This window comes from Nicotiana tabacum, chromosome 2 (assembly GCF_000715075.1).
Source record: "Nicotiana tabacum cultivar K326 chromosome 2, ASM71507v2, whole genome shotgun sequence".
NCBI lineage: Eukaryota > Viridiplantae > Streptophyta > Magnoliopsida > Solanales > Solanaceae > Nicotiana > Nicotiana tabacum.
The window spans coordinates 80914545-81058723 of NC_134081.1; the positions used below are offsets into that span (position 1 = coordinate 80914545).

At 39.5% G+C, this 144179-nt stretch overlaps 4 protein-coding genes across 6 annotated transcripts; 3 read left to right on the forward strand and 1 right to left on the reverse strand.

Moving 5' to 3' along the window:
* Positions 1-40258: 40258 nt before the first annotated feature.
* On the forward strand, positions 40259-67988 carry LOC107785202 (protein disulfide-isomerase 5-3). The gene is made up of 15 exons (XM_016606442.2): positions 40259-40641; positions 42041-42131; positions 42437-42531; positions 42983-43040; positions 43179-43363; positions 43449-43506; positions 45846-45886; positions 46027-46101; positions 46681-46737; positions 65936-66002; positions 66244-66390; positions 66757-66981; positions 67332-67481; positions 67574-67651; positions 67800-67988. Exons 1-15 carry the CDS (start codon positions 40601-40603, stop codon positions 67875-67877), a joined length of 1446 nt encoding a protein of 481 aa, XP_016461928.1. The 5' UTR covers positions 40259-40600; the 3' UTR covers positions 67878-67988.
* Positions 67989-68145: 157 nt separating this feature from the next.
* On the reverse strand, positions 68146-69370 carry LOC107785203 (early nodulin-like protein 9). Its single transcript, XM_016606443.2, has 2 exons — positions 69074-69370; positions 68146-68839 (listed from the first exon to the last, which is right to left on the reverse strand). Exons 1-2 carry the CDS (start codon positions 69267-69269, stop codon positions 68388-68390), a joined length of 648 nt encoding a protein of 215 aa, XP_016461929.1. The 5' UTR covers positions 69270-69370; the 3' UTR covers positions 68146-68387.
* A 2855-nt stretch (positions 69371-72225) lies between these two features.
* On the forward strand, positions 72226-80190 carry LOC107785199 (rab GTPase-activating protein 22). Of its 2 annotated transcripts, none has more exons than XM_016606438.2 (12): positions 72226-72706; positions 73973-74068; positions 74283-74386; positions 75104-75276; positions 75509-75586; positions 75811-75933; positions 76500-76588; positions 77363-77468; positions 78575-78672; positions 78877-79137; positions 79313-79396; positions 79789-80190. In XM_016606438.2, the coding sequence occupies exons 1-12, from the start codon at positions 72617-72619 to the stop codon at positions 79807-79809; spliced, it is 1323 nt and encodes a 440-aa protein (XP_016461924.1). In that variant the 5' UTR covers positions 72226-72616; the 3' UTR covers positions 79810-80190. The 2 variants fall into 2 exon arrangements, with proteins under 2 accessions (XP_016461924.1, XP_016461925.1); XM_016606439.2 differs by having other exon boundaries at positions 72238-72706; positions 75104-75261.
* A 4440-nt stretch (positions 80191-84630) lies between these two features.
* Positions 84631-88843, forward strand: LOC107785200 (uncharacterized). Of its 2 annotated transcripts, none has more exons than XM_016606441.2 (5): positions 84631-85233; positions 85528-86118; positions 87976-88213; positions 88369-88574; positions 88643-88843. In XM_016606441.2, exons 2-5 carry the CDS (start codon positions 85529-85531, stop codon positions 88695-88697), a joined length of 1089 nt encoding a protein of 362 aa, XP_016461927.1. In that variant the 5' UTR covers positions 84631-85233; position 85528; the 3' UTR covers positions 88698-88843. The 2 variants fall into 2 exon arrangements, with proteins under 2 accessions (XP_016461927.1, XP_016461926.1); XM_016606440.2 differs by having other exon boundaries at positions 84632-85233; positions 88648-88843.
* Positions 88844-144179: the final 55336 nt, after the last annotated feature.

The following is a 144179-nucleotide window of genomic DNA, read 5'->3' on the forward strand; positions in this document are numbered from 1 at the left end:
GTTGCGCGCCAAAGCAGCGCGATATAGATTCAAGGGAGGCCAATTGTATAGAAAATCTTTTCAACGCCCGCTGGCCCAATGCTTAGGAGCTTTGAAGCTAACTATGTCATGAGAGAGGTTCACGGAGGGATATGTGGCAACCACTCGGGCGTAGATTCCTTGGTGTTGAAGTTGGTAAGGGCAGGATATTACTGGCCCCGTATGGAACATGACGCCAAGGATTTCGTGCGGAAATGTGATAAGTGTCAACGCTACGCGCTACTAGTGCTTCAACCGGCAGAACTCTTACATTCGGTCCTATCTCTGTGGTCGTTCATGAAATGGGGAATGGACACCATCAGACCATTACACCAGTTCCCGGAAAGGTAAAATTTCTTTTAATTTTAAATGATTATTTTTATAAGTGGGTGAAAGCATGTCCTTATCAGAAAATTGGAGACCGCAAAGTGGTGAATTTCTTGTGAAAAAATATAATTTGCAGGTTCAGAATACCAAAAGAGATAGCATGCGACAATGGGCTTTATCGGTGTAAAAGTTACAAAGTTCCTCCAGATTTGGAAATAAAAAGGATCACATCTTCCCCTTATCATCCGAGTGCAAACGGTCAAGCGGAGTCGACGAACAAAGTAATTATTCAAAGTCTCAAGAAAAGGTTGGAAGCGGCTAAAGGAAATTGGCCCGAGGAATTATCCGGAGTTTTATGGGCATTCCGAACTACGTCCAAGTCAAGCACAAGGGAAACCCCTTTTCCCTCGTGTACGGTGCAGAAGCTTTAATCCCGTGGAAGTAGGGGAGACGACCTTGAGATACTTCCATGAAGAAGAAGAATCGAACAACGAAGCAATACTTGTCAACTTGGAACTGCTCGATGAACGCAGGGAATTGGCATATGTAAGAATGGTAGCTCAAAAGCAAAAAATGGAGCGGTATTATAATCGAATAGCCAACCTCCATTATTTCAAAGTAGGTGCTTGGTCCTAAGAAAAGTAACTCACAATACCCGGGAGCTCAACGTGGGGAATCTAGGTCCAACGTGGGAAAGCCCCTACCGAGTTTCAGCTATCACTGGAAAAGGTTCATACGAGTTGTAAAACCAAAATGGAGAGAAGTTGCCCAGCAATTGGAACGTGACACACCTCAAAAGATATTATTTCTGGTGAAAATTATCCGATCAGAAAGTATGTGCTGCACTCTTTTTCCCTTCAGTTTTTGTCCCAATTGGATTTTTCTGGCAAGGTTTTTAACGAGGCAAAAACATAAAGCATACTACGAAAACAACAACAATAAGACCTTTAATAGCAAGGCACACATGCAGCGATCCACTTGGGGATGGTTAGATAATCTTTTGCTCTATATCAAATTCCCATCGGGAAGTTACATTTGCTATTGAGCAAATATTATCTGATCATACACGAGCACAAACCACTAGAGGGTTGTTAGATAGTTCTTTCGCTCGATAGTATAAATTCCTAAGGGGGAGTAAAGCGTGTTACCAAGTTAAAGATTATCTAGCAATGCATTAGTGGAATCTTCAAAGATACAAGACTTCCAGTGTTCCAATTCGCATTCTTCACATTCGAACACTGGGGGAATGATATGAGGATACGACAACAATGACTGCCACGTCGACCGGGTATGAAAAACCGAAAATATAATTACATCATCGGAGCAGGGACTGCATGAACAACCCCGTAGAAATAAGTTGTACAAGCTAGCCACAAGTAATGGCAATTTCTTTTCAGCATAGCAAATGCTTATATATTTTTTGAAAATAGAAGGAATAAAATGAAATCCTTTTGTTTTTATCTTGATTCTTGTCTGAACGAAGAATTAACTTTGTCATTTGAAAGTTAAACAAGTACTTCAAATGCTAGTGTCGTAATGAATAGGAGACATCTTTTTCAAGAGCACTGTAAACATAAGAGGGCCCTCTCATATAAAAACCCTCACGGTAAAGAGTTTGTTCCGGAAGAATTTATGCCCGAAATCAAAAATGTCATCGGGGAAAAATACACCCGAAGCCGCACACGTAAAGGACTCAAAACGTAAACTTGCGCAAATACTTATCAAAGCCCTCACGGAAAAGGCCTGATGCCCGGAGCCAAAAATGCTTTCGGGGAGAATACACCCAAAAGTTTCACATAATAAGACGCAAAGAAGTATGCGCAAAATTCTTAAAGAAAATGCAAAGATTAAAGGATTGCATAAATATTCTAACGATGAGAATACTCAAACAATACTTCAGCAAAAGATGTTTTTATTTACAAAAACATGAAAAAATGGCATAGATACGAGAACTGGAAAAAGAAAAGAAAAGCTAAACTGCATTATCTCTGGAACCAGGAGGAAGAGAAGTGTCCGCGCCCCCGGAAGAAGTAGATGGATCTACCGATGGCTTAACATTTTTACCAGTTTGGCCTACGGCATCATCATCCTCCGATTCTTCTTCAGTTCTCGAATACTCGGAATCGGAAGGACCAGATGCATCAGACATCGCTGGGAGTCTACTTTTAGCAGCTAACTCAAGCTCACGGGCCTTAGCAATTTCGGCAGCAAAATCAAAGACATCAGCTTTGGCCCCTTCCAAGGGTTTTCTCCTCGTGATGTACATGGCATAAGTTTTTTCAACAGCGAAGGAAGCCGCTCGGCACTTGAGTTCTTCTTTGAGTTGGGTTACCTCGGCATAAAGGTTTTCCCGCGCGGACCTAGCAGATTTGAGGCTGACATCAAGGTCGTGGACAGTTGAACTAAAGAGCTTATTATGCTCGATAGTTTTCCTGTACTTCTCTTCCAGCTGGGCGTGTTTCGCTCCTACTGCAGCAAGCTCTTCAATTTTGGAGTTCAAGACTGCCTCTATGTTAATCACTATTTCAGCGGAGGCAGCCTCACGTTCGGTTGCAGCAAGAACGGCGTCATGGACTTCAACCCATTTGGCCCTGGCTTCGTCAAATCTAACCCTTAGAGGGCCAATCTATTGGCTAAGGGTTACTACTTCTTGTTCACTCTGCCACAAACGAGCTTCCAATACAACAGCCTCAGCGGCTATCTCGACCCAATACCCTAAACCATCGTGAAGGCACCTATCGTGGTACTAGGCAAGCAGACCTTTCCAAAACACTTTCAAAATTTAACAGAAGTGAATTAAGACATTTAAAATAACCGGAGCTTCTCATAAATACAGGGTAAAACCCAAATAAAATATAAGTGCAGAAAAATAGCTCGACATCGGGGTGTCACTAAGTCATGAACGTCTAGATAACCAAACTAATACAACCAGTGTCTAAGTATCAATACAAGACAGAAAAAAATATAGAAGGAGAGACAAGGTCTACGGACGCCGGCAACTACCTCGTAGTCTCCGGTACTCGATCGCGCACGAACTCAACGACATCCGTGATTAAACACACTTGGATCTGCACATGAAGTGCAGGGTGTAGCATGAGTACAACCAACTCAGCAAGTAACATAAATAAATAAGGAACTGAGAAGTAGTGACGAGCTATAAAGTACAATTCATTTTCAATAATTCCAACAAAGAATAGACATACTATCAAATCCAGCAGTTTAAGTCAAATAAGTTTTATACAGTTAAAGTGCAGGTACTCCGGATATAGAATCCTTCAGAAATTTCACAACAATGACAGATAGAACTAAGTGTATCAACAAATGAAAAACAAATACAACCTCTCAGGGAAACAACCACTCCAACTCTCCACAACTCGACACTCAACTCTCAACCCTCAATGAACATGCTCAATAGGTACCTCCGCTCACTGGGGGTGTACAGACTCATGAGGGGCTCCTACAGCCCAAGCGCTATAATCTGACCGTACAACTCACGTGCTGCACGGACAACTCACATTCCATAGTATAAATATCTGGATCCGCACGTACAACTCACGTGCTGCACGGACAACTCACGTGCTGCACGAACAACTCACATGCCATAGTATAAATTTCTGGATCCTTACGTGTTACAGTATATCATATGAGAAAATAACAGAGACTGAGGTAAACATGTAAAAGAATCACTATGACTGAATATAACTACCATGAGCAGGAATATAGCCTAAGCATATTTCTAACATGAAAAATAGTCAAGTTCTAGTGGACAGGAATGCATATAAACACAAATAAATGATTTTAGACTTCATAGTCTCTCGGGACGGACCAAGTCTCAATCCCCCACGGCGTACACCCACACACCTATCACCTAGCATGGGTGCCACCTACAAACAGTCACATTATACCAAACTCCGGGTTTCATACCCTCAAGACCAGATTTAAAGTTGTTACTTACCTCAATAGCGTAGAACTCCTACTCCGAAATGCCCTTTCCTCTCGAACCGGCCTCCAAATGACCCGAATCTAGCCACAATGAATAAAATACGATCAATATGAGCTAAAGAATGAATCCCATAAGGAAAATACCAAATTATGGGCCAAATCCCGAAATTTTCTCAAACCCGTCCCCAAGACCCACGTCTCGAAATCCGACAAAAGTCACAAAACCCAAAGGCCCATTCACTCGCGAGTCTACCCATACTAAATTCATCAAAATCCGACCTCATTTGGTCCCTCAAACCCCCAAATTACTCTCTCCAAAATCCCAAGACCTAACCCCTTATTTCGCTTCAAATATCTCACTAATTAGGTGAGAAAACAACGGGAAAACACCATAGCTAGGAGTATTAAAGCTCAAGAAACTTACCTCAATGAATATCCTTGAACCCCCTTCAAAAATCACTCCAAAAGCTCCAAAGTCCGTGTTACAAATTGTGAAAATGAGAAAAAATCTCGAAGTCCTCTTTTTATACTTTCTACTCAGCAAAACCGCACTTGCGGTCCAATATCCACACCTACGGAGCCGCTTCTGCGGTTAGGAGCTCCGCTTCTGCGGAAAGTCACTCAATGCACTGGCCCCGCACCTGCGTCCCAGGACACGCACCTGCGCATTTCCCTCACTTTCGCATCTGCGACTCAGCCTCGCATCTGCGGGCTCGCAGATGCGACCACTTCTACGCACCTGCGGTTCCACCCCAGGTCTTCCATGTCCGCATCTGCGGCTTACTAAGTGCACCAGCGACCTCGCACCTGCGACTCCCCCTCCGCAGGTGCAGAAATACCAGTAGCAGCAACTTCAAACAATCCGTTAATCACCCGGAATCACCCCGAGCCCCTTGGAACCTCAACCAACCATACCAACAAGTCATATAAAAACATACAAACTTAGTTGAGCCTTCAAATCACTCAAAACAATATCAAAACACCAAAATTACCCTCGGATTCAAGCCTAAGAACTTCTAAACTTCCAAATTCCACAAACGACGCCGAAACCTACCCAACTATCTCCGAATGACCTCACATTTTATGCACACTTCACAAATGACACCACGAAACTACTCTAATTTTTGGAAATCCATTTCGACCCCGATATCAAATTTTTTCACTGCCGACCAAAATCGCCAATTTTCCAACTTTCGTCAATTTAAGCTTAATTCCACTACGGACCTCCAAATCATATTCCAGACTCGCCCTAAGTCCAAAATCACCTAACGAAGCTAATGAAAGCATCCGAATTAAATTTTGAGATCGTTTACACAAAAGTTAACATCCGGTTGACGTTTTTAACTTAAGTTTCTAAATAAGAGACTAAGTGTCTCAATCCACTCCGAAACCACTCTGGACCCGAACCAACTAACCCGGTATGTCATAACATATCTGAAAAGAACAAAAAAAAGCAGAAATGGGAAAAACAGGGCTATAACTCTCAAAACGACCGGTCGGGTCGTTACATCCTCCCCCTCTAAAACAATCGTTCATCCTCGAACAGGTCTAGAAACATACCTGGAGTCTCAAATAGGTGTGGATTTATGCTCCGCATATCCCGCTCGGTCTCCTAGGAGGCCTCTTCCATAGGCTGACCTCTCCATTGCACCTTCACCGAAGCTATGTCCTTTGACCTCAACTTCCGAACTTGTCGATCCAAAATGGCTACCAGCTCCACATCATAAGTCATATCACCCTTCAACTGAACCGTGCTGAAGTCTAAAATATGGGACGGATCGCCAACATACTTCCGGAGCATGGAAACATGAAACACTAGATGCACACTCGACAAGCTGGATGGCAAGGCAAGCTTATAAGCCACTTCCCCTAATCTCTAAAGCACCTCAAAAGGCCCAATGAACCGGAGGCTCAACTTGCCCCTCTTCCCAAACCTCATAGTACCCTTCATGGGTGATACCTTCAGCAAAACCTTCTCCCCAACCATAAACGACACATCACAGACCTTCCTGTCCGCGCAACTCTTCTGCCTAGACTGCGCTGTGCGAAGCCGCTCCTGAATCAATTTCGCCTTATCTAATGCATCCTGGACCAAGTGTGTACCCAAGAGCCTAGCCTCACCCGGCTCAAACCATCCTACCAGAGATCTAGACCTCCTCCCATATAAAGCCTCGTACGGAGCCATCTGAATACTCGACTGGTAACTGTTGTTATATGCAAACTCCGCGAGCGGCAAGAACTGGTCCCATGAACCCCCAAAGTCAATGACACAAGCGCGCAACATGTCCTCCAATACCTGAATAGTGCGCTCAGACTGCCTGTCTTTCTGAGGGTGAAAAGCTGCGCTCAACTCAACTTGAATACCCAACTCTCGCTGCACGGCCCTCCAAAACTGCGATGTAAACGGAGTACCTCTATCTGAAATGATGGAAACTGGAACACCATGCATGCGAAAAATCTCTCGAATATAAATCTCGGCCAACCGCTCTGAAGTGTATGCAGTAGTACCAACTGGAATGAAGTGCGCGGATTTGGTCAGCCGATCCACAATCACCCAAATAGCATCGAACTTTCTCGAAGTTCATGGGAGCCCAACTACGAAGTCCATGGTGATCTGCTCCCACTTCCACTCTGGGATCTCTAACCTCTGAAACAAGCCATCCGGTCTTTGATGTTCATACTTAACCTGCTGACAATTAAGACACCAAGCCACAAACCCAACTATATCCTTCTTCATCTGCCTCCACCAATAGTGTTGCCTCAAATCCTGGTACATCTTCGCGACACCCGAATGAATGGAATACCGCGATATGTGGGCCTTCTCAAGAATCAACTCCTCGAGCCCATCTACATTAGGCACACATATCCGGCCCTGCATTCTCAACGCGCCATCATCACCAATGGTCGCATCCCAAGCATCACCTTGTTGAACCCTGTCCTGAAGAACGAGTAGGTGGGAGTCATCATAATGACGCTCCCTGATACAGTCATAAAGAAGACCTAGAGATCACAAAAGCAAAAACCCGACTCGGCTCCAAAATATCCAATCTGACAAGCTAGCCCGCTAAGGCCTGAACATCCAATGCCAAGGGTCTCTCTACTGCTGGGAGATATGCTAAACTCCCCAAACTCTCCGCCCGGTGACTCAAAGCATCAGCCACCATATTGTCCTTCCCCGATGGTACAAAATAGTGATATCGTAGTCCTTAAGAAGCTCTAATAATCTCCGCTGACGCAAGTTAAGATCCTTCTACTTCAACAGATACTGCAAACTCCGGTGATCAGTATAGATCTCACAATGAACCCCATACAAATAATGATGCCAAATCTTCAAGGCATAAACAATGGCTACTAACTTAAGATCATGGACAGGATAGTTCTTCTCATGGGTCTTCAACTGGCGCGAGGCATAGGCAATCACCCTACCTTCTTGCATCAGAACATATCCAATACCTACCCTCGAGGCATCACAATACACGGTGTAAGAACCTGAAGCTGATGGTAGAACTAACACTAGAGTTGTGGTCAAAGCAGTCTTGAACTTGTGAAAGCTCTCCTCACACTCATCCGACCACCTGAATGGAGCACCTACCTGAGCGAGAGGGGCATGATGAGAACTCTGCGCTGGTAGTGCACTGAATGATGACTGGCCCTGCTGATGACTGTGAGAACCATGGCCAGATGATGCACCACGGTGAAATGGCCGAGCTGACTAAGCCTCTCTAAAATGACGACCTCTACCGTGTTGGAACTGACCCCCAGAAGGAGCACCGTTGAATCCACCCTGACCACGAGGCCTCTTGGCCTCCCTCTCAACCCTCTCCTGACCGCGAACCATCTTAATATGCCTAGCAATGTCGACAACCTCATCAAAGGTAGCACCAGACACCCTCTCTCTGGTCATAAGCAACCGTAGCTAAAAAGTGAGTCCATCTATAAACCTCATGATCCTCTCCCTATCTGTGGGAACCAACCAGATAGCATGATGGGCCAACTCTGAGAATCGCATCTCATACTGCGTCACAAACATATCACCCTGGCGAAGTTGCTCAAACTGTCTGCGCAGCTCCTCTCTGTGGGACTGAGGCACGAACATCTCCAAAAAGACCACAGAGAACTGCTGCCAAGTAAGGGGTGCTGCACCAACAGGCCTACGACCCTCGTAAGTCTCCCACCATCTGAGTACAGCCCCGAAAAATTGAAAAGTAATGAATAAGACCCCACAAGTCTCCAGAATACGAGCTATACGGAGTATCCTCTGACACTTGTCCAAGAAATCTTGGCATCCTCTCTCTCTCTCTCTCTCTCTCTCTCTCTCTCTCTCTCTCTCTCTCTCTCTATCTCTGTGCCACTGAAAAGTGGAGGCTGGAATCTCCTAAACCTCTCCAATCTATGCTGATCATCCTCAGGCATAGCAGGAACCACATAGTCCTAAGCAGCTGCAACCGGCTAGGCTAGTGATGCCTCCGGTGTCTGGAGTCCCTGAACAACCTGCTCGGTGTGCGAGCGGCGGGAGTCTGAGTGCCTCTCCCGGCCTGAGAAGTGGCTGCAGCCGTCGAGATAGAGACTGCCTGAGCAAGGCCGGTACACGCAGTTAGAATCTGAGCTAGGGCCTCCTGGAGGCCTGGAATCACATTAGGCACATGCAGTGCCTGAGCTGGTGCATCAACAACTGGAATCTAGTCCTGATCTGGGGAAACTGGTGGATCTGCATGTACTTCCCCTGCTGTTGTACGGGCTGTACCTCTGCCCCCACCACGGCCTCTACCGCGGCCTCGGCCTTTCACGGCCCTTGCTGGTGGTACTGGTGGCTGGCCCTCCTGACCGGTAGCACGAGTCCTTTCCATCTGTGAGAGAATGAAATAACAGGTGTTTAGTTACCAGAATAGACAGATTCGCATGACAAGAATCCAAGAATGTGAAATTTTCCTAAGGGTTCTGCAGCCTCTCGAAGATAAGTACAAACATCTCTGTACCGATCCACAAGACTCTACTAAACCCACTCATGACTCGTGAGACCTATGTAACCTAGGCTCTAATACCAACTTGTCACGACCCAAAACCCTAGCCTGTTATGATGGTGCCTATCGTGGTACTAGGCAAGCCGACCTTTCCAAAACACTTTCAAAAATTAACAGAAGTGAATTAAGATATTTAAAATAACCGGAGTTTCTCATAAATACAGGGTAAAACCCAAATAAAACATAACTGCTGGAAAATAGCCCGACATCAGGGTGTCACTAAGTCATAAGCGTCTAGATAACCAAACTAATACAACCACTGTCTAAGTATCAATACAAGACAGAAAGAAATATAGAAGGAGAGACAAGGTCCTGCGGGCGCCGGCAGCTACCTCGTAGTCTCCGGTACTCGATCGCGCCCGAACTCAACGACCTCCGTAATCAAACACACCTGGATCTGCACATGAAGTGCAGGGTATAGCATGAGTACAACCAACTCAGCAAGTAACAGAAAAAAGTAAGGAACTGAGAAGCAGTGACGAGCTATACAGTACAATTCATTTTCAATAATTCTAGCAAAGAATAGACATACTATCAAATCCGGAAGTTTAAGCCAAATCAGTTTTATACAGTTAAAGTGCAGGTACTCCGGATATAGAATCCTTCAGGAATTTCACAACAATGACAGATAGAACTAAGTGTATCAACAAATGAAAAACAAGTACAACCTCTTACGGCAACAACCACTCCAACTCTCTACAACTCGACACTCAACTCTCAACCCTCAATGCACACGCTCAATAGGTACCTGCGCTCACTGGGGGTATTCAGACTCATGAGGGGCTCCTACAGCCCAAGCGCTATAATCTGCACGGACAACTCACGTTTTGCACGAACAACTCACGTGCCATAGTATAAATATCTGGATCCCCACAGATAACTCACGTGTTGCACGGACAACTTACGTGCTATAGTATAATATAAGGATCCGGATGGACAATTCACGTGCTATAGTATAATATCTCACAAATAGGCCATCGGCCTTATTCAGTCATGAACCTCTCTAGTCTCATAGCTCTCAATAAAGAAAGGGAAAACAACCCAAATCAAAGTGTTACAGTATATCATACGGGAAAATAACAGAGACTGAGGTAAACAAGTACAAGAATCACTATGAATGAATATAACTACCATGCAGGAATATAGCCTAAGCATGATTTCTAACATGAAAAACCGTCAAGTTCTAGTAGACAGGAATGCATATAAACACAAATAAAGGCTATTAGACTTCATAATCTCCCGGGACGAACCAAGTCTCAATCCCTCATGGCTTACACCCACACGCCAGTCACCTAGCATGGGTGCCACCTCCAAACAGTCACATTATACCAAACTCCGGGTTTCATACCCTCAAGACTAGATTTAAAGTTGTTACTTACCTCAATAGCGTAGAACTCCTACTCCGAAATTCCCTTTCCTCTCGAACCGGCCTCCAAATGACCCAAATCTAGCCACAAGGAATAAAATACGATCAATATGAGCTAAAGAATGGATCCCACAAGGAAAATACCAAATTATGGGCCAAATCCCAAAATTCACTCAAATCCGGCCCCCAGGCCCACGTCTTGAAATCTGACAAAAGTCACAAAACCTGAAAGCCCATTCACTCGCGAGTCTACCCATACTAAATTCATCAGAATCCGACCTCATTTGGTCCCTCAAACCCCCAAATTACTCTCTCCAAAATCCCAAGCCCTAACCCCTTATTTCGCTTCAAAATTCTCACTAATTAGGTGAGAAAACAACGGGAAAACACAATAGCTAGGAGTATTAGAGCTCAAGCAACTTACCTCAATGAATATCCTTGAATCCCCTTCAAAAATCACTCCAAAAGCTCCAAAGTCCGTGTTCCAAATTGTGAAAATGAGGAAAAATCTCGAAGTCCTCTTTTTATAATTTCTACCCAGCAAAACTACACTTGTGGTCTAATATCCGCACCTGCGGAGCCGCTTCTGCGGTTGGGAACTCTGCTTCTACGGAAACTCACTCAACGCATTGGCCCCGCACTTGCGTCCCAGGACACGCACCTGCGCATTTCCCTCCGCTTCTGCTAAAACAGCCAAACTCCTCACTTCCGCATCTGCGACTCAGCGTCGCATCTGCGGGCTCGCAGATACGACCACTTCTATGCACCTGCAGTTCCACCCCAGGTCCTTCATGTCCGCATCTGCAGCTTACCAAGCGCACCAGCGACCTCGCACCTGCGGCTCCCCCTATACAGGTGCGGAAATACCAGAAGCAACAGCTTCAGATGCATTTTTCCAACTTCAAACAATCCGTTAACCACCTGGAATCACCCCGAGCCCCTTGGGACCTCAACCAACCATACCAACAAGTCATATAACAACATACAAACTTATTCGAGCCTTCGTATCACTCAAAATAATATCAAAACACCAAATTACCCTTTGATTCAAGCCTAAGAACTTCTAAACTTCTGAATTCCACAAACGACGCCGAAACCTACCCAACCACGTTCGAATGACCTCAAATTTTACACACACGTAAAAAATGACACCATGAACCTACTACAATTTCTAGAAATCCATTTTGACCCCGATATCAAATTTTTCCACTACCGACCGAATTCGCCAATTTTCCAACTTTCGCCAATTCAAGCCTAATTCCACTACGGACCTCCAAATCACATTCCAGATGCGTCCTAAGTCCAAAATCACCTAACGAAACTAATGGAACCATCAGAATTAAATTCCGAGATTATTTACACATAAGTCAACATCCGGTTGAATTTTCTAACTTAAGCTTCTAAATAAGAGATTAAGTGTCTCAATCCACTCCTAAACCACTTCGGACCCGAACAAACTAACCTGGTATATCATAACATAGCTGAAAAGCACAAAAAGAAGCAGAAACGGAAAAATGAGGCTATAACTCTCGAAACGACCGGCCGTGTCGTTACGACGGCTTTGGCTTCCAGTTCCGAAATGAGAGCGACATATTCCTCTTGCTCTGCCAAAAGCTTATCCTGTGCAGAGATAATCTCCTCTTTTTCACGTATCAACCTCTGAAGGCCCTCGAAAGCAAGCAAGTTGGCTTACAAAGTAATAAGGGTAAAATTCAGGAGTTGTTCACAACCAAAAATAGAATAAGTAATAAAGGAAGAAAGGAACGTACCGCTGCGGCGTTATACATAGCATTGTTCAACAAAAACTCTTCCGAGAGTGCTTTAATTTTTTCCCAGTATTTCTCTGAAGCCAAAGGCATCAGATAATTAGCAAGCTCCACTTGCCGGGATAGCAAGTTGCATCCTGTAGAGACCGAAAGAGTAACGTTCCTCCTCCTTTGTGGATCTTCAGAAATGGCAGCAAAATTTTGCCCCAAATTCCTATGAACCGGGTACTGTGGAAGAGGAACATCTTTTTCGTGGTCAGATGCGGCCGGTGGAGGTGGTGTGGTAATTGCTGGTAGAAGAATGGATGAAGATGAAAGTGATGTAGCAGTTGCTGGTGTTGGTAAAGATGGAGATGAAGCTGATGGAGTTGAAAGGTGAGAAGCAGTTGCGTCAAATGCAGTGCTGGTTGTTGGATGCTCACAAACCAAAGACGGCAAGGGTACGGGACTCAGCTCTGCAGTACCGTACACATTAATTGGGGCAAGACAATGGGAGTTGACATTATATACTAAATCAAATTCTCCCCAAAGTGTCGAGGCATCATCCTCGGTTGGTGTAACTCTCTCAACAGGTTGAGCATCCTGTTAAGATGATGAGGATCGTCGTCTTCTATGTAGAGAAGCTCCCTCATCGCTCCCTCATCATCTTCTATGACCGGCCCGGAAGGAGGGTCAGTCACCATCGCTACCGGAGATGACTCGGGGGCATCGATCCTCGCCCTTTTATTATTTTCCCCGGCTACAGAGGATCGTCTTCTCTTTGGTTGTTTGTTTTCCAGTCAGGGACTCCGAAAAGAAGCATTTGCTCTTGAAGCAGGCCCGAAGCCACCTGTTCGAGTAAGCGCCTCCTGAAGCAGTCTCGCTGCATCAGCAGGGTCAGCCAAGACATCCTCCTCAGGAATAGTAATAGAGCCCGCGGGTAGACCTAATTTGATAGACAAGTTAGAAGAGATTAATCAAGTTCTTTACATGAAAAATTGAAACAAGATGAGTTTGAATTACCATGATTCTTGGCCTTCCACCCGTATTTAGGTGCCAGTTCTTTCCACAAGCAAGTCTCAGGCATCATAACGTCCTAGATTTTTTGTACCCACCGGTCCAATACTTCAATTATCGGTGGGATCTATCGAGTTGCTGAAACAAACGAAGGATGGAGGATCAATACGGCTATAGAAAAATATTTAGTAAAAAGAAATACTAAACAAAGAGCTTAGGAGTACGGTTCCAAGCATCCAAAAAGGATGAAGCCATTGCCGGAATGATATCGACGGTGGCAATTGCAATAAACTGTTCCATCCACCCATGGTCATTGTCATCATCCATGCTAGACAATAAAGCATGGTGTCCATGCTTGCAGAGGTTTATCATTCCCCCGCGGAAGATTTTGAGAGAATAAAGATTCATCATGTGAGCTAAGGATAGCTCCTCTCCAGTTTTCTGGCACAAACGCCAAAGGTAAGCAACCGTCATCCATACAGAAGGACTTACTTGTGTCAAACACACTTGGTAACGGAGGCAAAACTCCGCAATCACGGAGTCAAGCTCTTTGCTCAAAGAAAATGCACCCAAAGTAAAAGGATACGTGTAAACATATGTAAAACCCTCCTTGGAAGGGTGACTCGCTCCGATAGATTAGGAGCGATAATTTCTAAGTCATGGGAGCGACAGTCTTCCTTTACAGCAGGAATGCTCAAAGGACTTATGGAAGAATGATACCTGCTAACGGCCCATGTACGAGAATTAGCAGTAGGAAATTTTTCTTCGAAGTCTTTTATGGTAATAAGACTTCTAGGGGTGATGGAGCCCACTGTTGGAGGAGAAAATTCCTCGGCTTTGTTTTTGTTTTTTAAGGAACCGGTACGTTTCGTAGAAGAAGCCACTGTAGGAAAGAAAGGGCCTTTCGTTTGAAGATAATTAGATAAAAGATGAAGAAACAATATGCAAGTTAGATGAAGGAAGTTCGAAAAGTTATGAAGTGTAAGGGTGGAAGTTGATACGTATAAGTAAAAGTTTTGGCGGCTAAATTCATGGCTAGGATTACCTCGATAATTGAAAAAAGATGTGATGAATCACAGGATAACGCGTGTTCGGGGTATTAAATACGGAGAGACGTGTCTAATCAACCGTCAGAAGCCTTCAGAGGGAATTATAGTAATTCCAGCCAAAAAAGTATTTCTACCAACTTTCCGGTAACACAAAGTTATATCACCGGAAAGCAAGGGGACTATCTGTATTGGGTAAAATATGTTATGACACGTGGCCGTCCGAGAAAGGGATACATGGAGCCCAAGACAGGGGAATGACTGAAGACTGAAGATAATTGTTTTGTTTGTCACCGGGAAGAATAATGCTCATAAAGATATGATAAATGTTCTTCTCCCGGTAGCATTCAATAGAGAATATTCATAGCATTAAGAGCAGTTATCCGTTACAAGAAATTTGACATTTATGTTCACCGTTACATCTTCATAAATGCTCCTCATAATTGACATTAAAGAAGGGTACGACCCTAGGACCTTCTTTATAGCTATAAATAGTGAGCTCATTTGTCATTGTAAGGGGCTGGAATTTTCTGGCAAACTTATACTATATTTTATACAAAGCTCAATCTAATCTTACCTTCTGATTTCTCGATTCTTTTGTTGTTGAGCCCGGAAACCTTGTTCCTAGAATTGTTGCTTCTATTGTTTCGTTTATATCTTAAGGCTAAGTATTGCGTAACTCTTCAATTATTTATTTATTTGAGGATCAAATCAATTCACTTATCTAGAAATCACGTATAAATTCAACTGTACCGTTTTTTGGGTAAACAATTAGCATCAAATATATATTCTGTTTACCTATTTATGAAGGTTCTTTATCTTACGCACGTTGGTTTCTTACAAATGTTGATCGAATTAAGTAATTATAGAAGAAATTTTGACATAATTTGACTTTTTTTTAATAAAAGAAAAAATGGTAAAAATTAAATGGTATTGTTAGAGGGTTATGTTTCATATACTTAATATATTAATCGTCTAAACTAATCTATATAAGTTAAGAGTATATGCATGAATCAACCTAAGAATCAAGTGGTATTCATACTTCCAAAACTTCGTTTGGGTTAATGGGTTCTATGAAGTGTTGGGGGAAACCATTGGTAATATAGGGTGTGTTTGGTAGGAAGTAAAATATTTTTCAATTTTCTCATGATTGGTTGGCTTAAATATTTTGGAAAACATTTTCCTTATGAACTCATTTTTCAAAATATTTTTCTTATCAAGAGAAGGAAAATATTTTTCAAAACTCCTTCTTAACCTTTCCCACTCTATTCCCCATCCCCACCAACCAACCCCCACCCCACACCCACCTAAACCCTGCTCCACCCCGCCCCATCACTCCCACCTCCACCCCAACCTAAATAAAAATATTATTAATACTACTTTCTTTTCATGTTATAGATAGATGTTTTTTTTTTTTGCATTTCAGCAAATGATTATTTTTTTTATATGATATACAAATTATTTTTTTCATTTCAACAAAAAAAAGTACTTTCTTTTCATAGAAAAGGTATTTTCTTTCATTAACAAAAAAAGTATTTTTTATTTCAACAAAATGAGTACTTTATTTTTGTTTACTCTCAAAATCGGATAACAATTGAATTTGTAAGTGGTTTTAAGGATACGTGGACAAATTTTACACAAAATGATAAATTATATTGCAATTGAAATAAATAATGATAAAGTAAATGCAAACCACCCGAATTGAACGATCTTAGCCTTGGGAAGTTAATCACCCGTAATATCCGAACGGTTACGCATATTTCGGTCTTCTGTTGGTTATGCTAACAATATTTCTTCAAGCTCGATCGGGGCTAAGGTCGACTCCGGGATTACAGACTCAATATTCTCGAAGTCAGGCGTTATGACCCCGGGTTCTAACTCAGTGGGACTCGGGGTTGATCTTCAGTCTTTGGTTGTCGTGTTCCTAACATGTCATGTCGTAGGTGAGTTCAATTTCGACCGTACACAGAAAGTCCCCTCGTTTTTCGGAGAATAGACGACGAGAAACGACATGAGCTTCTGATTCTTTCTTCGATATCACACGACTTAATGAAAAAACCATCAAAACGTCTTGTCAGTTGCTGGTCGGCCACTCCTAGATGCGAACCGTCACTGGAAAACTATAAATACCCCCTCATTTGTTCATTCAAACTTTACATTCAAACCTCCTGTCCTCGTTCCTAAGAAATTTCAATACTTTCAAGTACTTATATTCTGGTTACTTTGAGATCTTTTATAAGAACTCTCATTCGACTTTTTCTCAAACCACCGAGTATACTCTTTTAACTTCCTCTTTTTCCTTATTTTATCTATATAAAGAAATGGCAAAAACTTCCAAAAACGTTCCCCAAAAAGAAACTCCTTCTACCTCGCGGCCGGCTACCGAAGAGACCATTTTACGTGCTACTGTCGAGGAACCAGCACCGGAACCTCCTCTAAAAATGTTCATCCTAGGGGGATGCTCGGTCAATGTTGACTTTAAAGTCAAAAAGCCCTCCTCCGTACTAGGTCGGTGTGAGGAGGTCTCGAGGTATATCTGCTCGATCATCGAGGATATTCTCTCCAAAGTTAAGAAGGATTGTAACTGGGCTAACAAACATGTGGTGGTTCGTGAACCTGACAAAGCCATCACTACCCACGTCGAGGGATTTTTAAGTGTTCTTATGCCTTCACGTTGGGCCCCTTGGACTCGGTCAAATTCACCCTTCTTTCTGGAGGATCATAATCCTCATCCGCTTCTTTGTAAGCAAGATCGATGGGTGCCCTTTCACGATCGACCACCTTATGCGCTTATACAATCCCCGACTCTACCGGGGGTGACTGATCAAGCTCGCTTGTCGAACCAGCAAAGCTGCATTCTTGAGTATCGATGAAGATAGGGATAAAGGTTGGCTAGGCCGTTTTGTCTGAGTGAGGACCTCGGACTTGATCCTGACCGAGCACATGTCGTTCCCCGAGAAGTGAAACATGAAACGTAAGTATATAATTTTGCTTCCAAGGTTTTATTTATCGCCTTTTTTCTTCCTTCTTATCGGTGTTCCATGATGGTGAAGTTATCACTCGGATACCGAACGCAGTTCCTCGACTCAAGGAGTGGGTCGAGGGTATCGTATCGGAAAGGCCTTATTTCGAGCGCTCATGGCGAGAGCTTTTAAAATTTAGACGGGAGTCCCGTTCGCACGGTGAGATCTCTTTCATAAGTGATATTTGGTTTTCCCTTTGCATGATTAAGTCCTTACTTGTTTTATTTCTTTTTGCAGGTTTACCAAAGGATGTCCAAATGAGGCCCCAATTCGGTAGTGACGATTTCCCTATTGAGTCCCCTGTTCTGAAACAGGGTGAAGAGAAGAAGAGAAAAAGGGCTTCGAGTTCTCCGAGCTCGGAGAAAAAGAAACCAAAGAGGAGGCTTATTCGCAAGGCAATAAAAGCCTTCAGCTCCTGAATACTTGATTCGGATTCCCTCTACCGGCTCAGGGACGAGTCTGAAGAGGAGGAAATTTTAGTGGCCCAGGATCCATCGGTTCCTGAAGAATGGGCATCAACCGTAGGGGGACGATAGAGGCCAATCCTTCCCAAACTCAAGGGGTCGACGCATCAATGAGGGTCGAGAACCCTCGAGTCATCGGTTCTGCTCCACCTGGTGTCATCGATATAACGAGATCGCCTTCGTTCACTGACTCAATGTTCAGTGAAGCTCAAGCGATGAAGGAGCGTTCAAATGAGGGGGTCCAAGGAATGAACTGTTACACCCTATATTTTCGTACGTAAAAATGCGTCATAAGCAAACTAATATAGGACCAAAAATGAGATAATATTTAAAAGTATATAAAGTAAGTTAATCATGTTACCTCTGAGGTTACAAATATTGAAGATCATGAACAACAAGTACAAAGAGGGTTGGATAGTTCAGAAGCTAAAGCAATTGAAGAAAATAATGTTTCGTCGAAAGTCGACAAGTTGGGAATGTTATAACATATACCTTTGGGGTGAGACTAGGGTGCTTAACATGATAAGGAGATTATGTTATGATTTATATTAGTCGTATGACATCCGTGTGTTATGTTTTGAAGTCAAGAGAGTTGTGGAACAAAAGTCGATGAAAGTCATCACAAGTTACATTCATAAGTTTTACTGAAACTTTGGGTCAAATGTAACTGCGATTTTCTCCCAATATACTTAGAGTTATGGGGTGTTCCACCCATAAAATTAAAGATCTATGAGTCTATTTTCCAATGCATTAAACCGTTTGTCAATATGACATCGGAGTAATGAGATATGGGCATTTTTGCGATACTGCGCAAGCTGCTAGGTGACAAGTAGGTGTGTCACCTACTTGCTTAAATGAAAGCCCAAAAATGGGCCATTTCGGGTCGTCCAAAGAGGCCTTTTAAGGGCCTGTTTTCTTCATATATTAGACTTAAAATAGAGTATAATAACCAGACATAAGCTCTGCAAAGAATCCTCCCAAAAATTTCCCACAAACCCTAATTGATTTTCTCTCCCTTTCAAGTTCTAATTGGAGGTAAAACCTAGAGTTTGAAGAACCAAGATAGGAGCTGAGTTATCCAACAAATAAGATGAGTTTACTGCTCTCTTTCATCCAGTTTTTCTTCTGTAAATTCATGGTAAGTCATTCTATACTTGTAAGAACTCACGGGACGGTGATCGGAAGCCGTGAGTTCGAGTTATTCACTTGTAGCGGACTGTTTTGTGGACTGTTTTGTGTTGCTGTTGGGCTGCGTGTTTTACTACTATTTTGTGGAGTTTTGGACGAGGAAGGGGGTTTATAAACACCATATAAATGTAGGGTGGTTGGCTGGTCGTTCGTCATAACATTTTCGGGTCGTTTGACACTACTACGGTGGTCGTTTTGTGTACGAAGAGATTGGGGTGTGTTGGGCTGTTTTGTAGTATTTGATGGTGTATATAGGGCTGGAAAATGATGTATATATGTTGTTATTGTTCTGTTCTTGTATTGTTGGTGTTATCTTGAATTTGGGGGAAGTAAGGATTATAGGGGAGATGCTGCCCGTTTTAATACAAAATAGGTTTGTCGTTCGTTGTGCGATAGTTGTACCTTTCGTAACTTAACGATAGTATTATTATCATTCTTGTAGATTAAGGTGCGAAGAGGTGAGTTCAACTTGGTGATTGGAAAGATTGTGATAAGGTATGTTAAGGCTAAGCCTTCCTTCATTTTGGCATGATCTCGTAGCTACATGTGTTAGTAATGAGACAAAAGAGAAGTTCATATTCATGAATTTATTCACACTATTCTAGTCTCATAAGTTACAATATTATTCCTTATCGAGACTCTATATTCAATTTTAGTATTGTCTTCTTCCAGTCAAGAGAGCAGCAAGCCTATATATACAGTATTACAGTATTTTCATTACCATCGAGCTATAATCGATGGGCAGGCCCCTATTGGGCAACCTCTGATCAGATGGAAAGTTATATACCGAGCCTACTGTGGCCGAGCGCCTATGAGAGAGCCCAGCATGGCCGAGATACATAGCCTAGTATGGCCGAGCGCCTATGAGCGAGCCTACTATGGCAGAGCAGTTATATATATACCGAGCCTTATAAGGCCGTATAATTATTTTACTTACTATATTGAAGGAGTTGAGTCAGTATCAGCAGGTAAGTATATCTCCAGATCATCTTTGACTCCCAGTTACTTCCAGTTATTATATTATCAGTTCAGTTTTGATTTTCAGTTATGTTATTGCCTTACAAACTCGGTACATTATTTCGTACTGACGTCCCTTTTCCGGGGATGCTGCATTTCATGCATGCAGGTTCAGATAGATGGACGAGTAGATCTCCTCAGTAGGTGTTTCCCGAGTTCAGCCTGATCGGTAAGCTCCATGTCTTTCGGAGTTACCAGGTCTAGAGTGTTGTGTACATCTTATGTATATCTGTATATATGTTATGGGTAGGTCGGGGCCCTGTTCCGATCATAGTACATCTATCAGTAGAGGCTTGTAGACATATCCTGTTGGTTAGTGCAGTATGTTGGGTTTGTAGGCCTGGTATGTATATTTGATGGTTTGTCAGCTGTAGTAGCTATGACGGCCTTGTCGGCTTAGCTTTATATTGATGTTTAGTTAGCGCTAGTTTTCATTCAGTTTTATATTTTGCTTTGCAAATTGTCTTGCAAGGTGGCCCCATGGCCAAAGTATGACATTATATGTTCAGAGTCCCTTAGTCGCAATTTGGTACGCCAGGTTAGGTGAGGCACCGGGTGCTTGTCTCGCTCCTAGGTTCGGGGCGTGACAAACTTGGTATCAGAGCAGTTCTATCCTAGGGAGTCTACAAGCTGTGTCTAGTAGAGTCTTGTTTATAGATGTGTTGTGCACCACATTATATAAGCAGGGCACTACAGGGCATTTAGGAGTTAGTTACCCTTCTTTGAAATCTAAATCGTGCTATAGAACTGAGTTATAGGAAATTTGAATTAAACTTATGTGTTGGTGTTTGCATGCACAGATGACGGTGACTAGGAAGACTACGGCTAGCCAGAGGAGAGATACAGCAGCAGGTGAGGGGACCAGCAGGGTACCCCCAGTAGATGGGGCCCAGTCTGAGGCTCAAGGCGAGACCCCTACTCAGCCATTACCGGCTCCTCCACCAACTACGGAGATTCCTAGGGAAACCGCACATCCAGTTCCCCCTCCACTTCCATCAGATCAGGACTTGAGGAGTGCGGTGCATTTGTTGACACAGTTGGTAGCTACCCAGAAACAGGCTAGGGCATCAGCTAGTGCAGGAACTTCTGAAGGGTCTGGGAGTTCAAGGGTCCGAGAGTTTATTGCTTTGAGTCCCCCAGAGTTCACGGGGATAGATCAGAGGGAGGACCCGCAAGATTTCATAGATCAGCTTCACAGGATCTTTCGTGTTATGCATGCCACGGAGAAAGAGGCAGTTGAGCTAGCAGCTTTTCGACTCCGAGATATAGCCATCCTTTGGTACGAGGGATGGGAGAGGTCCAGGGGACGTGATGCACCTCCAGCTATTTGGGAGAATTTTTCAGATGCCTTCCTTGACCAGTACTTACCACGGGAGATCCGACAGGCTCGAGTCGATCAGTTTCTAGCCCTCAAGCAGGGTAATATGAGTGTTCGAGAGTATAGTCTCCGTTTTGACTCATTGGCCAGATATGCACTATCCATAGTTGCTACTATGCGGGACAGGATTCACAGGTTTATAGCAGGGTTAGCCCCAGAGTTAACCGAGGCATGTGCCACCGCTGCATTGCAGGATAGTATGGATATCTCCTGGATTCAGGCATTCGCCCAGAATATAGAAAGGGGCAGGCATCGGCAGCAGGGTACAGAGAGGGCTGAGCAAGGGCAACGTAAGAGGATGAGATTTCCTAGGTCTCAGGAGCAATCTCAGGGTAGTTATAGGACCCAGTACTTTGGACGGCCACCTAGGCCTCCGCCACCTCGGTTACAGGGTTACAGGTATGACCGCTATACTCAGTCAGGACCAAGTGAGAGCTCACGGGCATCGGGTTTGCAGCGACAGCGAGGATCTGCACAGACATGGTCATTTCCTCCACGGTGTGACATCTGTGGTAGAGGACACTTGGGCCAATGCCGAGCAGGTTCTGATGCTTGTTATACATGTGGGCGTCCAGGGCATATGATGCGGGATTGCCCAAATAGAGATTCGGGGGGAATGGCACAACCAGCGAGTTCAGCAACAGGATCATCTATGTCCGTGCATCCTTCAGGGCGCGAGTCTCAGTCTTCAGCCGGTAGAGGTCGGGGCAGAGGTAGAGGTTCCAGTTCAAGTGGTAATCAGAACTGTATCTATGCTTTAGCGGGTCGACAGGACCAGGAGTCTTCACCAGACGTTGTGACAGGTAAATTAACCATTTGCTCTCACGATGCTTATGCTTTGATAGACCCAGGATCTACTTTATCGTATATTACCCCATTTGTCGCGAGGAAGTTTGGTATAGTGCCTGAAATACTAAGTGATCCTTTTACGGTATCTACACCGGTCGGAGAATCGATTATTGCTAGACGGGTTTACCGAGGTTGTACGGTGACAATTTGTAGTCGCCAGACCTCAGCTGACCTAGTTAAGCTAGAGATGATGGATTTTGATGCTATCATGGGCATGGACTGGTTGGCAGCTTGCTATGCCACAGTTGATGACCGAGCAAAGGCAGCCAGATTTCATTTTCCGGGTGAGCCAGTCCTTGAATGGGTAGGTAATACACCAACACCCAGAGGTAGGTTTATTTCCTATCTGAAGGCGAGGAAAATGATCGCAAAAGGGTGCATTTATCATATTGTGCGAGTTAGAGATGCAGATGCTGAGATACCTACACTTCAGTCTATTCCCATAGTCAAAGAGTATGCAGATGTGTTTCCAGATAAGCTTCCAGGTATTCCTCCAGAGCGAGAGATTGATTTTAGCATCGATTTGCTTCCAGGAACTCAACCAATATCCGTCCCTCCGTATAGAATGGCACCTAGCGAATTGAAGGAGTTGAAGGAGCAGTTAAAAGATTTGTTGGAGAAAGGTTACATCAGGCCCAATACCTCACCTTGGGGTGCACCAGTACTACTTGTGCGGAAGAAAGACGGCTCGCTGAGGATGTGTATCGATTATAGGCAGCCGAACAAGGTAACTATTAAGAATAAGTATCCACTTCCAAGGATCGATGACTTGTTTGATCAGTTGTAGGGGGCTAGATGCTTTTCAAAGATAGATTTGAGGTCGGGGTACCACCAAGTCAGAGTTCGGGAAAAAGATATTCCGAAGACAGCCTTCAGGACCCGATATGGCCACTTTGAGTTCCTTGTCATGTCCTTCGGGTTGACTAATGCACCCGCTGTATTTATGGACTTGATGAATAGCCTATTCCGACCATTTTTAGATCTGTTCGTGATAGTATTTATTGATGATATTCTGGTTTATTCCCGTTCAGAGGATGAGCATGCGGACCACCTGCGAGCGGTACTCCAAACCCTCCGTGATTGTAAGTTGTATGCTAAGTTTTCTAAATGTGAGTTCTGGTTGAAGTCTGTAGCATTCTTGGGGCATATTGTATCAGATGAAGGGATAAAGGTGGACACTCAGAAGATTGAGGCTGTGAAATCTTGGCCTAGACCTACCACTCCGACAGAGGTTCGTAGCTTTCTAGGCTTAGCAGGATACTATCGGAGGTTCGTAGAGGGTTTTTCTTCCCTTTCGGCACCATTGATGAAGTTGACACAGAAAGAAACTAAGTTTCAATGGACAGAGGCTTGTGAGCGGAGTTTCCAAGAGCTTAAGAACAGGTTGACCTCAGCTCCAGTTCTAACACTTCCAGAGGGTCTAGAGGGTTATGCCGTGTATTGTGATGCATCAGGTGTCGGGTTAGGATGTGTCCTGATGCAACATGGGAAGGTAATTGCGTATGCTTCAAGGCAGTTGAGGAAGCACGAGAGGAATTATCCGACCCACGACCTCGAGTTAGCTGCGGTTGTCCATGCACTTAAGATATGGCGGCATTATTTATATGGTGTTCATGTTGATGTATTTACTGATCATAAAAGCCTACAATATATCTTCAAGCAGAAAGAGTTGAATTTGCGACAGAGGCGATGGCTTGAGTTATTGAAAGATTACGATGTTAACATTCTCTACCATCCAGGGAAAGAAAATGTTGTAGCAGATGCCTTAAGTTGCTGATCTATGGGTAGCTTAGCACATGTAGAGCCCAAGAAAAGACAATTAGCTAGAGAGATTCATCAATTGTCTTCGTTGGGGGTTCGGTTAGTAGATTCTGAGGATGGTGGAGTTGTACTCCAAAACACTACAAAATCATCCCTCATAGCGGAAGTCAAGGAAAGGCAGTACGAGGACCCAGAGTTGGTCGAGCTGAGAGAGCGAGTTCCGCAGCAGAAGAAGCCACTGTTAGAGCTAAAGGGAGATGGGGTTCTCAGATATAGGGGTCGCTTGTGTGTTCCAGATGTAGCAGGGCTACGAGATAGGATTATGTCAGAGGCACATTATTCATGGTATTCCATACATCCTGGGTCGACGAAGATGTATCATGACATTAAGGATGTGTACTGGTGGAATGATATGAAGAAGAACATTGCTGAGTTTGTCACCCAATGTACTAGTTGCCAACAAGTGAAGATAGAGCACCAGAAGCCTGGAGGGCTAATGCAGACTATAGAGATCCCGACATGGAAATGGGAGGCGATAAACATGGACTTTATCACGGGTTTACCTCATTCTAATCGTAAGTTCGATTCCATATGGGTGATAGTCGATAGGCTCACGAAATCAGCTCACTTCCTACCGGTCAGATCTACATATACAGCAGAAGATTATGCCAAGTTATATATTAAGGAGATAGTGCGGCTACATGGAGTACCAGTTTCTATTATATCTGACCGTGGGGCTCAGTTTACAGCACATTTTTGGAGGTCATTTCAGAGAGGTCTAGGGACTCAGGTGAACCTCAGCACAGCTTTTCATCCACAGACTGATGGACAAGCCGAGCGCACAATTCAGACACTCGAGGATATGTTACGAGTATGTGTGTTGGATTTTAAAAGAAGTTGGGATGAACATCTACCTCTTGTCGAGTTTGCATATAATAACAGTTACCACTCCAGTATTCAGATGGCTCCGTACGAGGCTTTGTATGGACGTAAGTGCAGATCTCCTATAGGGTGGTTTGATGTTGGGGAATCTGGGTTATATGGGCCAGACCTGATTCAACAGGCCATAGAGAAAGTAAAGCTCATCCGGGAGCGACTGTTGACAGCTCAGAGTCGTCAGAAGTCATATTCTGACGTGCGGCGACGAGACTTAGAGTTCAGGATTAATGACTGGGTATTCTTAAAGGTATCACCTATGAAGGGCGTGATGAGGTTTGGCAAGAAAGGCAAGCTTAGCCCACGGTATATTGGGCCTTATAGGATCATTCGGAGAGTGGGCCAAGTAGCTTATGAGTTAGAGTTGCCCTCAGAATTGGAGTCTGTCCATCCGGTTTTTCACGTATCTATGCTACGGAAGTGCATTGGCGATCTTACCCGAGTGGTGCCCACGGATGATGTACAGATTACAGAGGACTTGTCATACGAGGAAATTCCAGTTGCCATCCTAGACCGACAAATCCGAAATCTACGAAATAAGGAGGTAGCTTCCGTAAAGGTTTTATGGAGGAGCAAGAATGTAGAAGAGATGACGTGGGAATCGGAGGAAGAAATGAAGTCTAAATACCCCCACCTATTTCAAACTGAAGATATGGTTCGAGATGGGACGCTACAACATAGCTCTATGTAGGCTAGCAGGTCATCAGGTAAGCTTTTATTTTTCACTTTCAATATTTATGATTTACGGTCGGTGAGGCAAATTGCTGCTATTTATAAAGATTGGCCATATGTGGCATGCATAGTATGTTTCTGGCTACGTGCAGGTTGGTTTTAACCTAGTGTACGAAGGATACTTTGGCAAAATTTTCCAAAGTCTCTAAGAGTAAACATTCGAGGACGAATGTTCCCAAGGGGGGAGTGATGTTACACCCTATATTTTCGTACGTAAAAATGCGTCGTAAGCAAACTAATGTAGGACCAAAAATGAGATAATATTTAAAAGTATATAAAGTAAGTTAATCATGTTACCTCTGAGGTTACAAATATTGAAGATCATGAACAACAAGTACAAAGAGGGTTGGACAGTTCAGAAGCTAAAGCAATTGAAGAAAATAATGTTTCGTCGAAAGTCGACAAGTTGGGAATGTTATAACATATACCTTTGGGGTGAGACTAGGGTACTTAACATGATAAGGAGATTATGTTATGATTTATATTAGTCGTATGACATCCGTGTGTTATGTTTTGAAGTCAAGAGAGTTGTGGAACAAAAGTCGATGAAAGTCATCACAAGTTACATTCATAAGTTTTACTGAAACTTTGGGTCAAATGTAATTGCGATTTTCTCCCAATATACTTAGAGTTATGGGGTGTTCCACCCATCAAATTAAAGATCTATGAGTCTAGTTTCCAATTCATTAAACCGTTTGTCAATATGACATCGGAGTAATGAGATATGGGCATTTTTGCGATACTGCGCAAGCTGCTAGGTGACAAGTAGGTGTGTCACCTACTTGCTTAAATGAAAGCCCAAAAATGGGCCATTTCGGGTCGTCCAAAGAGGCCTTTTAAGGGCCTATTTTCTTCATATATTAGACTTAAAATAGAGCATAATAACCAGACATAAGCTCTGCAAAGAATCCTCCCAAAAATTTCCCACAAACCCAAATTGATTTTCTCTCCCTTTCAAGTTCTAATTGGAGGTAAAACCTAGAGTTTGAAGAACCAAGATAGGAGCTGAGTTATCCAACAAATAAGGTGAGTTTACTGCTCTCTTTCATCCAGTTTTTCTTCTGTAAATTCATGGTAAGTCGTTCTATACTTGTAAGAACTCACGGGACGGTGATCGGAAGCCGTGAGTTCGAGTTATTCACTTGTAGCGACTGTTTTGTGGACTGTTTTGTGTTGCTGTTGGGCTGCATGTTTTACTACTATTTTGTAGAGTTTTGGACGAGGAAGGGGGTTTATAAACACCATATAAATGTAGGGTGGTTGGCTGGTCGTTCGTCATAACATTTTCGGGTCGTTTGACACTACTACGATGGTCGTTTTGTGTACGAAGAGATTGGGGTGTGTTGGGCTGTTTTGTAGTATTTGATGGTGTATATAGGGCTGGAAAATGATGTATATATGTTGTTATTGTTCTGTTCTTGTATTGTTGGTGTTATCTTGAATTTGGAGGAAGTAAGGATTATAGGGGAGATGCTGCCCGTTTTAATACAAAATAGGTTTGTCGTTCGTTGTGCGATAGTTGTACCTTTCGTAACTTAACGATAGTATTATTATCATTCTTGTAGATTAAGGTGCGAAGAGGTGAGTTCAACTTGGTGATTGGAAAGATTGTGATAAGGTATGTTAAGGCTAAGCCTTCCTTCATTTTGGCATGATCTCGTAGCTACATGTGTTAGTAATGAGACAAAAAGAGAAGTTCATATTCATGAATTTATTCACACTATTCTAGTCTCATAAGTTACAATATTATTCCTTATCGAGACTCTATATTCAATTTTAGTATTGTCTTCTTCCAGTCAAGAGAGCAGCAAGCCTATATATACAGTATTACAGTATTTTCATTACCATCGAGCTATAATCGATGGGCAGGCCCCTATTGGGCAACCTCTGATCAGATGGAAAGTTATATACCGAGCCTACTGTGGCCGAGCGCCTATGAGAGAGCCCAGCATGGCCGAGATACATAGCCTAGTATGGCCGAGCGCCTATGAGCGAGCCTACTATGGCAGAGCAGTTATATATATACCGAGCCTTATAAGGTCGTACAATTATTTTACTTACTATATTGAAGGAGTTGAGTCAGTATCAGTAGGTAAGTATATCTCCAGATCATCTTTGACTCCCAGTTACTTCCAGTTATTATATTATCAGTTCAATTTCGATTTTCAGTTATGTTATTGCCTTACATACTCGGTACATTATTTCGTACTGACGTCCCTTTTCCGGGGACGCTGCATTTCATGCATGCAGGTTCAGATAGACGGACGAGTAGATCTCCTCAGTAGGTGTTTCCCGAGTTCAGCCTGATCGGTAAGCTCCATGTCTTTCGGAGTTACCAGGTCTAGAGTGTTGTGTACATCTTATGTATATCTGTATATATGTTATGGGTAGGTCGGGGCCCTGTTCCGATCATAGTACATCTATCAGTAGAGGCTTGTAGACATATCCTGTTGGTTAGTGCAGTATGTTGGGTTTGTAGGCCTGGTATGTATATTTGATGGTTTGTCAGCTGTAGTAGCTATGACGGCCTTGTCGGCTTAGCTTTATATTGATGTTTAGTTAGCGCTAGTTTCCATTCAGTTTTATATTTTGCTTTGCAAATTGTCTTGCAAGGTGGCCCCATGGCCAAAGTATGACATTATATGTTCAGAGTCCCTTAGTCGCAATTTTGTACGCCAGGTTAGGTGAGGCACCGGGTGCTTGTCTCGCTCCTAGGTTCGGGGCGTGACATGAATGATCCCCTCCAAAGCTTTTTTGATGGCGTGGACTCTATTTCCACGGAGGATGTCATCGGTTTGGGTGATTTAGAAGTACCAATAAGAAGTCCTCCCTCGAGAACAGATGGATCTAGCTCGATCCCGAGATTGGTCAACCGATTCCTTACCCCGAGTGTTGATCCCTGTCGGAAGCGGTTGATCATTATCTCTGTTCCGAAGGATGCCCGGGTACTTTCCGTGCCTGTTGGGGTAGCTAGTTACCTCTGGTGCTTGGTGACTAAAGAAGACCAGTCAAATATAAATGAGGTGGAATCTCTATGCTTGTTCAACGAAGCACAACAGGCATTGAATCGGGTAAGGTGTTATCAAACCTTTTCATTTTCCAGCCTTGGTTACTTAATAATTTTAACAGATTTCCTTGTATTTGCAGGCCTCAGTGCTTCACCACGAGACCTTCCTCCGATATCGAGAAGAGCTGAGTCTCCTTGAGGCCGAAGTCAAAGAGCTTACTGAGAAGAGAGATATGTACAAACTTCTCAGTGAGAAACGCGGGGGGGAGGTTAAGAGCCTCTGAACTGAGATGGAAGTGGCTCAAAAGGAGCATGCCTACTTGGTAGAGCAGGTAAAAATATTTGAGGTTAGTGACGAAGAGCTATGCTCGGTGACTAACAGAGAATTCGCAGGTCCAACAAAAAATCGATCAATCGATCAACTGTGAGCTGAGATGGATGTTGTCAAGGCCGAGACCGACGAATTGAGGGGTAGGATGGATCGTCTGGCCTTGGAAAAAGAGGCTTCTTGGGAGCAACTAACTTCCTTCGATGTCCATCTTCGAGCAGCAAAGGAAAAGGTCGAGGTGTAGGCCAAAAAGATTAAAAAGCTCCAATTTCGGCTAAGTTCGGCTGCCTATGATCGAAATATTATGGCCAAGGAACTTGAAACGGCCAAGTCAGCGGTCGTGGTCGTTAAAGACGACGCCGACGAGATGGTAGCCCAATATAAGGCCGATGCCGAGGTGGCCGAGGACCACTTGAAGGACATTGTTGATTATGAGAAGCGGTAGTCGCGAAGAGAGGCCCTCGAGGAGATTCATGCTCGGCGTTTCGATCTATCAACCGAGATTGAAATCGTTAAGGGGCTTGAGGCTGAGGCTAATAAGTTGGCCTACCTCGAAGAAGAAGAAGAAGAAGAAGAAGAAGAAGAAGAAGAAGAAGAAGAAGAAGAAGAAGAAGAAGACTCTGAGGGTTCCGATGGACCCCGGGGTGGAAAAGACCAAGCTATTTAGACGCCTTTGTAAAAATTTTGCTTTTTTGTTTTTTGTACTTGTGTACTTTGGTATTTTTGTTAAGGCCATTTGGCCTTTGTAAAGATTGTATATAATATACAAGGCTTATTTTTCCCTTCGACAGTTTAAGAATTTCTCTTTCCTTTGCTTTATTCATTATGTTTTGCAAAGATCGAAATGCCTTAGCATAAAATAGTTAAGCCATGTTCTAAGGTTCGAACATGCCTTTCCTTAGACATTATTTTGTTTAAGGCATCGTGGAAGTTCGGTATGACCAGAAACTTTTTTTCCCCAAAGTACTTATGATTTTTTAGATTATAGTTTGCCGAAGGTAGCCTTTAGAACTGGTTATGAAATTTTGAAGGCCTTGTTTTTTTACGGGTCTCAGACATCTCCGAACCGTTTTAATATGGTCGTAACCTTTAGTTCAGGTGTTGCCTAGTGGGCGTGTTACCCCGAATTATCCGGTCTTACCTAAGATAATAGTTTCTGAATAGGGATGGTCGTAGCCTTTGAGGTTCGGGCATTGCCTAATAGGTCTTGTGCCCTCGGACTTTCTCAGCCCGAGTCGTCCGAGTTTATTTTTGGACGGCAGTCCCCGATTGGGAGTGATTGTTTGAAAGCCGGATAAAGGAGGACCTTGGGCTCGATACCTTTAAGGGATCAAATGTAGAAAATTCCTTAAGAGAAAAAAAAAAGAAAAAAAGAGAAATTCTTAAGGGACAAGATATTTATCCGTAAGGTAGAATGTTCTTTTTATTCTTGTGCGTAATAGTTACATATGTGTACAAGTTTTTTGCCAGGGCTCGAGCAGTCTATGCGGGCACGGTTCATTTGACCGTTTGGCCCTTACAGTAAATGCTATCGATCGAGCCAGGACCATTCAATCATAAAAGTTTCCTTCCTTGTTAACGTCGTTATCTGGGGTTGATGCCTCCTAGTGTTTGGGGCTGAGCGTAGAGAGGCCTCGAACACTATTGTCATGATTTTCGATAATGGTTCATAACTGGCCTTCAATTCTAAGTTAGCACGATTTATTTTTGCCTTGTTAAAAACCTTACCGAAAAACCTATTTGGGACAAAATCGGTTCAAGGAAAAAGAGTGCAACGCGTGCAAGTGAGTTGGTTCGTAATGTAAATAAATAAAAGGAGTTATGTTCTAGTTATTCGGTAGTTGCTCACCGTTCATTGTTCCGAGCTTGTATGATCCTTTACCGTGATCTCGATAATTTGATAAGGTCATTCCCAGTTCGCCCCCGGCTTTCCTTCGTTTGGGTTTCGGGTGTTTAGTGTGATCTTCCTTAACACTAAGTCCCCAACATTGAAGTGTCGAAGGTTGGCCTTTCGATTGTAATACCTCTCGATCCGTTGTTTTTGGGAAGCTAACCGGACAAGGGCTGCTTCGTGCCTTTCATCTAATAGATCTAGGCTCATGTTCATAGCCTCGACGTTCGATTCCTTGGTTGTATATCAGAACTTGAGACTTGGTTCTCCGACTTCGACTGGTATTAAAGCTTCGGCGCCATAAACCAGTGAGAATAAGGTGACCCCGGTACTGAACTTCGAGGTCGTACGGTAAGCCCATAAGATTTCGGGCAGGATTTCCTTCCATTTTCCTTTGGTCGGTCAGTCTCTTCTTGAGGTTTTGGAGTATGGTTTTGTTGGTGGATTCTTCTTGTCCGTTTCCACTAGGGTGGTAGGGTGTTGATATGATGCTTTTGATCTTATGATCTTTGAGAAACTTGCTAACTTTACTGCCGATGAATTGTTTCCCTTTGTCGCACACGATCTCGGTCGGCATTCCGAACCGGCATATGATGTGGTCCCAAATGAAATCGATGACTTCCTTCTCCCTGACCTTTTCATATGCTTGGGCTTCTACCCACTTAGAAAAATAGTCAGTCGTAAACTTTGAGCCATACCGGGTGCCCACGGAAGGGGGCCAACTATAACCATTCCCCACTTCATGAACGACTATGGTGACAAAACTGAATGCAACAACTTCCCGAGTTGATGAATCATCGGAGTGTGTCTTTGACATTCATCACATTTTTGTACGAACTCCTTTGCGTCCTTTTCTATATCGATCCAGTAGTAGCCGGCTCTGATCACTTTTCGAACCAATAATTCGGCACCCGAATAATTTCCACATGTGCCTTCGTGGATTTCCCTCAAAACGTACTCGGTGTCCCCTGGTCCTAGACATATCGCGAGTGGGAAATCGAATGTTCTTCTGAATAGGGTTCCGTCTTTGGACAGGCTAAAGCATGCTGCTTTTGTATGTAGGGCCTTCGATTCCTTTGGATCCGATGACCGTTTTCCAGTCTTCAGGTATTCTATATATTTATTTCTCTAGTCCCAAGTTAGGCTCGTTGGGTTAATCTCAGCATAACCTTCTTCCACTACCAATCTCATAAGTTGTACGACCGCCCCCGAGTTGAACTCGTCGTCCTTGACCGATGACCCTAGGTTAGCGAGGGCATCGGCCTCACTGTTTTGATTCCGAGGTACGTGTTGCAAAGTCCATTCTTTAAATTGGTGTAATGTTACCTACAATTTATCCAGGTACTTTTGCATTCGTTTTTCTCTGACCTCGAACGTCCCATTATCTTGGTTTACCACAAGGAGGGAGTCGCACTTAGCTTTAATTACCTCTGCCCCCAAGCTTTTGGCTAGTCCGAGACCTGCATTTATGGACTCATATTCGGCCTCATTGTTAGTCAATTTCACAGTCATAATAGATTTCCTAACTACATTGCCTGTTGGTGGCTTCAATACCATGCCAAGTCCGTACCCTTTTGCGTTCGAGGCGCCGTCCGTAAAGAGGATCTAGATCCCCGAGGAGGTTCCTGAGTTGATTAATAACTCTCTTTCGACCTCGGGTATTAGGGCCGGCATAAAGTCGGCCACAAAGTCTGCCAAAATTTGAGATTTAATGGCAGTTCGGGGTCGATATTCAATATCGTACCCACTGATTTACACGGCCGATTTGGCCAACCGGCCCGAGAGCTCGGGCTTATGTATAACATTCCTCAATGGGTAAGTAGTCACGACACATATGGGGTGACACTGTAAGTATGGTTTTAGCTTTCTAGAGGCGCTTAGCAAAGCGAGTGCCAGCTTTTCTAGGTGAGGATACCTAGTTTCGGTCTCACCTTGGGTCCTGCTAACATAGTAAATTAGGAATTTCATATCTTGCACTTCCCGGACTAGGACTCCACTTACCGCTATCTCTGATACTGCCAAGTACAAGTATAGTTGTTCGCCTATCTTCGGCGTGTAGAGAAGCGGTGGGCTCGATAGATACCACTTGAGTTCCTCCAAGGCTCGTTGGCACTCCGGGGTCCATGAGAAGTTATTCTTCTTCTTCAATAGTCTGAAGAACCGATGGCTCTTGTCGGAGGACCTCGAGATGAATCCCCCAAAGGCGGCTATGTGCCAGGTTAATCTTTGCACGACCTTCACGTTGTCCACAACCGTGATATCTTCGATGACTTTGATCCTGTCGTGGTTGATCTCGATTCTCCGGTTGGATACAATGAATCAGAGGAATTTACCTGACCCAACTCCAAACGCACATTTTTCCGGGTTCAGCTTCAAATTATATTTTTTCAATATGCTGAAGGTATCCTGCAAATATTTTAAATGGTCCTCTGCTCGTAGGGACTTAACCAACATATCGTCAATATAAACCTTCATTGATTTTCCTATTTGTTCCTCGAACATCCGATTTAGTAGGCGTTGGTAAGTGGCACCGGCATTTTTTAACCTGAATGGCATCACGTTATAGCAGTAGGTGCCGTATTTAGTGATCAAGGAGGTTTTTTTCCTGGTCACCCGGGTCTATCCGTATTTGGTTGTACCCGGAGTAGGCATCGAGAAAATTGAGGATATCGTGGCCGGTCGTGGCATCAGTCATGCGATCGATGTTGGGCAAATGGAAAGAGTCCTTAGGACATGCCTTATTCACATCCTTATAGTCTACACATATTCTTAATTTATTCCCTTTTTTAGGGACTACCCCTACGTTTGCTAACAAATCTGGGTATTTAACCTCCCGAATGGAACCTATTTTAAGGAGTTTAGATACCTTGTCCTTGATGAAAGCATGGTTTATCTCGGACTGGGGTTTCCACTTCTATTTCACCGGATGGGATTTCGAGTCCAAGCTTAGCTTATGAGTGGTTATTTCCGGTTGGATCCCTGTCATGTCAAGGTGGGATCAAGCGAAATAATCTATGTTAGCTATAAGAAACTGAATGAGCTTTTTCCTGAGCTCAGGATTTAACCTCGTGCCCATGTATACCTTTCGATCGGGTAGGTGCTCGACCAATATGACCTGTTCCAGCTCCTCGACCGTTGATTTAGTGGCGTAAGAATCATCAGGGACTATAAAAGACCTGGGTACCCCATAATCATAATTATCGTCTTCATCAGTACCCTATTTCTCCGATTGGGTCGGAGCTGGTGTCAGTAATTGCTATTTAGTTTCTGGATTTGTGACCGAACTCGGCCCCTTTGTCGTTACAAGTGCGGATATCAGAATCGCCTTTTCGACCGCAAACATCTCCTTTACGGCTGGTTGTTCTCCGTAGATTGTTTTAATTCCACCTGGTGTTGGGAATTTTAACACTTGGTGCAGAGTTAAGGGTACTATCCTCATATTGTGGATCCATGGCCTTCCGAACAAAGTGTTATAGCTCATGTCTCATTCGATTACATAAAACTTAGCTTCCTGGATGGTCCCTGCGGTGTTCACTGGTAATATTATCTCACCCTTAGTGGTTTCACATGCCATGTTAAATCTGTTTAGAACTCGGGCTGCAGGCACAATTTGATCTTATAGACCAAGCTGCTCCATGACCTCGATCGGATGATATTGGTCGAGCTACCTAAATCAGTTAACACACGTTTAACTTGAATTTTATTTACGAGTACAGATATTACCAGCGCATCATTGTGAGGATGTATGATCCCTTCCGCGTCCTCGTCGTTGAAAGACAGGGTTCCTTCCGGTATGTAATCTCGAGTTTGTTTCTCCCTCGTAATGGATATTTTGGTGTGTTTCAACATCGGACCCTGAGGGACATCGACCCCACCAATGATCATGTTAATGACGTGTTGAGGTTCTTCTTGTTCGACCTGTTTGTTAGAATCCCTATTCTTGAAATGATTCTTGGCTTGGTCGCTCAGGAATTCTTGAAGATGCCCGCTGTTGAATAGTCGGGCTACTTTCTCTCTCAACTGTCGGCAATCCTCCGTTCTGTGGCTGTGAGTGCCGTGATATTTACGTATATGGTTAGGATCCCTTTGGGTTGGATCAGATTGTAGAGGTCGAGGCCATTTGGTATCTTTGATACGTCCGATAGCTGATACAATGGCGGCAACATCGACATTAAAGTTGTATTCCGATAATCTCGGTGCTTCTTTAGGCCCGATGGGCCTATCGAAGCTATTTTTGCTCATGAGTCCCCGGTTGCTCTGACCTCGGTCACTTCTCCTTTCGTTTCTCATAGAGTTTTGCTCGGACCCACTGCTTCTTCGGTATCCATTATACGGTTGGTACCGATCCTGTTTTGTCTCAGTTCACGATTGTTGTCTCCCTTGACTCTGTCGATGTTTCTGACGGGATAAACAGACCTAGAAGGGGCCCTGAGTTGATCATCTTCCACTCTGATCTTCGACTGATACCGGTTATGCACATCGGCCCAAGTAACGGCCGGATATTCTATCAGGTTTTGTTTCAACTGTTGTGAAGCCACCGTGCTTCGAACATTGAGCCCTTGGGTGAAAGCCTGAACGGCCCAATCATCAGCGACATGTGGCAGGTCCATTCGTTCCATTTGAAACCGGGACACGAACTCTCTGAGCATCTCGTTATCCTTCTGTTTTACTTTGAAAAGGTCTGATTTCCTGGTTTCGACTTTTATGGCCCCGATGTGTGCTTTCATGAAAGAATCCGCAAGCATAGAAAATGAATCAATAAAATTATGAGGTAAGTTGTGATACCATATCATAGCCCCTTTTGACAGGGTCTCTCCGAACTTCTTTAATAGGACATACTTGATCTCATCATCCTCCAAGTCGTTCCCTTTGATGGCACATGTGTAAGAGGTTACATGCTTTTTTGGGTCGGTCTTTCCGTTATACTTAGCAATCTCGGGCATGCGGAATTTCTTAGGGATCGGCTTCAGAGCCGCACTCGGAGGAAAAGGTTTTTGCCCGAACTTCTTGGAATCCAGGCCTGTCAATATTGGCGATGCTCCTGGATCTGGTCTACCCTGGAATTATAGGTTTTCACCTTTTTGTCATTAGTTTCGATTTTCTTCACCCCTGATATATCCGTTTTGTCAGCTCTTCGAGCATCTTTATGATCTCGGGGTTAGCCCTCGATTCATGTTTATTTGACCTTTCTATGATCGGTTCATCCCTGCGGGTGACTTCCCTGGGTGGATCGGGTTCAGCTCCGCTCGGTGCACGACTTTAGTTCTGTAACTGAGCTATCGCCGCCTGTTGAACCTGCAACATTTCGAAGATTACCCGTAAATTGATCCCGTCTCCTCCAATGTTTTATGTGTTTTGAGTTGCCGATCGGGCTCCATCGCGGACATTATTCTCGAGGCCAGTAGGCAAATTTGCGTCGATAGCCACATGTGAATTAACGTCAATCAGGCCCGCGGCTGGAATTACGATAGCATCAACGGGCGGTACCTCGTCACCAGGCGCTATGTTGTTATTTTCACCGTGATGGCCGGACTCGTTGTCAACATGTATGGGTGTTGATTGAGAGTTCGACATTTTGAGTTTCAACCTAAAATTAAAGACACTTCAAAGAACAAGTGTAAAGTAGTGTGTGTTATAGAGATTTGTATCAAATAACCAATATTATCCTTAGTCCCGCGGTGGGCGCCAAACTGTTTACCATCAAAATCGAATAACAATTGAATTTGTAAGTGGTTTTAAGGATACATGGACTAACTTCACATAAAATGATAAATTAGATTGCAATTGAAATAAATAATGATAAAGTAAATATAAACCACACGAATTGAACGATCTTAGCCTTGGAAAGTTAATCACCCTCGAATCAGGTACGCTCCGATCGATGCTAGGATGAAGAAGAACAAGAGCTTTTAAAATAATAATGATATATAGCTTCAGAATGCGTGTTACAATATACTCAATGAATTATCAGATCCCATTTATATAATAGAGGAGTCCTACTTTAGGTACAATTCTATAAAAGGTAAAAAATCTCTTGATTTGATGATTGTCGGTGCCTTATTGATACGTGCCGAGATTCTCGCCGTAATATCCGACCTGTCACGGATATTTCGGTCTTCTGTTGGTTATGCTAACAACGTTTCTTCGAGCTCGATCGGGGCTAAGGTCGACTCCGGGATTGCAGACTCAATGTTCTCGAAGGCAAGCGTTATGACCTCAGGTTCTAGCTCGGTGGGACTCGAGGTCGATCTTCAGTCTTTGGTTGTCATGTTCCTAACCTGTCATGTCGTAGGTGAGTTCGATTTCGACCGCACACAATTTTCATATTATAGAAAGAGTACTTTCTTTTTCAAGCAAAAAAAGGCATTTTCTTTTTAGTAATGGAGCACAAATTTTAACGTTATTTTTGCGTAAAAAAGTAAAGCAACACATTAGTTTCTTTGGGTTTGTGTGAATTTTTAGAAAAATAATTAAATTCTTGAAGAAAGTAAATTTCTGAAAACGTTAGGTATTTGGGGGAGGAGGTGAGCAAGGAAACATGGGGACTTGGGGGAATGGGGAGGGGGGAGTAGCATAAAAAACTATTTTCCTGGAAAAATATTTTCTACTCTAACTAAACACTAGAAAATATTTTTCGAAATTTTTTTTTCACTCACCAACAAAACAAGGGAAAAAAGTGATAAAATCACTCATTTTCCATGAAAATATTTTCGAGATGGATCGTACCAAACACACCCATAATCTGGGTAAATCATGATCATTTGTTTATTACAAGTTGCTTGAAGCCCTTTGCGTAGCCGCACATATTTGTTGTAACTTGTAAATACCTTAGGTTTAGCTTATGTCTTTAAATATGTTTTTATGGCGTTGTTGTATCTAGTTGTCTACTCTATCGAAATCAGAAAATGGCTTCACTTACTGCCATGACCATCCAAACCGAAGGCAATGAACGTGATAAACGCGCGCATTTATTTCTCTTGAGATTTGCGGGGACCGAATTTACACACTTACAACCCGACCCAATGCAAATTGCGGTGCACATAGTCCACTAAATAATAAGGAGGCGTTTGGTTTGTTGAAATAGGGATTATACTCCCAAGACAAATTGTAAGATTCTATATTTGGTACTCCTACAATTTTTGATTTGGGAATTAGTAACTTCGAGATTAAAACAATAAAATGATACATTTATCCTTTTCCAATCTTTTCTCAATATACTTCATCCGTCTCAAATTATGTTTCGTAATTCTAAAATAGTTATTTCGAATTATTTGTAATTTTAGAATCTCAAGACAAAATTAATTAATATTTTTTTATTTTTACTCTTGATAACAATTGTTCTTGAAAATAAAAATAACACATAAATAGAGTAAATATTCAATAGATAGATTATATCTTAAGACATAAATAAGGATAAAATAGTCCAATAACCCTTCTAATTAATATTTTCTTAAGGTGCGTGAAAGAGAAACATGACATATAATTTGAGACGGAGAGAGTATTTTTATTGATTTTATACATATTTTATATTATATTATATTAGTATATCTTGTTTTTAATCTAAAACTAAATATCTGTCAATAAAAATATATCTACTAAATTATTTCAAAATTATTTAAATATCTATACTATATTAAAAGCACGAAAACCCTTAGAGAAATGTTGTTCGTCTTTTTTACTCTTTAAATATAAACTTCACATTAGATTAAATTATAATTTAAATTGTCCTCCTAATAATTAGGACGTTAAAATCAACTAATTTTTTCCTTTTATGGATATATAAGTCCTATCTTCATTCGATTTTATAATCAAAAGACTTTATTTGAATACTAAATAGGGAAGGATCAAATATCAATGTAAATTAGAAAAAAACCACTTTCAAATCCATATTTGACTACTAAGGAACGATTTGCAATCAGGTTTCAATTAGGAAGCCATTTTTTATTTATTTGTAAAAAATTAGAAAGTCATTATTGAATAGGTAGAACGTCCTATTATCAATCTATTAAAATTTTATTAATTTGTCTATGCTATATTAAAATTACAAAACAACTTAGCGAAACGTCGTTTTCCTTTTTGCCCTTTAAAAAAGAGTTCACACTGGAAAAAATTATCATTTAAATATTACTCCTAATATTATGGACTTTAAATTAATTAAAATATTATTTATTAAAACTTCCCATATTTGAATTATAATGCAGGAAGTACTAATATTTAGACATTAAAATCAACTGAATTTTTTCTTTGTATAAATCAAAGTCCTAATATTTAGCATCAACTATAAGAATTAATTTGATGTTGAAATACCTTTTAGATATTCAAATTACAATGGTATTCAAATCTACAAGTGGTTAAAGGAAAGAATTGAACAACTACTACTTTTTTTTTTTATTTAACGAAAATAAGTACTAACATTGATTCTTCTAAAAGTGAAGCTACATGAAGAATCTGCAATTTAGTTATTATCCTATTATTTAAAACTTTGAATCGATTAAAATTGTATTTATTAATCTTTTTTCAATTTTAAAAGACATAATAAATCTACTTAAATGTTACCTTGTGTAAACCCTTTTTTTTGTTTGAACTAGGTAACATAACTATAACAACTTACATGTTAATGTTTACTAATATCTAAAACTTTGAAATCAATTAAAATTTTATTTATTAAAATTTATTTGAATTGAATATGAAATCTTAATTCTGGACTTTTAAAATAAGTTATTTTAATTATCTAAACAAAACGATCAAGAGACTTATATAATTGAGATATAATTTACATCTCCTTCAAGTAAGTGAAATTACAATGGTATAAAATTAGTAGATCAAGTTGTTCCAACATTTTTCTACCAAATAAAGATTTAAGCATTTTCTCAGTCTAATATGAGTTTGAGGATTCTTGAAAATAAACTTTCCTCTTTTGTTTATTTAATGAATTTTCGGAGTTGATTTTTTTTTTCTATCTTGAAAAGGTATTTTCTCTTTTATTTACATTACATTTTAAGAATTTATATAATTTGATCTTTTTTTAAGAAAAAGTATTTATTTATTTTATTTTCTCGCCTACCTAAATAAATAAACATTCATTGTTTTCAAGAATTTATACTTTCTTTTTAATTTTTATTGTATAACTCAAATATATTATTTAATAATATTTTTATATTTAAAAAAAATTATATTATAATCCCATAATTATAACTTTCTTAATTTCGTTAGATTCAGACGGGTCACGAAATAAAAATTGCAACGCACAGACAGTGGTGGGGGTGGCCGGTAGCCAGATTATAACCATCCCGCTTGAAACGCCTGCGGGGACTATACACACACACTCCCGCAGATACAGCTGAGTCCTCCCAATTCTCGAGAAATCGATTGTGAACGCCGACCACCGCATTCGCTTTCGTTTCTCCTCAAAACCCCATAGCTAAATCCAACATCTCTATCTTTTCTGCGTGTGTGCCTGTGGAGATTTTGCAGATCTGTTGATTGTTATATTAGGAGTATTAGCTTTGGCATTTTTGTAGGAGCTCTGCTTTGTTCAATAACCATGGTGTCCACGGCTAAGCTCAAATCTGTTGACTTTTACAGGTTTGTTTTCTCAATTTTCATATTCAATTAATTTGATTGCCGGTGTGCTTTTCATTTTTTTACAATCCCGACTTCCTTCACATGCTGTTATCAAAATCATTTTTTACCGCGAAAACAGCAAATTTGGTTGTATTGTTACTGCCAAATCGCGTACTAGTGTTGATTTACTTCGTTTTAAATTTTTTGAAGTGAATTAATTGAAGTTAGTGAAAATGGCTAGTGATTCAAATCTGATATAGTTGTTACCTTTAGAGATCAAAATGTCGGTCTTTTTGTATTTATGTCTGTCTAATTGTCTGTAACTTGATTTTTCAACAAAATTGCAGTTGCATTACCTATCAAGTTATTGTTTCATCACTGATCACACATGTATACACGATCTTGCATGTATACGCTTAAACACGATCATCTATAGAATACTCCTGTCTTTCCTTGTTAAACTAGGAAGCTAGCTGTGGTGTCATTCTCCTTTTGTGACCTGTAAATGTCTAGGAATTAGTTTGCTGTCGCTGCTCTTCATCTTTTTCTTGGAGGGATATTTTTGAGACAATAGGAGGATGAAATATATTTAGAAGAGGAAGAAACATGTGGTAATGCTTTCTTTCTAGCGGAAGGGAAAAAGGAAGATACAGAATCTAGATTGAGTGCATATTGTAACAGAATGTGCTCTCTATCTATCCAAAGGAAGGTCAACGTAGCACTTAAAGACAAAGCTTCTGCAGTTAAAAGCTGTTTTTTTCATACAATTCTTTCTAATTCTAAGTTGATAGGCAAAGCCGTAAGGAGTTCTCACTCTCTATCTTCCAAGTATTTATGTGATTATTTGGCAGGCTAGTGAATGTCATGTTGGTTGAATAGCTTTCAGAAACCAATATTTGGTAGAACAACAAAACGATGGGAAGATTGTGAGCTACATATATATACACACACACACACACACACACACACACACACACACACACACACACACACGGCTTCTCCTCTCCCAGCTATTGTGATTTTCTAGTTTTCATCTTCTGTTTAACTGTTCCCTTTAACAAAGAGGGGAAGGGAACCTGGAATGACAGTTTAATTGTAGCATCTTCTTGTCTCCAGTATGAATTTCCTGGAATGTAGGTAGACCAAAAGAGTGAACGAAGGGATAGTAATAGGAATTATAGCACCATTGGAGAAAAGTTCATTTGTGGGAATATCTCTACTAACTAACCATTTCAATAGAGTGCATTACAGTTCCAAGATGCACGACCATGGAGGTTATGAATTCTTTACTTTACCTTGGCTTAATGCGTATAAAAAATTTGTGCGAGTGCGTCCTCAATTGGGTGAAATCTTGCATCAACAATCCTCGAAACTACTTCTTCAGAATGTACTGTAAATTTATTTTAATTTTTTACTGCAGGAAAATTCCCCGAGATTTGACAGAGGCATCATTATCTGGTGCTGGATTGTCCATGGTAGCAGCGCTTTCCATGATGTTTCTCTTTGGAATGGTAGGAAGTCGAAATTATTTGCCTTCATATTTAAAGAACAAGTGGTAGAAGATAGTGAATTAAGTGCAATTGTTGCAGCACCAATTTCTACTAGCTTTAAAATAGATACGTAATCCTAAATTGCTGGTACAATTGTATCTTAAATACTGGTGTTGTTTTCCTTGTTTTATTACATTTGCTTTCAAGTTCATATTATCAGAAGCAATGATCATCAATGTTTGTATATTTGTCAGCTATCTTGTAGCTCACTGACTAGCTCCTCATTGGGGAAGTAGTTTTAATTCAATCGTGTTTATAACTTGTAGGAACTAAATAACTATTTGACAGTGACCACCACTACATCCGTTGTTGTTGATAAGAGTTCTGATGCGGAATTCTTACGAATTGAATTTAATATGAGGTATGATTCTGACACATCTTGGGAAGGAACATTCAGTATCCCTTTTTCCCTTTTTCTTCTACTAAATGCATGGCATATAGATATTATCCATTTCTGAAGTGGAGGCACTTTTGTTTAACATTTTTCTACTCTCAACTTTTTGTTGACACAAATGATCACACTACATGTGAAAAAAAGTAAACTGGGTCATACCAAGAAGTTGATTACATATTAATGAATGTGTTACTGGATTATTTATGTCAGTACTAATACAACACTTTTGGGGGTCTTCTCTTGCAGGAGTAAACTATATTGCTAGTTGTTTGTGTCTGTTCAGATATTTCAAGATGCTTACAATGTCCTCATGTTTTCAGTTGATTTTCAAGTCATGCATTCCCTTCTATTATGTGATATTACTAAGCAAATCATTTCTGTAATTTTATCCATAACACTTTCGAAACTTGTCGTGCAGTTTTCCGGCACTGTCTTGTGAATTTGCATCAGTGGATGTGAGTGACGTCTTAGGAACAGTAAGTTTCAACTCACTTATTATGGACTTCATAATCTGAAAGAGAAAATGCTTTATCAAAACATCATGCAGTTTGATGTAATTAGCCATTAGCTTTTTGTTTATTCATGATTAACAGATTTGTATATATTACTCTCAGAATAGGCTGAACATAACCAAAACAGTACGCAAGCATTCCATTGATAAAAACTTGAGACCTACTGGCTCTGAGTTTCATTCGGGATCAACTGCAAGAGAAATCAAACATGATGAAGAAGATGACGAGGAATATGGTGAAGGAGCTGTTTCCCTAAATGGACACAGTTTTGATAGAGTATCTCACCAGTGAGTTATTAGCTATGCACCTTTGTCATCTGTTTTAACTTCATTAATGTTCATCTCTTTATTTTTATTGTCACTCTCTTTACAGGTTCCCAATTTTGGTTGTAAATTTCTTTGCTCCTTGGTGCTATTGGAGCAACCGACTGGTATTTATCTATTTCAACCAAACTGCTACTTTCTTCTCTTCTTGTTTCTGGTTGTAGGCTAGGTTAAACAGAGAGTTGTAGATTTATATGACTTGCTTTAATGCCAAGAGGTGTGGATTTGCTGTGTGAGAGTGGGTTATTGATGTCCTGTCTTTCTCATAATGATCTGGGGAACGGGCTAATTTCAGGATTTTGTTTATGAATATGCACTTATTAATACCTGTACGCTTGTTTTTATGCAGCTAAGAATTGGATAGAGGGAAAAGAGAGCATACTATTCATATAAAAATGAAAACCAGATTACTTAATTAAATTGTAAGAAGAAGAAGATAAGAATTATACACTAGCTCAAGTGCTCAACTAGTGTATAGTTTAAAGGTCTTAGGTTTGGCAGTTGTTTAGACAGCAAAGCACTTAAGCAATGTGTTTGTAGCTTATATAAAGAACTCTAATTTTATGAGTTTTAAGTCCTATATTTATCCGAGAAAAAAATTGACTCTGCAAAGCTAAAACCTCCTCATAAGTGGTAACGGCTAGGGAACCACCAGTGAAAAGAAAAAGGTATGGCAGAAGGATCTGGAATCCTCTGTCAGCCGGGGTCAATTCGATCATGCAGAAAAAAGGGCATCTTTTTGTGCAGCAGATGCCAAATATTCGGGAGGAATCAGAAACTATAGACCATATTTTCATTCATTGCAAGGTGACATCAAAACTAAGGCAGCCCGGTGCACTAAGTTCCCGCTATGCGCAGGGTCCGGGGAAGTGCCGGACCACAAGGGTCTATTGTACGCAACCTTACCCTGCTTTCCTGCAAGAGGTTGTTTCCACGGCTTGAACCCGTGACATCAAAACTATGGGACTTTTTTCTGAACGTAGCAGATCTGAAACGAGTTATGCCAAGAAACACCATACAATTACTACATTGCTGGAACTGGGGCTGGAGCGCTTGTAAAGAAAGGAAACATAGATGTTTTCAAGATAAACTTAACTCAATTCAACCGATCATGTTTAACTGTATACATTTGTTTTCTTTTTGGTGTAAGGAGGAATTTGTAAATGAATCAGAATCAATACTTAGCCTCTTAGAATCCCTATAAGGTTGGAAAGGGATTCTTCTTTTGCTTTTTGCTCACCTGCAAATACTTCATCACTTCCTTAATGCCGCTTTTATATGCAATTACCTCTCTCTAAGAAAAAAAGTTCCTTAAGTACCGAATTTGTATGGTACTTTTCAGTAGCTGCAATATAGATGGTAGTTTCCATTAGCTGTAGGAAAAATAAAAACTGCCAATAATAGTAACCTGCTGAACATCTAGGCAGCTTTCCAAATAGAACAAAACTAAACCTGCTATATGCGTGCATATTTTTCTAGCTTGGTCTTCCCTGAGGATACATGGCATGATTAGTTTTTGCTTGAGGCTGGACTGGCTGATGGCCTTAAACTCAGGTTGGAACTTCTGGGACCGTTTGCTCGATCAGACACATTAATTTGGGGGTCAAGTAAAAAGAACCATGAAAGCAGAAGTTGTCTAAATTTGAGTAATGTTACTGGATTAATTAGCTTAACGTGCACTCCAGTGAATTCCATGTTGTTTTGGGCATTTGGGATCTAATATTATGGCCAAAACCTTTTCAATGATAGGTTTTGGATTGTAGCTGTAATCTGCTTGTATGGACCAAAAGCCTTTCTTTAGTTGCCTCTTCTTGTCCAAAAATGAGACAGTCATGCTTTTAAGATCTCTTGTTGTGGTTAGATGGTGTCTTTTTGGGGCTTATCGCCAGCAGCACACCAAGCAAAGCGAGTCTAATGGATTATTGTTGTTCTCCATTTTGCTTATTTTAGTTTGGGAGAAACAAGCTCATGGGAAGTATAATATGACTGAATCAAGTCCTTTTTACACCATAGAAATGTCGCTCTGATTTCATTCTCTAGTGATTTTCCTTTATGCCATTATATCTATGTTCAGTATGCAGAGGATTATGATGTTTCTTATGAGAGATCGAACCTGCCATTTATCAAGAGCAATTGGAAGATTAGGTATAGAAGTGTCCTTTTCTGTGTCTGCAGTTGTAAATCTTGGCTTCTAGACTAGGATGTTTCATGCATTTCGTGTATATTTACTTTATGTCCTTTGGAAAATAATACATTCACGCAGTAAGGCAGTTCTTCTGTGTGCTCCTTGCTCTATGCCTGTCTATTTCCAGCTTAAATAATCAGACAATTTTCTATAAAACAGGTTGTGGCTATCCTCTGGTTAAACTAAGAAAGGTTAACCTGTTCATCTTAGAATAGCTAACGTTTTCTCTTTTTCTGAATTTTTTTTCTTGTTTTGTCTCAGAAACCTTCATGGGAGAAAGCAGCCAATATTATACGAGAGAGGTCCACTTTGTTGCCCATATATTTTTCACAACTTCTGTCAAAAATAGTATATGCTGAACTCCTTCTCATGTCTGAAATGGAGCTTCGAACAATCCCCATGCTGATATGCTAATTCTAAGTTCCATCTTGCAATTTTTCAGATATGACCGCGAAACAGATGGGCGTATTCTTGTGGCAAAAGTTGATTGCACTGAAGAAGTTGATTTGTGTAGAAGGTATTATTTGAGTGAACAATATAGAGGTTGTTGCTGTTACTGTCCGGTAAAACCTACATTTGACCAAAAAATTACAACTTTGCTATACTTGTCTTTGTTTTTATGTTCAAGAAAAGACAGTTAATCTAATTGTTTCCTCACAATTTCAAAGATGGAAAAAAGTAGGCTCTACATGGCTGAGCTTCAGTTCTTTGAGTACAAACGTCTGGTAGATTCTCAAATCATGAGAGGTTCAGTTAGTTTAGGGGAGTAGTAATTTTACCTCGCCTATCACAGATCTAATGCTGAAGTTACTTCTGCCTTCAATTCAGTTTCTCAAATTCTGCAGTATTGATTGATTGGGTCATGAGTCCATGATGGGGAACTCGAAAAAAATTGATATCACCTGAATAAAGGAGGAGATTTGGTTGGACATTGCATATTTTATGCTTTAATAAGAGGGAGGCCTTGTGTTGCCTAAATAGTTTGGATGGAAGTGCTTAGAGTTGCCTGAACTAACGTTTCTTTCGTTTATGATTTTTTAGCTATGATTTCATTTTTATCCTTATGCCTTACAATCATCTAATAATAAATGTTCAGGAATCACATACAAGGGTATCCCTCCATTCGCATCTTCAGAAAAGGATCTGATCTTAGGTAAATCATTAACTTATCCTTAGCCAATTATGAACTTGCACCACTACTATCTAACTTTTTAAAATTTATACAGTATGTTTAATGTCCTTCATATTTTATTAGTTTGACTGTGATTCCAAATCCTCTCAAATTCAGTAAGAAAAACAAAATCCCTTGTTAGGCGCTTTCATTATGTTCGAAAATTTAGGCCATTATTGTGCGACTAAGTTGCATATGTGTATCAATGTTTTTTTTTTTTGATGAAGTAATTAATTTCATTGCTGGCATCAAGAAGATGCATAATAGTTACAAAAGAGTTATAGCAAAAAGGAATAATGTCAGCTCCAATACAGACGTTCAGGCCAATACTAAGGAGCTAACAAAATTCAAATAACTATCAGGGGAATCTATGGGGGATAAATAAACCCAAGTGAATAAAAACATAATACAATTAGCTTTGAGAGATTGGAAAGTAGTTGATAGTCCGTCAAAACATCTGCTATTCCTTTCCTTCCAGATACTCCAAAAGATAGCAGCACGAACCATCTTCCAGACTTTCTTGATGGTGCTGTCAACTTTCCAAAAGCTCCAACTCTCAAAAGCCTCCCTGATGTTATGTGGCATGACCCATCTGAGTCCAAAAAGAGAAATAAACATATTCCAAAGATCTGCTGCAACTGGGCAGCGTAGGAATAGATGGTTATGTGATTCTACCTCCCTCTGGCACATGTAACATCTATTGACAATCTGAAAATTTCTTCTGACTAAATTGTCTTGTGTTAGACATGATCCATGGAGAGCAGTCCAGTTGAAACACGCAACTTTAGGTGGCAGTTTAACTTTCCATATTAGCTTCCAAGGCCAGTGGTCGGTTATTGCATTTTGAGCTTCTGATAACTTGTAGGCTGCTTTCACGGAGTACCTTCCTGCATGTGCATTCCCCCATCTGAACTGGTCTGGTACTAGGTTGTTACTGGAGTAGCCATTCAGTGTGGCTAGTAGTCTGACTAGCTCTTCAAATTCCCAATCTTGCAAGTTCCTTCTGCATAGTATGTTCCAGGTGTCGCCCTCCCTACACTGCAAGATTGTTGAATCTGGATCTCTGGCTATCTGAAATATTGCAGGGTAATCATTCATCAAAGCAGTGCTTCCTAACCACTTGTCCTTCCAAAACTTGATATGTTGACCATTCCCTACTACAAAGTGTTTGTTCACTGAGAATTCTTCCCATAGCTTACAAATGTTCTTCCAGACTCCAACTCTATGGGGTGCTCTTGATAATTTAGTGCACCAATGATTCAGGACTCCATGTTTGGCGTTGACAACTTCCTTCCAAAGACATTGCTCCTCCTGTGTGTACCTCCATAGCCATTTCATTAACAAGCATTTTTTATGAAGGGCTAAGTTTTTTATGCCTAATTCGCCTTGGTGCTTTGGTAATTGAACCTTAGACCACTTGACCAGATGAAATTTGTGATCCATGTTCCCTTCACACAAAAACTTACTTCTGATCTTGTCAAGTTGTTTCAGGACCCTACTAATGGCGACATATAGTAAGTGGGGATGCTATCAAGGACACTATTGATCAGGGTCAATCTTTCACCCATTGATATATACTGCAACCACCATGATGCTAGCCTTTTTTCAATTACCCCATTCCATATTGCTTCTGAATTAAATTTGGCCCCTAGTGGAAGCCCCAGATAGGTAGTTGGGAAAGTCCCTATGCTACAATCCAGTATTCATGCCAATTCCTCCAGGTTATGCACCTCATTTACGGGGTAAATCACACTCTTGAGCATGTTGATATGCAGATCTGAAAGAGCTTCAAAAATAAGTAGAGTTAGGTTCAAATAGAGCACCTGATTTTTGTCTGCCCCACAGAAAATCAGAGTATCATCTGCATAGAGCAAATGTGAGATGTTTACTGAATTGCTTCTCCCAACATCAAAGCGACTAATCCAATGCATCTGCTTAGCTTTATCTAGCATTCTACTTAATCCTTCCATTGCTAGGATGAATAAGAATGGAGATAAGGGGTCTCCCTGCCTCAAGCCCCTTTGTGGAGAGAAGAAACCAACTGGACTTCTATTGATCAGGATAGAGTATTTCACAGTGGACATGTTAAATTTAATCCATTTGATCCAACTTTCTCCCAATCCCATCTGCCTAAGAATGGAGATGAGATAAGACCAATTAAGTTGGTCAAAAGCTTTCTCTATGTCCAGTTTGCATAAGATACCTATTCCCCCTTGCTTCAGTTGCCAGTCAAGAACCTCATTTGCTATCAGTGTAGCATCTGTAATCTGCCTTCACTTAATGAAGGCATTCTGTTGATTTGAGACCAATTTTTTCACAACTTTCTTCAATCTTTCTGCCAATACCTTAGCTATGATCTTGTATATACACTGCCAATGAGGCTAATTGGTCTGTAATCTCTAAGCTCCAGTGCTCCAATTTTCTTGGGGATCAATGCAATGAAGGAAGCATTGCATGATCTAACCATCCAACATTGTTGATGGTAATGACTCATAGCTGCAACGATGTCATGCTTGATGAACTCCCATGACTGCTGGTAGAAGGCCATTGTATATCCATCAGGTCCAAATGCTTTGTCCGGAGCACTTGCATGATCTAACCATCCAACATTGTTGATGGTAATGACTCATAGCTGCAACGATGTCATGCTTGATGAACTCCCATGACTGCTGGTAGAAGGCCATTGTATATCCATCAGGTCCAAATGCTTTGTCCGGAGCACTTGACTGTATAGCTGCTAACACATCGTCTTCAGCAAAGGGAGCTTCCAGATCACTCCTCTCTTCATCTGTGATGGATGCTATACCTTCAAAATTGGCAGAAGGTCTTCAACTTTCTTGCTCAGTGTATAGCTTTTCATAGAATTCCAGTGTTTCCTTCTTTATCACCTCTTTGTCCTCTATGATTTCATCACCAACCAAAAGTTTGTCTATGTGATTCTTTCTTCTTTGTGAATTGGCCATCTTTTGAAAGTATTTCGTGTTCCTGTCTCCTTCTCTTAACCACGGGCATCTGGATTTCTGCCTCCATGATATTTCTTCTGCTTTGGCTATCTGCTGCATTTCAATTCTCAGACTCAACATTTGGGTGGATTCAGATTAAGTCAGCTGCCTTCTTTCTGCCGCCCGCTCCAATGCCATGAGTTCATCTAGTGCCTTGGCTTTTCTGGTTTCTATCTTCCCAAACTCTTCCTTGTTCCAAGTAGTGATGTCCTTCTTCAAGCTTTTCAGCTTTTGTAGTAGAATGAAGTCTGCACTACCTGTGAAAGTGCAACTTTGCCACCAGTTTTTCAGCTTGTCTAGGAATCCTTCTTCTTGGAGCCACATGTTCTCAAATTTAAAATATGAAGGAGTTGCATCCCAGTCTCCGCTCTCCAAGAGTATTGGTCTGTGATCTGATATCACCTTTGGAAGGCCAATTTGTCTCACAGCTCTGAATGAATTGTTCCATTCAGGACAAATGAGAAATTTGTCAATTCTAAATGCCTGTAAGCAATTTTCACCTCTAGACCAGGTATAATGAGCCTCCTGCATGGGTAAATAGATGACATCAAGGTCTTGGATAACGTCTGAGAAAATTCTCATAGCCCTGGATCTTCTAATGCAGTTTAACCTTTCACTCTCAAATCTGCACATATTAAAGTCACCCCCAAGACCCAATATCCATCCCACAATCCCCTCACCCCTGCAATTTCACTCCACATCACCTCCCTATCTGGATTGGAATGTGGTTATGTGGCCCATAAACACCTGAAAAGCACTATCTGAAATTTTCTTGAGTGCTTTCCAGCATACAAGACATAGAGTATAATCCCTGATGAGCGTCTACTTTCTTCCATAGTCTTTTGTCCCATATCATTACAATCCCTCCCCTTGTACCACTTGCTTTTAGCTCATCCCAATCGGCCCACCTGCTGCCCCATAAGTGCTGAATCATTCTGATATTCCGGTCCTCAATCTTAGTTTCCTGCAAGCATAAGATATCCACCTTTCATTTCTGAATGAGAGAATTAATGGTAGTCCTTTTCCCCTCCTCATTCATCCCCTGCACATTCCAACTCAGGCTTTTTAGCTTCATCCAGAGAAGGATTTGTAGTACCTACCTCTGCCTACCTTGTCATGTTGCCCTTTCCTATCATAATTGAGCCTACAAACTAACATCTTTCTTTTCCCTTCCTCTTTCTTGTTCTTCCCTTTCACAGAATTTCCTTTTGACTCCTGCTGCTGAATTTGGACTTGTCTTCTTTGCTCAATTCTTAGAATTATATTCAGGAGATCATGTTCAAACCCAGTCGCATTGACCCCAAATGCCTTGCATGCCTTTGTCATAGTAATTTTGGGTGTGTCAATTGTCTGACAAATACATTGCTATTTGTTGATTGAGCAGGATAGACTCCTCTGGTAGAAGTAACGACTTTCAAAAATAGCAATGTATTAAATAAGAATATGCCTATGTATCTTCTCACTTAATACATTGCTATTTGTTGATTGACTGGTATTAAATAAGAATATGCCTATGTATTAAAGCTTGGATTTGATTCCGATAAGTAGCTCAGATACAGATTTCTCCTCTCATGCACAGGGCAGCTCATGGTTCGACTTATTGCAGCGGCTGAGGATCGCGATTCGTTGAATTCTTTCGGATGCTCCCCAATTGAGGGCGAGGATGATGGCTTCGGCAATTTTACCTGCCCCGAATAGGAAGACGTTGATTTGGCTTCGGCCCTGCAATAGGAGCTTCAGGCATGCTAGTGCCAGCCAGCCAGTTCTCCTTTCCGATATCGCCACCCCATCAACAGAGAAGAGGCGTCTCCCTGTGAGACGATTACGAAGCACGATGTCAATGTGAGAAGTCGGCTCTTTGTGTCTCGCATTGGACGGATTAAAATGGATGCTTTTCACACCCGAATAGTTGCCGACGAAATCCACCAGTGCTCCCTCTGTACAGCCCTCTCGATCAAGTGGAACGAAGACCTTGTCGTGGCCGAGTCGCCTTTCAGCGAAAAGGTGCCAGTAATCTTTCAGGGCTTCGGTGTAATGTATATCCCAAAGGCCGATAGAGATTCCTCAGACCAACATAGCTCGTGTATTTGATCGGCCATGCTTGTGTTTGAGAGGCTTCCCCTGGAAATTTTCTTGAGTTTCGAATAGTTCTAAAAATGAAAGAGAATTAATAGGGCCATACCAAGACAAGAAAGGGAGCTGAGGCCTCAATTCAAAAGCCTGCCACATTTTTTTGTCTCCTCATGCAGCATATCCAATGGAAGCTCGGATTGGCTGGCGGAAATTGGTGGTCATTGGTGGCCAGCAGGTCACATCATGTCTCTCAAATAATTGAGACTAACATTGTTTCAGTTGCTGAGTGTTGTCCATTCTGCCGAAGGTACCTGAATTTGCGCCAATCATTTTCCAAAAAAGACTTACATCTGACAAATGGTAGGCCTGGTGGGTCCTAGCGTTTGGACAATGCGCGTCAATTCCGAAAGTGATCAGTTGCGTTGGAGGCTCTCATCTCAAGGAGTTGCAAAGGGTTACGAGATCATGCACAGGGCGCTAATTTTGAGCAGGATAGGCTCCTCTGGTAGAAGTAACGACTTTCAAAAATAGCAATGTATTAAATAAGAATATGCCTATGCATCTTCTCACTTAATACATTGCTATTTGTTGATTGAGCAGGATATATTCCAATGTATATATTAACACGTGTCATTACAGATCTCGAGATTGAGCATTATAGAATATTAAATTATTAAAATAGAAGAAAAATGCAAAATATTCACACGTATGGTATGGTTTCACAGTGTAATTGCTTCAATTATTTGCAAACATTGCTCCCATAATGAACAATGTATATGGGAATCCAATTATTGGAAATGACACTCGCAAAAATCACGGGCGTCAAAAGTCAAAAAAACTATGTAAAAGCACATGCGGTTGCCATTCAAATTGAGCATAATTTTTTCTTTCGGCCCATTGGCCCACAAACACTCTTTTTGACCGTGAATATTGAAAATGAATATTGGTGCTTTAAATATGTTCAGAAAACCTTCATCCTAATACAGATCATGCTTGAGAGCTTCATAACACACTGTAAGTTCTCTCTCTCTTCTGGACTGCGTTCAGCCTTCTCCTATCTCCTACGTTTAACACATGTTTACTCTTTTAGGATGGCATTCTTAGGAGGAGTCGATATCCCTTCAATGGCGCTTGGTTGCGGTAAGGTGGTGGCCGGCGGCTGCCGGTTCACTACCAAGCTGTTTAAAGCGAAGAAGAACAAGGCTGGACGGAGGCACAAGGCTCAAAAGCCGCCAAGCCAATCTGGGTCGTTTGTCCAGTCAAAGGCTGTTTTTCTGCCTTCGATCTCCGAAACTGAGGTCGTGCAAGCCATGCCAAGTGCCTGGTCAAGCTGGGGTTGCTGCGTAAAGGTCCCGTCAGATCTGGGCGAGATAGAAAAGCAGGAATAGAGAATGGGTAAAGCAAAGTGCATTTAGAGGGAGAATGGGTAAAGCATAGTGCACGTACGGCACTACATGGCATCCATCTCCTTCAAATATTATTATAAAAATATCTATAAATATATTCGCTTCGTTAGGGGCGGATTATTTATGCCACATGTATTTCTATTTTAGACGCTTATAATTATATGTATATGACACGTGTCACCTGCGACGACTGTGTATTGTGTAATGAAGAATATCATATTTGAGAATATGATATTCGCACGGTGTTTTGTACCTGTATACTATGTTTAAATTAATTAAAGCTGTTAAGTTTACTTGACTTGTTCTGGCCCTAGCTGTCAGCTAAGCACGAAGCTTATGCCGTGTATATTTGTGGTTTTGCCAAAAAATAATAATAACTATAATGTTTATACAAAACAAAATAATACTAATGCAAAAAGACATAGATTAAAGTCAGCCTAGTAAAATTAGTAATGTAAAATTCCAAAATAATATTTCCATTAATCTGTACGTTATTGGCAATTAATACTACATAAAAACAAAATTTGTGCAAAACACCGATTGGATGATAAAAAAAGACACGGGAAAATGACGGAAATTAGGAAGTGTGTTTCGCTGTATTGCTAATACAGTATGAAAGTAGGTTCAGAACTAGTTATTTTAGTAGAGGGCGATCATCACCTTCAATTATGGTTGTCACGTGTTCGAATCCGCCCAATTCAAATAAAGAATGTCACTTTCAATCAAGCGTGGGCTCGATATCCCAGTGATAATAAATAAGTAGATGGCATCTTATTGCACGTGAATGATGCTCGGTTGGCATCTCGAAAAAAATATTCGCAATTGAAGGCGCCAGGCCACAACTTTATGAAGTGTGGCAAGCAGGATTCCACTTTGAAAGAGGTGTGTTACCCCACTATAAAATGAGTGCTCCCAAGGCTGGCAACAAGTACAATTGTTGTCTCAAGATTATTGGTCAGACCAACGCAAATTATTAACAGAGCGTTGAAAAAGTTAAATACGATCGAATCAAGTTCGCCATATAGGGACAGGTCCTTGAAAACCAAACTGTAACCCGACAACTCAACATGGTGCTTTAACTAGCGTTTATTCATCTCGTGATGCTGAAGATTGTTTAAATAATATTAAAGAGCATAAATAGTAAAAATTGCACAAGTCTTCATAATAGCAAGGATATTAATATATTATGTCGGTATCATTTCTTGAAATGCAGCTCTTCACAATTATATAAATAAGACCTCTGGGTTAGTATAAGTTCGTAGCTTAAATGATGGCAGATGAATTGTGCGCCCTATTTCAGACATTCGATCTGCGAGAGACAAAAGAGCATGAGAGATTGAAGGCGGAGCTTGAGGGTGCACTAGAGAAGTATCGTGGTTCTCTTCCTGACTCCGTGGACGTGATGGACACGGGGATGAGTGTGTTGATCGGGATAGTGGGCTATTTTTCCTGTATAATGGCGAGTTGCTTGGCGCAACAATGTTTGGTTTCCAATATGAGCAACGGTGGCATAAGTGTCACTAACCTACCGCCATATCAGTCAGATGTGACCTTCTCTGAGGTATCCAACGTACTGGCGTCCCTCGGAGAAGGCAGCATAATCAACTATGGTGATCCGTGTCGCAATTCCTACTTTGCAGCTTTCGTTCCAACTAATCGTTTTGAGCATTTCCAGAAAATCAACCTCCTGACCATAAATGGTGGATCGGTTGACTACGACGTCTACAATCGCATGCCACAAGAGCGTGATTATCTCCCCTATCTCTTTCCCTGCAAGATCGTGGCACACGGATATTGCCGGTTTCACAATTAATGTTTTAATCGGCTCGCCATGTAAAAGGGGCTGAGCAGTCATATGTCCTTACGGTCTTGGTTTGAGGGGTGTATGGGATGGCTATTTTGCTCGTGTGATGTTGCTTCTAAATAAAGTATCTGCCGTTGTTTTCTTTTCCTGTTTTCATGAGTGAATGTGCGACTGGTTTGATAATAAAGCGGATAATATGTTAGAATATATATTTGTTGAATTTCAATAAAGTTCATCAATGAGAAATCACATTAGAAAATATAAGGACTTTGCAGTTCACAATAATTAAATGTTTACATGCCCTTCTTGGAAAACATGCAATGAATAGACCCTAAAGTAAAAATATATGCACGCCCATGTGCGTACGCGTAAAAGCACATGAAATAAAACTATAAAATATTCCATAAATATATTAGTTAAGCACACAAAGTTACCGTTTGAATTCAACTTCACAAATAAAGTCAAATAGGCTTAAAATATAAACAAATTCATATTGAATCGTCGCTTACATCAATTTTGATAAGTTCAAAACTTCATACAACTGAGGAGAAGGGTTCGAGAGTTCCTGAATGTGATAACGTCAAACTGATGCTATGTCTCTCACTAACCCTTCGAATATTAGTTGCGGAAGTCTGAATGACAATCTCCAAGATGGGCGAGCCATTATCATTTTCTCGCAAGTGTGGGAACGGCCGCAATATCGGACAGATCGGTGTGCCAATTTCGACGTGGAGCCAATTCCAGTTACGGTGGTTCAAAGCATACTCAGGAGAATACAGAAAACGGACAAGAGTTGTCACCTGCAGCTCCATACAGTCGCGGGTGCTTACAAGGTAAGAAGCGGTCCGGACGCTGGAAAGGTTCGGGATTTGCCATCTATAATGGTCTCGTTGAAAACTTGTAGTCCCGTGCAAGATATTTGGGCATTGGCAAGCAACATTGCAACTATTGCCAATCAGGAATCGGTTATATTGTGTGTGGATAAGGTGGCGTTGGACGATGGCAACGCAGCTGCAACAGTAGCCGAAATTATGTTGAGCCCAAGCCGAGACATGACGTTTGATCGGGAACTCTGGAGGCAAATAGCAGCAAAATATGGTGGTGCGAGCAAGATCGATGACCATCGTATATTCGTGGTGGTCAATTTCAGCGGAGGTGACTTGTTTAAGGCTGGGTTGGAGGATGCAGCAAGCTATTTTTATGACTTAGTGGGCGTTACTAGTGTTGATCTTGGGTGCATGAATGTTTCCTTTCCTAGGGGACGAAAAACTATCACAAGAGCACAGAATTTCGCGGCAGTGATCGGCCGGATCGAAGAACTGGGGAGTGAAATTAAGCGGCGTCTCAAAATCACTTTTGCTGTGACTTGGGAACTGCTGCTTTCGAATGAGTTCAGGCAGCCCTACCGACACTATCTGATTATCGATCAGAGAATTTTCACATCAAAGTTGAAACAGGCTCCAATGCATTGGAGCGTTCGGGTGGTGAAACTAGACGAAAATCGGATAGAAATTAAAAGTCTTTGGTCTTCTGAGTTGGTTCTCAACGATCGGGTTGATGGAGGATTGGAAGCAGATCCGCTTATCGATCGAGGAAAAACCAGCTCAGGTACGCTTCTAATTAAGAACGTAAATTGGGAATCGACCTTGACTCGTACGCTCGGAAGCTATGTGATACCTGTGGAGGATGCCGAGATTGCAATTGCGGCTATGAAAAGTATGAGTAGGGCATCGGGCCGGTGGCCGTCCAAATATCACACCGAAGATCCCAATTGCTTGTCCTACGCGCTTTGGCTCTTGGTAAAGGCCAAGCCAATTGACAATAAGCCCAAAAGAAAAATAGATGTAATGGTAAGAGACGTATACCCAAGGCCTGTCAGGCCATTGCAAGAGCAAGGCCCAATCACTGCTCTACTGCATATAGGCTATCCCACAACGATATGTTTTCTTCTGAGTATACTGGAAACGTATTCGCTAAAAAATGCAGATGCAAGTGAAGAAGACTATCTGCGCTTTAACGAGGGTTTGCGACATCAACTCCCTGGTCCAGGTAAACTCGATGATTTACGAGCTGGAATGTCGGTACGGCCCTTTCGGAAAACGCGGAAGTTGAAAGAGGCACCGTTTTAACTTTCTCAAGTATGTTTAAGAGATGCAAAGCAGGTGCTATTTGGAATTGGATAATTATTTTTATATAAAAATGTTCTCGATCTAAGTTGTCGTTTTGAATTTAAGGATTTGATGATGTAATTCCTATTTTCAATCAATTTTCGTTTTTTTATTAAAGCATGGTATCGGAATATAGATCATCAAGATAAACGCTTTTTATTTAAATTATTTTTCGACTTCAAACTAAGACATTGATGGATTGTTAAATCCATTTCTGTCGTACATGGAAGGATGGTACATAGGAGAGAAATACTAATAATTTAGCTAAGGAAGTGACTTGCCCAGAGGGTAATCTAGTTGAGATGATTGACTATCATCTGGCCTTGCTATTAGGCATCGGAAAGTTTCGTCATCAGAGTTTCATAGACGTAGGCTGCTACCGCCAAATCGAGGCTGGCAAGACCCGCCGCTGAAAAGCTAGCAGGCCCGTCCAATCTTTCAATCTTCTCCATCAGCGCTGGATCGTTGAGGACTTCTGCGTAGTTTCGAATTCCATCATCTCTTCCATCTTCGGTCAGCTTCAAGTCATTGCTCGCGTAGTAACGAGCGATGGAGTCAGCACCAAAAGATTCCATTAACTCCATATCGTATACGACGAGAACGCCATCCTCGTTCATTACGAAAGGAATGTAGTCAGCCGGCAATTCGTCGACTCCAAGGGCCAAAGTGACGGCGTTGGGGGCTAACTCCTGTGTCTCAAAAACGGGCTTATTGGCACTCGTCGCAGTTATCACAAGTTTAGCGGTCCGCAGCAGATTGCGATCAATAACGGCCACAAGATCAAATTTCACTCTTGATCCATGCTTCTCGACCAGTTTGTAGTTTGATTTTCCGTGGTGGCTAAGCACCGCAACACGCTCTTATGCAGAGGCTGATATCTTGGAACTAGAGCGAGGATCACCGCCTCGGCAACTTTTCCCGCACCAAAAAGGAAAATCTCGATATCGTGCTTGCCTTTCAGAAAGAGGTCAATACAGGCCAGCGCGAGCCAACCAGTTCTGCCATCTGAGATTGCTGCACCTTCAAGCGACATGATGCGGTTCCCGGTCTCTTTAGTCCGAAGTGTAATATCCACATGCCGAAGAGGCCTCCCAAGTTCGGCGTTCGCAGGTGCAAAATGAAGATCTTTCATACCGGAGTACTCTCGGAAGAAGCCAACGTGAGCCCCTTGCTTCCACCCATTGGGATCTTTACTGAAGGGAAGATAAACTTTTTTGTGGCCGACGAGACCTCGAGAATATGCTTCCCAGTAGCCTATGAGAGCTTCGGTGATGAGGGCAGGGGTTATGTGAACATCTGCTTCGACCAAATCATCTTCAGACCAATGTTTCTGAGAGATTTTTTCAGCAATTTGAAGTGAAATCGCTTTTCTATCTCAAATGGTATTGCCAGATGCTGCCCATGATGAAATGGAGGTATGCATAAATAGGCCAAACTGGGTTGATGGTGGGCCTAAGGAATATAGTGGTCTTTGAAAAGATATTCGAATGCTCAGGTCCATCATTTATAGTGTGGGGATAAATTCATAGCATAGTGGGCGGCTAATGCAAAAAGGAATGTGTCAATTATTGCATATAATATTTCTAATTTTATCGGGAGTTGGTTAAATATTATTTAAGAATGACTCTCTATATATTGAGTGGAGTCCGAATCTTATCTAAATGATGGACAAAGATATACTAACGGGTATATTATATGTGAGGAAATGAGATGATAAAGTACGGAATGTTTTAATATTGACGGGAAATTTAAAATAACAATAATATCATATATACGGAATTTTTGCATAGCATATATTATTATTGGGGATATTATACGTTATTACAAAAATACAAATTATAATGTGTTAACGCATATTTTACAATATTAAAAACACACCTAGCGAAGACGTTGTGCGTCTTAAAATATTAACGGAATAATCTTAAGGGATGCAATAAACTAAAGAAGATGCATGGATTGGGGTGCATATACATAGACGCAAAGGGTGCATGGTACTAAATCATGGAGACAAGCTTTGTCTGTCGAGCGGCCCATTCAATCAGCAAGCAGGACTAACGCTGCATGATCGACGTATTTTTGAACGACAGCTTTGGCAAGTTTTTCATAGACATGCGCGGCTACGGCCAAATCGAAGCTAGCGAGTCCAACTACTGAAAAGTTGGCCGGCCCGTTCCAAGATATCAGCCTCTGCATAAGAGCGTGTTGCGGTGCTTAGCCACCACGGAAAATCAAACTACAAACTGGTCGAGAAGCATGGATCAAGAGTGAAATTTGATCTTGTGGCCGTTATTGATCGCAATCTGCTGCGGACCGCTAAACTTGTGATAACTGCGACGAGTGCCAATAAGCCCGTTTTTGAGACACAGGAGTTAGCCCCCAACGCCGTCACTTTGGCCCTTGGAGTCGACGAATTGCCGGCTGACTACATTCCTTTCGTAATGAACGAGGATGGCGTTCTCGTCGTATACGATATGGAGTTAATGGAATCTTTTGGTGCTGACTCCATCGCTCGTTACTACGCGAGCAATGACTTGAAGCTGACCGAAGATGGAAGAGATGATGGAATTCGAAACTACGCAGAAGTCCTCAACGATCCAGCGCTGATGGAGAAGATTGAAAGATTGGACGGGCCTGCTAGCTTTTCAGCGGCGGGTCTTGCCAGCCTCGATTTGGCGGTAGCAGCCTACGTCTATGAAACTCTGATGACGAAACTTTCCGATGCCTAATAGCAAGGCCAGATGATAGTCAATCATCTCAACTAGATTACCCTCTGGGCAAGTCACTTCCTTAGCTAAATTATTAGTATTTCTCTCCTATGTACCATCCTTCCATGTACGACAGAAATGGATTTAACAATCCATCAATGTCTTAGTTTGAAGTCGAAAAATAATTTAAATAAAAAGCGTTTATCTTGATGATCTATATTCCGATACCATGCTTTAATAAAAAAACGAAAATTGATTGAAAATAGGAATTACATCATCAAATCCTTAAATTCAAAACGACAACTTAGATCGAGAACATTTTTATATAAAAATAATTATCCAATTCCAAATAGCACCTGCTTTGCATCTCTTAAACATACTTGAGAAAGTTAAAACGGTGCCTCTTTCAACTTCCGCGTTTTCCGAAAGGGCCGTACCGACATTCCAGCTCGTAAATCATCGAGTTTACCTGGACCAGGGAGTTGATGTCGCAAACCCTCGTTAAAGCGCAGATAGTCTTCTTCACTTGCATCTGCATTTTTTAGCGAATACGTTTCCAGTATACTCAGAAGAAAACATATCGTTGTGGGATAGCCTATATGCAGTAGAGCAGTGATTGGGCCTTGCTCTTGCAATGGCCTGACAGGCCTTGGGTATACGTCTCTTACCATTACATCTATTTTTCTTTTGGGCTTATTGTCAATTGGCTTGGCCTTTACCAAGAGCCAAAGCGCGTAGGACAAGCAATTGGGATCTTCGGTGTGATATTTGGACGGCCACCGGCCCGATGCCCTACTCATACTTTTCATAGCCGCAATTGCAATCTCGGCATCCTCCACAGGTATCACATAGCTTCCGAGCGTACGAGTCAAGGTCGATTCCCAATTTACGTTCTTAATTAGAAGCGTACCTGAGCTGGTTTTTCCTCGATCGATAAGCGGATCTGCTTCCAATCCTCCATCAACCCGATCGTTGAGAACCAACTCAGAAGACCAAAGACTTTTAATTTCTATCCGATTTTCGTCTAGTTTCACCACCCGAACGCTCCAATGCATTGGAGCCTGTTTCAACTTTGATGTGAAAATTCTCTGATCGATAATCAGATAGTGTCGGTAGGGCGGCCTGAACTCATTCGAAAGCAGCAGTTCCCAAGTCACAGCAAAAGTGATTTTGAGACGCCGCTTAATTTCACTCCCCAGTTCTTCGATCCGGCCGATCATTGCCGCGAAATTCTGTGCTGTTGTGATAGTTTTTCGTCCCCTAGGAAAGGAAACATTCATGCACCCAAGATTAACACTAGTAACGCCCACTAAGTCATAAAAATAGCTTGCTGCATCCTCCAACCCAGCCTTAAACAAGTCACCTCCGCTGAAATTGACCACCACGAATATAGGATGGTCATCGATCTTGCTCGCACCACCATATTTTGCTGCTATTTGCCTCAAGAGTTCTCGATCAAACGTCATGTCTCGGCTTGGGCTCAACATAATTTCGGCTACTGTTGCAGCTGCGTTGCCATCGTCCAACGCCACCTTATCCACACACAACATAACCGATTCCTGATTAGCAATAGTTGCAATGTTGCTTGCCAATGCCCAAATATCTTGCACGGGACTACAAGTTTTCAACGAGACCATTATAGATGGCAAATCCCGAACCTTTCCAGCGTCCGGACCGCTTCTTACCTTGTAAGCACCCGCGACTGTATGGAGCTGCAGGTGACAACTCTTGTCCGTTTTCTGTATTCTCCTGAGTATGCTTTGAACCACCGTAACTGGAATTGGCTCCACGTCGAAATTGGCACACCGATCTGTCCGATATTGCGGCCGTTCCCACACTTGCGAGAAAATGATAATGGCTCGCCCATCTTGGAGATTGTCATTCAGACTTCCGCAACTAATATTCGAAGGGTTAGTGAGAGACATAGCATCAGTTTGACGTTATCACATTCAGGAACTCTCGAACCCTTCTCCTCAGTTGTATGAAGTTTTGAACTTATCAAAATTGATGTAAGCGACGATTCAATATGAATTTGTTTATATTTTAAGCCTACTTGACTTTATTTGTGAAGTTGAATTCAAACGGTAACATTGTGTGCTTAACTAATATATTTATGGAATATTTTATAGTTTTATTTCATGTGCTTTTACGCGTACGCACATGGGCGTGCATATATTTTTACTTTAGGGTCTATTCATTGCACGTTTTCCAAGAAGGGCATGTAAACTTTTAATTATTGTGAACTGCAAAGTCCTTATATTTTCAAATGTGATTTCCCATTGATGAACTTTATTGAAATTCAACAAATATATATTCTAACATATTATCCGCTTTATTATCAAATCAGTCGCACATTCACTCATGAAAACAGGAAAAGAAAACAACGGTAGATACTTTATTTAGAAGCAACAACATCACACGAGCAAAATAGCCATCCCATACACCCCTCAAACCAAGACCGTAAGGACATATGACTGCTCAGCCCCTTTTACATGGTGAGCCGATTAAAACATTAATTATGAAACCGGCAATATCCATGTGCCACGATCTTGCAGGGAAAGAGATAGGGGAGATAATCACGCTCCTGTGGCATGCGATTGTAGACGTCGTAGTCAACCGATCCACCATTTATGGTCAGGAGGTTGATTTTCTGGAAATGCTCAAAACGATTAGTTGGAACGAAAGCTGCAAAGTAGGAATTGCGACACGGATCGCCATAGTTGATTATGCTGCCTTCTCCGAGGGACGCCAGTACGTTGGATACCTCAGAGAAGGTCACATCTAACTGATATGGCGGTAGGTTAGTGACACTTATGCCACCGTTGCTCATATTGGAAACCAAACATTGTTGCGCCAAGCAACTCGCCATTACAGGGCATTCCATATACAGGAAAAATAGCCCACTATCCCGATCAACACACTCATCCCCAGTGTCCATCACGTCCACGGAGTCAGGAAGAGAACCACGATACTTCTCTAGTGCACCCTCAAGCTCCGCCTTCAATCTCTCATGCTCTTTTGTCTCTCGCAGATCGAATGTCTGAAATAGGGCGCACAATTCATCTGCTATCATTTAAGCTACGAACTTATACTAACCCAGAGGTCTTATTTATATAATTGTGAAGAGCTGCATTTCAAGAAATGATACCGACATAATATATTAATATCCTTGCTATTATGAAGACTTGTGCAATTTTTACTATTTATGCTTTTTAATATTATTTAAACAATCTTCAGCATCACGAGATGAATAAACGCTAGTTAAAGCACCATGTTGAGTTGTCGGGTTACAGTTTGGTTTTCAAGGACCTGTCCCTATATGGCGAACTTGATTCGATCGTATTTAACTTTTTCAACGCTCTGTAAATAATTTGCGTTGGTCTGACCAATAATTGTACTTGTTGCCAGTCTTGGGAGCACTCATTTTATAGTGGGGTAACACACCTCTTTCAAAGTGGAATCCTGCTTGCCACACTTCATAAAGTTGTGGCCTGGCGCCTTCAATTGCGAATATTTTTTTCGAGATGCCAACCGAGCATCATTCACGTGCAATAAGATGCCATCTACTTATTTATTATCACTGGGATATCGAGCCCACGCTTGATTGAAAGTGACATTCTTTATTTGAATTGAGCGGATTCGAACACGTGACAACCATAATTGAAGGTGATGATCGCACTCTACTAAAATAACTAGTTCTGAACCTACTTTCATACTGTATTAGCAATACAGCGAAACACACTTCCTAATTTCCGTCGTTTTCCCGTGTCTTTTTTCATCATCCAATCGGTGTTTTGCACAAATTTTGTCTTTATGTAGTATTAATTGCCAATAACGTACAGATTAATGGAAATATTATTTTGGAATTTTACATTACTAATTTTACTAGGCTGACTTTAATCTATGTCTTTTTGCATTAGTATTATTTTGTTTTGTATAAACATTATAGTTATTATTATTTTTTGGCAAAACCACAAATATACACGGCATAAGCTTCGTGCTTAGCTGACAGCTAGGGCCAGAACAAGTCAAGTAAACTTAACAGCTTTAATTAATTTAAACATAGTATACAGGTACAAAACACCGTGCGAATATCATATTCTCAAATACGATATTCTTCATTACACAATACACAATCGTCGCAGGTGACACGTGTCATATACATATAATTATAAGCGTCCAAAATAGAAATACATGTGGCATAAATAATCCGCCCCTAACGAAGCGAATATATTTATAGATATTTTTATAATAATATTTGAAGGAGATGGATGCCATGTAGTGCCGTACGTGCACTATGCTTTACCCATTCTCCCTCTAAATGCACTTTGCTTTACCCATTCTCTATTCCTGCTTTTCTATCTCGCCCAGATCTGACAGGACCTTTACGCAGCAACCCCAGCTTGGCCAGGCACTTGGCATGGCTTGCACGACCTCAGTTTCGGAGATCGAAGGCAGAAAAACAGCCTTTGACTGGACAAACGACCTAGATCGGCTTGGCGGCTTTTGAGCCTTGTGCCTCCGTCCAGCCTTGTTCTTCTTCGCTTTAAACAGCTTGGTAGTGAACCGGCAGCCGCCGGCCACCACCTCACCGCAACCAAGCGCCATTGAAGGGATATTGACTCCTCCTAAGAATGCCATCCTAAAAGAGTAAACATGCGTTAAACGTAGGAGAAGGCTGAACGCAGTCCAGAAGAGAGAGAGAGAACTTACAGTGTGTTATGAAGCTCTCAAGCATGATCTGTATTAGGATGAAGGTTTTCTGAACATATTTAAAGCACCAATATTCATTTTCAATATTCACGGTCAAAAAGAGTGCTTGTGGGCCAATGGGCCGAAAGAAAAAATTATGCTCAATTTGAATGGCAACCGCATGTGCTTTTACATAGTCTTTTTGACTTTTGACGCCCGTGATTTTTGCGAGTGTCATTTCCAATAATTGGATTCCCATATACATTGTTTATTATGGGGGCAATGTTTGCAAATAATTGAAGCAATTACACTGTGAAACCATACCATACGTGTGAATATTTTGTATTTTTCTTCTATTTTAATAATTTAATATTCTATAATGCTCAATATCGAGATCTGTAATGACACGTGTTAATATATACATTGGAATGTGTCAATTGTCTGACAATTTGTATGGCCCTCATACCATGTTAGTGGAAGAGCTTCACCGATTGCATGAGAGGAGAACTCTGTATCTGAGCTACTTATCGAAATCAAATCCAAGCTTTGATGTGTGATGCACAATGGTTTGTGGATTTTCAGTTGAGGGGTGGCCTCATCGTCTGCATCTGATAGGCTAAGTTTTGAGAGGTTGGCTTCTGATCTCTGTTCTACCCGGTGAGAAGTGGAGATTTCTAGTGATGGGGAAATTTTTGATCCTAGAGAATCAATGTCTGCTGTATTAAAAAGATTTGTGTATGGGTTGGGCTTGTGCCCTACTACCCTCCAGATAGTCTTCTCTTTTAATAAGTTTTTCTCTTTCGAATGGGCTTTCTTATAGTGTTAGATTGTGCTAGCACGCTAAAAGAGGCACTTTTTCAGTTATTTTATGTTTTGATCCCTTTACGAACGTTTGAGAACCTTATCATTGCTGCTCTCGGCCATGGAAAGTTTACTGAAATTCCTCTTCTTCATCATTCTATCTTCTGCCTTTGTTTTTTATCTTTATTTGTTTCCACTTTTCATGCTGAAATTTTGAGGAGCATGATAAATTATTTGAAGTTCATGTCTACCTTTTGTTGTGAGTTATAAGCATAGTAACGCTGCTGAAGTTGCTAACAGAATTCTGCTTTCTGAATAATTAGAGCTGCATTACGTGTCTGGATTGTGGAGGTAAAAAAGGAAAGTCATTTTGTTGCCAATTGGTAAATGTTTGTTAAATTTCTTGATTTAAGTTTGATACAATATGTACTTGGAAGTTTAGTGAATTCAGGGTTTTTAGCCTAAATCTCATTTGCATGGTTCATTGGTTCTTATAATGTATTTATTGTTTACTGTGCTTGCCATGCAGAGAGGACCATGGACACCATGATCATGAGTCGTACTATGGCGATCGTGATACAGATAGCCTAGTCAAGGTGAGGATATAGTTGGGCTTGGATAAGGAAAAGAAGAAAGCATGAAAAAAAGAAATTTTAAGGATGGTTAAGATTGAGGAAAGAAAATAGAGCTGGTCCACACTTCTTTCTTACAATCACTGGGCATAACCTTTTGAACTAATTTTTCACGGTGCCCTGCCATGGGGCAGTTGTGTGGCATTAGATGTTATTGGATCATTGCTTTCATGCTGTTGAGATGACTGGGATTTATCTTCTGCAGATGATGGAAGATTTGATTGCACCTATCAAGTTGGAGTCTCAAATGATTACTTCAGATAATACGTCTACCAAGCTGGCAACTGACTTGAAAAGACCTGCTCCTGTAACTGGAGGATGCAGAATAGAAGGTTTTGTACGTGTTAAGAAGGTATACAAATTATTAGTGGGAGCCCGTAAAGAATAGGTGGACATTTCTTTGTTAATTTTTTTTATTCTGGTGTGTTAATACGGAGAAAAGAACATGATGAGGCAGCCAACCAGGCGGAAACCATTGTTGAGCATCAAATCTACTTTTATTCTTCGGATCATTGCATCCCCCCTCCCCCCCACAAAACTGCAAGCAGACTAAAAGAACATGCAGAAGATGGTGGAGATAAAGAGAAATATGATGTGTTGTTTAAGTAGTTTGATATCTCAGGCATTAAGATTGTGGAGAAGCTCATGCGCTATTGTCTTGCTAATTTTAAAATTTCCCAAAAAACTAATATATCAGTTTATGTTATGTACTGTTCAGGTTCCTGGCAACCTTGTCATATCAGCTCGTTCAGCAGCTCATTCATTTGATGCTTCTCAGATGAACATGTCACATGTAATTTCCCGCTTTTCGTTTGGTAAGACAATAACTCCAAAGGTTATGAGTGATATCAAGAGACTGCTGCCACATTTGGGTCAAAGCCATGAACGGTTGAATGGAAACTCATATATTACTAATCCAAGAGATTCTACAGAAAATGTTACTGTAAGCTTCCTACCCGCGTATGGCATCTCTTATTTTATTTAAATGTGACCACAACTTTTTGTGGAAGCAACTTCTACATGAATGATTGCAAACCTTCAGAAATTAAAACCATAATGGTGACAATGCCTTAATAGTTTATTTAGAATGTTACATTCTGCTGCTTTTACTGGCTCCAGTGTATAAAATCTTCCAAAAAGTACGAAGAAATTCTCAGGAACTGCTTGGTCCTTTTTCCACTAAGTTTTTGGGTGCTCCTCTGTTATATTTACTCATCTGGTGTGATCATAAAGAGTTACTAGGATGGCGGAAAACCTAGCTTACCTTTTATTTTCTTGACCTGTAATTTGCAGATTGAACATTTTATTCAAGTGGTGAAAACAGAGGTGATGACAAGATCTTATAAATTAGTTGAGGAATACGAGTACACAGCGCATAGTAGTTTGGTTCATAGTCTTCATATACCTGAAGCGAAGTTTCATTATGAGCTATCCCCAATGCAGGTTTTCATCAATGCTTTTCATGATTATGTGGTAGACCTTCATACATTTGTTATTTTTGTTTCTCATCCTCAATATCTGTCCTCTGCTATCAGGTCTTAATTACAGAAGAATCCAAGTCCTTTTCGCACTTCATTACAAATGTCTGTGCTATAATTGGTGGTGTTTTTACGGTCAGTTCTCAAAACTGCCTTTCCCCTTTCCTCCCACCTTCATTCCTTCACCTGCGCCCACTCACTCACGAACAATTTTCTTTGGGCTTTTGATTTATGTTATCTTTTATCAAAATTCCCCTATATTCGTTCTTTATGGCTGTTACAGGTTGCCGGCATATTGGACTCTATTCTGCACAACACAATGAGAATGGTGAAAAAAGTTGAGCTAGGAAAGAATTTTTAAGTCAGTGTAGACTGATGGTATAAATTTATTTTCTACATTTAAGCTGGATATACTCTTTTAAGTTATACTATATTAGATTTTTTTCTCTTGAAAACATTTTGCTTGCCGCAAGAGTTCTGGTGGTCTGCATGATTGAATATTCTAGTTAAATGTGTAGCATGTGGCTTGGTGTCGATTGTCGAAAAGAAAACTAGTCAATATATGGATCTTTAAATCAAGGTGGAAGGCATGTAAAGTTGTTTTAATAAGGAGGACTCTCTTCTATGTCCACACAAATGAAAGCTGTTTATTTCGCTTTGTACACAAATATTTATGAATGACCAACGCAAACTTTACACAACATTCAGATTATTTATTCTCAACATCGAACCAATACAAACCAATCTACCCTTTTACTCCCAGCTACATTCACTGAGAGCAAAGTGGGAAAACCATGAAATATAAAACCCAAAAATGAAAAAGAAAAGAACAACAATCAAATATAAATAAATAAAAAACCGAACAAGTTCATCAGAATCCTAGGAGGAACAAGGAGCCAATAAAAGCTGTAGTGGAGCCAACAAAGCTCACGGCGATCGAAGAAGCGCCATTCTTTGGAGGAGATGATTCTTGAGAAGGTGCTGCAGTTGGGTTGATCTCTACTGAGCCTGTAGGTGGTGACGGGGCCTCTTCGCCGGACGGGGCCGGAGATGGGGGAACTTCATCTGCTGATGGAGAAGGTGGAGGAGATGCTGCTGTTTGGTTGCGGTTGCTTCTATCTGCCATAACCACAGCATGTAACTTTTCATTCTTGACACAGTTGTCATGAACCCCACTAATGAAGTAGAATGGTCCAGATTGGTTAAATTTGACCACACTGTGTCCATCGCTATACTTCTCAATTGGAGAAGCTGTGTTGCAATTATCATAGTCTGCCTTGTTTACAAGAAGCACTGAGTCTTTATCAGCAGGGTAGTTAAAAGCTGCCAAGGCAAAGTGAGAAATGATATCAGAAACAAACTTGTGTATGACAGCTGAATCCTTGACCTAGAGTTAGTGGTTTGTCAATGAATGTGGTTTTATTATAGATTTTGAGTCTTTTTTGTATATGTATGCACAATTTGAGTCGAAAGCATTGAGTTAAGTTGAATTTATCCACCTATGAGTGATAATTAACAGGTAACATTGAATTGAACCAAAAAAAAAAAAAAACTTACATAAACTGTCACCAATTTGGAATCGACTCCTCTCGGCCCACTGGTTGTAACTATTGGGATATGAAGGGACACTCCAATCTCCAGAACCTCCAACTTTGAACTCGAAAGAGTTGGCATTTTGGAACATTATGAAAAGACTGAGCAAGCCCAAAACATTAAAGACGTTTCTACTTGATCTTGAACTTGTTTGAGCCATTGGGAAAATGAGGAAAACAAGATATTAAATCCTTGAATTGCAATCAAGGTCTTAGAACTTGTTTGGATGTATGGAAATACTATTTGGGTGATGAGAATGGAGAATGATAATGAAGGATATTTGTAGGTGCAAATTGCCATGAACTTTACAAGCTGTGGCAGTGAAGCTTTAGCTTCTTTTTGTTATTCTTCACCTTTAGATTTCTTAACGGCTATTGCAAAGCATAAAGCCAAGAGAGGAACTTGTTTTTTACCACTTTTTAGTTACTTATTTTGGATTTATACTTTCCTTGATCATTATCAAGAATTTTCATGTCTTGTGGTTTGGGTTGTGGAATCTAGAATTTCCAGACTGTAAGATTATTCGTTTGTGTAAAATAGTACTAATTTCGCCTTCTAGGTAACGAGGAGTCTAGGTAGTAATATTAATAATGTTGAGTGACAATTTTTTTTGCCATAGAGTGAGGAGCTCTCAAACAGAAGTTACTACATATGGCGATTATAGTCAAAGTTTAGTTCATCCTATTCGGTATGGAATAATAGTATAGCTGGTTTGCAATTAGATTAACTCTTTTTTCTTTCTCAACATTTGAATTTGAATCACTCACAGAGTCACAGTGCAAGCAGGGCATTAAACTCATCCTGAAGGCCTACAACAATGAATTAATGATGCAATTATCTCTTGAAATGAAGTAATACAAAGTATGGTGAATGGTTAACTAGCTAGCAGTGTTTTAAAAGGCGAGGTGTTTTACATATGCCTCAAGACCCAAAGCACGGGGTGTAAGCCCCATGAGTATTTAATTTTTAATATTTTATAAAATAATATAATTACAGTAAATATTTTAAATAGGTAATATTGCATAAATTGAAGAAAATTATAAATAAGTGAAAAATATGTATAGATGTACTCCATCCTCATAAAAAAAACTAGTCAAAACAATCAATTATATGCAACTTACAAGCACAACTTTTGTTGAAACAAATAAAGTTTTATACGTGGAGGAACAAAAAAGATGATTAATCTTCAATTTGAACCTTTGAACTTGCTGCTATAGAGGAGAATAAGTTTTTTTTTGTATTTGCAAAAAAAAAAAAAAAAAAAAAAATTGTTCATTGCTTTTGGGAGACAGTAGCAGATTAGCGGACAAGATAAAGAATTGTGAAAGACCATAAATTAGAGCTTCTAGTAATAAAAAAATATTTTGACTTTTAAATTTAATATTTCAGTTCCTTTTTAAAAAATTCGAGTAATTGAGAATTTGGGTATTATATTAAAGATTTGTTCAGCAAATTTCGTTTTAATTTGAAAAAGTCTCTTGGGCTTATGCCTCACTACAAAAAATGCGCTTCAACGCCCGGGCGTACGCCCCGAATTGCTGGGCGTAGGCCTCTTGAGACTTTCGCCCCCCACCACCGCCTCAGGGCATTTTTGGTGCGCCTCGTCGCAGGGCTTGCCCAGAAAATGCCTTTTAAAGCACTGCCAGCTAGAACTGTAATATAGAGCTCCAAACGGAACACGACTATCCAATAGTATCTACTACGACCTTCACAAAACTATCATTTGTGTCGAAAAATTACGATCGATATTTAGAGTTTTTGTTTGAGTTTTTCAATTAATTAATAAAAATTCAATGTCCTTGTATGGTTATAAGTCATGACATTAGGAATGCAGTAAACTTCTTTCCAAGTTTTTATTTTATTTTCGCACTTTAAAATAAACTATTCAAAATTTTATATTTGTCAATAAGATTTTTGACAATAAGAACCAAATTAATGTATTGAGATAAATGGAGTTACTCGAAGAACAATACTCAAAATGAATATATGTTTATTGGTGATAGCCTTGAGAATGTGTACGAGGAAAGATAAGTATGAGCTCACCTTTATTTATCTTTAAGCTATCCTCGTTTTAATATTTCTTTTTATTTTAACTCCAAAAATATGATTATTTTTTCTTCAATAATCTTACAACCAACGGAAGATTTTATGTTTCCAATAACATTTTTCTAATTCTAATCTTATATCAAATAAATGAACTAATTTCTCAATGACGGAAAAGAAAAGGACTATTCTCTCCATTTCGGTCATGCTAGGTGATAACAGACGCTGTTAAATGACCACAAAAATTTAAGTCAGATAAGAAAATAATAAAAAGGAGTAAAAGCCAAAAGAGAAGAAAACCAAAGAAACATGAGTCTCCCAACATGCTTAGACAAGTATGTAAGATTGACCCTAAGCCTAATGATATCAATATTAGAAATATCATAGACCATTTCCAACTCTTGCCTAGACAAATTGACCAAATCGATGACCATCTCCTCGATTTCGACATTGCCCACTGAAATGAGCATAAAATTAACTTAGATTTTGACTCGACTTGTACTGGCTTGATTTCGATAGAAAGTATGTCTCGACTTGCTGCGACTAAGTTCGGATTTGACCGAGCTAATTGAATTTGCTCACTTGAGTCATATAATGTTTACTTTAAATTTTAAAATTACATCTATTAGGCTCAGTTATTAAGTAAATTTGTAATATGTTAATAACATATATCATTTTCAACCTTTGGCCGTTCAAATTGACAATACAAGGTTACTTGCCTAATTCAAACACTACTCCTATGCTTGCATAAATCGACTCAAGGTTTGACTCAATTGATTTGTATTTTAGTTGAACTTATTTTGTTTTAATTCGATAAAAGTTTAGTACAGCTTAAATTTGATTAATGCTCAATAAAATTCGGCTAAGCTAAGCTCTGATTGCTATTTAAAATTCATTTATTAAACTCATTGTTAAGTAAATTAGTACTAATATGTTAATTTAATAGTTGACCCAAAACCCTAATGATTTCAGACCAAAAACATGGTAGACCATTTCTGACCGAGTCAAATTGACCAAATTAACTCCACCGGCCCCAACCTTCTATTTTATTCTACAAGATACAAGAAAACCACACCCCAAAAACACGCGCCGCCATCTGCGCGTCATAAAATTAGTCCCAAACAATAACCTCTGATCTTCCACTTTTTAGTACCCCGCGACCAAGATGGTGGACCCCACGTCTTTCTCGCTAACTCTGAAATGCCACCGCCATTACTCATCCATCAACCACCCTCAACTCCTCACTTCAACAATATTCAACTGTAAAAAGAAAAAATGAATTAGCCAATCATATGCAGATTAGAAAAAAAAGAAAGAATATACCTGTAAAGCAAGTGTATGATATGAGTCCCATTTTGTTCTTCTTGTAGAAACTCTGATCTGGGTTCGTGAGCTGGAGCTGGTGCCTGGTGGGTTTTTGTTAATTTTTTTTTTTCAAGATAGCAAGTTTGGATATTATCAAGAATGTGGAGGGACCCTGGTGCTCCTGCTGATTCTTTCTATCAGGTTCGCCCTGAATGTACAGATGTTCCCAAAACTAGATTCAGAATCAAGGTTAGTATTTCTCCAATTTTATTCTTTAATTTTGTGATTTTAATAGATTTATGGTCTTATATTAGAAGCTTTTCTTGGAAAACTAATTCATTAACTGACCCCTTCTCATCTGTTGTATCAAGCTCTTGTGATTGTATTTTGGTTTTATGTGTGTTTAAGCCTTCTGCAATGGTTAATGGAATGGTCTATTGTTTAATGTTGTGAGATGTATAGAGATGATTGGAAAGATCATGTGTTAGTTGAGATTAAAGATGCTTTTTTGTCAGGCTATACTTGGGTTCTAAATGGGGATCATTAACTGCAATCAGCATAACTAAATGTCTACAGATGTATTCGAGACTTCAAAGTAATGCATTGATGTTTTCGTTAGGTTTTGCTCTCAGAATTGGATAGCGGCGTAAGGCCAGTTGTTTGAAGCATCTTTCAGCTTGCATTCAGATTTAGTAGTTGCAAGTGGAACTTGGTGCAAAGTTACCTGGTTTTGAGTTGGGGAAGAGGGGATTTTGTGCCAACATATTGCAGAAGTTGCTACCTACAAGCTAAAAATATGGGCAAATAATCTTTTTCTTTTCTCATTCTTTAACCTGGAAATCAGTAAATTGCAATTGGATGACACTTCCTGGTTATGAACTTATAAGGCCGGAGTGCAACATTCAATGAGTAACATTGGATGCTGATTAGCATAGTTCATTAGTTCCCTTTTTTGTTCTGTTACACTTGTGGCGCAGATGTTGTGAACTAGTTTTGGACTGTATCTTGAATTGGAACTGTGGGTATTAAGCTGCAAATAGTGATTTGTGAGAGTGCTCATAACTTGCGTGTGATGGGGCAAAGTGAAGTTTTTACCCATAAAGTGGCATAAACTTCAGGGGCAATGGTATGACCCCTTCAGAAATCCTGGATAAATTAGGAAGTTGATGATAAGAAAGTTTTAGGAAGGCTTAGAGAAACTAAAAAGTTATACCTTTTATGTTGCAATGGCCTGGTTTTCTGAGTGTAGGGTAAATACTAATTTGTCTGTTTATCGTCACAGATAAGAGTCTGATACATTATCTGTTTCAAATACCATTTTATCCTACCTCGCTCATCGCCCCTCAGGCTTAAAAGCCTTTCCGTTGCCACCACTTACCTAGATCGATATGGCTAGATACATCACAAATAAGATTGTTAATAAATATTTCTCACATTTCTCTTGAATAAGTTGAATTCCTTACTTACAGTATTCGTGTTGCTGCATATATATTATCTATTGATCTACTTATTCAGGCTGGGAAAACCTTAAGTGCAAGGAAATGGCATGCTGCATTTGCGTCAGAAGGTTATCTTGATATTGGCAAAACGCTAAGTCGAATTTATCGTGGGGTAAGTTTGACTTATTGATTTCAAGTTTCTGTAGGTTTACGTGATATGTGATCCTTAAAGCTTCTGTTCTACGGTTTCATTATGCTGGCTGATTTTCCTTTTTCTCTTTTTGGTCTTTGTGGTACTGATCGAATGAATATGTTTTACACATATATAATTGGCAAGATAATTAGCTTAGTAGACTACTAACCATCAAATATCTATAACATTGTAGGGCATTCATCCATCAATTAGAGGTGAAGTTTGGGAATTTTTACTGGGTTGCTATGATCCAAAGAGCACATTTGAGGAACGAGAGAACATACTACAACGGCGGAGGTATTTTACTTTCTTTATTGCCTAAGTTTGGAAGAGCACTTGAATTTTTCCGAATTTTAAAATGCTTTATCATTGTAAATTAGTCCGTTAACTTTAGTGGAGTAACATGGAAAATTATTCTTGGAGGTGACCTGAAATTCGTATTTAGCAACCTTTAAGATCTATGCGCTAAAAGTTGCTCCATACAGAATTGTATGATGACATTATTAACAAACCTGTCAGCTATCAAATTGGTTAACACATTGCACATAGATGTTACCGAATTTAACAAGTTCTTAATAGTCAGAAGATTGTTTTTTTTTCTTTTTAAATTGTTAATAGTCAAGAGATTGTTCTTCACAGAATCCATCGTATATTTCACTGCTAATGACAAGAGAAATGTTTTGATATTGCATTTCTAAAACTTTTTGTTCTATCTTGCGTGGGATTCTGAAGCCTTTGGATTTTGAAGCGTTCACACCTGTAATTAACCTTCTACAATTTTTGTAACCATGATATAGTTGGCTCCAGTCATGAAGTGGAATTTATAAGGATTTATATAGCTGATCCCTATAGTATAGGAATGGGGCATAGTTGATCATAATTCATCAATATGATTGTGCTCATCTTCACATGTAAAAGGGGGATAATTTGCCATTCCGGAGTATAAATTAACAGTGATCCATATCCAATTTCCATACAATATTCTTGACATGGATTTACGTTGTGTACATTCAGGGCCCAGTATGCTGTACTGAAAGAAGAATGCCGCATGATGTTTCCCATGATTGGAAGTGGTAGGTTCATTACTGCACCTGTAATTACTGAAGATGGTGACCCTATTCGAGATCCTATTACTCTCCAAGAGGCACAAGCGGCAAAAGAATTAAGTTCAGGTGGTCAACAAAATGGTAATCCTGAAGATGTTGAGTTTTCAACTTGTGTGCTTTCCTCCCTCCAGCTCCCCCCCTCTCTCTCTCTCTCACACACTCTCTCTCTCTCTCTCTCTCTCTCTCTCTCTCTCTCTCTCTCTCTCTCACACACACACACACACACACACACACACACACACATATTGTATATGGAGGTATGCTTGTTGGTAGTTTATACGGTTAATAATCTTTTGACTGCATGGTAGTGCAGGTGTTTCAGCTGGATATGAAATGGTAAAGGAGCACGGCAAAAGAATAATCCAGTGGAAACTGTCATTACACCAGATAGGTTGGTTATCTCTATAGATTTTATGTACTTGTTCAAGATTTAACTTGTTTTTTCATTGTATCCAATCTATAAGAAGTGTTTGTCTATAGACATTTTTCTGTTGGCAAATGAAGTAATAATTTGATTGAGGATGAACCACATGCTAATATCATACTCTTCTGAATCACTTGTTGATGCTTTGTCTCTTGATGTTGATAAGTTCTTTGTTTATGTGTTTATGCTAGGGCTCGATGTTGTTCGGACTGACAGGACACTTGTCTTTTATGAGAAACAGGAGAATCTAGCCAAGCTTTGGGATATTCTGTCTGTTTATGCTTGGTTTGACAAAGATGTTAATTATTGTCAAGGTGGGTTGTCATATTATTTTTGTGATATGAAATTTTCTAGTATTTTTCGCTTCTCTTTGACCCGATAATTGCTGGGCCGCAGGGGCTTTTTGGCATTTATCTGTAACAGTTCAAACTTGAATATGTGTTTGAAGGCTTTTCTACACCCTGCTTTCACCTTTTTTGACTATTTCTTGTGGAATATGCTTATGGTGATGATCAATTGGTTTCAGGCTTGAAGAAAAAAATTGTATAGACGTAGTTAGAATGTTTCTCTAGGTCAAAATGCATGCATATTTGTCGATAAATTATCTTAAAAAGGTGAAAGGATCCATCTTTTGTATATCAGTTTTGATATATTTTCCCATAGCAAATTGTATCTTTGTATGTGATATCATCAGCTTTATCTGTATCAAGTTATCGGCACATAGATTCAACAATTTTCCTTCTAATCAAAAGAAAAAAAGAAAAGAAAAGGAAGTTCTCTTTTTCAATGCATTAGAGTCTCCTTATTTTATAGTATTTGTTTTCGCTGTTGTTTATCCTTTTTCTCTATTGAATATTAAGCTCTTGACAATGCTGAGCAGGAATGAGCGATCTTTGCTCCCCCATGATTATTCTTCTAGATGATGAAGCCGATGCATTTTGGTGCTTTCAACGCCTTATGAAGAGACTGGTATATACAAAAATTTCTTTATTCACACAACCTGTTTCATCATTCTAATGGCGTAAATTATATTTTTTAATTGCTGTATTCTCTCAAATTTGACCACTGTTATGGTCTTCATTTCCTAAATGTTAATATGTGCTCACATTTTTTATTTGCATCACAACTCTTTTGTCTTTGTACCTGAATATTAGCACACATCTGTATGTAAAAAACCTGACTTTTGCAATTCCTTAGCTTCTCATAATTAGATCAGCAATAGATATTGTCGGCACTGTATTATACTATACGATTAGGACAATTCCTTCACCCTTTCTAGTTGAAGGAGAGTATATTATGAGATTGGGAACTTACTCATGATATGGAGGGAAATACTCATGAATCAAGTAGAAGAGAATTTCCTGTTCCTTATCAAAATTCCCTGTTATACTGGAATATTATTAATATCAATAATGGAGCAGGGAAATGCTCATAAGGCAAGAGTATCTTGTGAGGCGGATATGATAGCTGTTAACCACTCAGGTCGCATAAAAGAAATAGTATTGAAAAATTTACAATTGCCAAGAAAATATTTTCCAAATACTAAAAGAAGAAATATTCGATTAATTTGGGATTCCATATATTTCATTTAAAGGATTAAACCTCATCTGTATATTTTTTGTGCCCTTACCATACTTTAACAGCTATATTTTGAGTTTCACCTTCTATCATTGGTGTTACTATATGGATTATGCTTTTTGCAGTTGTTGTGACTAATATCAAGTGTTCTGTGAAATTTTAAAGAGAGGAAATTTCAGATGCACCGAGAGGTCTGTTGGAGTAGAGGTGCAGCTGAGTAATCTAGCTTCAGTAACGCAAGTTATTGATCCAAAACTTCATCGTCACTTAGGTATGATCTTTTCCCTTTAAATTATAAGTACCTAGTCCAGTAAAACGCAATTTATGTTCTTATTTTTTCATCTGGTCTTTGTCTCAATATGAACGACGTCTTATTTCGGAACTTCATCTAATAATCTAAGACAAGCGGCTCACTGATGCTTTATACAGTACGGCTATCCTAAGAATTTCATAACCAACAATATCAGTTCTAAATTTTCAATTGAAAACTGAACTGACAGAGTTGTTATGATGTTGGAAACTAAAAGCATCTTCCCTATGTTCTGTTTTTGCTGGAGGGTACATCTTGCAGAAGTCAGCTATAACTGCAGGCTATTATCTGTCGGTCAAATTCTGGTTACATTGCTCTGATTTTCCAAAATAGAAGCTGAGAAGATTATGCTGTTTAATGCTACACTGGGATTCTTCGTAGTTCTTTATAATTTCCTGTACACTTTTTGCATGCACATAAATTATACTAGAATCTTCCAGTTTATCTACAGCTGTAGCTTGCAATCATGATTACTTGCATTGTCTTGGCCATTGAGACTAAATAATGGACAAAATAGCTTTTCTATATATACATCTCTAAACCTGCAAAGCATGCCAAAAGCTACTCAATCACTGCTTAACTTCTCTTCCTGCTGCTGTGTAGTACCCCCATGTTCTAATGATAAACTAGAAAGTTTCTCACATCCGCTTGACAATTTGATTATGTGCTACCCGGAGGTGTTTTATTACACTTAGAGTTTCAGTATGATCTTCTTATGAAAGTATGTGATTAGCCTAATATTCCCTCAACGATAGAGAATTGGTCTCTGGCAGGGGTGGAGGTAGAAGTCCAAATACGGGGGTCGGCCAAACCCAATAGCTTTTGCTCAAATAGTATATTTGTGTTAAAAGAATTCATTATATATGTACTCACATTAAATTTAGAACTCAATTATTAGCACTTGAAGTCGTTCTAAAATCAAGAAGCCATAAAGTTGAAATTCTAGCTCCACCTCTGGTCTTTGGTACAAGCCTTCAATTATTTAAATTGGCATGCAGATATAAAGAGTTACAATCATATCTTCTATGAAATAGTAATATTGGATTTCGTTCTGATCTTGTTCACAGAGACATTAGGTGGAGGTGATTACCTATTTGCTATCCGGATGCTCATTGTTTTGTTTCGTCGAGAATTTTCTTTTGCTGATTCATTATATCTTTGGGAGGTAGGATTTTTCTCCTGAATAATTTAACTAGTTTTCCTGATCTGGACCTGCTAGTTGATGGCTTTTCCATCTGGTTGTCTGAAAAGTAACTTATGACTTAACTCTATTGTTCCTTTTCTGATGCATGTATATATTTATGGTCTGACCGCGATGTTCTTATTGTCTCAATTTTTTTTATTACTTTTCATCACCTTTTTTCAACAGATGATGTGGGCTTTGGAATATGATCCCGACCTTTTTCTTATGTATGAAGACCCTGACTTAGCAGCTGAAAAATCTGAAGGATCTAAAGGAAAACCAAAATCGACACGCCAGTGTGGGAAATTTGAGAGAGAAAATATGAAAAATGGAGGCAAAGGTGTTGAAGCTCCCCTCCCAATTTCCGTTTTCCTAGTAGCCAGTGTCCTGAAAGACAAGAGCACGAAGTTGCTGACAGAAGCTAAAGGACTGGACGATGTTGTTAAGGTTGGTTTGCAAAGTACATAATAACTTCTATTGTGATCTCCAACTCAAGAGTCTTTCTTCTAACCTCATCTTTGGCGAACTTCCATAGACATGGCGTGACAGGCAGGTGATCACACCTGTGGATGGAAGAAAATCTTTCGAATCTTATTTTAATAATCTGTTTTAATTATAACAGATACTGAATGACATCACTGGAAACCTGGATGCCAAAAAGGCTTGCACCGGTGCAATGAAACTTCACAAGAAATATCTTAAAAAGGTATTGCTACTCCCTCCAGTATTAACTTGTCACTTTTGCTAAACATAGTTCCAAAGGATTTGTCGTTTTAGACAATCAAGAAATAGTTGATTAATTTAGATGCTCTAGAATGAAGTAAAAAGACTGAGATATCAAAGAATAAATAAGGGAAACTACTCAATTACTAGTAATATTTTCTTAAAGACTGCTAAATGCTAAAGTGACGAGTAAATATGGGGGGGGGGGGGCGTGCGGGGAGTATAAGATTATAAACATGGCAAGACTGTTGGAGGCATAGATTGTTCATCAGAGCTGTATCGGTATCTTAACAAACAACTTAGAATTATTTGCAGTATAGTTTCTTGTAGATCGATTATGAATTTACATTTGCTAATGATGATTACTTTAAACAGGCAGCCAATGCCAACAGGTAACCAAAGCCAAAGCAAGCGCTAGGCAATTCATAAGCCATGGCGCTCATGTAAAATAACTTTTGTTATCCTTCTCTTTGAACTTGTGACTGTACTCTCCCTGTTCTCTCCAATGAGCTTAATGTTGCTTCAGTATTGCTGCAGCGTAAGAATGCTATCGCGAATTTCGATATTCTGATTTTTTTGGCCATGTTGAGGAAGAGTCTGACTGCTTTTGTATACTATGGCTTGATTTGTTGAGGCCAATGTAAATTTTCATTGTTGTCCAGCTCCAAATTGGTAGTTTTTTTGTATACTAAGACACTTCCATTTGTTGTAACATTAACATTTTCTTTCGTACTTTACTAGTTTATGATGAAATTACATGTAAGTATAAAAAGCCAATTACCTCAGAGGCAAAAGAAGTGGTATTGATGAGAAAGACCAGAAAACAATGATCTCCTCCTCGTTCTTTTATTCCTCATGATTTTTGAAACAAGAAGAGAAGATATCAGAAATAGTCTTTTAATTTTCTTGATGGTATTTTCATTCGTGTTGTCAGATCTCTTCTTGGCTGATAATTTTTACATAAACAATGATAGACAAAGATGAACTCATGCAAAGAAATGGCTAGACTGATGAAAAATTATCAAAAAGTTAACGGAACTTTCTTGTCCGGCCTATGATCCTATGATAAATCTTCTGCGTAGGAGAAAAAATAATCTACTCTTGTACATGAGAGAAAACCCATTTTTAATTCGCACTGTCCGTTTATTATACGGAAAAAGTTTAAATATGCCCATGAACTATTAAAAACAGAGCAATTATGCCCTCCGTTTGTATTTGGGTGCAAAACTGCCCTTGCCGTTAATAAAGTGGTTCACTTTTGCCTCTCCCCACTAAGAGACTCCACACAAGGAAATTTTTGTACCCAAATACAAATGGAGGGCATAATTGCTCTATATTCAATAGTTCAGGGGCATATTTAACCTATTTTCGTATAAAATAATACTTTTTTGCTGAGTTGAAAATCCACGTCGGAGAAAAAGTCTTCTTTCTAAAAAAAAAAAAAAGCGGGAAAGGAATGTCTTGCCATATCTTTTACATAGTAATTTCTATGATGATGAGAAATCTCACCGGAAAATCCCTCCGGCCAGCTGATCACAACCTCCTGCTTCACTTTTTTTACTTATTATTTTTTTACTGGATCAAATTCATGTGAATTGATTTTTATATTCTTAGAACTCCTAAGTCCTAGCATGTAAGATAACCAAACAATACCCCATTAGAGGGACTCGAATCCGGATCTGCTCAAAGGATACAATGCCATTGTTCATCATTGATGTATCCGTAATAAAATGACCCTTTACATTGTAATATCAATTCTTAATGCAAAATCTTATTATTAGAGTACCAAGTAATTAATGGTGAAATGTTTTTCGTTTCGTCTTCCTATTTTAATTTGCAACCACATATCAATACATCCATAAGTTACTATCACAAATTTCACTTTTACATTTCTCTTATGTGGGTATTTGGGTACAAAATTGTGCCCTCCTTTTGTACCCAAATACAAACGGAGGGCGTAATTGCTCTATTTTTAATAGTTTAGGGGCATATTTGGACCTTTTCAACTCAGCAAAAAAGTATTATTTTATACGGAAAATGGTCAAATATGCCCATGAACTATTGAAAATAGAGCAATTATGCCCTCCATTTGTATTTTATACGAAAAATGGTCAGATATGTTCCTGAGCTATTGAAAATAGAACAATTATGCCCTCCATTTGTATTTGGGTACAAAATTATCCTTGATGTGGAGTATGTTAGTGGGGGAGGGGCAAAAGTAATTTTGTACCCAAATGCAAACGGAAGGCATAATTGCTCTATTTTTAATAGTTCAGTGGCATATTTGACCCTTTTATGTACTTTTTAAAATAAGCAGTTTCTTGCAGCTTGACCAAACGAGCTCTAAATAAACTCTCAGGTCACTTTTATTTGGCACCTTTTGACTTTTCACGGACCTTAAGAAATAATAAATGAAGTGCATAATTTACCATGTTACCCATATTAATTGATGCATATTTTATTGGATTTGAGAAAATGATTTGAAATGATAATAAATACTGTGGGTAAAACAGAAAAAAAATTAATGTCTTCTCTTGATATGCGTAAAATATCAAGTAAAAGTGAACATCTATTTTTAGTATATATACCAAGTAAAAGTGACCGGAGGGAGTAATTATTATGTGATTAATTCCGAAGAGAGAGAAAAGGTTTAGTGTCCAAAGGAGAAAATAACAGCACCGGTAAATGGATGACATTTCAATCTTCACATAAGGGAAAAAATTAAAAAATAACCAGATTTACAAGTGGTAATTGAAAAATAGCCACAATTTTAAAAGTAATCGAAATTTAATCACTTTTCATGTAAAAGATAAATTTGAACAAAAATAATGTTCAAAATCCGAAAATATTTCGAATTTTTTACATGTGAACTTCTAGCATAACATGCTGGAATTCTATAATGTGCTGGAGTTCCAATATAATATGCTGGAAATCCATACACAGGTGCTCCAAATCTCCAGTATATTATGATGGAATTCCATAATGTGCTAGAGTTCCAACATAATATGCTGAAAATCCATATACAGATACTCCAATCTCCAAGTATATTATGCTAGAACTTTCCGTATTGCAGCAAAATGGTGATTATTTTTCAAGGAATTTTTTCTTTCATATACAATATTTGAAACTTTTTTGCCAAAATTGTTCTAATTTTATATATTATCCGCCCTAAACAAGAATTACTTATAAATTATATACAATCCATTATTAGTGTCTTAAATTAGGGAATTTAGTTATATCCTTTTCCTATTTTCTCTCCACTCTTTCAACAAATATTTTCCTTTCCAGATTCAATCAAACAGAGGACCGCGAGAACCATATGAGATAATATCTACTAATAGATTTTGACCAACATTTTGTTTCCCTTTCAAGAAATGTAGGAAAAATTGTAAAAAGAAAGAAATGGATACAAGAATTTGAGGAATTAGAACAGGTAAAGACATTGATGAGAATATTTACCACATCTCCAAATATTTTCAAGAAGTCGTCTGTACAAAGCATAAGCGAATCTCTCTCCACTTTTGGCAGCCAAACAAGTAACGACTTCATCATTGAGTCCAAGGTTCAAGACAGTATCCATCATCCCAAGCATAGAAATTTATAAGTAAATCAAGCAAAATTAGTAGGGGAATAAATAGAAATTAAGCAAACTGCATACATTAAGAGGTGAAGTCGCTTTTATTTTGTTGCAGACTTTACTTTCCACGAACAGTTTTCAGTTCGATCAGATTTGAAGTCTATAGTCAACTAACTTTGAGGGCTGAAACATGTACGTCATGAATCAGTGCACCCGAGTCAATTTGAAATTCATTCTTTACTTTTCTTTCTTTAACAAATCGAATAAAAAAGAATAATGTATCATACAACAACATACAAATTAAAAAATAAATGTCGTATAAATTTGATATATCTACAACAACATACGTACTAAAAATAAATTTCATACAACGAATTATATAGTATACAATTTATTTACAACTTATCTACAACTTTCATATATCATTTTTACCTAGTTAAATACATCTACAACATCATACAACTTAAATATAATTTTCATATAAATTTTATACAATATGTCTTTTGTATGTATTTTGTATATGATTTGTATATATTTTGTATGTGGTGTGTTCTTCTTCCTTTGTGAAATTTCAATCAAAACTTCATCTCTTAATACAATTTTGATACATATCAACAACTTTATGTAAAAAGATACGTATTTATAACTTAATATAAATTTCATACAACGATTCATACATTATACAACTATTTTTCAATTTTCATACAACATCCAATTAAAAAAATATATAACTAAAATAGAATACAATTTAAATACAATCTACATACAACGTTAATACAATTTCGTAACTATTGTATGTCATGTGTTTTTCTTCTTCTCCTTCTTCGAGTTTCAATATGAAATTCATCCATACTCAAGTCTAATCTTAAAATTGAGATATAAACTTCAAAGAATATTCTCAATTGTTTGCAACAATACCCGATCCAAACAAATAATAGTTTTTAAAAATTCAAATTCAAATTCAAAGATTCGAAACTTTTTAATGGTTGTCAATGGTGGAGAGTCAAATACCTTCAAAATTTATTGATTGATAATTTCAATTCGAATACCAATTGTGAAACACGAAAGAAAATTACTAAGTTAAAATTTTATATTTAAATAATTAAAATTCATTGATGAATTTTCTAGAAAAAAGAAAGTATAAAAAAGTAGAGAAAAATTAGGTAAAAAACATAAGGAGAGAAAGAGAGAGATGGAGAGAGAAAGAGAGAGAGATTGCGCAGGGATGGGGAAACAATCGATTCCTATTCAATTCATAATATAAATGGATATTAATTTATATATAATTAATAAATTATATATGCTTATGTAATTAAGTTAAAACTTGATTACTAAGGATAATACAGTTTCATTTTACAAACGCGGACTATTTTTTAATTACCCGGCTAGCGTGTGGTATTTTGACCCACATAAGAGAAAACTAATTGACATTTATCCAAACGCCCTTGGTTATTCCTCTTTGAATTTCAGCTGGTATTCATTTTCGTCAATACAGAGAAGTTTCAAGTTTATCTCCCAAAACTTGTTCATGCTCTGTTTGGCAATGTTTTTTTGTTTCTTTTTCATTTTCTTCCTTTTCTTTTTGTTTGCGGACCCAACAAAATTCGTTACACTACGCAGATCTCTGCAGAGAAGAAAAATATTCTCTATTATACTTTTCTTGCTCCCTACTTCACATTTCATAATCACACAGTACTACACACAACATCTTCTTCACGAAAAAATTTCCAAATTCCATAAAACCATCAGCACATCTCCATTATTTACACCATGTGAAAATCAACCCCAAAATGGCCCATAAACAGAGCTCCAAAATCCACCTCCATAAAACCAGCTGAAAACCACCTTCAAACAGTCATGTAAACTCCACCAGTAGCCAGTCTCGTTTACCAGCTTCAGGGCAAAATTCCATCTAAAACCAATGACCCAAAGCAGAAACACCGCTAGAAAACCACCATACGTGAACCACTTTCTTCCATAAAACAGACAAGAGTAGAAGCAAACATGTAGTGAGCATCAACTCGACTCAGGATTAATAACCCATTTTCACTGCAATCGTTCATAAGCCAACCACAACAGGGGAAACGATTGAGTAGTTCAGCGGTTACTTTTGTTCGTGTTGAGGTTTTCTCTTTCAGTGACGAGTATCCCGTTCGTCGCTCCGGTTCCTATTGCTCTAGTTTTTGTTCAAAGTTCTGGGTCAACGGCTGCTTTCCAGATTAGAAAGGAGTATTGCACTTAAGGTCCATTTCTGCTTTGCTTACTCTTCCTTCTTTTTCACCCAGTTTAATTAACTCTTGTGAATGTTGTGTTGATTTATTCATTTACTTGGTTGAGATGAATTTTTGTACTCCTGCCGTATTGATTTCTTTCTTTGAGTTTGAATTTTATCCCAAAATTTGAGATACTCATATGAAATTGGAAAACATGAATTAGATATTTGGAATATGCGTACTACATTAACTACTGTGAATGTTCTATTGATTTATTTGTTTACTTGGTTGAGATAAATCTTTTGCTCTGTTTCTCATGTGCAGGATGTCGTCTGCCTGGGATAACATTAGATTGGGAGTGAAGGAATATAAAAAGTTAAGAGACGAATCACTGAATAAAGAGGTCCAATTGTACAAAGTGAAACACAGTCTCCTCTCACTTGAGAAGGAAGTGTCTGAGTTGGAAAATTCTGAACTCTATTTGGGGGAGCAAATTTCCAAAAAGAGAAATGAATGCGCGGAGAAAGCGGAGATGCTCCCCGAGTTAGAGTCAGTCTACAATGCATCGGTGAGGAAACTTAAAAATCAAGAAGAAATTATCAAGGTGTTCGTGGGTAGTCTGTCTGGCAGACAATATTTTTTATCTCAATTGGACACAGATGCAATAATCTGGATCCACGAGTTTGTGCCCACAAAAAAAGTTAAATTTGTTCTGGGGAAGTCCGTAAAACTAGCTCATGCCGAGGCAATGAAAAGAGATATCAAGGGTTTTGGGGATTTGACCTCTGGCATATTGTACGAACTTGATAATGGTCGTTTCCGGGAATTGGAGAAATATCAGACCCGTCATAGGCATGTTGCAACACCGATAAACATGGAAGCTCTTGCAAAGCCGACTCTCTCTGAACATTCCAAGTGAGTACCAATAACTTGAAAAGATTGGTATTTTTTATTTTATTGTCATCATCTGCTCCCCGCCCCAATTTCACCATTTTCGACGGCGAACTAAGGCGCGAAGCCTCGCCCTCTGATTCTGTCTGAATTATAGCAAAGATTACCTACAAATCATACCTCAAACTGATGTTCGTCTGATGATATATTGCTTTGTTTAGAGAATTAAACAACTTCCTTTTATTAATTATAGAATATGATGTATTGCTTGGTTGGGGTTTAATTTTCCTTCCAGTTTCTACATATTTGGATCTTTATTGGCTTTGAAGCCACGATTAGTGCACACTATACATCAATTGTTTCAAGAAGATTGTGGTGTGGTGAAGATAGTTGTTTGCCCAAATGATGGCCTTTTTTATCTCATTTGTATTCCCTTTTTTGGTTGTCCATAAACACCTCATTTCTTTTGTTTTGCACAATGTGCAGATTAAGCATGAGTTTGTGTAGCCATTAGGCTTGTTTTACTGATTGTGTGGAAACAATGAGCTCTGACTCCACAGTTGACTTTGCAACAGTCTCTCTCGTTTCCTGGAAAACCTAGGAAAACATCCTCAGCACAAGACTCTCTGATGTACTTTTCATGTCATACCAGGCCACGGTCCAATCAATGTCTATTATAACCACGACGCTTCAAATTTTGACCCTCCTTGAACCTTACACGATAACTCAAGTCCCTTTGACATCTATCATTTCCCTACACGCAGCATTCATATGCATCTCTCTTGTACAATGTGTATACCTTGACAACAATCTCACAAGTCACAACAAACGACATATTTGATCTTGTTGTTGTGAGGTGCATCTTTCTGCAGCAGCTCCTTATGATTCACAAGAACGCTCATGACTTTACAGTTTCAGTGTGAAATTTTTCAGAATTTACTTTGCGTAATTTTTCTGACAAATAAAACCTCATTTCTAGGCCAACCTAATTTAATTTCCCCGTTAGGGAAGTTAAGACAGTTATCATTTGAAAGACCTTCATCATCTCCTTTTTTCAATTCATCAATGAAATTAACATTTCTTCTTTTTTCAATTCATTCATTGTAGATTGTTCATTTTTGTTTTAGCTTCCTTGCCTTTTCCTCCTTAATTACTCTGTAACTTGAGTTGTGCGGCTCCTTTTACAGATCACTTTTGTCTTATGAGCCTTATCTGCTCCTCTTCTAGTAAACCATTCGACAAAAACAAAGTGAACCTTAACAGATCCTTAGCATTTTCTAAGTAACATATATTTAGCTTCAAGAGAAAAATAGGTAACTAGAATTTTCTGAACAACTTTACTATCACGAAGGTCTGCAATCTACCTTGTTTCCTATCCTGATAAGTCTATCTCACTGCTGTGACGGTTTCAAATACTTTTATCTTTTGCATTTAAAATTTCCTCGCAAGATTCTGTGTTTTCTTACTACTGATTGTTTCATCTTTCTGGTATTCTTCTTCTTTGAGAATCTCTTTTCTTGAACACGTGCAGTATTTCTAAATTCTATTAAATGATACTGCTACATACTATTTAAAGCTGATGATTTACATATAAAGCATTTTGACATCTTCATTTGGATATTGACCGAAAATGGCGTTCACTAAGTGGCTTTCACGCAGAAAAATCTGTCGAGATCTAATTAATCTCCAGTTTCATTTTCCATTAACTTGAACCCTTAAGCTCTCTATCTGTTCAGTTATCCAGATTAGGTGCATTACTTACTGATGGCTATCTTATTTTGCTTATTGCATTACTTATCAAACTTGAACTCATGAAATACAATTAAGAATTAAGATACTTCAATTTGATCCGGTCAGCAAACTAAACTATGACCATTTCAGTGAGACCGAGCCTTTGCAGTACGATTGGACAAACATAATTAGGGAGAAGGTAGAGGAGATTAAAGCTGCTTTAACAGCAAAAGAAAATGCTTCTGAATTGATAAGAACTTTGAAGCAACATTTCAAAGATTCTAACTGGAAAGATGAGAAGGTTGTCGCATTTTTATGGGATGATATCATTCATGCTGTTCAGTGGCCTGCGGATCCACGAGAATGTGTGGCTTTTGCCCATTGCCAAGTATTGATTTCCCTCACTTTTTGAGTTCAAGTTTAGTTACTTCTACACTTTTGTTATGTTAGTTACTTCTACGCTTTTGTAGTTTTTGAGTTCAATTGCTTATAACTTTTTCTTTTTCCTTTTTTTCCGCTTCTTTCCTTTTTCTCACTTTGCAGGTGAAAACATGGAAGGATGTGCTGATTATGGTATGCACTACAAAAAAGCTTAAAAGGAAACTCATGTACAAAGTACAAGACCGGTGTTTTGATGATGAACGCGAGGGTGTATTTCCTATAATTGTAAGGTGTCTCTATAGTGAAAATGTCCTCGCCAAAGGTACGATCCGTCATTGGTTCAATATCGGATCTAACCTTAAGGGCAGGTAAGACTGGCAAAAGTACTTGGCTATCATCTCTTACTATTAAGTGCTAACATCTATAATTATGGCAGGAAAGACTTTCTCTCGTTGCTGGAGCCCTTTGTCAAAGAGCTGAAGAAGAAATGATTTTGTCGTGATTTCCAGTTGAGCGGATTGTCTCCACTTTTTGTTTTCCCTAGAGAATAGGAGTAAAAACAGCAATAGGAATTTTTACAGGAATTGACGTTTTGCTTCATGTCTTTAACTGTTTTATGTGGATTTGCTTTTTTGGATATTACTTACTTTCCTGTGTTTCTTTGTTTATTACTATCTCGCACTGCTTCTGTATCAGTTTACTAATTGACTTATTAAATATCTACACGCATATAATTTACTTACTGTGTAACATGTATCTAACTAATATTTTATGATATTATTTTAAAATACTTATTACAAGATATTTCACATTAATAAATATCTACAATTTCATAATATTTGATTAAATATTTAAACGTACTCGTGGGGCGGCTGAAGGGTAGGGCAATTTAAGCCATTGCCTTCCCCCCCAAATTTTTTAAGTATATTACAATATATAACATATAATTTATGTAATTATTATTAATAAAAAATTTTAAATGATAAATTTATCTTCCTCTTCAATTTTAATTTTTCCTTGTCTATGTACCCTCGTTTTTGACGATTTTATTTTCTAATTTTGACTCGATATCTCTGAATTAGCTATTTCGTTTTGCCTTGTTTGATTCATATATAAGAAAACAAGATTTTTGTGTCTCATTTTTCTAACTGAGAAATTCTCAGGGCAAGTGGCACAAGGTTTAAAACTCGGAGGTTAATAAGCTCGTCCCTATACTTTTCTCCACTTAAATATTATGCTTTTGACTATGGCAAAGTTTGAAATTGTGATGTACAAAAACCTATATATCACACGTTAAGCTCTTACCACTAGATCAAAGTTCTGTATTTTTTTATCTCATTATTTTATGTTTTTTATAAAATAAATTTAAAGATCTTTTAATATTGTCACACCTCCTTTTTCCCGAGGGGATAGAGGATAGAGAGTTTTTTCAATTTATGTGACATTGTTCAAAATTGGATTATTTATTTATTCAGAGTCGCCACTTGGAATAATTTATGGTGTCCCAAGTCACCGATTTATTTTAGAATCCCAAATCGAGGAAAATTGACTCTTATTTATGGTCTGCGAACACAGAAGACCGGGTAAGGAATTCTGTTAACCCGAGAGAAGGTGTGAGGCACTCCCGAGTTCCGTGATTTTAGCACGGTCGCTCAACTATTAATAATTGGCCTACTTATCTGATTTAATATATGTTTTAAACCTATATGTGCATTTTTATTCCTTTTGCCGATTTTATTATATTACTGCATTTTAAACTTTTATGGAATTAATATGAGACGAGTTACGTTGTCGTACACTCGTTGTTTATACACATCGCAAATCGCGTCACGTGAAACACACCCGCAATATACAACGTGTTTAATTTTATTTATTATTGTTTGAAGTTGTGGTCGAGTCACATGAAACGCACACTCGAATTGGGGATTACGTATCGTGACCATGCCACGAGAACCGTACCCACAATCACGATGATTTATTATTAATCGCGCCTAAAACAAGCTACGATGTTCGAATGCTATTCAATTACTAATTTTGAGATTATTGTAAGGTCATGAGGTATGTAATTATTTGTGGAAGAATTGAATTTATTATTTATAGAAAAGTGAGCTAGTTTAGAGAAAGATGGGCCATCTATGTTATTTATTACTTTGGGCATGATGAGACTAAATCTTTTGGCCCAAAATCTTTTCTTCTCCAACAACCCAAAAACCAATTTCCTTGGAAACAAATCGTGGCCCAAGCAAATTATCCATCACATTATCCCATATTCTGTATATTTCTTAAACAAAACTAATGACACCATAATCTCATGAACAAAATTAGTAAACAAGCTAAATTACAGTGATTCAATAGACCCTTTATCCGGTTAAATCAACTCAAAATAAAACTTTGCAACTCTAAAATTAACATCATGGTCCAATAAACATATGAACAAGGAAACAATCAGATTCAAATGATCCAAATATCAATAGAGTGAACTACTACTTCATGCTACCCAATAATCACACCAATAGACAAGAAGGTAAATGGACAATTATAATCAGTGGAGAAAGGAAAATAACGGACCTTTGATATAAATTAACAGAGTTGAAATTACAAGAGCGCTAAACAATTCGACGAGTGTTGACTGGAGCTTTCACCGGCCACGAAATCTCGAACAAAAAATCGCGACTTGCAACCCCGATCGACCTTGCAAAATCGGTGATTTAGTGGCTTGTTTTTGCTGGGTTTAAAGCTATTTTTTAGGGGGTTGATTTTGCTGGATTTTTCGAAAGAAAGACGAAGAAAGAATGACACGAGTAGAAATTTCCTTATCCTAGAAGAAGAAAATAAATTTCTCTCAATTCCTTCCTCCCTATTTTTTTTCTCTCCTCTATTTTTTTTTATTCTCTCCCTTTTCTCCTCACATTTCTCTTCTATTTATAGAAAACATTTCGAAATTTTTTCAGATTTTTTTTTTAATTTTTTAATTAAAAAGAATTCACACTTCTCATTTTTTTTTAAAAAAATGAAAAATAATTGTCCACTTTTCTTTACTTTTATTTTTTAATTTCTTACTTTTTAAAATTTTATTATATTTAAATTCCCACTTTTATACTTTTTTTTTATATTTTTATTTTCCACTTATTTTACTTTTCTTTTTTTAAATTTCTACTTACTTTTACTTTTATTAAAAAAAAAATCAGATACCCTTACTTTTATAATTTAATTCCAACTTTATTTTACTTTTTATTTTTTAAAATTTTCACATTCTTTTACTTTATTTTTTTTAATTTTCCATTTTTTTGTTTATTAAACAATTTCTACCTACTTTTACTTTTACTTTTTAATTTTATATTTCTACTTTTACTATTTTTTTAATTCCCATCCGCAATTTTTTTAAAAAATAAAAAAATAATAATAATTTTTTATTTATTTTCTTTTTTTATAATTCATTTTATTTAAAAATAAAGATAAAAATAAAAATAAAAATAATACTAATATTAATAATTGAACTTTTAAATTATTATTAATTTTTACCCTATATAAAAAAATTGTAACAAAGCTAAAAATATATATATTAAATTTCTAAAAATATTTACATAGTAGAAGGTGATAAAAATTCAAATATAGTAAAAAAATAGGTGCTTACAAATATGTTTGGCGACCGTAAGCTTATTAATACACCTAAATCAAATAAAATATTGTATAAAGTTAACTCCAATTAAGGTTTAGTTAACATATGAGATTCTAAGTAAGGGTCAATTAATTCTAAATGGAGGATGTTAGGCATTTTTGAAAGTTCGTATCAAAACGGTTTACCTTTTGGACTTAAGTAATTAATCTTAGGCTAAATATGAATGTAAATTAATTAAATAGATAATTAAGTAGTTCGTTATTTAGAAAACCATTTGCATTTTCAAACTTATTAAGGACAGTTGCAAGATAATTAGTGTGATAGAGATAGACACAAGTAGAGCAAACTCCAATGGGTGATAAGTGGATTATAGCCTACCCATTTATCTCTCATTTATCTATTTGTTGATCTTTATGCGCCCTCCGACATGTCAATATCTCCACAGTTAACAAATTGATAGGAAATATCTACTAAAATTATTTTCTAAATGATATTTATTTCTCTTTACATATTTATCTTAGAAACCCATCCAGACTCTAAACAAAATAACTGACATTGCAGGGAATTAAATATATACGAATAACATGAAGAAAATACAACACAACTACTACAATAAAAACTGCAAGCAAATCATACACAATTACAACATGGTTTTGTATGCGAACATAACAACCACATTTATATTTTGTTCGCTGTGAGAATTATCCAGCACAATGAGATTAACGTCCTTATCAGCATATGCATAACATAAAGATCTTGACTTCCTTTTCCCTCCTTTAGATCTTACATTGCCCGAGTATGAAAGATTTATACGTAACTATATAATGTCTTATTGTCTTAAAAGCGATAAAAAATCATATAAACTAAAAAAGCAAATCATGCAATTTTTAGTTGTGAGAATTTAGTACACAAAAGTATATAACTCTGACTTTCTACTTTCACTGACTATTAGTATAGCTTAATAGTTAATATGATCCGAAGCAATCCCCAAAAGTACTTTAGCATTGGTCATATGGATATGCTTACATTTTTACTTTGTTCAAATCTATTTCATTCTAATTTACATATACGAAACCCAACAGTTGCTTAAACAATTAATTAACTCAAACTGTTATAAAACAATCAAAGAAAAAGAAGAGTATTGCAAAGTAGGGAGAGAGAGAGAGAGTTATTATTAAATTGGGATCAATTACAATGGAATAGAACCTCTCTATTTTTAGGAAAAAAGTGGCTTAGCCACCAAGTAACAAACTCTAAGACCTCTCTAAAATATAGACATTCACATTAAATACAATTCTATTTATATTTTATAACACTCCCCATTGAATGTCTATTCAACAAATAATGTGCTTCGTTAAAACCTTAACTAAAATAAAATTTAGTGGAAAAAAATTTTAGAGAAGGAAAAAAAGTACACATATTTAGAAATACGCTTTTTGGTTGTCTCGTTAAAAACCTTGCAAGGAAAACCGAGTGAGACAAAACATTTTAAGGGAAAAAGAGTACAACGCGTATTATGAATTCACATCTTTAAACCTTCGCATTCCACTCTTGTATACTATCTTTAAAAGATCGTTGGTAGAGATTTGATAACAAATCAACCATATTAACTTGAATGAATATGTTGCACCTTGAAATCGTCATTATTGATAGATATGTAATGTCTTCATAAAATCCTATGGAATGGACTTTTCAATATCTCCATAGAGGAAAAAATTCTCGCTATCACATTATCATGCTTATAGTTATAACAAGATATATATGTGCATAAATTGCACTTAGGATATAATACTTCAGGATCAAGAATTGTATTTGCTTTAAGCGATATGCGTTCAGAGATTGTCATATAAGTTAAGTCATATAAGCCATATAAATAGACTTTAGATGTATATCAAGTTTTCATGTCATGCCAGACATATAAGATAGATAAAAGTGATTGCACACACCATTGATTTTATACTTTCAAGTGTTTGAACTACATGTCCAAAATGATATGTTTTTCATATGAAACCAAATTCTATTCGAATTGTGTCTCTTTCATTTGGCAATATTTTTGTGTCTGTATTCGACAGACTTAAGATCCCCATCTATACTTAGCGCTATTATGGATGTCGTCGACAAACATTTTATATCGGTTCCAATATTTTTTTCATAAAGACATAATATAGAAATCTCTTCATTCATATTTTCAGGTACCAGAAGCTCTCATGAGATTTTATGAAGTGTTATGTCATGTGATCATCTAGATCTCTTGCCTCCTTATTATGAACATTTTGATCATTTGCTCATATTCTTTATCAAGAATTTTATTTGAAACCGATTTATCTATACACTTTAAGCGTACCATATACTTTGTCCTTCTAGGACTTATTCTAATAAGAGCATTTGCAGTGAGAATATAATTACTTTCTTTTGGTCAGCAAATGCGTCTGGCATGCTTTGTAATATATTACAAATGAATTATCTTTTTATGAACTTCAAGTTTATATTATCTTATTCGAGGATCAATATGTACAAATGATAATTCATTCCACATAACTTTTTCTCAACTGTTTATCCTGTCTCCCCTCATATTAGAAAAACTAACTTGCTTCCTCAACTTTGAAAATCCATCCTTTTGAATTATGGTATTAATCAAAATATACACCGTATATCAATAATAATAAGATGAAATTATTTAGTTCCTGACCATGAATCACTTGTAAGGGGAGAATGTAATATGCTTTCGTATATAACCTATATCAAACTGATATAGATAACTTTGTTCTCATAAGAAATAGTTTAGATATTAAGTGGAGGCACTCAATAAATTATTTTGTTAAGCCAACTGTGATGTAAACCAACGTATCAAGATGAACTGTCTTGAATAGAAAATCAGGAAGTTATGGTCTAAACTAAATTATTGAGCAAGTTACCTCGCAAACACCAGGTTGTGAGTTAATAATAATCGCATATGTAACCATCTCATAGATGCATCTTATGTGGTATAAATGACAGGTGAATAGGTCCATATTCACCTTTGATATTTCGAGCATTCATGTGATGACTCAATATGTCATCTTTAATTTTAAATATTCATTTATGTGTTTTGAGATCTTGAAAAGCACTATTCAAAATTCCTCGACTTGCGTGCATAATCCGTAAATTTTTTCGGAAAGTTTTTATATGAAAAATTGATTAAAATATGAAATAGAGTTTTAAAACTCAACTAAGTTGACTTCGGTCAACGTTTTGAGCCAAAAGACCCGGATCAGTATTTTGAAAGTTTCGGTAGGTCCGTATCATGATTTGAGACTTGAGCGTATGCCCAGAATCGAATTCGAAGGTCCCTAACTCAAATTATTGGCATTTAACAGAAACTAAAAATTTAAAGGTTTAAGAATTCCTAAATTTGGTCATAATTGGATTTTTGTTGATACCGGGTCCCGATTTAGATTCTGAGAGTTTGATCAACTTTGTAACAATATTTATGACTTATGTACAAAATTTAAAATTATTCCGAGGTACGTAGGCACGTTTTCCGTTAGTTTTTGAAAAACATAAAAGGTTTGATTTTATAAAGCTTGAATTTCTAAAGTTTGACCGAAGATTTGACTTTTGAGCAAACGTCCCCGAAATAGAATTTTGATGATTCCAATAGCTTTGTATGGTGATTTCGGACTTAGGAGCATGTTTGGATTTGGATTTGGAAGTCTGTAGGATAATTCGGCGCATTTTGGCGAAAGTTGGAAAGTAGAAGATTTTTTGAAAAGTTTGACCGGGAGTTGACTTTATTGATATTGGGGTCAGAATTTGATTCTGAAAATTAGAACAGCTCCATTATATCATTTATGACTTACATGCAAAATTTGAGTTCATTCCGAATTGATTTGGCATGTTTCGACGCGAGTTATAGAATTGGAAATTCTATAAACTCATAAGTCCGAATTGACACGCGGTTTGTAGTTTCGCTGTTGTTATGTGTGATTTGAGACCTCAAGGGTCCATAATATATTTTGAGACTTGTTGGTGTATTAGGAAGGGATCTCGAGAGACTCAGGTGAGTTTTGAAGTGGTTTCAGACCATTTTTAGGTTATTTTTAACCGCTGGTTTTTGACAGCAGAGTGCGAAATTTCGGATGTGCAGAGCTGATTTTGGAAGCTTATATCTCGTAATCTATAAGTAATCTGGAAATTATCAAAACATAAAAGTTGTAGACCTTTGATTCTAGTTTCCTGAACGATAAACCATTCATTATTTGGACATTTGTACAGAAAGTTATGATTGATTGACTAAAGGCTGGTAATGCAGTTTTTGTTTGCCTAGCAGTGTGCATCGCCAGAAATTTCTGATGCACAAGGCTGATTTTGAAAGCTTATATCTCGCAATCTATAAGGAATCTTGCAATTATCAAAAAATGAAAGTTGTATCTCTTTGATTCTAATTTTTAGAAAGATAAACCATTTATAATTTGGACATTTGTACAGAATGTTACAATCGATTAACTTGTCATGACCCAAAATCCATAAGGGTCGTGATGGCGCCAGACACCACTGTCAAGCAAGCCAACAATAATTACTTAATTGGGTTCTCATTTTATTATTTTTTAAATCATATTTCCCTTCAATTTAAATAGTAAAGAATGGGGATATACAGAGTAAATAATAATACTTTTAACAAATTCAATACAGAACAACCCATAATAACCCGATGTCACAAGTGCATGATAATTAACTAGGAATATAAAATAAAATACAGCAGCTGTCCGGAATATAAATTGGACAGGAAAAAGTAAATACTCTGAAGGAGACTCTGCCGGCTGCGGGTCGTAATGTGGAATGTAGCTTACGTAAGTCCCCGTATGCATACACGTCTCTGCTCTCACAAGGTCACTAGTCACATATGTACCTGCACAAAAATATGCAGCAAGTGTAGTATGAGTACGTAAGCAACATGTACCCAGTAAGTATCTAGCCTAACCTCAGAGAAATAGTAACGAGGGGTCGACATCGACACTTACTAGTGATCCAATAATATCATGTACAGTAAAGAGGTAAGTAAATATGAAGTAGCATAAATCAATGAGATAAACAAGTATAAATTATATGGTACGAATACCCCTCTTTACGAGGAACTCGAGCTCTCCATTTGGAATTTTCCCTCCTTAACCGGAGCATATATACGAATATAGTGGATCTCATCAGATAGATTTTTATAACCCAAATCGGGAAAACTTACAGATACTCTAGTTTCTTGCCAAATATTACGCACGATTCCATGAGGATATGATATAGAAAATGCCGAGGCGTATAGCCCGATCCAACATAATAATAAAACTGTGCACTGCCGAGGGTCGAACGACGCGAACCATAGATGCATCTATTTAACCTGCCGAGGAGAACGGCTCGCTCCCATGAGAGTGTGGTACATAAACCCTGCCGAGGTGTACGACCCAATCCCATAAGAAGTGAAATACAAATTCTTGCCGAGGCGAACGACCCGATCCCATAAGAGTAAGAAGCTTTGACGGGTCCTTGACCCCACTCACGAATAAACGTGTGAGTTGTAATTTCTTTAACAAAAACCTTTCAATGAAGTATATAAATATATCACAGAAACATGCCGTATGAGGAGTAAAGTTGTTTGGTGACTAAATGTGAACTCGTGAAGTCTCTACAATAACAAGTCTAGTCTCAAGTAGTAATGTAAAACGGAGGAATTTAATATGAGAGACAGCTCAAATAATACAGCTATAGCATGATGTGAACCTAATCCTACCGGGACAATAACATGAATATATCTACGTACAGGCTCTCGTCACCTCGCACGTATGTAGCCCCCACAACAAGTAGCACACATCCAAATACAACTCCTAGGGGTAATTTCCCACTCACAGAGTTAGACAAGAGACTTACCTCGCTCCGAAATTTTATAACCGGCTCCAAATCCCCTCTAACACCTCAAACCGATGCCCGCCGATCCAAAACTAGTCAAATAAGATGCAACCCAATCAAAATATACTCTAATATTCATAATTAATCAATTTATAACAATTTTCAACTCCGCTCGAAAAGTCGATAAAAATCACCTCGGGCCCACGCGCCCGGATTCCGAAAATGTTCGAAGATAAACACTACCCATAGCATTACGAGCTCAAATATATAATTTATTCTCAATTTCATGCCCAAATCTATGGTCAAAATCCAAAAATATCCATTTCTAGGTTTTCTACCAAAATCCTAAATTTCTACAAATTTTCAAGTCTAAATCCATATATAATCCAAGTATTTAACTTGCAATAGGTGGGAATCACTTACCTTGACATAGATGACGAAAATCTCCCTTCCAAGAGCTTCAAAAATCGCCCAACCAAATGAAAAGTGGAGGAAAATGGCCAAATCCCGTCTTTAAAAAATAACTCACTGCCCAGGCGATTTTCGCACCTGCAGTGACTTGGCCGTATCTGCGGTCCTGCACCTGCGACAAAACCCTCGCAGGTGCGCATTTCCCTTACCTGGCCATGCTCCGCATCTGCGGACAAAAAGGGTCCGCTTCTGCGAGCCCATCCACTTCTGCGACTACTGCCCTCGCACCTGCGGTCACGCAGGTGCACCCAAACTTCTCCACCTGCGGTGGCTGGCTTGCCCTCACTCTTTCGCTTCTGCGGCTCATAGCTTGCACTTGCGAGCTCGCACCTGTGGCTACCTCTGTGAAGGTGCGTTTTCACTAGAAGCTAGAAGCTTAAGTTGTTCTTCCCAAGTCCAAACTCGATCCGTTTACCGTCCGAAATCCACCCGAGGTCCTCGGGACCTCAACCAAATATACCAACACGTTCCAAAATACATTTCGAACTTAGTCGAGGCCTCAAATCACGCCTAATAACATCGAAACTATGAATCACCCTCCATTTCAAACTTAATGAACTTTGAAATTCCAAACTTCTACAATCAATGCCGAAACCTATCAAATCATGTCCGATTGGCCTCAAATTTTGCACACAAGTCATAATTGACATTACAGACCTACTCCAACTTCCGGAATCAGAATCCGAACCCAATATCTAGAAGTCCACTCCCAGTCAAACTTCTCAAAATTATCAAATTTCCAACTTTCGCCAAATGACCCTGAAATGACCTACGGACCTCCAAATCCACATCCGGATGTGTTCCCAATACCAGAATCACCATATGGATCTATTCCCAGACTCAGAATCCCAAACAGACATCGATAGCATTGAAATGAACTCCATCCCAAATTTATGAAATCCTTCCAAAATGCCAACTTCCACAATTGGAGCCGAAACGTTCCCGGGTCATCCAAAACCCAAACCGGACATACGCCTAGGTCCAAAATCATCATACGAACCTGTTGGAACCTTTCAAATCCCGATTTCAAGGTCGTTTACTCAAAAATCAAACCTTAGTCAATTCTTCCAACTTAAAGCTTCCGAAATCAAAATTTTCTTCCCAAACTAACTCCGAACTTCCCGAAATTCAATTCCGACCATACGCATAAGTCATAATACCTGAAGTGAAGCTGCTCAGGATATCAAACCGCTGAATGACACGGTAGAGCTCAAAACGATCGGTCGGGTCGTTACATTCTCTCCCGCTTAAATATATGTTCGTCCGCGAACGTGCTAAGAACTTCTCTGGAGTTGTCTGAAATCGCTGTTTAACACCTCGTTCACCTACTCGTGCTACCGTAACCCAGTTGAGCACATTTGCTCGAGCAAACCTGAAAAACTCCTCGCTTTTATCTAGTCAAATAAGCCTTAGAGCCAAATTCCAACATCTGAAATCCTCTACCAGGTATGACCTGGTACATACGAATACCGTATTAATCACTACACAATGCACCAATACATGTTTGCATACCTTCGCGGAATCCACACCATGCACCGCATAATTCACATAACCATAATAACATCCCCTGATAACAATAGCCTAAATCCCACGAATCCGATGCTCACAACACACCTCATGACCCATATAAGTCCTGTTCCAACTCTTGCAATACTGCCACGACAGAGAAGATGTGTAGAACTCATAACCACTTGCCGAATCACAATTTATGGAGTCTGTCCTCCCGACAAGAACCATTACCTCATTTTGGACTGAATAACAATATTTACTCTTTAATATGCTTCATATAAATCTGATCGCACTGATCCCCGGTCCAATAATCTCGTCTCACCCAGTACAAGCTGCTCAGGCAGTAAGCCACCTCAGACACTGCCAAAAACCTCGTATGATGCCACAATGTGCCAACAAGCTACAGATTCGAAGGCGATACATAAGGAAAAACAAACTCTGGAAAGAACTACTCAACCCACGTAACTAATTAAACAACCGAAAGGATGTTATGAACCTTCCTCAGGAAATGAGAAGCAAAATACGCAATAATAGATATGGGAAACTGTACTCAATAACACATTGTTGCGGCGTGCAACCCGATCCACACATGATACTATTGCGGCGTGCAACCCGATCCAACCATGATACCCGTGGCGGTGTGCCACCCGACCCACACATAATAATCTAAAGAAAACACACATCGAGCCGTAACGCTCATACATACAAAATGCCCGAATATCAACCATAAGCACGCCAAGTGCTTAATACAAATCATAGGGAGACTGGTAACGTCACACGCTACAAAACCCAAGCACCACTAAGGTGCGATATATGACCTGCATCTCGAGAGCCATCCTGCTCACATAATACCACAAACCATACGGGGTCTCAATACGAGTGCGAATAATCAAATTACCTCACAACCCACTTGGTATAATATAGATTACATGGAATAGCTGACGACAGAAATAACATCAAGGCCCGAAGACCCTTCCGAAAACAACGCTATGCCGAGATGAGCACATCCGGCCTGATATAGAGCCCACATTCACATTTAGATCCATCCACGGACCTCAAACCGATTCTGATCATACCATGCTTGGATAAATAGCCTCTCAAGGACTCACAATGACCTATTCACGACACATAAGAACAACTATCAAATCTGGAACAAACTTCCACATTCCACAACCAAATGAACCGAGCGCCCTTCAGGCATAAATTCTCACATTAGCGATAGTACCAAATCTCCATACTTGGTTCCAACCTTTAATCAATCAGGTGAATACATGTTACACTTATGCAATCTTCCCGTGGGATACACTCCCACGACCCTTCGCACTAGGTAACAAGTCTGCACATCTATACCACCGGTCACACTTATGCTGTAAAGCAAAATCAAGAAGCCGCAAATCAGTATACAAAGCCTCTTGCCCAGGACACCGATCTCAGGTGACGCTAAGGACAATACCAGCTTACTCTAAACATCTGGATTCTTCCCCGCTTATCTGAGCTCGTGACATTTTTGTCGACATCAACTGCAACCTTGATCCTCAACTTCCAATTCCCATGCAGCTCACTGTGCCTAACATACCAATACACAAGAGTACAAGAATTTCATCATAACTCCCGAACCACCAATAGGGTACACACTTCATCATATGGAAACTTTTCACTTAACTCATTTCAGGAGAACCATTGCCACATGTGACTGAATTCCCTTAATCGCAGAAAATACAAACCTCGAGTGGTGGTCTAAACCACCATAATTCTCCTGAGATCCATCTACACATAACATGCCATAATACTCGAATGCTTCCAAATAAAATCAATTACGGCAGCCGTTAAACCTCGCATGTATCGCCATAAATCACATGTATAACTCAACACGTTAAAGGAATCATTGCCACCATCATGCCAATTCAACCATAGCTAACCGAATCTGACTTCTTCTAATTTACTCTGGACTTGCCTTAGGAATCATAATAGCCCCATTCAAAACATCATGAACCCAAATCCGCACTCATCCCGAGTGACCTTATTTCACGAGACCACGTTGTCTCCAAAACCCACGAACCATCTCATACCCTCCTTATGCGCATATTCTCATCTTCAACTGGTACACCCATTCTGAAAATCCCTCCATGAATACGAAGTTATTTTCTCCCATTCCTCAAATGCCACACCGCAGACCGATGATAATTTAGAACACTCTAAGCCACCTTTCATAATCCACTGCAAAAGCTCAAATACTTAACCATACTACTGGCTCAAAATCCTTAGGTACCACACTTTAACTTTTAAATCCACTAGGACCGTTGTTGAGAGTCACCCACTCTTACTCGGTCCCAAATATAATCAACTCCAAGGCCCTGCTAGCATAGGTACACCCCGTCTAAGAAGCAACCGACTAAATTCCTTTACCTTGTACATCACATCCCCACGAAGCATAAACTCTGAGTCTTCCCAAAACCTAAACATGAATCGATAAGGCCAATTACAGCACACATTCCTCAAATCCTTTGTTTAAATTACCACTGATGTTCTCTTTCTTTATTCATGATAACCCGCCAATACACCGATAACTAGAAACCGCACAAGTTGACAACTACACAATCCAATCATAGACGGTGGGGCCCTCCCACTCAGCTTAAAGCTACAATTACATAACCCTGGGACCCGCCAAGGTTCCTCCTTCCCCAATGACATCAGCTAAAAGTCCAACAATGCATTCCCAACTCGAAGTAATGTTGCATCCAAATAAAATCCATGGTCCTAGTCACTGCCCATCACGGTTCCCAAATTGCTCTAACTTCCCCCAAGGCGTGTGGCTATCCTACTACAAAACCCATATACTACTCTGCCACTCTCCCACTTTGGTCAAACCCTCCTCCTTTAAGCAATACTCGACTCCTGTTTTCTTACACTTGGCCTTCTAGAAGTTGAACCACCGTAAGACACCTCCCACATGTGCTTCCTCATAAATACCCAATTATGGACGTAAATTAAATCCATATCTATAGCACTTTGAACCAATAGATCGCTACCACTCTAACCCTCTTCGAAGATCATCCTTCTCGAGCCATCAACATTAGGATTACCGATTCGATTCTGAACCACAACACACTTATGATATCTGACAGCCGCTTCCCCGATACCATTCACAATACTCTGCCCCAAAGGCGATTTGAAGAAGGCCATAACACCGATAAACTTAACACATTCAATCAAGGATGATGACACCACATCTCAGATGAAGATTCCACCACACTCAACAATACCAAGTCTCCTCACTCCATCAATCCAACCTGAACATTCTTAGTCCTATTGCCTTGACGCATAGAGAGGCATCCTACCATTACACAAACATGGTGCAATAACAATGTATGAATCGTCATAACAATTAATGCCAAATCCCAAAACCATAGGAAGCACTGATGCTGAGCTGAAATGACATGGCGACCTTCTGCAAGGCGACAGTAATAGCCCAATCAAACACGCAGGCAAAGACATCCTGCACAACCTCTATAGTACCATGACAATTCCTCGATTCCCAATCTATAACAAGTGCTTATCATCGTATAAGATTGAATAGGAAAGAAATAAAGGTACAAGCCTCAAAAGAATCAATTCACACGATGAGGAATCAAGAAGGGAAGTTCTCCTAACAGCCTTGTAACCTCTCGAAGATAAGTACAGACGTCTCCGTATCGATCTGCAAGACTCTACTATACTCGCTTATGACTCGTGAGACCTAAGTGAACCTAGTGCTATGATACCATGTTGTCACGACCCAAAATCCATAAGGGCCGTGATGGCGCCGGACACCACTGTCAGGCAAGCCAACAATAATTACTTAATTGGGTTCTCATTTTATTATTTTAGAAATCATATTTCCCTTCAATTTAAATAGTAAAGAATGGGGATTTACAGAGTAAATAATAATACTTTTAACAAATTCAATACAGAACTGTAACGACCCGACCGGTCGTTTTGAGTATTTACACTTCGCTCGGTTGTTTGAGGGTATGGGTAGCTCCGTATGATATATTTTTACTTGTGTGAATCATCGGGTTTGACTTTCAGATTATTCGGAATCGAATTGGAAGAAAGAATTTCATTGTTGAAACTTAAGTTGGAAAAGTTGATAGGATATTCACTTGTGTAAACAACCTCGAAATTGAATTTTGATGATTCCAATAACTCCGTATGGTAATTTTGGACTTCGGAGCATGTCCGAAAAACTTTTTGGAGGTCCGTAGTGGAATTAGGCTAGAAATGACGAAAGTTGAATTTTTGGAAAGTTTGACCCGGGAGTTGACTTTTTGATATCGGGGTCGGATTCTGATTCCGAAAGTTGGAGAAGGTCTGTAACATTGAATGTGACTTGTGTGCAAAATTTGAGGTCAATCGGACGTGATTTGATAGGTTTTGGCATCGTTTGTAGAATTTGGAAATTTTGAAGTTTCTTAGGCTTGAATCCGGGTATAGTTTGTGTTTTCGATGTTATTGGAGGTGATTTGAAGATTCGATTAAGTTCGTATGATATTATAAGACTTGTTGGTATGTTTGGTTAAGGTCCCGGGGGGCCTCGGGTTGATTTTGGGCGGTTAACGGACTGTGAATGTAAATTGAGAACTTGCTGAAGTCTGAGAGCTACTGGTGTCACCATACCTGCGGAGAGGGGACCGCAGATGCGTTGCCACAGGTGCGGCAGGTTGAGCGCATGTGCGGAAAGGGTGGAGACCAGCAGGGGTCGCATGTGCGATGGTTTTTCCGCACCTGCGATAACGCAGATGTGGACCATGAGTCGCAGGAGTGGAAGCAGCCGAAGTTAATCATTTTCGCAGGTGCGCCTAGATTTTTCGCACCAGCGGGCGCGCAAGTACGAGCCCAAGCTCCGCAGGTGCGAAAGTGACTGGGCAGAACCTATATCAGCGGAGTACGAGATTTTTGGCTTCATTTCATCATTTTGAGCTCGGATTTTAGATATTTTGAGAGAGCTTTTCAAGTGGGATTCTTGAGGTAAGTTCCTTGTCTTCATTTTTCTTCAATAATTATGTTTCCCCACTGATTTCCTACCAAGATAGAGTGTTTTTGAGGTGTAAATTGGGGATTTGAGGCTAGGGATTTGGAGAGTTGGTTTTGAGGATTTGAATGACCAATTGGTGTCAGACTTTGATGAATTTGGTATGGTTGGGCTCGTGAGTGAATGAGTTTTCGGATTTTGTGACTTTTGTCGGATTTCAAGATATGGGCCCAGGGGTCGGGTTTGGGCCGATTTCGTATTTTGGCTATAATTCCGTATTTTTCTTGTGGAATTAATTCCTTTAGCCTATATTGATTGTATTGAACTGCTTGTGGCTAGATTCAGGATGTTTGGAGATAGATTTGAGTTGTTTTTGGTTAGTTTTGAGCCGTTCGGAGGTCGGAACGCGCGAGATGGCATATTTGGAGCATCGCTTAGCTTGCTCAGCATTGGTATTGGCTTGTTCGAGGTAAGTAACTCTTCTAATCTTGGAGCTGAGGGTATGAACCCTGAATACATGTATTATGTGAATTGTTGGGAGGTGACGCACATGCTAGGTGATGGGCGTGTGGGCGTGCACTATGGAAATTGTGACATAATTGTTTCCATGGAATTTTATAGTAAACGAATCTTGGCATTTTCCTTGTATTGTCATATGTTAAAGGAATTTGAGCTGAGAATCATATTGAAAATCATGTTGAGGCTATGTGCCAGCATTATTGGGACGCACAAAGGTCATATTGCTATGAATTATTTGTTTTAAATTGAAAATTCATACTCATTCATATTCATTTCATTGCATATCATATCTCAGTATCTGTTGTTATTTATTGATACATCATATCATCATTTTCGGGCCATTTTCATGATATTGTGAGCCCGAGAGACTGGAGAGATTGATGATTGAGTGAGGCCGAGGGATTGATTGTGAGGATAATTATGGGATCGGGCTGCACGCTGCAGTAGGCCAGATTGGCTTATTATAGCACGTGAGTTGTCCGTGCGGATCCAGATATTATTATAGCACGTGAGTTATTCGTGCAGCAAGAGAGTTATCCGTGCGGATCCAGATTTTATTATAGCACGTGAGTTGTCCGTGCAGCACGTGAGTTGTCCATGCAGATTATAGCGCTTGGGCTGAAGGAGCCCTTCCGGAGTCTGAACACCTCCAGTGAGTGCAGGTACCTACTGAGTGCGAGTACGAGTGCCGAGTGCCAAGTGCGAGTTCCGAGTGATTGGGAGAACTGAGTGACTGTGAGGATTAAGTGACTGTGAGGACTGAGTGACTGGGAGGACTGAGTGAAATGATACCCTGAGAGTATGCATATGATTTTATCACTGAGTTGCATCGCATTGACATGCACACATGACATACATGCATAAAGATGTATTTTTCTCATGCTGTACAGTATCACATCATTCATGATTTCTCACACATGTTGACAGATGGGCATAGTGATGCATTTGTTTTTACATGGGTTATCTGGAAATAAAATGAAACATCTCATTTATTATTGAAAGAATTTTGGGAAAATTATTGTTTTCAAACTTATTCATATTTTTGGCAACTTCGGTAAACGATTTTGGGTTTCACTGATGTACTTGAAAGGAAGAACTATTTTTGGAAATTATGATTTAGCCGAGCATTTTACCTCTGAAATACTTCTTGTATTATTTACTTTACGTTGTTATGGACTGTGGTGGACTATTGGTTTTGGACCCGAATTTGGTAAATGCTCGTCACTAGTTTTAACCTAAGGTTAGGTTTGTTACTTACTCAGTACATGAGGTCGGTTGTACTGATACTACACTTCTGCACATTGCGTGTAGATGTTGGTTGTTGTTGTTGCTGTACTCGATGGTTGCCAGATTTGAAGATGTACCTGCGTTCCTATTGTATGTGCCTCTTGTTCATGGTAGCCTTAGATTCATAAAACTCTGTTTATGTACTTTTCAAACAGATGATGTATTTATTTCATACCAACTTTGTATACTCTATTCTTAGAAGCTCATGATTTGTACTACCAGTTCTTGGGGAATGTATAAGATTAAGTTTTTTCTTACTTAAACTGCTTTAATAATTGTTAATGGAATTGGATAGTTGATAATTGGCTTACCTAGCGGGTTGGGTTAGGTACCATCACGACTAGTTGGATTTTGGGTCATGACAAGGTGGTATGAGAGCTCTAGGTTCATAGGTTCTACAAGTCATGAGCAAGTGTCTAGTAGAGTCTTGCGGATCGGTATGATGATGTCTATACTTTTCTTCGAGAGGCTACAGGACATTTAGAATATACTTCCCATCTTTCTTTCCTTATCGTGCGACATTGATTCAGCTCGAAGCGTAACTCTTTGAATTCCTTCCTCGCATTCATATGCGCACATGAGCACTCTGTATCGAATGTGTGCCGGCGTCTTGTGATTCCATGGTTGAGGTGCGAGATGTGATTTTGGCGTGCTGATGATGGGCCAGTATGGAGGACTTGAGGCCGGGTTTTGATGGTAGCTTGAGCACGAAGATTTCAATTGTGTGAGCACGTGCATTTGGGACTTATAGGTCTGTTGGTGTCCCTATTGGTGGAATTTATGATTGGATGACTATGTGGTGAGTATGATGTAACTGCGAGATGTGTTCAGATTGTTCGAATGTGACGAGAAGAGTGTACTTGAGATCTAGCAAGGACTATGGGGTGTCTGATTTCTGTCTTGATTTGGCGTATGGTCTCGAGTTATGGGTGTGTTGAGGGATCTCTCATGTTGTTTAGTTGTTGAGTGAAGTAGATTCTCATATCTTGTTGATGTGTTCAAAATCGAGAAGATTAAGTGATTACCTAGTAGTCGTGACTGTGGGAGAGTATAAAGAAATGTCAGCTTGAGGCAAGCCGATGGGTTATCTCCTGTGATGTGTCCTGAGATTGTGTGATCCCTATGATGTTTTATAGAGAGTTCTCCTTTACCAATGAATGATAATTGTGCGATTTGAGTTTGGATCGGTTGTAACAATTGACTTGACTATCACGAGGATGAATGCGAGATTTGCAGATGATTTGAGGTATTATATGGTTTGTGTTACATGAGCTTACGAAGGATTTAGTTGAATTTCAGTGCTGGATTCTGGCAGTAATAGAGTATGGGTATTGTGAATTATGGAGTGTTTTAATCTATGGCTTTGAGCCAAGTGGGGGAGTCTGCTATCGACGAGTTGATTGCAAGATCAAGTGTTGTATTGGTTTCAGTTTGAGGTATACTGGTGAATCAGCTATGACTGCAGGGGTTGACATTGAGGATGACTCGAGTAAGGGGATTTCTGGATGCAGGCTATATTACACTCTATGGGTATATGGGAATCATGGAATGATTGAGTGGTTATTCGTGAAAGATGTAGTGTGCATGGAGTAGGAATTTGCTTGGTCGCGTTAAGGTGGGGATTACTCCTTTGGGTGTCATCATGCCAATGGGACACCAGCCGTTTGGCCCGTTTGGGGCGGTGCAATCGGGATTTGAACAAATTGGATGACTCTCGAGAATGGTTCTAATGGATTCAAGAATTATATGTAGCAATTGGGAATTTCGGATTGGTATATGGCTAGCATCTGATATTTACATTGGACGGTGTCGAGACTTGTGGCATTTTTATATCATTGTAGATTATGCATTTTAGTATCAAGAAGGTGAAGGAAACAATTTTAGGTTCACATAAGGTCTCTTTAGAGTGGCTGTCGCGGTTGTGGTGCTTTCGGGTGCTTAAGAGAGGAGTTAATGTCTTATGGGCCTTAGGGCGTTGTGGTTTTATACTAGGGTCTCTTGTGTGGTGAATTTTGGCTAAGGATCGTGGTGTTCCAGCAAGGAGAAGTATCAATTTGAAGGCAATTTGGAAAGGACTTGAAGAAATAGGATAACTTGGTGGTAGGTTGGTTGGCACAGTAATGGATATAATCGGGTTTTTGGGTACTTATGATGTGGCTAGTCTCCACAGGTGTTTCGTGGCAATGCTCTTGGGTTTTGGTGACCAGCGTGGCTGGGTTGAGTTAGAGATTCGGTTCTGATAGCTTGGTTATGTGCAAATGGGTTTCAAAGATTTCTCAATGGTTTTTACCATGGTTCGAGGAGTATATTTCCTACCGGCGTGAGGAATATGTTGCGTATTAGAATTTTCTCTGGGATGAGATCAAATGAAAGGTTTCTGACTGATTGGGTATGTATTTTGCTTGTGACTCAGAGTTGATTATAAGATTCTTGTAGTCTTCGTAGGATGGCATGGTAGACGCGGTGTATTGCGTGAGATTGAGATTTGCTTGTGCAAGGTCAGAGTTCAGTTTTGAAGGGAAGGACATAAATTCATAGGCAGCATGGGCGATTTCAGATGGCTAGGAAAATGATATTACTAATCAGTATGGCCTGATGAGAGAATACATTTCAGAAGGGGCAATGTGTTTAGATTTATGGGCACTTCGTTGGTATTACGACACTCTCCTAGTTGATCGATCGCTAATATTCAAATTTTGCCATATGGCACGGAAGAATTTTTGAAGTATTTCTCGTGGAAAGATCGTGTATGAGAGATGTGTTAGACATTCTGGCGGTGGAGTTGGGATCAAATATGGGATTCGTGTGTTCTATGGATTTGGAGAGTGGGAGTTCTTAAGAGTAGGTTATTTTCATGGTTGTGGATTGTGTAGTCATGGCCGAAGCTTGCTAGACGATAGTAGGTGTTATGATTTAGTCATTGTGGGCTTTCAGAGGGTTATTTATCCATGTGTGGGTGCCCTGAGTCAATTTGGGGGCCCATTTGTAGGCCCGACTAGGATGGGTATTCTACATCGAGTCAGATTGGTTGGCTCCATACTGTTATTATTGAGGGATGTGCCATTCGGTTGTTGTTGAGCTTATTCATGTTCTGAAATGATCTGTAAGTTACTCTTCTATGCTACGAGGGGTTGCGATTTGTGGGTTATATGCACACACAATGTGGTTCTATTTGGGCTTTATAGTGGGATTTGAGCGAGATGATTATTTGAGTATTGTGTGATTGTTTGCGCGTTGGCTATGTTATTTTCGGATTGTGGTATTGTACTATTTTCTCTCCGGGGTTACGGTAATGCACCTTGAGTACTTGATGTCGAATTTCGCGTGGTTTTTGATTTTGAGCATGGTGGCTGAGGTATTTCATATGGACCAGTGTTTGGACGGGGTCACATATTGTAGCGGAGTTATGCTGAGTTATGATCCCTTGTGTTATATTCTTGTGTTTTGGTTCTACGGCGTGTGTTAGGTTCTTGGCATTGTGTTGTGGTGGTACTTGTTGAGCTTGCGGGACAGTTCTCCCGTCTGAATCAGTTTTCTATGATTTGAGTATATTTGCAAGGTTGCTTATTGGTGCACAGATTGCACGGGTTATGGAGTCTGATTGTATTGATGTGGTATGTCACTAGAGTGGTCGTGTCAGGTGAGATGAGATCATTAGACCTAGAATGGATACTATCAAAATTGATTACAGCATGTTTGGAAGGATAATATCGAAAGTCGGCTTAGAATTTGTTATAGTTCTTGTCGAATGAGAGGGAATTCGATGACTGGCTGATCTGATGAATGGTTATAAGTTTTGCGTGTTTCTTTCATCATCGACAGTGTACGAAGGTTTAAGAATGAGGTTTTGTTTTATATGAGGTTTATTACTGGTATTGGGTTGTTTTGAGCAGCTACTGTGATTTGAAATTATCGCTATGAGTATTTGAGTTATGTGGTACATCATGTGATTACATCTTGGGTTATGGTGAAGGCTTGTTACAGCTTGTTCAGACTTATACAATGTGTAGATGCGGGATTCTGATCTTATAGAAATTTCGGATGTTGAAAATTGGATTCTAAGATTTATGAGCTAGGTTTAATTAAGAAGCTATAGTTATGTTGTGTTGTCGGGCCTATATGGGATAGGGTGATGCTAGATCACCCCCGAGTATGTGCATGGTAAGGTTACACAGTGATTTGATGGCTTTTGGAACAACTCTTGGCACGTTCGAGGACGAACGCATGTTTAAGTGAGGGAGGATGTAACGACCCGATCGGTCGTTTTGAGCATTTACACTTCGCTCGGTTGTTTGAGGGCATGAGTAGCTCCATATGATGTATTTTGACTTGTGTGAATCATCGGGTTTGACTTTCAAGTTATTCAGAATCGAATTGGAAGAAAGAATTTCATTGTTGAAACTTAAGTTGGAAAAGTTGACCAGATATTCACTTATGTGTAAACGACCTCAGAATAAAATTTTGATGATTCAAATAGCTCCGTATGGTAATTTTGGACTAAGGAGCGTGTCTGGAAAATTCTTTGGAGGTCCGTAGTGGAATTATGCTTGAATTGGCGAAAGTTGAATTTTTGGGAAGTTTGACCGAGGAGTTGACTTTTTGATATCGGGGTCGGATTCTGATTCCGGAAGTTGGAGCAGGTCCGTAACGCTGAATGTGACTTGTGTGCAAAATTTGAGGTCAATCGGACATGATTTGATAGGTTTTGGCATCGTTTGTAGAATTTGGAAATTTTGAAGTTTCTTAGGCTTGAATTCGTATGTAGTTTGTGTTTTCGATGTTGTTGGTGGTGATTTGAAGATTCGATTAAGTTCGTATGATGTTATAAGACTTGTTGGTATGTTTGGTTGAGATCCCGGGGGACCTCGGTTTGATTTCGGGTGGTTAACGGACTTGGAATGTGATTTGAGAACTTGCTAAAATTTAAGAGCTGCTGGTGTCACCGCCCGGAGAGGGGACCGCAGATGTGATGATGCAAGTGTAGCAGGTTGAGCGCAGATGCGGAAAGGGTGGAGACCAGCAGGGGTCGCAGGTGCGATGGTTTCTCTGCACCTGCGATAGCGCAGATGCGGACCATGGGTCGCAGGAGTGGAGGCAGCCGAAGTTAATCATTTTCGCAGGTGCGCCCAGATTTTTCGCACCAGTGGGCGCACAGGTACGAACCCAGTCTCCGCAGGTGCGGAAGTGCCTGGGCAGAACCTATATCAGCGGGGTCCGATATTTTTGGCTTCATTTCATCATTTTGAGCTCGTAATTTAGAGATATTGAGAGATCTTTTCAAGTGGGATTCTTGAGGTAAGTTCTTTGTCTTCATTTTTCTTCAATAAGTATGTTTCCCCATTGATTTCCCACAAAGATGGTGTATTTTTGAGGTGTAAATTGGGGATTTGAGGCTAGGGATTTGGAGAGTTGGTTTTGAGGATTTGAATGACCAATTAGTGTCGGATTTTGATGAATTTGGTATGGTTGGGCTCGTGAGTGAATGAGCTTTCAGATTTTGTGACTTCTGTCGGATTTCGAGACATGGGCCCTAGGGTCGGGTTTGGGCCGATTTCAAATTTTGGCTATAATTTCGTATTTTTCTTGTGGAATTAATTCCTTTAGCATATATTGATTTTATTGAACTACTTGTGGCTAGATTCAGGATGTTTGGAGACGGATTTGAGTTGTTTTTGGTTAGTTTTGAGCCGTTCGGAGGCCGGAACGCCCGAGATGGCATCTTTGGGGCATCGCTTAGCTTGCTCAGCATTGGTATTGGCTTGTTCGAGGTAATTAACTCTTCTAATCTTGGAGCTGAGGGTATGAACCCTGAATACATGTATTATGTGAATTGTTGGGAGGTGACGCACATGCTAGGTGACGGGCGTGTCAACGTGCACTATGGAAATTGTGACATAATTATTTCCATGGAATTTTATAGTAACTTAATCTTGGCATTTTCCTTGTATTGTCATATGTTAAAGGAATTTGAGCTGAGAATCATATTGAAAATCATGTTGAGGCTATGTGCCAGTATTATTTAGACCCGCATAGGTCATATTGCTATGAATTATGTGTTTTAAATTGAAAATTCATACTCAGTCATATTCATTTCATTGCATATCATATCTCAGTCTCTGTTGTTATTTATTGATACATTATATCATTATTTTCGGGCCATTTTTATGACATTGTGAGCCCGAGAGACTGGAGAGATTGATGATTGAGTGAGGTCGAGGGATTGATTGTGAGGATAATTATGGGATCGGGCTGCACGCCGCAGTAGGCCAGATTGGCTTATTATAGCACGCGAGTTGTCCGTGCGGATCCAGATATTATTATAGCACGTGAGTTATTCGTGCAGCAAGTGAGTTGTCCGTGCGAATCCAGATTTTATTATAGCACGTGAGTTGTCCGTGCAGATTATAGTGCTTGGGTTGAAGGATCCCCTTCGAAGTTTGAACACCCCCAGTGAGCGCATGTACTTACTGAGCGCGAGGGCAGAGTGCCGACTGCCACCCCTAGTGAGCGTAAGTACCTACTGATTGCGAGTGCCGAGCGATTGGGAGGACTGAGTGACTGTGAGGACTGAGTGACTGGGAGGACTGAGTGAAATGATACTCTGAGAGTATGCATATGATTTTATCACTGAGTTGCATCGCATTGACATGCACACATGACATACATGCATAGAGATGTATTTTCCTCATGCTGTACAGTATCACATCATTCATGATTTCTCACATATGTTGACAGATGGGCATAGTGATGTATTTATTTTTACACGGGTTGTGTGGAAAGAAAATGTAACATCTCATTTATTATTGAAAGGAATTTGGGAAAATTATTGTTTTCAAACTTATTCATATTTTTGGCAATTTCAGTAAACGATTTTAGGTTTCACTGATGTACTTGAAAGGAAGAACTATTTTTGGAAATCATGATTTAGCTGAGCATTTTACCTCTGAATTACTTCTTGTATTATTTGCTTTACATTGTTATGGACTGCGGTGGACTATTGGTTTTGGACCCGACCTTGGTAAAAGCTCGTCACTACTTTCAACCTAAGGTTAGGTTTTGTTACTTACTCAGTACATGGGGTCGGTTGTACTTATACTACACTTCTGCACATTGCGTGTAGATGTTGGCTGTTGTTGTTGCTGTACTCGATGGTTGCCGGATTTGAAGATGTACCTGCGTTCCTATTGTAGCTGCCTCTTGTTCATGGTAGCCTTAGATTCATAAAACTATGTTTATGTACTTTTCAAACAGATGATGTATTTATTTCATACCAGCTTTGTATACTCTATTCTTAGAAGCTCATGATTTGTACTACCAATTCCTGGGGAATGTATAAGATTAAGATTTTTCTTTACTTAAACTGCTTTAATAACTGTTAATGAAATTGGATAGTTGATAATTGGCTTACCTAGCGGGTTGGGTTAGGTGCCATCACGACTAGTTGGATTTTGTGTCATGACAAGAACAACCCATAATCATCCCAAAACCCGGTGTCATAAGTGCATGAGCATTAACTAGGAATATAAAATAAAATACAGCAGCTGTCCAGAATACAAATTGGACAGGAAAATATAAATACTCTGAAGGAGACTCTGCCGGCTGCGGGTCGTAATGTGGAATACAGCTCACGTAAGTCCCCGTATGCATACACGCCTCTTCTCTCACAAGGCCACTAGTCACATATGTATCTGCACAAAAATATGCAGCAAGTGTAGTATGAGTACGTAAGCAACATGTACCCAGTAAGTATCTAGCCTAACCCTAGAGAAGTAGTGACGAGGGGTCGACATCGACACTTACTAGTGGTCCAATAATACAGATATAATAGAAGTAGATAGATGTGAAGCAGCGTAAATAAATGAGATAAACAAGTATAGATTATATGGTACGGATACCCCTCTTTATGAGGAACTTGAGCTCTCAATTTGGAAATTTCCCTCCTTAACCGGAGCATATATACGAATATAGTGGATCTCATCAGATAGATTTTTATAACCCAAATCGGGAACACTTACAGATACTCTGCTTTCTTGCCAAATATTACGCACGATTCCATGAGGATATGATATAGAAAATACCGAGGCCTATAGCCCGATCCAGCATAATAATAAAACTGTGCACTGCCGAGGGTCAAACGATGCGAACCATAGATGCATCTATTTAACTTGCCGAGGCGAACAACCCACTCCCATAAGAGTGTGGTACATAAACCCTGCCGAGGCAAACGGCCCAATCCCATAAGAAGTGAAATACAAATTCCTGCCGAGGCGAACGGCCCGATCCCATAAGTGTAAGAAGCTTTGACGGGTCCTTGACCCCACTCATGAATAAACGTGTGAGTTGTAATTTCTTTAAAAAAACCTTTAAATGAAGTGTGTGTGTGTGTGTATATATATATATATATATATATTAACGGAAACATGCCGTAAGAGGAGTAAAGTTGTTCGATGACTAATCGTGAACTCGTGAAGTCTCCACAATAACAAGTCTAGTCTCAAGTAGTAATGTAAAACAGAGGAATTTAATAGGAGAGACTGCTCAAATAATACGGCTATAGCATGATGTGAACCTAATCCTATGTCACGACCCAACTGGAGGGTCATGACTAGCACCCGGGCCATACTTGCCGAGCACCAACGTACATTTTATCTAACCTTCCTTATTATCTTTAAGGGCCGACAAGATCAATATAAATGGTAGACATGGATCATGAACATCCAACAATGAAAGATAATGTCATGAACATACATAACATGGGACGACAAGACTGTCAAGAAACTATATATAAGGTACGAACTACCATGAGTCGACACCTGTCTATGAGCCTCTAAAAGAATATAAGTGCTACAACATTGCCGGAATAGGGCCCCGACATACCCATAATGTCTATAACAAAAATGCATACCAAGACCACGGCAAGTCCGGAGAAAGGATCTTGCCAATAACGCTGAATCGGATAGCCTACTGTGATGGGGGAGCTGCGTCTACCCGTCTATCAGGACCTGCAGCACGACATGCAGCGTCCACAAATAAAAAGGACGTCAGTACGAATAAAGTACTGAGTATGTAAGGCAGAATAGCATAAGTAAGAACAATAATGTAAACAGTGATAGGGAATATACAACCTGTGACATCTGGGTACCTCTGAGGGCTACTGACATGAAATACATGATACATACATATATATATACATAAACGTTTAAAACATATGCCTTTGTGGGCATCATCATCATCATATCGTACCCGGCCATAATAGGCTCGGTAAAACGTACCCGGCCATCATAGGGCTCGGTAGAATCGTACCCGGCCACGTGGAGCTCGGTAAAATCCAACTGATCAGTGGTTGCACAATAGGTGCCATACCCGGCCGACTATAGCGCGGCTCGGTAGAGTCAAATAGATACATATATATGATGCATGCTGGACTCGTTGGAATCATAATTTGAACCTTTCGGAGTGACGTAAGGTCGGTATCCTTCGTACACGTTATTAGGATTAACTCTTCATTAAGAATCTTATAAGAATCAGGAACTACCAACAACATTGATAATATAAGAATAAGATAAGTAACATCAATATCAATCGTTTCATAAGAAGGGCAGCAATGTAAGTACTGCTAGCTTCTAAGAGTAGAGTATCTTTGGGAGCTCGTTCATTACATTATGTACAATTGGAGTCGTGCAAAAGAATGAAGGGGATAGCCTCACATACCTTGTATATACTGCCCAACCTCAAGCTATGCAAATATCACGACTCCTTAGTCTACAATAAGATAAATGACACTATCATTATCGTTTAAGCGTCGTAACTATTATGTATCGACCACAACCTATTTTACGATGAAACGGACAGCACCTCCCCTATTTATATGACTTCCCACAAGTCAATACAATCACCAAACAGCCCAAACAATATCATTAATAATCATATTGAGCCTCCAAAACAGTCCACCAACCAACAACATTACTACCAAGCTTTTCGATATATATTTCACAAGTTCTAGCTTCAACGACTTAGCTGCAACTTGGATAATCTTAAATATATATAGAGTAAGAGGTTACTTACCTTTAAACAGAAAGAACAACTCCAATTTGACCTTAATTTTCTACGAAATATCCCTTCAATTCTGCCACAAGAACAAGGAAGCGAAACTAGCAATTAATTCGGGTTTTTCGGCACTAGAATTACTTTAGAAGACATGAAATCACCTAGGGTTGATATTAAAAACTTGAAGGTGTATTTACAGGACATAAAACACTTAAAAAAACCTCCCACACGAGCTGGAACAACACAAAAATCAGCAACAACAAGAAGAACAAGAAACTTACTAGCGCCACGGGATTCCCGACATTTGATTTGTGTTGTTTGCCCTTTGTTTGGGTCTTGGATCATGAGAGAACCTTGAGAGAATGTTTTTAGGGTTATAAGGTCTGAATATACTGAAAAATAATGACTTAAAACGGGGTTGAGTTATCTTATATATGTCCAAATGTCTTAAACCGCCTTTGTGGGCCCCATAGAGAGCAGCTTGGCGCACTCTCGCGAAAATGTAAATATCTCTCTATTCCGAGATCGTATCGATGAACGGTTTAATGCGTTGGAAACTAGACTCATAGATCTTCAATTTGATAGGTAGATCACCCCATAATTCCAAGCACATTGGGAGTAAAATGTAGTAACATTTAACCTAAAGTTTAAGTTAAATTATAAACCTAAGTTGCGACAACTTTTATCAACTTTTGTTTCATAACTCGCTTGACTTCAAGACTTATGATGAGGATATTATATGATTCAAATACATTAAAACAAGACCTCTTGGGACAGTTAATCACCTCTAGTGTTACCCGAAAATACGGGTTACAACATCCTTGATTCGTTTAGCTTCTAATATTTGTTAACCACTCTTATACACCCTTGTATCGTTTAAGACCAATAGGATTAACTTCTTATCATCTCAAAGATAATCTCTTCTTGGATTTACATCGACTAACTTACGACGTGATCTATGGTATGCGAATTTGGGTTGTAACACTCTCTCCCCCTTAGGAACATTCATCCTCGAATGTAAGGGTTTATGGGGTGTCTAACTCATCGTGGATTCCGACGGAGATTTCTGGCTGAGTTTCCCCCATAAAATGGACACTAGCCAAACTTGCAAGCAGTTAAACCCAACCTATGGCCTTACAAGACTATACAAAGCATTATGGATATGTACATTATCTGCATATCACCATTTTGTATTAAAAAAAAGAGTATTCACAAGCTATTGCTTACCTCATAGAGCCGTTTCACCTTATAATGCGTCCTTCTTTCCCCCGACATCCTCGTTATCTTCACTCTGGAATAGGTAAGGGTATTTAGACTTCATCTCCTCTTCTGCTTCCCATGTCATTTCTTCTATATTCTTGTTCCTCCATAATACTTTCACGGAAGCTACATCCTTTGTTCTCAGCTTGCGGACTTGTCGATCTAATATAGCCACTGGCACTTCATCATATGATAGATCCTTTGTAACTTGTACATCTTTGATAGGGACGACCCGAGAAGGGTCTCCAATACATTTCCTCAACATAGATACATGGAATACCGGGTGGACAAATTCCAATTCAGATGGCAATTCTAACTCGTAAGCAACCTGTCCAATTCGTCGAAGAATTTTGTACGGCCCAATATACCGTGGACTCAACTTACCCTTCTTCCCAAAACGCATAACACCCTTCATCGGCGAGATCTTCAGGAAAACCCAATCACCAACCTCAAATTCCAGATCACGACGTCGGACGTCGGAATAAGACTTTTGCCTACTTTGTGCCATCCTCAGTCGCTCTTGTATCACTTTCACCTTCTCAATGGCTTGGTGAATCAAATCTGGCCCATATAATTCTGTCTCACCGACTTCGAACCATCTAACTGGTGATCTACATCTCCTCCCGTACAGTGCCTCATACGGGGCCATTTTAATACTGGAATGGTAGCTATTATTGTAGGCAAATTCTATAAGTGCCAGATGGTCATCCCAATTCCCCTTGAAATCTAGAACACATGCTCGTAGCATATCTTCAAGCGTCTGGATGGTACATTCAGCCTGTCCGTCAGTCTGCGGATGGAATGCAGTGCTGAGATTTACTTGTGTGCCTAAACCCTTTTTGAAAATAACTCCAAAAGTTAGACGTAAATTGAGCTCCTCGGTCTGATATAATAGATACCGGCACACCATGAAGCCTAACAATCTCCTTGATATACAACTTCGCATAATCTTCAGCCGTGTAAGTTGTCTTAACTGGTAGAAAATGGGCAGATTTTATAAGTCGATCAACTATCACCCAGATGGAGTCAAACTTATGATAAGAGCGAGGTAATCCAATAATGAAGTCCATATTAATCACCTCCCATTTCCAGGTCGGAATCTCTATATTCTGAATCAATCCACTAGGTTTCTGATGCTCGATCTTTACTTGTTGACAATTAGGACACTGGGCTACAAATTCTGCAATAGACTTCTTCATGTTATCCCACAAATATTGCTCCTTAACGTCATGATACATCTTTGTCGAGCCAGGATGGATAGAATATCGGGACTGGTGAATCTCAATCATAATCTTCTCTCGCAACCCTGCCACACTAGGTACACATAATCGGCCCTGGTATCTCAGTGTCCCATCTCCTCCGATCTTGAAAGCTGTAATCTTACACTGCTGAATTCCCTCTCTCAATCTTACTAAGGTAGGATCTTCATATTGCCGTGCTTTTACCTCGGCTACCAAAGATGATTCTGCTGTATTCTGTACAGTAACACCTCCGTCATCAGAGTCCAACAATCTGATTCTCATATTGGCCAGCTGGTGAAGCTCTTTGGTCAACCCTTGTCTACCTGCCTCAATATGTATTAAGCTTCCCATTGACTTACGGCTGAGAGCGTCTGCCACAACATTGGCTTTACCAGGATGGTACAATATCTCGACGTCATAGTCTTTCAGTAATTCAAGCCACCTACGCTGCCTCAAATTCAACTCCTTCTGCTTGAAGATGTATTGTAAACTTTTGTGATCTGTGTAGATGTCAACATGGACGCCGTATAAGTAGTGCCGCCATATCTTCAAAGCATATATTACTGCAGCCAATTCCAAATCATGAGTCGGGTAATTCTTTTCATGCTTCTTTAATTGTCTTGATGCATAAGCAATCACCTTCCCACGTTGCATCAATACGCACCCCAAACCTATACCCGAGGCATCACAATATACCACATAACCTTCTGTTCCTTCTGGGAGAGTGAGCATTGGCGCGGATGTCAATCGATTCTTTAGCTCCTGAAAACTATGTTCACAAGCATCAGACCACTGGAACTTGGTAGTTTTCTATGTTAACTTAGTCAATGGTGCTGATATAGAGGAAAACCCTTCTACAAACCGCCTATAATATCCTGTTAGCCCCAGGAAGCTGCGAACTTCTGACGGTGTTGTAGGTCTCGGCCAATTCTTCACTGCATCGATCTTCTGAGTGTTGACACTAATACCCTCATCAGATATCACATGGCCAAGGAATGCTACTGAGTTCAGCAAGAATTCACATTTAGAGAGCTTAGCATATAACTTATGATCCTGAAGGGTCTGGGCATAAGCCTGAATACGGGAAATATCCATGCCCTCTACCAAGGAGGCTGTTGTACACTCATTTATCAGATGTGGTCCCAACCCGTTCACGAACAGGTGCACCCTATCACTCATCTCGGCCACCATATGGGGAGTATACCTTGCTAAAGAATCAAACTGTATACTATACTCTCGTACATTCATATTACCCTGTCGAAGGTTCAAGAACTTATCAGCTCTAGCTCGTCGTATCTCAGCTGGCAAGTAGTGACGAAGAAAGGCCTCAGAAAATTCCTTCCACACGGCTGGAGGAGCATTCAGACCCCTAGATCTCTCCCAACTATCATACCATAAAATCGCTAAATCCTGTAACCGATAAGAAGCCAACTCTACTGACTCCGTATCACTAGCATGCATAACCCGCAATGTACAATGAACCTGATCAATAAATGTTTGCGGGTCCTCCTTGGGGTCTGATCCGGTAAACACTGGAGGGTCTAGATTAATAAAATCACGAACTCTCGCACTAACCGGTTTATCAGCAACACCGGTATTCTACCTCTGAGCCTGAGCAGCTACCAAGCTAGTCAACAATTGCACCGCACTGCGCATATCATGGTCTGTAGTGCCAGACGAAGGAACTGGATGTACTGGGTGCCTCCTAATATCCTCTGGAGGAGACAGAGAGGTATGAGACGGCATCTCACTCTGAGGCTCACTTTGGCCTGCTATGGCTGGAGGCACCTGAATGTTACCCTCTCCTACAGCTGTATCAAGCCGTTTACTAATCACTTGCTTCCTAGTCGAAGGCATCGCTAAAAGAAAACAAGGTGAATATTAGATATGAACACTTACGACTCAACTCTACGCACGATCTAGATTCAGGAAGAAGGTAACAACCCTAGATGTCACGTAGCCTCCTGATTATAAATGTGGCGCGCTACACATCCATAATCAAAACTCTACTAGACACGGCTCATAGACAACCCCTAGGACAGACTTGCTCTGATACCAAGTTTGTCACGACCCAACTGGAGGGTCATGACTAGCACCCGGGCCATACTTGCCGAGCACCAACGTACATTTTATCTAACCTTCCTTATTATCTTTAAGGGCCGACAAGATCAATATAAATGGTAGACATGGATCATGAACATCCAACAATGAAAGATAATGTCATGAACATACATAACATGGGACGACAAGACTGTCAAGAAACTATATATAAGGTACGAGCTACCATGAGTCGACACCTGTCTATGAGCCTCTAAAAGAACATAAGTGCTACAACATTGCCGGAACAGGGCCCCGACATACCCATAAGGTCTATAACAAAAATGCATACCAAGACCATGGCAAGTCCGGAGAAAGGATCTTGCCAATAACGCTGAACCGGATAGCCTACTGTGATGGGGGAGCTGCGTCTACCCGTCTATCAGGACCTGCAGCACGACATGCAGCGTCCACAAATAAAAAGGACGTCAGTACGAATAAAGTACTGAGTATGTAAGGCAGAATAGCATAAGTAAGAACAATAATGTAAACAGTGATAGGGAATATACAACCTGTGACATCTGGGTACCTCTGAGGGCTACTGACATGAAATACATGATACATACATATATATATATACATAAACGTTTAAAACATATGCCTTTGTGGGCATCATCATCATCATATCGTACCCGGCCATAATAGGCTCGGTAAAACGTACCCGGCCATCATAGGGCTCGGTAGAATCGTACCCGGCCACGTGGAGCTCGGTAAAACCCAACTGATCAGTGGTTGCACAATAGGTGCCATACCCGGCCGACTATAGCGCGGCTCGGTAGAGTCAAATAGATACATATATATGATGCATGCTGGACTCGTTGGAATCATAATTTGAACCTTTCGGAGTGACGTAAGGTCGGTATCCTTCGTACACGTTATTAGGATTAACTCTTCATCAAGAATCTTATAAGAATCAGGAACTACCAACAACATTGATAATATAAGAATAAGATAAGTAACATCAATATCAATCGTTTCATAAGAAGGGCAGCAATGTAAGTACTGCTAGCTTCTAAGAGTAGAGTATCTTTGGGAGCTCGTTCATTACATTATGTACAATTGGAGTCGTGCAAAAGAATGAAGGGGATAGCCTCACATACCTTGTATATACTGCCCAACCTCAAGCTATGCAAATATCACGACTCCTTAGTCTACAATAAGATAAATGACACTATCATTATCGTTTAAGCGTCGTAACTATTATGTATCGACCACAACCTATTTTACGATGAAACGGACAGCACCTCCCCTATTTATATGACTTCCCACAAGTCAATACAATCACCAAACAGCCCAAACAACATCATTAATAATCATATTGAGCCTCCAAAACAGTCCACCAACCAACAACATTACTACCAAGCTTTTCGATATATATTTCACAAGTTCTAGCTTCAACGACTTAGCTGCAACTTGGATAATCTTAAATATATATAGAGTAAGAGGTTACTTACCTTTAAACAGAAAGAACAACTCCAATTTGACCTTAATTTTCTACGAAATATCCCTTCAATTCTGCCACAAGAACAAGGAAGCGAAACTAGCAATTAATTCGGGTTTTTCGGCACTAGAATTACTTTAGAAGACTTGAAATCACCTAGGGTTGATATTAAAAACTTGAAGGTGTATTTACAGGACATAAAACACTTAAAACAACCTCCCACACGAGCTGGAACAACACAAAAATCAGCAACAACAAGAAGAACAAGAAACTTACTAGCGCCACGGGATTCCCGACATTTGATTTGTGTTGTTTGCCCTTTGTTTGGGTCTTGGATCATGAGAGAACCTTGAGAGAATGTTTTTAGGGTTATAAGGTCTGAATATACTGAAAAATAATGACTTAAAACGGGGTTGAGTTATCTTATATATGTCCAAATGTCTTAAACCGCCTTTGTGGCCCCCATAGAGAGCAGCTTGGCGCACTCTTGCGAAAATGCGAATATCTCTCTATTCCGAGATCGTATCGACGAACGGTTTAATGCGTTGGAAACTAGACTCATAGATCTTCAATTTGATAGGTAGATCACCCCATAATTCCAAGCACATTGGGAGTAAAATGCAGTAATATTTAACCTAAAGTTTAAGTTAAATTATAAACCTAAGTTGCGACAACTTTTATCAACTTTTGTTTCATAACTCGCTTGACTTCAAGACTTATGATGCGGATATTATATGATTCAAATACATTAAAACAAGACCTCTTGGGACAGTTAATCACCTCTAGTGTTACCCGAAAATACGGGTTACAACATCCTTGATTCGTTTAACTTCTAATATTTGTTAACCACTCTTATACACCCTTGTATCGTTTAAGACCAATAGGATTAACTTCTTATCATCTCAAAGATAATCTCTTCTTGGATTTACATCGACTAACTTACGACGTGATCTATGGTATGCGAATTTGGGTTGTAACATCCTACCTCGACAATAACATGAATGTAGCTACGTACGGGCTCTCATCACCTCGCCGTACGTACCCCCACAACAAGTAGCACACATCCATATACAACACCTAGTGGTAATTTCCAACTCACAGAGTTAGACAGGAGACTTACCTCGCTCTGAAATTCCATAACCAGCTCCAAATCCTCTGTAACACCTCAAACTGATGCCCGCCGATCCAAAACTAGTCAAATAAGATGTAGCCCAATCAAAATATACTATAATATTCATAATTAATCAATTTATAACAATTTCCAACTCCGCTCGAAAGTCGATAAAAATCACCTCGGGCCCACGTGCCCCGATTCCGAAAATGTTCGAAGATAAATACTACCCATAGCATTACGAGCTCAAATATACAATTTATTCTCAATTTCATGCCCAAATTCGTGGTCAAAATCCAAAAATATCCATTTCTAGGTTTTCTACTAAAATCCCAAATGTTTACAAATTTTCAAGTCTAAATCCATATATAATCCAAGTATTTAACTTGCAATAGGTGGGAATCACTTACCTTGACATAGATGACGAAATTCTCCCTTCCAAGAGCTCCAAAAATCGCCCAACCAAATGAAAAGTGGAGGAAAATGGCCAAATCCCGTCTTTAAAAAACAAACTCATTGCCCAAGCAATTTTTGCACCTGCGGTGACTTGGCCGCATCTGCGGTCCCGCACCTGCAACAAAACCCTCGCAGGTGCGCATTTCCCTTACCTGGCCAAGCTCCACATCTACGAACAAAAAGGGGCCGCTTCTGCGAGCCCATCCGCTTCTGCGACTACTGCCCTCGCACCTGCGGTCATGCAGGTGTGCCCAAACTTTTGCACCTGTGATGGTTGGCTTACCCTCACTCTTTCACTTCTGCGGCTCATAGCTCGCACCTGCGGCTACCTCTGCGCAAGTGCGGTTACACCAGGAGCTGGAAGCTTCAGCTATTCTTCCCAAGTCCAAATTCTATTAGTTTACCGTACGGAATCCACCCGAGGCCCTCAGGACCTCAACCAAATATACCAACACGTTCCAAAACACATTTTGAACTTAGTCGAGGCCTCAAATCACGCCCAATAATATCGAAACTATGAATCACCCTCCAATTCAAACTTAATAAACTTTGAAATTCCAAACTTCTACAATGGATGCCGAAACCTATCAAATCACGTCCGATTGGCCTCAAATTTTGCAAACAAGTCATAATTGACATTACGGACCTACTCAAACTTCCAGAATCGGAATCCGAACCCAATATCAAGAAGTCCACTCCCGGTCAAACTTCTCAAAATTATCCAAATTTCTAACTTTCGCCAAATGAACCCAAAATGACCTACGGACCTCCAAATCCATATCCGGACACGCTCCCAATACCAGAATTACCATACGGAGCTATTCCCAAACTCAGAATCCTAAACGAACATTGATAGCATTGAAATTCACTCCATCCCAAATTTATAAAATCCTTCCAAAATTCCAACTTCCACAATAGGAGCCGAAACGTTCCCGGGTCATCCAAAACCCGAACCGAACATATGGCCAGGTCCAAAATCATCATACGAACCTGTTGGAACCTTTTAAATCCTGATTTCAAGGTCGTTTACTCAAAAAATCAAACCTTAGTCAATTCTTCCAACTTAAAGCTTCCGAAATCAGAAGTTTCTTCCCAAACTAACTACGAACTTCCCGAAATTCAATTCCGACCATACGTACAAGTCATAATACCTGAAGTGAAGCTGCTCAAGGTCTCAAACCGCTGAATGATGTGCTAGAGCTTAAAATGACCGGTCGGGTCATTACATAACTGAAGACGGGAACCACAATTTTTGGCTTGAAACTTTTGAGACAAGTCGCATCTCACAGATGCTACTTGTCTGGACATAATATATATGTCCGGAGTCCGATTTTTATTTTTTATTTTTAGAGTTTTATAACGACCCAGCCAGTCATTTTGAGAGTTGTTGCCTCATTCCCCCATTTACTGCTTGATTTATGCTTCATAATTGTTATGTGACTGCCGAGGTGATTAGTTTGGGTCCGATGAGGTTTTAGGAATGAATTGGAACACTTAGTTCCAAGGTTTAAAGTTTATATTAAAATAGTGACCGGATGTCAACTTATATGTAAACGTCCTCGGAATAGAATTTTGATGATTAAAATAGCATCGTATGGTGATTTTGGACTTAGGAGCATGTCCGAAAAATTATTTGGAAGTCCGTAGTGGAATTAGGCTTGAAATGGCGAAAGTTGAATTTTTGGGAAGTTTGACCGGGGATTTGACTTTTTGATATCGGGGTCGGAATCCAGTTTTGAAATTTTTCATAGCTCCGTTATGTCATTTATGACTTGTGTGCAAAATTTGAGATCAATCAAAATTGATTTGATAGGTTTCAGCATCGTTTGTAGAATTTATAAATTTCAAAGTTCATTAGGCTTGAATTGGGGTGTGATTTGTGTTTTTCGCATTGTTGGATGTTATTTAAGGATCGACTAAGTTTTTATGATATTTTAGAACTTGTTGGTGTATTTGGTTGAAGTCCCGAGGGTGTCGGGTGAGTTTCAGATGGTTAACAGATCAAATTCGGACTTACAGGAAAAATTGGAAAATTACTGTCGTCTGATGCAATCACACCTGTGGAAATGGGCTCGCAGGTGCGAGCTTGCAGAAGCGAGCATGGCAAGCGCAGGTGTGGGCAGGGGGCTTTGAGGAAGTAGTTGCAGGTGCGAGGGCATTTTCGTACCTACGTGATCGCAGATGCGGACGAATGGGCGCATAAGCGAATTCTCCGCAGAAGCGGAGCGAGCCTCGCAAATATGAGCCTGTAGAAGCGGCTTCTAGCTCGCAGAAGCGGAGGCAGTGGAGGCTTTGGCAAACCACAGAAGCGGTTGGTTTCTCGCACCTGCGAGACCGCAGAAGCGGCTAAGTGAGTCGCAGGTGCGGAACCCCTGGACAATATACATTTCGAAGGGGTTCCGAGTTTTTCCATTTTTGGACTCTCAAGCACGGTTTTTGGGGCGATTTTCAGAGAGAAATCACGGGAAATCTTGAAGGAAGTCACGTATGATCATTTCTACTCCATAATATTAAATTATCATCGAATAATTCGACTAGATTACATGTTTTTTAGGTGTAAATTGGGGATTTGAACTTAGGGATTTGAGAATAAGATTTGATGATTTGGAGGTCGAGTTGAGGTCGGATTTTGGTAAAATTGGTATGGTTAGACTCGTGGTTGAATGAGCTTTCAGATTTTATAACTTTTGTCGGGTTCCGAGATGTGGGTCCCACGAGCAACTTTTGAGCTAAATTTCGGATTTTGTTAGAAAATTTATATTTTCATATGGAATTATTTCCTATAATTTATATTGATTGAATCGAATTATTTTGGCTAGATTCGAGCCATTCAGAGTTGGATAATCGAGGAAAAGGCCTACTAGTGGATTAAATTGAAGCAAGTAGAGGTATGTGACTTGTCTAACTTTGTGTGGGGGAAATTCTCCCTAGGATTGGTATTGATGTGATAATTGTAATATGTTGAAAGTCATGTACACGAGGTGACGAGTGTGTACACAGGCTAAATGTGAAAAACTCTGGTTTTTAAATTTGTGTATATTAGTGATGCATATTAATTAAATTATTTTATCATGTTATATTCATCATCATTGATCTATTTTATATTCTTAAATTTGCCTGACATTTTTTCCTATTAATTGTTTTACCTGTTTAGTTGAAACTTGGTTTTCTGTTCATTATTTGAAGGTTGAATTTCTTTAATTTAATTATTTTTAATATGAAGTATTTGATATCTTAAATTTTGGTATTGTGGCAGCGTGTTAAAAATTGTGAAATATTATTTTTAATGAGTTATTTATTCCCGAATATTTTGTGAGATTTTGTACTCATTGTGAGTGTGCCGTGAGCTTCTTATTGTGAAAAATATTCTTGTTGTTGTTGATTTATTTGGCAAGTTAAAATATTTGGGCACTTGAGGTGCAAATTGTGATATATTGTAATATTGATATGCATGCGATGGTATAAGGTCTGGGTGTTGAAACACATGCAGTGAGATAAGGGTGGCTTGAAACGCGTAGCTAGTAGGGAAACTACTAGAAGCCATGTGGTGTGATAAGGGTGGCTAAAATACGAGATGCTATTTCGGGAAAAATATTTTCTTTAAAATTAATTGTGAAGGCTCCCGCGGTGATATAAAAAAATGAGATATTGTGAATTTATTTATAATTTTGGGACTACGAGGAGGTACCTCGGGAGTGCCCTTGTTGATATTTTTTATGGCTGCATTTGCCTTTGATTATTGTTGTGATTTTCTTAAAGTTGTAAATTTCTGTTTTCTTTTCGCGAGGTATTATTTGCCCTTATTCTATGTAATTTAATGGTGACATACTACTTACTTGATTCATTTTTATTGTCATTTATTGTTATTATATTGTTAACCATTTCACCATGTCTTTTATTATTTCCAGTAGGGCCTGACCTGACCTCGTCACTACTCTACAGAGGTTAGACTTGGCACTTACTGGGTACCACTGTGGTGTACTCATACTACACTTCTGCATATTGTTTTATGCAGATCCAGGTACATCTTATCAGACCAGACATGTGAATTAGCCATACGAGGAGACTTTAAGGTATATCTGCCAGCGTCCGCAGACTCCAGAGTCCCCTTCTATCTTATTTATATTGTCTTCCTTATTTTCTTTAGACTCTGATGTATAGAGACACAGAGAATAAATTTTTAGAAGCTTGTGACTTATTCCTACCGGGTTTTGGGAGTTGAAATTGTTAAATTTGCAGTTCTTATTTATTCGACTATTAGGATTAAATTTTAGTTTATATTCAGTTATTCCGTATTGATAGGCTTACCTAATCTTAGAGACTAGGTGCCATCACGACATCCTACAGAGGGAATTTGGGGTCGTAACAAGTTTAGACCTCGGTTTTGGGCGATTTCAGAGGCATTTTCATGAGTTTGAGTTGGGTAAGTATTCTTTATCCGAAATTAGTTATATTTCATGATTCCATACTCATTTATATCATGAATCCGTGAATTTATGGAAGAAAAATCATATTTTTATAAAATTTTCCAAAAACAAAAATTTAAGATTTGAAAACCAATCCGATGTCAGAATTCGATAATTTTTGTATGGTTGAACTCGTATCGGAATGGGTGTTCGGATTTCATAAGTTTTTTCGGGATTCGAGATGTGGGCCCCATTGTCGGTTTTTGAAATGAATTTCGGATTTTAATCCGAAAAATTAGCAATTTCATATGGAAATAATTCCTACGATTCGTGTTGAAAATATTGAATTGTTTGTGACTAGATTTGAAGCTTTCGAACATCAATTCACGAGTAAAAAGTTTATTGGAATCTTGAATTTGGTTGCGAAGCGAGGTAAGTGTCGTGGTTAACCTTGACTTGAGGGAATAGAACCCTTGAATTATTGTTACATGAATTTCATGTGTAACGACGTATAGGCGAGGTGACGAGTGCCTATACGTCGTCAAAATAATTGTTTGCACATTTATCTAGAAATCATAAATTATTTTAAATTATGAATTAATTATTATATTAATTATTTCTCTCATATTCCTTGCTCAATATTATGCCTTGAATCCATGCTATATTTGCTACATGCTTATTTGATTTATGTGACTTAATTGTTACTTGACATTTAGCATACTAAATATTAAATTGCCTATTATCTCCTTAATTTTCACAATTAATTTCTACTTGTCATCACTTGTTTCTAAATAAATCATAATTATTATATGCTTGTTGTCTTATAATTTCATATTAATTGTTGCATTTATTGGAATAATTTCTTTTATAAGAATTGGTAAATTATATTATTGAGGAGCGAGTTGTACGCGGCAACAGAAATGAAAGTGAATAAATTGGAGGAGTGGATTGCACGCCGCAACAAAATTAATTGAAAGTGAATATATTGGAGGAGCGGGATGCACGCCGCAACAGAATTGATTGAAAAGATATATTGAGTGTAACGACCCGACTTGTCATTTTGAGAATTGACGTCCCCTTCAGCAGCTTAAGGTGACGAACAACTTTGTAATGTGCATTATGACTTGCGCGCGCGGTCGAGTTTGGGTTTTCGGACAATTCGAGATTTAATTGAAAGAACAATATATTCTTGTTTTGGAAGCTTAAATGAAAATAGTTGGTCGGAGTTTGAGGCCGAAATGGAACTTTGATGGTTCCAATAGCTTCGTATGGTGATTTCGGACTTAGACGTATGTCCGGAGTTGGAGTTGGAAGTCTGTAGAATAATTCGGCGCATTTTGATGAAATTAGAAAGTTGATGTGGGCTAATTATATTATTTTGTGTGCTGACGAGGACTATTAATATGATGGATATCAATTGGATATTATAATAAGTGTACGATGCATATTAAAAGTGATGTGGGGTCTAAGGAGAGGCGTTTGTCATTTGGACACTCCTACAAGAAGTTATGACCAAATTACCAAAAGCTGGCCGAATTTAACACTACCGCGACTTCCCACGCGGTGCCCCATGCGCGGCGCCTGTGGAAAATTCCAGAATGTTTCGAAATGTCATTTTCGGGCACTTTTTCCACAGCCGCCCCGCCCCGCGGCTGTAAAAAATCTAGGTTTTTATCACCCGACCCCCATTTCATTTAACTCGTTTAGGGTTCATATTTTTGGGTATTTTCTGGTGTTTTAGAGAGAGGGGAGGGCGATTCTAGAGAGAGGAAAGGAAGGACTAAAGATTTCACTACTATACCTTGAATCAAACCTTGAAATCGCATCAAAGGGTTGCTAGAGCTTCAAAGAGGTAAGAATTTCTTTCCCCAATTCTTCAATTTTGAAATCTAACTAGAAATGGGTAATTAGTAAGATGATTCTTGGATGTGAGAGTATTAGTTATACATGCTTGTACCAATAAGGTTGTGGGAAGATTGTTGAGTTCAAATGGGTAAAGATTGGGTTGAAAACTGGTAGAAATTAAAAATCCAAGTGGCAATTACACCAAATTATCATATAAAATACAAACTCGACAAATAAGGAATGAGGCATGACAAATTGAAGGATTTACTAAGTTACAACAATTTTCCAATTTAATACTTAAGGGCATTTACGAATTTCAACTGATATTATTTATCACATATAAACCAAGTACGTACTCGTCACCTCGCGTACATGGTTATCAATTACACAATTTCCACATAAGACTCAATGCCTAAGAGGTAACTCCCCCACTCAAGGTTATAGGCAAGATACTTACCTCGCTTCGCAACCAAATTCAAGATTCCAATAAACCTTTGCCTCACAAATTCGTGTTTGAATGCTTCAAATCTAGTCACAAACAGTTCAATATGACCCACGTTTTGAATCCCGGAAATTAGTATGAAATTAATTCCATATGAAATTACTAATATTCTGGATTAAAATTCGAAATTCATTTTAAAAATTGACAGTGGGACCCACGTTTTGAATCCCGGAGAAACTCACGAAATACTCATGGAGTAAAAAACCTAGGAGTATTTGTTGTATTTTCAATGAACAAATTAAGGTTAATATGGTCAATTATATTGTTAATTAATGAAAAAAAGTCAATTCCTTAATATGTATGAAAACAACCAAAAAAATCACTTAAAGTGGACCGGAACCTTCAACATGGTAAGTACTCCGGAAATCTTACTTCGATGAACCTCCAAACCAATGTGCATTGGTTTAAGACACTAATTTCTACCCAACTTAGGATTATTGATAAAAACATTCTTTCACATGGTCATTCTCCCCACTCTCCTCCTAGATTGTGGAAACAAAATACAAAAAATTTATCGAGATTTTGTAATTATCAACAGTCATATAAACTATTTGTAATTTTTTTTTTTGCTCTTAATTGCATGATCTTATCCACAGTCTTGAGATGTTTTCTTAATCAATATTTAATAGTCACATAAAAAGTTTCCTTTCCAATTGTTTGAACAATTAATGTTCGGATGAGTTGTTTAGCGTCATTTTTTAACATTATTTACACACATTAATTTAAATTTAATATATAGATATGTGTGTGCAATATTGTTTCAGATTTATAACATTTGATGATTTCATATTTTTAATAGAAAAACTGGTAATAGCTTTAAATAAATATGATCTTCACTAGAGTATAGATGTATTACGATACCTTGGAGAGGAACTCAACAAGATTTTGGTGATTTTGTTTTTTCATTTTGCTGTAAATTGGTGAAGTAATATTTCTAACATTTGTTGATACAATGTTTTAAGAGAAAAATTGTTGGCAATTTCAAATAAACTAATAAAAAGGTGGCATTCATGCCATTTTAGTAAAATTCAGTAATATCTGATAATATAGTAAAGAATTTGGGAACTTTTTGAGGTAAAAATTTTTCTTTGTTGAGTTAGTTAAATAATATTCATACCCCCTGGAACAAATGTTCAAACTCACTAGTCAACTTATCCCTTTAGATCCGTGGAATAAACTTCCCCAAGAAAACATCGAAAAACTAGGACCATGTGAGTGGTGCTGCACTAGATGGCCTACTCGTCTCATAAGTGTGACACCACCTGTATGCCAGCCCCATCAACTAAAAAGTAGTAAAGTCAACCCCGCTCAACTTCACCAAACCCAAGGTACGCAGAATATGATGACACTGATCCAAAAAACCTTGTGTATCCTTAGAAGCCCCTCCACTGAGGACGAAGTCTCTGAAACCTCTCCAAACTCTTCTGCCCCTACCTCGGGCGGAACTGCAACTACTGGCTACATCGGTAGAACACTTGGTGTCTGGTAAACAAGAGTCCTTTGCCCTAGTGTGTGGGCTGCGGGAGTCTAGGCGCCTCCCCCAGCCTGTGAAGTAGATGGTGCAACCGAAAATCAACCCTTCCTGGGCCAAGCTCCCTAAAATACTCATGAAGTGAGCTACGATCTCCTAATTGATTATAATGAATATATTGAAGGATCGGGTTGCACGCCACAACAGACTTATTAAAGGTCTATATTAGAGGATCGGGTTGTACGCCGCAACATACATATTTAAAATCAATATTGGAAGATCGGGTTGCACGCCGCAACAGACTTATTAAAAGTCAATATTGGAGGATCGGGTTGCACGCTGCAACAGACTTGTTAAAAAGTTAATATTGGAGGATTGAGTTGCACGTCGCAACAGACTTGATTAAAATGAATATGTTGGAGGAGCGGGTTGCACGCCGCAACAGAACTGAATGTGGATATATTGTGAGAGCGGGTTGCATTACCTGTTCTGATGTGAATTTCGTGGGTTTGTTGATTTGATATTTTCTTGGAATTAAATTCATTATGGATTTCTTATCTGTAAGTAATCATTAAATAAGACTAAAAGGAGGCGTTAACGTAATTATCTAAAATTTGGATTAAAGAAGGCGTTGTCCTATGCTGAGTTACTTTTCTATCTCTGTTGTTGTGTTGAAGTTTATATTCGTTGTGTGGAGCCTTGGTCTATTTGTTGAGAAATTTATTGATTTTGTTATATCTTTGGAATTGGTTGTAGCCAATGGGCAAATCGCGATATGAATTATTGTATTGTGTTGTCGTGATAATATTCCGTGTAAATTATTGTGTGATTGGAGTTATTATTCTGAGGACATAAGGGTGGTATTCCACTGTTGACATTATGTAGGTATAAGGGTGGAATTTCAGTACGCTTATGTGTGTTGGGATACTGTCAGGGTGGAGTGATAAGGATTGCAATAAGGGTGGCTATTGATATTGTCAGGGCGGAGTGACCCGGCTATTATTATGGAGTGATACAGGTGGCTATAGGAGAGATAAGGGTGGCTAGTGTCAGGGATGATATGTGGTGATGTGGGATTATTGTGTTGGTGATTTTTATGTGATGTTGTGATTTTTCTTGTGTTTATCCTTATATTTTGTGCAACTTGTCTTGTTATTTCGGTAAACTTGATAATAACGTGATCTATGTTGAAATTGTAAGCCTGTGGCTATTACCGTACAGATAATATTACATGGGATCGGGTTGCACGCTGCAACAGAGATGAAATTTGGGCACGAGGTGCCGGGAAAAATATGATGGTTTTTATTATTGGCACGTGAACTGTCCGTGCATATGTAATATGAAATGTGGGCACGAAGAGTGGAAATATGAAAGTGGACTGAGACCCGTGTTACGAAAAATATGAAAGTGGGCTGAGACTCGTATTTTATGATTATGAAATGAGGTGTCACATGGTGACTTTTATTTGAAAGAATGATATTCAAAATATTTATTTGGAAGGATTTTATCCAAAATGTTATTTTAAAGAATTGTATTTGAAAGAATTATATTTGAAGGATATTTGTTTGAAAGAAGTATATTCAAAATACATTTATTGGAAAGGATTATACAACAATTCAAGCCTTTTTTTAAATTATAGATAATCAAAACCAGCAACGGAAATATTCAAACAAACTCCCAAGACTGGTAATATTGAGTCACAAACTCTAACTTAATACATGAAATGATCTCAAGGGTCGAATACTCAATATTATTTGAATAATAATAATTAACAGTACAATAAAATGGAAAAACTCCAAGGGACTGCGACGACCGACCAGGTCTACCTTGAATCCTTGCGATCACACTCTAACTCTGTCCGGGTCTGATATCTCCAATACCTGGCTCTACACAAAAATGTGTAGAAGTGTAGTATGAGTACATCACAGTCGGTACCCAGTAAGTATCAAGACTAACCTCGGTGGAATAGTGATGAGATACAGTTAAAACACTCACTAGTCTAATAACCTGTGTAATATAGTATACAAAATAATTGAAAACAAATAGCAGTGATAGCAATAATAATTAACTAGTGATATAAATAGCCAGGCAATAAGAACTCCATAAATATTGCTCAAACAGATAATGAACACAAGTACAACCAATAATCAAGTCCTTCAAAGACTAAGTGCCATCACGATGCCTGTGGTGGGATTTTGGGTCGTGACATTGAGGATCGGGTTGCACACCGCAACAGAATTAAATAAAAATAAATATATTGTGGGATCGGGTTGCACGCAACAACAAAATTGAATATGAATACATTGTTGGATCGGGTTGCCCGCCGCAACGGAAAGTGATTTATGTAATGGTTGGTTATGACTACCGAGTTGTCTTGATTGTTGATATGATTTACCGGTTTAATTTATATTTTTGTTCTCCTATGTTGTTATTATTATTATTGCATACAGGTTAATGTAAGTGACCTGCCTTAGCCTCTTCACTACTTCGTCGAGGTTAGGCTCGACACTTACTGGGTACATGGGGTCGGTTGTACTCATACTACACTCTGCACTTCTTGTGCAGATACCTGAGTTGGTCCCAGCGGCGTATAGTAGATTTGCTCGGATTCAGCTATCCACAGGAGACTTGAGGTATAGCTGCACGACGTTCGCAGCTCTGAAGTCTCCATCTACTTTATTTTAGATGTGTATTTCTGTTAGACATCTTTATTTTCATTCAGACCCTTATCTGTATTATTCTAGTAGCTCGTGCACTTGTGACACCAGTTCTGGGATTTTATTTAGACATCGCTATTATTATGGTTTACTTACTTTATTTTAAATTTTATTCCAGTTATTAGTTTCTTTATTATTAATTAAATTAAATTATTAAAAAAATGGTTAAAATTATTCTAACATTGGCTTGCTTAGCAAGTGAAATGTTAGGCGCCATCACAATCCCGAAGGTGAGAATTTCGGGTGTGACAATTCATGGGATTCAATCCCAATTTTAGTTGATCTATTAATTAATAAGAACAAACAACATAAGAGAATTCATAAAGAACTTTCTAGTTCTTTAATATTTACCCATGTGAATTCTATTTTATTTTTTCACATCATACTTAAATTAACATGGCTAAACCAATTATGCCAACTGAAAAAATTATCAACATTGATAAACTTTAGGTTTACACCATGACGTGTGCAATTATGAGTAAAATCCAAGTTTATTATGATATGGGTTTTTATATCAATAAACTTCTATTTTATTGTGGCATTCTTTTGTTTGTGTAGTACAAACTCGAGAATAAAGCGGGTAGCTTTTCACATACATATTACCCCGTTACAAGTTGTAGTAATAGAAGATATTAAATCTTTCCTTTATTTGTAGTCTCAATATAACCAATCGCTTTCGCGAATACTTTAGAAACTCAATAAGTTTCTTTGAGACTTACTACGACACCATACCTTATTGATAATCAATTTTATTTCTCCAAAGTAGTATAATTGGCTCTTCTAGAGATTTCAATTAATTTTGTACTACCACATATTCATCAACATCCATACGGTAAATATCTCTTTTAAGGAGAAAGTTATACCATTATGATCATAATCAAAATCATTATAGGCAAGATATGTTGCTTCTATTACTTTTGCCCTGTAATAATCACATTTCCATAATATTTTGGCATAATCACAATATGTACGTGATCAATGACCATTCATGCCATAATAACGAAATTATTTTCTTATTTCATCTCAAACCTCTTTCTAGAGATTAGTGTGGTATATCCACTACCACTAACACATTCATATTCTTCCAAGAATGAATATGTATTCATAAATCAGATGCTGTCACATTCACATCATGAATGGACCATAATCATCTATATGTGCTTTACAAAATCTCATGTCAAATCGATGACAAACATTACTTTCACCGAGTGAAGGACTATTTCTAGAATCCTTATTATTCTCATTACCACAATGATGATGATTATAATTTCATCAATTGCCACGTCCACATCCATTGATACTGTCACGATCCAATTTCTCCTATAGGCCGTGATGGCGTCCAACGTTACCGCTAAGCAAGCCAACAATGAATTAAACATGAAATTCTCCCTTTTTAATAAGTTTCCAAGTAATTAAATTTTATTTAATAAGAAATTAAGGAGTAGAAAATTCAATAACTGAAACGAAGACAGCTGAGTGGAAATCATAGTGATATAAGTACTCCAAAACCATAAAGTCTACTAGTGTGTGTGCCAAGACCTGGTGTCACAAGTGTATGAGCAACTAGTAGAATACACAAAACTCTAACTACTGTCTGAGATAAAATAGACAGAATATAAATACAAAAGAGAGACTTTAGGGGCTGGAGAATGGCTCAGGAAGAAGCTCACCACTAGGCCTCTGGATATCTGGGATGCGCTACGGTAAGACCGCTAGATGCACCTGCCTCAGATCCTGCACGATTAGTGCAAAAGTGTAGCGTGAGTACATAAACAATATGTACTCAGTAAGTATCTAGTCTACCTTCGAAGAAGTAGTGACGAGGGGTCGACATCGATACTTACTATGGGCTAATAATATAAATAGAAAAATTCTAAATAAGCATGGGTTATGTAAATAATAATGCTAACTCAATAACAAGAAGGGATGAATAATTCTTTCACAAATAATAGATTCCAATTCAGTTTCTGTCATTAATAATTATAACCTCACCAACCACAAAGTAATATCAAGTATAATTAGACTCCGAGCATTATTAAGTACGATTTATGCCGAGATCGTACGACCCGATCCAGAATAACGCGTACACTGTCGAGGGTCGTGCGACACGAACCATAGATGCATATATTCTACGGCCGAGGAGTTCGGCCCGCTCCACAAGAAGAGAGGATACTTTATGAACATCCGATTTAAAAGTTATTACAAGGCTAATACACAAGGAAACACAATTTCTATTAACGGTCAAGTAACCCGCCAAAACTCAAGTAAGTGAAATTTAGTCTTTTACAATTACTTTATCAAGTTGCAATATAATCTAGGCGCATAAATTAACAAGTAGGGTAACATTACAAGTATTTAATGGTTTGGGTCCTAAACTACCCGGGTATAAGCATAATTAGTAGCTACGCACGAACTCTCGTCACCTCGTGCGTACGTAGCCCCCACAACTAGAAGCAAATAGTAATTTAAATCACCTATGGGGTAAATTTCCTCTTACAAGGTTAGGCAAGAGACTTACCTCGTCTCACAAGCTCACTTTCCGGCCTACAATTAGTTCTAAAGCCTCAACTCAGTACCGAACAATCCGAAACTAGTCAAATGTTATATAAATTAATCAATACATGTTCCAAAATTCATAATCTAACTATCAGAGTGATTACCTAACCCCAAAATTGGAAGATTCCTAAAATTCATCCCCGGGCCCACGTGCCCGGATTCAAAAAATATTCAAAGATAAATGTTACCCATAATCTTACGAACTCAAATATATAAATTTCACCCAATTCCATAATTATTTTCGTGGTTAAATACCATTTTTATCAAAACTTAGTTTTTTCATCTAAACCCATAATTCCACAATTTTACATGTTAAAATCTACCCATAATCTATGTATTAAACTTACATTGGTTTGGAGTTACTTACCTTGAATAGCTAGGCTGAAACCCCTCTCTACAAAGCTCCAAAATCGCCTAAGAAGTGAAATAATGAACCCAAAAATGGCCTAAGTCCCATTTTATAATGTTTTTGCCCAAGTCTGCCTTCTTCGCGATCGCGAAGGAAAACGGCCCAGGCCCAGGGAACTTACCCATCGCGAACGCGGAGGCTTGCTTGGCCTACCCTACGCGAATGCGAGTGCTTCATCGCGAACACCAAGAATAATCAACGGCCACCGAGCTCAGCCTCCTTTACGCGAACGCGGGCTGGGTCACGCGAACGCGGAGGCTAAAAGGCCCAAGCCTCCGTGAACGCAGCCCTGCTCACGCGAACGCGAAGGAAATAAGCCCCCAACCCACAGTACCCCAAATCTTTCATCGCGAACGCAAGGGTCCTTCCACATTAGCGAAGAAGCAAACCAGAAATGAAAAAATCTGGTGTTTTAACTTAGCTCCGGGTGGTCCGAAACACACCCGAGCCACTCGTGACCCTGCCCAAATGCCCTAACAAGTCCATAAACATAATACGGAGCTGCTCGAAATCTCAAAATGCAAAAAATAACAACGAAACTAAGAATCACACCCCAAAACCAAATTGAATCAAATTATGAACTTCAAGTTTCCAATTCGCTCCGAACGCGCCGAATCATAGTTAAACTACTCGGAATGACACAAAATTTTGCGTGCAAGTCTTAAATCACCATACAGAACTATTCCCGGTCTCGAAATCCTAAACGGACCTCGATAACACCAAAACCTACTCCAAACCAAATTTAAAGAACTTTAAAACCTTCAATGAGCCAACTTTCACTATTAAGCGCCGAAACGCTCCCGGGTCATCCAAAACCCGATCCGAACATACGCCCAAGTCCAAATTTATCATACAAATCTATTGGGATCATCACATCCCGGTTCCGAGGACTTTTACTAAAAATGTTGACTCAAGTCAAAGTTAGCCTTATTTAGCCAACTTTAAGGAACCAAGTGTTCCGATTTCAACCTGAACCCTTCCAAAACCGAACCAACCATCCCCACAAGTCATAAAACAGTAAAAGCACATACGGGGAGTCTTATTTAGGAGAACATGGTTCTAGAAAGTAAAATGACCGGTCGGGTCGTTACACTCTCCACCTTTTAAATAAACGTTCGTCCTCAAACGGGTCTAGAATCATAGCTAGAGTGCCTAATAAGTGTGGATATCTGTTCCGCATGGCCTCCTCGGTCTCCAAAGTCGCCTCCTTGACTAGTTGACCCCTCTACTAAACCTTTACTGTAGAAATCTTCTTGGACCTCAACTGGCGAACATGCCTGTCAACAATGGTAACTAGCTTCTCCTCATAACCCAGGCTCTCATCTAGCTGAACCGTGCTGAAGTCAAACACATGCAACCTGTCGGCATGATACCTCCAGAGCATAGACACGTGGAAAACCGGATGAACTCTCGATATACTAGGAGGCAAAGCAAGCTTATAAACAACCTCCCCAACTCATCTCAACACCTCGAATGGACCTATAAACCTTGGGCTCAACTTGCCATTCTTCCCGAACCTCACGATTCCCTTCATCGGCGAGACTTTCAAGAGAACCTTCTCGCCTACCATAAATGACAAATCACGCGACTTCTGATATGCGTAACTCTTATGTCTGGACTGTGCTGTACGAAGTCGCTCCTGAATTAACTTTACCTTTTCCAAGGCATCCTTTACTAAATCAGTACCATATAACTTAGCCTCACCGGGATTAAACCATTCGATGGGCGAACGACATCGCCGACCATATAAAGCCTCAAATGAAGCCATCTCGATGCTAGACTGATAACTGTTGTTGTAAGAAAACTCGACGAAAGGCAAGAATCGATCCCCACTGCCCTCCGAAGTCAATCACACATGCTTTGAGCATATCATCCAAGATCTGAACTGTCCGCTCTGACTGTCCGTGAGTCTGCGGATGAAAGGCTGTGCTGAGCTCTATACGGGTCCCCAACTCACTCTGTACTGCCCTCCAGAAATGCGAAGTAAACTGAGGGCCTCTATCTGAAATGATGGAAACAGGCACACCATGCAACCGAACAATCTCCTGAATGTAAATCCGGGCCAACCTCTCTGAAAAATACGTATTCACAACCGGAATCAAGTGTGCCGACTTGATCAACCTGTCGACAATGACCCAAACTACATCAAACTTCCGTAAGGTACGTGACAACCAAACTACAAAGTTCATAGTAATGCGATCCCATTTCCACTCAGGTATAGTCATCTGATGGAGTAGGCCGCCTGCCTTCTGGTGCTCATACTTAACCTGATGGCAATTTAGACATCTCGCCACATACTCAACTATGTCCCTCTTCATCCGCCGCCACCAATAATGCTGCTTCAGGTCGCGATACATCTTCGTAGCACCTGGATGAATAGAATACCAAGAACTATGTGCCTCCTCTAGGATATTTCCCCTTAACCCATCAACATTAGGAACACATAGACGGCTCTGGATTTGCAGAACACCATTCTCACCAATAGTAACCTCTATGCCACTACACCGTAGTACCGTCTCCCTAAGAACCAACAAGTGCGGATCATCAAACTGACGAGCCTTGATATTCTCGGCAAATGAGGATTGAGCGATGTCATATGCAAGAACACGGCTAGGCTCTAAAATATCCAACCTCACAAGTCTGTTAGCCAAGGACTGAATGTCAAAGGCTAATGGCCTCTCCTCTCATGAAATGAATTCCAAACTACCCATACTCTACGCCTTTCTACTCAAGGCATCCGCAACTACAATCGCCTTGCCAGAATGATAAAGGATGGTAATATCATAATCCTTTAGTTGTCACGACCCTAATTCACCCTCCGTAGGATGTCGTGATGGCACCTAGTCTCTAAGACTAGGTAAGCCTAACAAATTGCGGAATAACAAAATAAGAGTATGAAACTCAAACCTCTGCAAGTCAAAGAACTACAATCTCCCAAAACCTGGTCGAAACAAGTCACAAGCTTCTAAGAGAAATACTAAAGCAACTCAGTTAACGAATTTAAAAGAAGACTACTCAGCAAGAACCGATATTCCCAAATTTAGCCCGTGTACGCACTCGTCACCTCGCGTACACGGCGCTCACATATCACAAAATGTTACAACAGTATCAAATCCTAAGGGGATTTCCCCCACGGAGGATTAGACAAGCCACTTACCTCAAGCGAAGCTCAATCAATCAATAAGAATGCCTTTTCCTCGATTTTCCAACTCCGATCTGCTCGAATCTAGTCACAATTAATTTGATTCAGTCAATACAAATTATAGGAACAAATTCAATATGAAAATACAAATTTTCCAACAAAAATCTGAAATTTAACTCAAAAATTGCACATGGGGTCCACATCTCGGAACCCGACAAAAGTTACAAAATCTGAAAGCCCATTCAACCACGAGTCTAACCATACCAATTTTACCTAATTCCGACATCAACTCGATCCCTCAAATCTTCAAATTAAACCAAGAGGGTTTTCTAAATTTTCCAAATTAATTCACCCAGTAAATGTAAAAAACAACCATGGATTCAGGTAATTTAACCAATATTGAGTTAAGAACACTTACCTTGTTATTTTCCTTGAAAATCTCTCAAAATCACCTCTCTCTGAGCTCCAAATCGGTAAAAATGGACATTTTCAGAACTTCAAACATTCTGTCAAGTGGTTTCTTCTTCGCGAACGCGACCCTTGCCTCGTGTTCACGAAACACAAAAATGTGCTGCCCAAACTTTCCTCTTCACGAACATGAGGGTACTCTCGCGAACATGATGACCAGGGATCCCAGGACTTCGTGAACGTGATGCCTCACACACAAACGCGTAGGCAAACTCGTAAAGTCCACCCCAGCCCTCATTCTTCGTGAACGCGTCTCCTCTCTCACGTTCGCGATGCACACTGGCCCTCACCCTTCGCGAACGTGTCCATTGCTTCGCGAACGCGTTCATTGCTTCGTGAACGAGAAGAATAAATTTTTTCCTTTCTCCAATTGTTCTTCGCGAACGCGTGACCCCTACCACGAACGCGAAGAAGGAAACCAGACACAAGAAATCTGCAGCTTCAGCCATCTTCCAAGTTTAAATTTCATCCGTTAACCATCCAAAACTCACACGAGGCCCCCGGGACCTCAACCAATTACACCAACAAGTCCTGAAATATCATACGAACTTAGTCAAAACCTGAAATCACATCAAACAACGCTAAAATCACAGATCACACCCCAATTCAAGCTTAACAAAAACTAACGAATTCCCACTTCTACATTCGATGCCGAAACCTATCAATTCAATTCCTATTGACCTCAAATTTTGTACACAAGTCATAAATGACATAACGGAGCTATGAAAATTTTCAGAACTGGATTCCAACTCCGATATCAAAAAGTTAACTCTCCGGTCAAACTTTCAAACTTAAATTTTTATTTTAGGCATTTCAAGCCTAATTTAACTACGAACTTCCAATTAATTTTTCGGACACGCTCCTAAGTCCAAAATCTCCATACTGAGCTATTGGAATCATTAAAACTTTATTCCAGGGTCGTTTACACATATGTAAACATCCATCAAACCTTTTCAACTTAAGTTTTAAACTTTGGAACTAAGTGTTCCCATTCATTCCAAGACCTCACCGGACCCGAACCAAATACCCCAACAAGTCATATAACAATTGTAAAGCACAAATTGAGTAGTAAATGGGGGTAATAGGGCTACAACTCTCAAAACGACCGGTCGGGTCGTTACATCCTCTCCCTCTTAAACAAACATTCGTCCTAGAACAGGTTTAAAGACATATCTGTAGTGGTGAAAAGATGAGGATAACAGCTGCGCATATCATGCTCGGTCTCCCAAGTTGCCTCCTCAACCGGATGACCCCTCCACTGTACTTTTACTGAATCAATGCTCTTCAATCTTAACTTTCTAACATGTCTATCCAAAATTCCCATTGGTTCCTCCACATAAGATAGATCCTTGTCCAACTGGACTGTGCTGAAGTCTAACATATGAGATGGATCGCCGTGATACTTCCGGAGCATGGAAACATGAAACACTGGATGAACTGCTGAGAGACTAGGTGGTAGTGCAAGTCTGTAAGCCACCTCTCCAACTCTCTCAAAAATCTAAAAAGGCCCAATATAACTAGGGCTAAACTTTCCCTTCTTCCCGAACCTCATAACACCCTTCATAGGCGAAACCCGGAGCAAGACCCGCTCACCAACAATGAATGCAACATCACGAACCTTCCGATCTGCATAACTCTTCTGTCTAGATAGGGCTGTACGAAGTCGATCCTGAATTAATTTAACCTTTTCCAACGCATCCTGAACTAAGCTGTACCCAATAGCATAGCCTCGCCTGGCTCAAACCAACCCACTGGAGACCGGCACCGCCTCCTATATAAGGCATCATACGGATCCATCTGAATGCTCGACTGATAATTGTTATTGTAGGCAAACTCCGCAAGTGGCAAGAATTGATCCCAAGCACCCCCAAAATCCATCACACACGCACGAAGCATATCCTCCAATATCTGAATAGTGCGCTCAGACTGTCCATATGTATGAGGGTGAAATGCTGTACTCAACTCCACACGAGTACCCAACTCTCGCTGTACGACTCTCCAGAATCGTGATGTAAACTGCGTACCCCGATCAGAGATGATAGATACCGGTACACCATGAAGCCTGGCAATCTCACGAATATAAACCTAAGCCAGCTGCTCCGAAGAGTAAGTAGTAACCACAGGGATGAAACGAGCTGGCTTGGTCAATCTATCCATAATCACCCAAATTGCATCGAACTTCCTCTGAGTTCGTGGGAGCTTAACAATGAAATCCATAGTGATCTGCTCCCATTTCCATTCTGGAATCTCTAACTTCTGAAGCAATCCACACGGTCGCTGATGCTCATACTTCACCTGCTGGAAATTTAGGCACCGGGATACATATTGCACTATGTCTTTCTTCATCCGCCTCTACCAATAGAGTTGTCTAAAGTCCTGATACATCTTTGCAGCACTGCGATGAATGGAGTACCGCAAACTGTGAGCCTCCTGTAGAATCAGCTTACGCAAACCATCTACATTGGGCACACATAGCCTACCCTACATCCATAATATACCGTCATCTCCAATAGT

Excerpts from the sequence above, each read along its gene's own strand:
- LOC107785200 (XM_016606440.2), top strand. The coding sequence starts at position 85,529 with ATGTCGTCTGCCTGGGATAACATTAGATTGGGAGTGAAGGAATATAAA. Across the intron at positions 86,119-87,975 it reads ACTCTCTCTGAACATTCCAA|TGAGACCGAGCCTTTGCAGT; the intron begins GTGAGTACCAAT and ends TGACCATTTCAG. Across the intron at positions 88,214-88,368 it reads TGGCTTTTGCCCATTGCCAA|GTGAAAACATGGAAGGATGT; the intron begins GTATTGATTTCC and ends CTCACTTTGCAG.
- LOC107785202 (XM_016606442.2), top strand. The coding sequence starts at position 40,601 with ATGGTGTCCACGGCTAAGCTCAAATCTGTTGACTTTTACAG. Across the intron at positions 40,642-42,040 it reads AAATCTGTTGACTTTTACAG|GAAAATTCCCCGAGATTTGA; the intron begins GTTTGTTTTCTC and ends TTTTTACTGCAG. Across the intron at positions 66,982-67,331 it reads ATTCTACAGAAAATGTTACT|ATTGAACATTTTATTCAAGT; the intron begins GTAAGCTTCCTA and ends TGTAATTTGCAG.
- LOC107785203 (XM_016606443.2), bottom strand. The coding sequence starts at position 69,269 with ATGGCTCAAACAAGTTCAAGATCAAGTAGAAACGTCTTTAATGTTTTG. Across the intron at positions 68,840-69,073 it reads CCAAATTGGTGACAGTTTAT|CTTTTAACTACCCTGCTGAT; the intron begins GTAAGTTTTTTT and ends TTGCCTTGGCAG.
- LOC107785199 (XM_016606438.2), top strand. The coding sequence starts at position 72,617 with ATGTGGAGGGACCCTGGTGCTCCTGCTGATTCTTTCTATCAGGTTCGC. Across the intron at positions 74,069-74,282 it reads TAAGTCGAATTTATCGTGGG|GGCATTCATCCATCAATTAG; the intron begins GTAAGTTTGACT and ends ATAACATTGTAG. Across the intron at positions 75,934-76,499 it reads AGATGTTAATTATTGTCAAG|GAATGAGCGATCTTTGCTCC; the intron begins GTGGGTTGTCAT and ends AATGCTGAGCAG.